Source organism: Scyliorhinus canicula, chromosome 2, assembly GCF_902713615.1.
Source record: "Scyliorhinus canicula chromosome 2, sScyCan1.1, whole genome shotgun sequence".
NCBI lineage: Eukaryota > Metazoa > Chordata > Chondrichthyes > Carcharhiniformes > Scyliorhinidae > Scyliorhinus > Scyliorhinus canicula.
The window spans coordinates 78133639-78277817 of record NC_052147.1 but is presented as its reverse complement, the minus strand read 5'-3'; positions in this window follow the sequence as shown (position 1 = coordinate 78277817).

Genomic DNA, 144179 nt, shown 5'->3' with positions numbered 1-144179 from the left:
CCCTCCCCAGCACTGGCAGCACCCTCCCCCCCCCCCCCCCCACCCCTCCAGTGTGCGGGCCGGCGGCCTGCAGTCACTCCTCTCTCCCCTCTCTCTCCTTCAGCAGCCACAATGCCAGTTACACAATTTGTAAAAACATAAGTGAACTAGGCCGTCGGTAACTTGACCCATCGGAGGGAGAGAATCGCGGTGGCCCCGGAGAATACCACGTCGGGCCTGCTAATGACAAGCAAATAGTGTTTACTTTACATGCATTCGGGAACATATTGACGCCGTTATCGAGGTGATGGACAGTTACAATTTAATAATACTAATAATCTTTTTATTGTCACCACTAGGTTTACATTAATACTGCAATGAAGTTACTGTGAAAAGTCCCTAGTCGCCACATTCCGGCGCCTGTTCGGGTACACAGAGGGAGAATTCAGAATTCTCAGCTGGTACAGGAATTGAACCCGCGCTGCTAGCTTTGATCTGATTTGGCGCCAAATCGGCACCTGTCACGATTTTGGCGTCCGAACCGATTCTCTGCCTATTCGAGTTTCGTGATTTTGGCGTCGGCGAAGGAGACTCCCACCCATTACTTTTAAAACACAGTGGAGAATAGATACACTGCTTTGAAGCAAAATGGGGTTGAGCAGTCAGATGACAAAGGAACATAAAAATTATGAGCATAAGTAGGCAACTCAGCCCTTCGAGCCTGCTCCGCCATTCAAACAGATCATGGCTGATCTCTTCCTGGTCTCAAATCCACCTCCCCACCTATTCCCCATATCCCTTTAACCTGTATTTTAAAATCAGAAATATGCCTATCTCCTTCTTGAAACTATTTAATGATTAATTTCCACCACATTATGGGGCAACAAGTTCCACAAATTCACCACCCTCTGCGAGTAGTTTCTCCTCATCTCAGTTCTAAATCGACCACCTCTCAACCTATGTCTGTGAACTCTCTTTTTTTATTGGCATTTCTCATATTTATAAACAATTGTATAGAAATATTACATTTTTCTTACCCGCGTTAATTTACTTTAATGTACAGAGAGGTTTATTTTGTCTTTCATTTATAGAGAAATACAGCACAGAACAGGCCCTTCGGCCCACGATGTTGCGCCGAACTTTTGTCCTAGGTTAATCATAGAATTTTGGACAATTTTTCATGGCCAATCCACCCAACCTGCACATCTTTGGACTTGACTTTAATTGACCCTTGATACATTTTGCTGTCCTCTTGATCAGTCTATGGTCCTTTCCCCCTCCCTTCCTCCCTCCCCTCCCCCTCCCCTTTTTGCTTTTATTTTCAGGGAAATCGCCCCCCTCCCTCCTCTTCTCTTGTTTTGTAGTTTCTCCACACTCCTTCTGTCTCCCCCCCCCCCCCCCCACACACTCCCCCCGCAGCCCCCCCCCCCCCCCCCCCCCCCCCCCCCGGGTTCAGCAGTCCTTTGGTTTCTCACCTATCTTGGTTTTTTATTCTTAACTTACTCCTCGTTTCTTGCCTCGAACAAGTTTTGGAACGGACCGACAAACTGCCTCCAAGTATCTAGGAAGCCTTCCTCGGACCCTCGGGTGGCGTACTTAATCTTCTCCAGGTGGAGAAATTCCGAGAGGTCAGCGAGCCAATCTGCAGCTGTGGGTGGTGCTGCTGATCGCCAGTTGAGCAGAATTCTCCGGTGATTAGGAAAGTGAAAGCAAGGGCATTGGCCCCCTTCCCCATGTGTCGTTCTGGCTGCTCCAAGATTGCCACTATTGGGCATGTCTTCACCCTCACCCACACAACCTGGGACATTGCCTCGGAGAAGGCTGTCCAGAACCAACAAGTTTGGGACAAGCCCAGAACATGTGGGTGTGGTTGGCTAGGCCCCTCTGGCACCGTCCACCTCCGGGAGGAACCTGCTCATTCGGGTTCTGGTCAGGTGCGCTCTGTGCACCACTTTGTGCTGCATTAGTCTGAGCCTTGCACAGGAGGAGGTGGAGTTTACCCTGCTTAGTGCTTTGCTCTAGAGTCCCCACCCTAACTCTGTCTCCAGTTTGTCCTCCCATTTTGTATGGTCTCGTCTAGTAGTGTTCTCGCTCTGTCCAGCAACTGTCCATATATTTTCTCACAAAGCCCTCCCTTCTCGCTGCTTGTGCCTATCAGATCCTCTAGTAGTGTGGGTGTCTGGGGCCCCGGGGTACCCTACTGTCTCTTTGCGGAGAAAGTGTTTATTTGGATGTGTCTCATTTCCTGCCCTTTTGCTAGTTTCCGGTTCCTCGTCAGTTCATTCAGTGTCGCCAGTTTGTGCCCTAAGTAAAAGTCCCCGATTGTCGATATGCTCCTGTCCCACCTCTATCTTTTGAAGGTGGTATCTAGCATGGCTGGGGGGAATCTGTGATTGTCGCAGATGGGGGCCATTTTGTTATCCCGAAGTGTTGTCTCAGCTGAGCCCAAGGTCTCAGATACACTGGGTTCATTGTGTATCTTGTTGACGGGGATGGGAGTGCTGCTGCAGCCAGGTCTGGGGGGGCAGGAGGGGTCATTCCTTTGCACGAGGCCTCCTCCATTTGTACCCAATCTGTGTCGGGTTCTTGTATCCATTCCCTCACTCTTTCTGTTGTTGTTGCCCAGTGCTAGCGTAGGTTCGGTAGAGCCAGGCCCCCTCTGACTTTCCCTCTTTGCAGTGTCAGTTTGGGAATTCTCAAGCTCTTACCCCTCCCCCCAACAAACAATCCACCCCCACACAAACGCAATGATTAGACGTTCTACGTTTTTGAAAAAGGCCTTGGGGATGAAGAACGGGATGGATCTAAACAGGAAGAGGAACCTTGGCAGTACGTTCATCTTGATCATCTGCACTCTCCCCGCCAGGGACAGTGAGAGTGAGCCCCACCTAGGTAGGTCTATTGTTACTTCCTCAACCAGGCTGGTCAGGTTCCACTTGTGGATCTGTGTCCAGTCTCTGGCTATCTGGATCCCCAGGTAACTGAATCTGTTCTGGGCTGTTTTGAACGGGAGCCCCTTGAGCTCTGCCCCTCCCCCATTTGGGTTCACAGGGAATGCCTCACATTTGATCAGGTTAAGTTTGTAGCCCGAGAAGGTTCCAAACTCTTTCAGGATTTGCAGTGTTGCCTTTAGTCCTGATGTACCATCAATTGGACTCGAGACACGATGAAGATCCAAACTGTGGCTTTAATCAGCTAGTTGTTAGCCCGGTGGTTGACTACAGAGAAAGGCCGACCGCCGGGAACTCTGGGTACTTATACCCCGCCTTGGAGGCGGGGTCTACTTGCCTCTCGACCAATTCGTGAGCAGTCACATGACTAGCCCCAGCCAATCAGACGAGAGGCACATGACCAGCCAGAGCCAATGGGAAACCAATGCTCTGCACCAATGGCAGTGCTCACATTCATACTACCACATTCACCCCTTGTGGAGAAAGAAGGCAGGGGGGTTGTAAGTGGAAGAGAGAGAGGGACTGGTGATATGAGCAGTGACAATTGAGAAAGGTGGGCTGCCCACTGGCTCGTGGCAAAAAAAACAATACTACTACTACATTATGATGCAACAAAATAACAATAGAGTCCAAAAAAAAAGGTTCCATGGTCGCATCAGATGGACACGATCTGCCTGTCGGGTGCCCGTGGTGTTCTGGAGGACCTTCGCAGTGGAGCCGGTGACGTCGGGCTGATGGTCGTCCTTGCCTCCGGGAGCGTCGGTCGTAGATATGTCTCCGTACACCTGGCCGGTGGTCGAGACGCTGTAATCGGGGGAGAGGGGACATGTGCGCTGGGTCGTGGGGGCGTGGGGGGTGCTGGGGGGAATTGGGGTTGGGGGGGGAGGTGTTGATGTAAGAGGAGAAGGCCGCACGCCGGCGGGTGCCAGGTCCCGGAGCGAGACCGTATCCTGCCGACCGTCGGGATACTCCACGTACGCATATTGCGGGTTGGCGTGGAGTAACTGGACTCACTCAACCAACGGGTCGGACTTGTGCACCCGCACATGCTCCCGGAGCAAGATGGGCCCGGGGGTGGCCAGCCAGGTCGGGAGAGGGGATCCTGAGGACGGCTTCCTGGGGAAAACAAGAAGACGTTCATCAGATGTTTGATTAGTGGTAGTACAGAGGAGAGACCGGATCGAATGCAGGGCGTCGGGGATGACCTCTTGCCAACGGGGAATAGGGAGATCTCTGGACCGTAGGGCCAGCAGGATGGTCTTCCAAATGGTGCCATTCTCCTGCTCGACCTGACCATTATCCCGGGGGTTATAACTGGACGTCCTGCTAGAGGCTATGCCCCTGCTGAGTAGGAATTGACGCAGTTCGTCACTCATGAAGGAGGACCCCCGGTCGCTATGGATGTACGCGGGGTAACCGAACAGGGAGAAGATGGAGTGGAGGGCCTTTATGACGGTTGTTGTGGTCATGTCGGGACAGGGAATGGCGAAAGGGAAGGGGGAGTACTCGTCGATAACACTCAAGAAATATGTGTTGTTGGAGGGGAGGGGACCCTTGAAGTCTGTACTGAGACGTTCAAAGGGGCGGGATGTCTTGATCAGATGCGCTCGTTCGGGGTGGTAAAAGGGCGGTTTGCACTCGGCGCAGACGTGGCAGTCCCTTGTGACGGTCCTGACTTCCTCAACGGAGTAGGGAAGGTTGCGGGTCTTAATAAAATGGTAAACACGGGTGACCGCTGGATGGCAGAGGTCTGTGTGGAAGGAGCGGAGGCGGTGAATCGGCGCGCTGGTGCAGGTACCGCGGGATAGGGCATCGGGAGGCTCGTTGAGCTTCCCAGGACGATACAAGATATCGTAGTTCTACGTGGACAACTCGATCCGCCACCGCAAGATCTTGTCGTTCTTGATCTTGCCCAGCTGTGCATTATCGAACATGAAAGCTACTGACCATTGGCAAGTGAGGAGGGTAAACCTCCTGCTGGCCAGATAGTGCCTCCAATATCGCACAGCTTCGACTATGGCCTGTGCCTCCTTTTCCACCAAGGAATGGCGGATTTCGGAATCGTGGCGGGTTCATGAGAAGAAGACCACGGGTCTGCCCGCTTGGTTCAGGGTGGCCGCCAGAGCTACGTCAGACGCATCGCTCTCGACCTGGAATGGGAGGGACTCGTCGACAGCGCGCATCGTGGCCTTTGCGATATACGCTTTGATGCGGCTAAAGGCCTGGCGGGCCTCCATCGACAGGGGAAAGGAGGTGGACTGAATGAGGGGGTGGGCTTTGTCGGCGTAGTTGGGGACCCACTGGGCGTAATAGGAGAAGAAGCCCAGGCAGCGTTTGAGGGATTTGAGGGAGTTGGGGAGAGGGAGTTCCATCAGGGGGCAAATGCGTTCGGGATCGGGGCCTATCACTCCATTACGCACTACCTAGCCAAGGATGGCTAGGCGGTCAGTGCTAAACACGCACTTATCCTTATTGTAGGTTAAATTAAGGAGTTTCGCGGTTCGGAGGAATTTTTGAAGGTTGATGTCATGGTCCTGCTGGTCGTGGCTTCAGATGGTGATGTTATCGAGATACGGGAAGGTAGCCCGTAAATCGTGCTTGTCTACCATTCAGTCCATCTCCCGTTGGAAGACCGAGACCCCATTTGTGACACTGAATGGAACCCTGAGGAAGTGGTAGAGGTGCCCATCTGCCTCAAACGCGGTGTACTTGCGGTCACTCGCGCGGATGGGGAGCTGGTGGTAGGCGGACTTTTCCACCGTGGAAAATACTTTGTATTTCGCGATCCTGTTAACCAGGTCGGAAATACGGGGGAGAGGATACGCGTCCAGCTGCGTAAACCTGTTGATGGTCTGACTGTAATCAATGACCATCCGGTTTTTCTCCCCAGTCCGAACTACCAGCACTTGGGCTCTCCAGGGACTGTTGCTGGCCTCGATAACTCCTTCCTTAAGGAACCTCTGGACCTCGGACCCAATGAAGGTCCGGTCCTGGGCACTGTATCGTCTGCTCCGGGCGGCGACAGGTTTACAATCTGGGGTGAGATTAGCAAACAAGGAAGGGGGGTCCACTTTGAGGGATGCGAGGCTGCAGACAGTAAGGGGGGGAATAGGGCTGCCGAATTGGAAGGTCAAGGTCTGCAGGTTACACTGGAAATCCAGGCCCAAGAGTGCCGGAGCGCATAGAAGGGGGAGAATGAGGAGTTTGAAGTTTTTGAAAATCCTCCCCTGGACCGTGAGGTCCGCTATGCAGCACCCGGTGATTTGGACGGAGTGCGAACCCGAGGCCAATTCAATCTTATGCTTAACTGGATGGATGGGGAGCGCGCAGCATCCTACCGTGTCAGGGTGGACGAAACTTTCCGTGCTCCCGGAGTCCAGGAGGCATTTTGTTTTGTGTCCGTTGAGCTGGATCATTGTCGTAGTCTTGGCTAGCGAGCGTGGTCGCGACTGGTCGAGTGTGATGGAAGCAATTCATGGTGAGAGTTCCAGGTCATCCTCGGTGGCAGAGTAATCGCTGGCAGGGCCTTCCGTGTTGGCCCAAGATGGCGGCGCCCATGACCCACACGTGGAATCGGGGTCCCAAGATGGCGGCGCCCAGGACCCGCACGTGGAGCCGGGGCCCCAAGATGGCGGCGCCCATGGCCCGCACGTGGCCTCCGGGGCCCAAGATGGCGGCGCCCGTGGGAACCTCGTGGCGGCTGGGGGCAGTGTCAGCAGCGTCTGCGGGCCAGTCGGGGCAGCAGGGAGCGAGGGTCGGGAGGACAGTGGGCCCGTTGCGGGGGCCGTGAGGCGGGCCGGAGAGGTCGGTGCGCGGCGCGGGGGCCTGGGGGGGGGCGTCCGCGGTTGCTGCGCGGAACAGCAGCGACCGACTTGGTCTGGCAGACCACCGCGTAGTGGCCCTTCTTCCCGCAGCTCTTACACAGAGCGGAGCGGGCTGGGCAGCGCAGGCGGGGGTGCTTGCAGGGCAGGGCCCCGCTAGCTTGTCGGAGGGGGTCGGAGTCAACGGAGGACTGGGGTGGCGCGTGCCATGAAGTCCAGGGGGTTGCTGCGCGGCCGGGGGCGTATGCGCGGGCGTTCAGGTCGGCGACCTCCAGGGAGGTTGCAAGGGTCCGTGCCTCAGCTAGGCTGAGGGTGTTCTTCTCCAGCAATCGTTGGCGGATAGAAGGGGACTGCATGCTGGCAACGTAAGCATCTCTAATTAAAAGTTCCATGTGCTCAGTCGCCGAAACTTGGGGACAGGCGCACATTCTCCCTATAGCCGTGAGGGCCTGGTAGAACTCGTCGAGTGACTCACCAGGGAACTGTTGTCTCGTCGTCAGGACATGCCGTGCGAAAACTTCGTTGACCGGCCGGAGAAAATGTCCTTTGAGAATCTCCATGACCGCGTCGTAATCACTTTCGCCTCAATCATTGAATATACCGCCGTGCCCATGCACGAGTGGAGGATGTGGAGTTTCTGCTCCTTGGTGGGCTTGCTGGGTGCAGTTGTCAGGTAACTGTTGATACACGCCTGCCAATGTTTAAAGATTGCAGGCGCATTTGAAGCATGCGGGCTGGTACGGAGGCAGTCAGGCTTGATGCCTAGCTCCATTCCAAAATTCTAGCTGATTAAATTGATGTACCATCAATTGGATGCGAGACACGATGAAGATCCAAACTGTGGCTTTAATCAGCTAGTTGTTAGCCCGGTGGTCGACTACAGAGAAAGGCCGACCGCCGGGAACTCTGGGTACTTATACCCCGCCTCAGAGGTGGGGTCTACTTGCCTCTCGACCAATTGGTGAGCAGTCACATGACTAGCCCCAGCCAATCAGACAAGAGGCACATGACCAGCCAGAGCCAATGGGAGACCAATGCTCTGCACCAATGGCAGTGCTCCCATTCATACCACCACAAATCCCTCCTGTGGCTTTGAGACATAGAGGAGCAGGTCATCTGCATAGAGTGAGACTGTGGTCTCTGTCTCCTCGCCGGATTCCCTTCCAGCTTTTCGCGTCCCGCAGGGCTATCGCCAGGGGTTCGATCGCTATCGAGAACAAGAGTGGGGACAGGAGGCAGCCCTGTTTTGTTCCTCTCTGTAGCTGGAAGTATTCAGAGCTGGTGATGTTAGTTTGGATACTCGCTTTGGGAGCGTTGTACAGAAGCTTCACCCAGATGGTGAACCCTACCTAGGCCCAAACCTCATACTATCCCTGTAACTCCACCCAGGGCCAATTTAGCATAGTCAACCCACCTAACTGCGCATCTTTGGACTGTGGGAGGAAACTGGAACACCCGGAGGAAACCCACACAGATGCAGGAAGAAAGTGGAAACTCCACACAGACAGTCACCCAAAGTCGGAATCGATCCCGGGTCCCTTGCACTGTGTGAGGCAGCAGTGCTAACTGATGGGAGAAAAGACATCAGAACCTCTTATCATTATCTTCACCTGCAGCTGGGAAAAAATGTATAGAGGAGGCAAAAAATTCTGAAAACCCTATGACTGCATAAATTCATCATTTTGGGGATTTTACTCAGGATAATTTTAAAATCGAAAAGTTTGGGGCAAGATCTACACGCCGTGTTACACCTAAAAGGCAGTGTGGCATAATGTGACTAATAGATGCTGGGAGATCCCTCTTCTGGGATCTACCCGGCTCGTCACCCCTCGTGGGATTGTGTTAGACACCGTGATGTGAATCCCAGCCATTGTGGGCAAGATCACTTTTTAGCAAATCCGCCTTTTAGAGTGAAACAGCTGTAACCCCCTTGCCTTGGAGATCTCAGGCAAGCGCCTTTCAGTATTGGTCTCCACAAATGGGGACCAGCACGCTAAAGTGCCACTTAATTGGAAAAAAAAAATGAATTGGGTACTCTAAATTAAAAAAAACAAATGGGGACCAGATGGAACAGCACTCATGGGGGTCTCCCAAGGGACCAGAGGCACCCATGTGCTTGCCCTCTGAGTAGGGTGGTAACCTGGCACTGCTGGTGTCAGCCTGGCACCTTGGCATTGCTAACCTGGCATGCTGACAGTGCCACCGGAATGCCAGTCTGGCACTACCCAGGTGGCACTGCCAGGGTGCCAGGCTGTCATTTTTCCCAGCACGGGGATTGGGTCTGGGGGTGCCCTGTGCGGGCGCAGTGGTGTCTGAGGACCCCCTTATCAGTGAGTTGGGGCTTGGGGGGCATTGCGTTGGATTGAGAGATAAATGGCGTCCCGATCTCATCCTGCACTGAGGAGTTCCGGCGAGCGGAGCTCCTCATTTTAGGAAACAGGACTAAGTAGGCCTCGCGTTCCCCTCTGAGGCCCCCAATCTATCCGAATGGTCATTCGATGGCGTGGTGTTTCTCAGCATTCTGAGCCGACCAGGAAACACCCGGCTAATCACACGAGCTGTGGGACTCTGTTCCCATTCGGGTAGATCACGTCCTTCATCTCTGAAAAATGGGGAAATTTCACATTTTGATCCTTCACATTATCTCAGTTAACTGCAATCCTAGAAAGCCATTTTACAATGAAATATTTGGAAGTTTGTGATTGGTTGAATTATTGTAAATGATGATGCATTTGATGATGCATTATCTACACTTAATTACAACAAAACACTGTGAAGAATGTTTCAGTGAAATTCTGAAACCCCTGCCCTGCAGCAGTAACAGAGACAACTCTGTCCAAGGGTTATTTCACAAGCAATATACATACACTTGGAATGTTACACATTAACATGAACACTTTTCAAACAGGATGTTTCATTTAGCTGTATCATTTTTTTAATGCAGGTACTTAATCTAAGTGCCTAAATGCACATCAAAATAATTTGCCATGGGAGGAGCATGGGGTGAGGTCATATTTGGCTATTCATATGTCCACCACCCTGAAATCTCATGGCATGGTTATTACCTCGGTCTGAGGATTCCAGATTCCAGGAAATAACATTAAAACTTTTTTAGCATGACAAGAATAGTACAAGACAGAAAAAATAATTATACAGCAGTGAAGTCCTTTCTGCTACTTTTTGTTTTCTTAACAAAGCTTTGGCTTTTAAAGCTTGTAATGACTCAAAGAATTTGCACACACATTATCCTTTTAAAAAGGGTTAGAAAGTGAGTCTCTGCCCTCATGGGATTGATTGCTCAGTGCATAACCTGATTGAATCTGGATACGTGCCAGAATGTTTCTCAGTGCAGACTGTTTCATGGGTCACTTGCTGTGAGCTGGTTTCTTATTGTGAAATGTGGTAAGAATAGAGCAGCTACTATCTGTGAATACAAATTATGCAATACCAATTAAAAGGTAAATGGTAAAAACAGTTCAATAGGTAACAGTGCTGTTTGGTGAGAGTGATGTGGAGAATGTCTTGTCACAGAATAACTTAACTGTTTAGATCCTGGATCTGCTTCCACATTGTTAATAGATCTTACCAACTAATGGGTGGGATTCTCCAATTGCCCAGCCATGTGTTTCTCAGCCACGCGCCATTTGCTGGTGGTGGGTTTCTATCTTCCCGCTGCTTATCATGGTAAATCCATTGAAAGCACCCCACGCTGCTACAAAAAACAACTGGCGGGGGTGTGCTGCCAACGGGAAAAGAGAAACACAATGGAATTACAGCCAATATTTCTTACCTTATTACTTTTGTATTTACTCCCTTTTATAACTGGTGACTGGTATACGTCATGATGAAACTTTGTCTACCCCACCCCCTGCAGATGGTAATGTTTGGGCATCTTCCAGCGTAGTTGGCCGCCGTGACAGGTGGCCTCTGCCCCACATGAAGCATTGTGCGAGCTGGAGCAGGGGCGTAGGCTGCAGCAGAGCAGTGTGCCGCAGTGGGTCAAATGCCAGCCGCTCAAGCTGGAGGGCCGCCTGTCGACAGGCACAGGAGGAGGAGGATCGCGGTGAGTGAGAGCCACAGGATGAGGATGCCGAGGTGGAGGAGGAGAAGAGGGGGGAGGCGGAGGCGGTGTCACGGCCACGGAGGAGCCCGATGAGGCCTCGTGGGTACCGGCACTGCATAATCTTCCAGGACCTCCCAGGCAGGACATGCAGGAGGAGGCTCCGGATGAGCTGGGAAACCGTCGCCCATGTCTGCCAGCTGATGGCACACCTGGCACCGCGTAGGACTGGGGTCGACATCCCCTCCCTGTGGCCGTCAAGATGACGGTCACCCTGAACTTCCACGCGACGGGGTCGTTCCAGTCGCCAAGTGGGGGCCTGTCCGGCATCTCCCAGGCATCGGTGCACAGGTGCATCCGTGCAGTGACTGACACCCTGTATGACATCGCAGAGCGCTACATCCAGTCCCCTGTGGACCGTGCCCAACAGGATGCCCGGGCAGCGGGCTTTGCTGCTGTCGCCAGGATACCCATGGTACAGGGGGCGATCGATGCGCCCACCATCTGATAACAGGGCTGTGTTCATGAAGAGGAAAGGATCCTACTCTACGAGTGTGGTGGTCTGTCATCACCAGATGAGGACCCTGCACATCTGCACCCAGTACCTGGACAGTGTACATGTCTCGTTCATATTGGCATAATCGTTCATCCCCGGCATGTTCGAGGGACATCCCACCCCGGCTGCGGGCCTGGTTGCTGGGCGACAGGGGTTCCCCGTTCCGGTCGTGGCTGATGACGTCTGTCCCGCTACAATCATGCCTATTTTATGACCAGGTGGTCGAGAGGTGCTTTGGGCTGCTGAAGATGCGCTTTAGGTGCCTGGACCGCTCTGGTGGGGCCCTCCAGTACTCATCGGAGAGGGTTGGCCACATCATTGTGGTCTGCTGTGTCCTCCACAACATAGCCCAGCAGAGGGGCGATGTGTTGGAGGAGGAGGAGGGGGAGGATCATGACGAAGGGCACACCTCTCCAGGTGAGGAGGATGGAGAAGGGGGGGCTATGTACCGGACATGGGGGCTGGACAGGGACGGGAGGATGTCCAAGGCCTCCGGTTGGGCCAGCGGGCATGGGAGGAATTGATAGTTGCATGTTTCACCACAGTACCTCACCACCAACCACCCTCACCTCCTCCACCACGGACCACCATCACCTCCCCCAGCACCGACCATCCTCACCTCCCCCACCACCAACCACCCTGTTCTGCCCGCTGCCCATCAGATGCACCAGGGACGGTACGGGGGGAGTCCGAGGTGCCATGCTGTTCCGAAACCTCCCCTGCAGGGGGACCCAGAATGGGCCCCAGCACCTCCTCCTCCCTTGGGGTGCCTGGTGGCCCCTGGGCCTCTCCATGGGACGGGCGTGCAAGCGAATCCAACACCCAAGGCACCCCTGGCACCTGGCGCTACCAGTCCTGGAAGCCCGCTCTGGTATCGACCAGGGTCTGCAAGTTTGCAGCCATGGAGCTCAGGGAGAGGGACAGCCCTGTCTGGGTCTGTGTGACTCGGGCCAGCACCTGGACAATGGCACTGATGCCCTCAGCGATGGCCTGCTGAGTCAGGGCCACTGCCTGCTGCGACTGGGCCACCTCACGGCGTTGAGCGCCGCTGCGATCTGCTCTGGCTCATGGCTGCCTGTGAGAGGGCAGCCCTGTCCTAGGCCATGGACGCCGTGTGCACAGAATGCCCCAGGCCTTGCAAACTCAGACCCATGCCCAACACCGTCGCCCCCATTGCCTCCGCGGACACCACCCGTGTGGTGTTGGCCTGGGTGCAAAGCATGACCGGCATCATTCCCTGCTCCTGCACACGGATGCACTCTTCCAACTGCCTCTGCAGGTGCTGGAAACCGGCCGCCAAACCCTTCTCCCGTCCCTGGATCTCTGACTCCATTGGGTGTCTGGGTGGATGTGGAAATTCCAGGAACCCGGGACCAGTCTGGGTGGCAGCTGGTTGCTAGGGCCGGTCTGCCCTCCTACCGTCCAGCCCCTCGGCTGCTCCTACCTCCACCTGCTGTACCGGGACGGCTGTGTGGTGTTCGCCAGTGAGTGTCCCAGAAGTATCATCACTAATGAGACCAGCTGAGGTGATAATCTCTGAGATGGTGGAAGAGATAGCAATGGCGTAAAGTCCAGGGTCCCTTGTGTTGTGTCATGTCTGTCTGTCCCCTCCTGTCTGTCTGTCCCGTGTGCTGATCCCCTGTGTTGTGGTGTCATGTCTGTCTGTCCCCTGTGTGCTGGTCCCCTGGGTTGTGGCGTCATGTCTGTCTGTCCCCTGTGTCTCCGTCCCCTGTGTTGTGGTGTCATGTCTGTCTGTCCCCTGTGTGCTGGTCCCCGGGTTGTGGTGTCATGTCTGTCTGTCCCCTGTGTGCTGGTCCCCGGGTTGTGGTGTCATGTCTGTCTGTCCCCTGTGTCTCCGTTCCCTGGGTCGTGGTTTTCGGGTTCGACTGGGCCGGAGGGCTGTTATTTTTGCTGCTCTCCCCGTCGCTGCTTGAGTCCCGGGGGTTGGACGCCCAGGCACTGATAGGCCGGGTCCATCGCCGGGTGGTCCCCCGGGCTACTCTTGGGAATAAGGGTGCATCTGGAGTGAGCTCCGGGGGCTCCCACGTCACCTGACACTGCCAGTCCTGGAAGCCCTCTCTTGTCTCGACCAGAGTCTCAATGCTTGCGGCCATGGAGCACAGGGACTGTGCCATATCCCTCTGGGACTGGGCCATGTCCATCTGGGACTGGGTCAAGTCACTCAGTGACTGGCTCAGGTCAGTCAGCGCCAGGTCAGTGCTGTCGACGCCTGCAGCCATGTCCTGTTGTGACAGGGCCAAGCTTTGGAGTGCCGCAGCAATGTCCATGTTGCTCTGGTACATGGCTGCCTGTGACAGGCCTGCCCTGTCTTGTGACTCGGCCACCACCTGCACAGAGTTCCCCAGGCCTTGAACATCTTGACCCATGGCTGATACCTTTACATCCAGGACCTCCATCGCAGACGCCAACCGTGCTGTGTTGGCTTGGAGGGCATTGTTGGTTCATCCTCCTGCCCCTGCAGGCGGTTGGACTCCTCCAACTGCACCGGCAGGCGGTGGATTGTTACTAACAACCTCTTGTGTAGTTCCTGGCTCTGCTCCAACATCTCCAGGATTGATGGGATCGTAGTTTCCAGAAACCCAAGACCCATCTGGATGGCGGTTAGTCCCTGGGCCCGGGCCACCCTCCGACCATCCTCCCCCTCGGGGGTTCCTACCTCTACCTGCTGTACCACAGCGTGTGTGTGGTGTGCACCAGATAGTGCCACAGGAACCTCTTCACCAACCGAGTTGAGTGTCTTTGGGATGGTGGAGGGTGTTGGAGACAGCAGTGCCATGGTGTTGGTGTTTCCCCCGATACGCCCTTCGGGTGTCACGGGGCTGCAGCTGGGGGTTCGCGACACCAGCAGGTCCTGCCTCGTCGCTGGATAAGTTGGGGCATGGGACGGGGACGCCAGATCGACTCCATCAGCAGGTGGAAGGTATAAGATACATGGTTAGATCATGGTGGGGGGGGAGGGGGGGGGGGGGGGTTGTGGTGTGGTGGTGAGGGAGTGGGGGTGGTATGGTGTGTAGTGATCTCTGTATATCAATATACATGATCAATGTATGTAACACTAGTACAGTCAATTCAACACTTGGGGCGGGATTCTCCCGCAACTGGCCGGATGGCCCGACGCCAGCGGCAAGAGCGGCGCGAGCCACTCTGGCGTCGGGCCGACAGGAAGGTGCAGAATCCTCCGTAGTTCCGTGGGCTAGGCTGGCGCCGGAGGGTTCAGCGCCGCGCCAACCAGCGCCGAAGGGCCGGCGCGAGTTGGCGCATGCGCAGAACCGCCGGCGTGGTTCCACACATACGCAGACTGGCCGGCGTGTTTCCTGCGCATGTGCAAGGGGGTTCATCTCCGCGCCGCCCATGGTGGACTCCTACAGAGGCTGGCGTGGAAGAAAAGAGTGCCCCCACGGCACAGGCCCAACCGCAGATCGGTGGGCCCTGATTGCGGGCCAGGGCACGTGGGGTCCCGGTGCCGGATCCCCCCCCGCGCCCACCCCCTCCCGAGGACTCACCTAGCCAGCCTACAAGCCAGCCTACAAGCCAGGTACCGCCATGTTGGACCATGTCCATTTCACGCCGGCGGGACTGGCCAGGAAATGACGGCCGCTCGGCCCATCGGGGCCCGGAGAATTGCCGGGGGGTTGCTGCCAGTGGCCCCTGACCAGCATGGCGTAAACTCCACCCCCGCCTGAAAACCGGCGCCGGAGAATACGGCAGTCGACTACACTACAATAAGCGATTTTCATTTCATTTCATTTTTTTTCACCTTTAAGAAATGGGTGTTTATCAGTGATGTCAGAATGTGGGTGGAGCTGGGTTGTCCGTCTGCTTTTATTTTCATTTTGGAATTGCAGCTACAGGCTGTGTTAGTTTAATTTTAGATTTGAAGAAGCTGCAGTCACAGCAAGATGTGTATGAATCTCTGCAAGCTTAAGAATGTTCATTGGTGATTTCAACATGGTAATTGTTCTCAGTAGTGAAGTTAAACCTGATGTCTTTCTGTACAAAGGGTTCTTTTTGCCTTATGGATGTTGCAAGGAAAGATTAAGAGTTACTTATTGAGGACTATATTCTTTGGGGAATTTATCGGTGTTGATAAGATGTTTACTGGGGTTTATAAAGTGTTCACTGGTTTCATAAATAAACATTATTTTAATTTAAAAGTACTGTAGATTTCTATTGCATCGCACCTATAACGTAGACCCGTGTGTTCCCCATAACCAAAATCTATTAAAACTTGTGGATCAGGTGAACTCCATGATACACTTTGGGGTTCTCTAAACCCTGGCCCATAATAAATTGGGAGCTCGAGGGGGATAAAAGTCAATATATTGGATTGGCTTAGTGAACTTAAAGACATGAGGGGTGAGCATATTGTGTTTGCTTTTCAGGTATTCCAGTTTAAGTGGGGAGTGTGTTGTGGACAATGGCTCTTTCAGAGTCTCTGAAGTTTTTGGGGTTGGAGACGGTCACACCCAGTACCGTAAGGGCAGAGACTAAAACAGGCTTTTAGATTTGGCAAAAACATTGCAGTTAACATTACATGACAAAATGCGAAAAGTTGAGGTGATTAAGGTGGTGGCTAAGCATTTAAAATTGCCTGAGATACAGTCTGACTCATTGGAAATGGCAAAAATTCAGTTACAAATTAAACAAATGGAACATGAGAAAGAATTAAAGCAGCTTGAATACAAAAGAGAGAGAGAGGAAAAAGAGAGAAAATAAAGGAGAACAGAAAGAATAGCCCTAGCAGAACAAAAAGAAAGGGATAGGGAGATACAGTTCAGGGAAAAATAAAGAGAGAGGAAAAAGAAAGATAGACAGAAAGAGAGAGAAAGGAAAAAGGGAAAACGAGAGAGTTTGAACTTCAGAAAATGGCCATGAAACATGACAGTCAGTTAAAATTGGAGTATGTAAAGGGAAACGTACAGTTGGAGGACAGTGATGAGGATGAAGAGAAAGAGCGTCAAAGTCGAATGCTTAGTGGGGATCTATTTAAATATGTCCAAGCATTGCCAATGTTTGATGAGAAGGAGGTGGAAGCCTTTTTCATTTCATTTGAGAAGGTAGCAAAACAAATGAAATGGCCACAGATGTGGGAATTACTGATTCAAACAAGGTTGGTAGGTAGAGCTAGTTAAGTGTTTCCGTCACTATCAGAGGAGGCATCTGCGTTGTATGAGGAGGTGAAAAAAAATCCATCTTCAGTGCATATGAACTAGTGCCTGAAGCCTACAGACAAAGGTTTAGAAACTTAAGGAAAGAACCTGGTCAAACATACATGGAGTTTAAAAAGATCACACAGAGTAAGTTTTATAGGTGGATAAGGGCTTTGAAAATAGACCAAATGTATGAAGCTCTCAGAGAAATTATTCTTTTGGAGGAGTTTAAAAATTCAATTCCTGTTTCGTGAGAACTCATGTGGAAGAGCAAAGGGTTAAACTTGCAAAGTTAGCAGCAGAAATGGCAGATGATTATGAATTTGTTCAGAAGTCAAAGCTTGGTTTCTGACATCAGTTTCAGCCTGTGAGGGATAGAAACTGGGGAAAAGAAAAAATACTCAAGTGGTAGAGGTAAAGGTGATCTGATGGGAGATAATAAGGAGAGTGTACCTCAGATTAAGAAAGAAATCCAGGAGGTGGAAGAGAAATGAAAAGTTGCAAATGTTTTCATTGTAATAAATTAGGCCATGTAAAGTCACAGTGTTGGTGGTTGAAGAAAAGCACTGGGAAGGCTGATGTGGTAAAACAGGACAAGACAGTAGGGTTTATTAAAGTGGTAAAGGAAAGCCCAAGTGTTGCGAAGGAGGTGCAAAAGATTGTACAGCCTGATCACGAGGTGATTGATAAGAAGGTGCCAGATCTCTTTAAAGAAATTACTTGTGTGGGTAAATTTTACTCATGTGTATCAGAAGGTAAAGAAGTTACAATTTTAAGAGATACGGGAGCAGTCAATCTTCAATGGTAAGAGATGAGGAGTCATGTAGTTTGGGAAGAATGTTGCCAGAAAAGGAATCTGAATATGTTCCACATATCCTGAATATGTGGAATTCAGGGTGAGAAGAGTAGTGTTACATTATATAAAGTAAGGTTGGAAAGTCGAATCAAGAGTAGTGAAGTGGTAGTAGGAGTAATAGAGAAACTATCTTGTCCAGGAATACAGTTTATCTTGGGTAATGATAGAGCTGGATCGCAGGTGGGAGTGATGCCTACTGTGGTTGATAAGCCAGTGGAAAATCAGACAACTGAAGTGTTGAAGGACGAATATCCTGGGATTTTTCCAGATTTTGTAGCAATAAGGTCGCAAAGTCACATGTTAAGACAAGAGGAGAAATCAAAGAGTGAAGATAAAGTTGAAGTGCAATTATCAGAAACGATTTTTGATCAGATGGTTGAAAAAGAACAAGAACAGGTGGAGGATGATGTTGCTCGTTTTACTGGAGTGTGATTAACACGCCTCCGTTTAAAGGCCGTGTGCTTAACACTACTATGGCTCTGTATGTGTAATTATGCTCGGAGTCGCCAGGTGCCGTATTGAGACACCGTCACAAGTATATCAAGGTCAGGTTCAAAGTAATAAATCCATACACCGATTAGTAAGTCCAAACGATTGGTGTTTATTATAACAAATATAATAAATACACATGCATACACTAAAGAGACTAACTTACTTCTAATACTAAACAACTAAATACTTATCTAGACAGGAACAGGCAAGGTCAAGGAGCAAGGCCTTGGTCCCGTTCTTGGTCTGTAACTTTCTGATTGGCAAAGTTGTCAAGGGCTAGCAAGGTCTGGATCACGTAGCGATCGTTGTGTTGGCACTTACAGTTCGATGGCTGATGCTCAACGGCCGGTGATGAAAACTGGAGTCAGGATGCGATGCAACAGATCTGGGCCGGAGTCTGGAAGCAACAGTTGGAGCAAACAGACCGAACCATGTGCGGGATCTATTCCTATAGGTCCCAGGAGGTCCAGGCCCCCTTGGGGCGGCTCCCTCATCGATTGGGTCTTTCCCAATCGATATCTTTCGAACTCCCCAATCCTAGGGTCGTTCCTTGATGGGTGGGGCGGTCCCTACGGCTCTTTGTGTTGGTTGCTTTGGCGCCATTCTGTCTGGGCGTCTATGGAAAAGTATCCATTGATACTTAAATGTTTCTATTGTACCTGAGTCTGAGCCGGGATCACCTCATTAATATGCAGATCTGTTTCCCATTTGCACCTTTGGCTGAAACTCTGCAACTCTTTGGAAACTGGTTTCTGTACGTGCAAAATGCAAAACAGTCTTTTGCAAGCTGTGTGTCCTCACTATGACTGTTTTTCCCTGCAGTCTTAGCAGTTCTCCATTTTGTAGCCCAGTGTCCATCTTAGATGGCTACATTCCCTCCTTGTGATCCTGACGAGAAATTGTGAAGGATCACCTATGCATGTTTCTTCGAGTGCCTTTGGGTGCCCTCTTTGGGTTCCCTGACCTTAGCAAGTTCCTGGGCGTCTACTCTGTCCTTAACTATGGCAAGAAAATTTTAACTCACATTTTCTACTTGGCTCTATGTCAAAGGGAACATGCATTACCAATAACCGGGAACCTCTACCTATCATAACTACTATCCTTATCTCATTTTAAACATTTTATTACAGTCTAAAAACCTTATCCATTCATACCACAGTACATATCACTTTCTGACTCGGCAGTCGAGTTCAGAACCATATAATACATTAGTATCTTCTTTATTCACATATTGCTTTATTCATTTCCTAGACATCAAGGGGTTGGGGGGATTGGTGAAAACCGAAAATAGGGGATTGAACTCCGTAAATGGTTTAGGGGCAGGAACGGGAGGCTCTCCTTTTCCATTTCCTCAATCTGAGGGTCTGTACTATGATGCAGAGAATTGCAATCACCAACAGTGATTCAATCACATACGACATTGAGTACCATGTCATGAATTTTGTGCACCAGGTCTGAACTTCGCTGATCAGTGCTGAGCACGGGGAAGTTGGTGTGAGGGAAATATTAACAGCGGGGGTTGTGGGGGAAACGTGACTTGCTTCCACATGTACAAATACAACAACGTTTAAAACTAATAGGTAGGCTTCCATCATGGTCTTCTCTTTGTTCTCTTTGTCCTCTTCCTTCTGTATGGCCGATCCTTGCCGTGAACCCTCCTTCGACTTTCGAAAGCGATGGGATCAAGCACAGTATCTGTCAATACACAGTTTAATATCTGTACTGTTAGTGTATCTGTCCTCTCATTCCAATTGACCCTTAAATGACTGGCCAAGTCACTCCCTGTGACTCCCCTCATTTTTTTTTTTCAAAAGCGAATTTAGGAGCAGAAGTACACCTAACAACTTTCCTCCTGCGAGCCGTCTCGCAGGCTTTGCCAATTTACCATCCAAATGTTCCTGGATGTAAATAGCATGTGGGATGGCGGCCTAAGGGCTACCTAACGAAAAATGAAAGCACATTTTGAACCGAAAAAGTCGAATGAGTTGCGTATGGGCCGCTACGGGTAAGATTTGGATGGAATCCCCGGGTAAGGCGTGCTGTGCTATACCCGAGCTTGGCTGACCAAAGTGGGTTCTCAGACAGGGCGGGTCCTCAGTGCCGTTTCTCCACTGCCTGAGTCACCTGGAATGAACGGGCAAGAATGTGTTAACCGTGGGATTGCAGCCTCTATTCACCGAATAGAGGGGCACCTAAAAACAAGGGAGGAGCCAAGATGCTCTCCACTGCCTGAAAACAGGGGAATGAGTTGTACAACACAAAGTGCGTGCGAGGCGGTCACAAGCTTTTCAGCTGAAAAGACAGTGATCGATCTCCAACTGAACCATTAACATTAAAAGACAAACGAATGCAAACTTACAAACAAAACATACGTGCAGGTTCCATCAGAAAGGATATCGCTTCCCTCAAGCGGTTCCTATTTTACATCATCTGGACACCTCACTTTTCCTCTGCCTCTGTGAACAGGGTCACAAAGGGGTTGCCGTATCGGGAGTCAGACACCGTGTCGTCCTGCTCTCCCGGATCCCACACCCTTGTGTGGATCAGGCATGCAATCTTAGAGTTATGTGACCGGGGGTCACTTTCATCATTACGGACAAGTCTCCATGAATTGTCCCTGTGCCAAAGTGTGGGGTCTAAACTTGAAGGGGCATTGTCGGGGCCGTCGGGGTCGGTGATGGTTCTGGGTATTTAACGTAGGTGACCTCCATGGGGTCACTGGAGTCGGGGTCGTAGTTGCTAAAGTGTGGGCTGTAGGGTTGAGTGCTGTGGCTGTCCTCATTGTCAGAGTCAGTGTCGCTGTCTCTACTGTGGCAGTTTGTGGGCGTTTCGGGGCGTGGTCTGAAGTCAGTGGGCTGAGTCGTGGGCGAATCCGATGATGAACTGGTCTGTGAGGGGGATAGTGGAAACGTGTCTTTAGTGGGCGGGGCGAGATGTTCTGCTGCGTCTAGCAGGACATGGTGTGCGTGGTTAGACTGTGTTCCATATGCCTTTAGCTGGTTGATATGAAACCACGCAGTCTTTCCATTGGGGTATTTTATCCTGTAAACTGAGGGGCTAATTTTGTCCGAAATTGAGTATGGGCCGGAATATTTTGGTGCCAAAAAACTGCTGGGGTTATACACAGATAGCATTACCTGTTGCCCAACCTGAAATTCTGTGGGGTGTACATTTTTGTTAAAACAAGCTGTGCTCTGTTTTCGTCGTTTTCCCAGTTGAACTGCGGCTGCGATCTGTGCAGACCTCACAGTCTCAACTAGGTCTTTAACAGCTTTCTCATGCGTGAGGGCCGTCACTTCGGGGCTAGTCATGTCCAGTCCTAAAAGGAATTCTGTATCTTTCATAGGGCGTCCGGTCATGAGTGTGTGTGGGGTGAAACCTGTGGATGTTGAAACCGTGTTGCGGATAAACATGAGTGCGAATGGGAGTACTGAATCCCATGTAGAATTGTTTTCCTGAACCATTTTTCTGAGGGTCGATTTTAGGGTCCGATTCATGCGCTCTACAATCCCGCTTGACTGTGGGTGATACGCAATGTGAAAATTTTGTTTAATGCCGAATATGGTCAGGGCGTTCTTCATGACACGTCCTGTGAAGTGAGATCCCTGGTCTGAATCTATACTTCTGGGTAAACCCCATCTCGTGAAGATGTGGTGGGTCAGGATCTTCGCAGCTGTCTTAGCTGTATTGGTTCTTGAGGGGAATGCCTCTACCCATTTGGTAAAGGTATCAATCACAACCAGCACGTATTTATAGCCATTCCTACAAGGGGCAATGGTCCTATAAAGTCGATCTGGAGGTTTGTCCAGGGGCCATTAACTGGTCGAGTATGCCGAAGCTGTGCCTTTTTGGAATACCTCTCCGGGTTATTCTGGGCGCAAATAAGGCAATTCTCGATGTAATGGGTAACATCGGTCCTTAAATTAGGCCACCAATAGAGTTGCCTGAGGTGCCTCGTGGTCGGGTCGATCCCTTGATGTCCATGACCGTCATGGAACAAGGCAATCATTTGATTTCTATCCTGTTGAGGGACCACATAAAGCTGGTCCTTGATGATCACACCCTCATGTGTGGTCAGAGCGTGTCGGAACTTATCGTACTGTTGCACAAAAGTCCCTTTAAAAATCTCCCTGAGATCTCCATCCTGCTTCTGTGCCTCGGCTAAATCTTTAATGTCCGTCTGTGAGACTTGAACTGCACTCACAGGGGCGCTAGCTGGTGCGCTAGCTGGGGGTGTCCAATAGTGTCCTCGCCTAGAACCTGCTTTTGCCAGTGCGTCGGCTTTTACATTTCCAGGGGGGGATGACCTATGGTGACTTCTAACTTTGATAATTCCAAAGGTCTTATCCTTCGCTTTGTCTAGGATGTGGCGGAGTAAAGGGGCTGATGGAAGGGGTTTCCCGTCTGCGGAGACAAAACCTCGTGTCCTCCACAGGGGTAGAAAATCCGTTAAACTGTTGCAGACATATAGACTGTCTGAATATATGTCTGCCGGGCTGGGGAAAGAATCGGGGTGGTCCACTATGTAAGCTATGGCCGCGAGCTCTGCTGCCTGCGCACCTAAGTGACCTGGCAATTTTAATGCAATCTGCTCTAAAGCGCGACCCTGCGCATCCTTGACATAGATGCCGCATCCAGTGATACGCTCACCATCTAAAACTGTGGATGCACCGTCCACGTATATTTTCAGTGGGCCACACGTGTCTGTGTGTTGGGGGCTTTGTCTTGGGTTCCCTATCTTCCTGGGGGGTGTCTTCGCTATGAAGGGTCCTGTGTTGTGTAGGGGTGCAACAATTTCGCATTCATGGGACTGTCCTGGATATTGGAGGTTGTCGGCTAAAAATGTGTGTGTCCGGGTCCGTTTAACCGTAATGTCCCGTCCTTGTAAAAGTAATGTCCACCTAGCTGCCCTAATCTGGCTAACTGAACCGTCCTTCAGTCGACCGTCTAGGAGTAACTGTGTGGGGGTGTGCTCGGTCAAAATGGTGATGGGGTTGAGTCCGGTAATGTAGGAAAAGTATTGAACTGCCCAGAAAACTGCTAGGAGGTGCCTCTCGCAGGCTGAGAATCCTTGTTCTACTGGGTCTAAAAGTCGGGAGGCATAAGCCACGGGTCGTAGCTGCTCGTGCCGTTCCTGGAGTAGTACGGCCGAGAGGGTCAGATCTGTGCTCGCTACCTCTATTGCATAGGGGGAGAGTTGGTCTGGGACTTGTAGCGCGGGTGCTGCGCTAAGGGCTTTCTTTAAATCTTCCACAGCCTCTGTATGCTGCGGAAGCCATTCCCATGGGGCTCCTTTCTTAAGGAGGTCTGAGAGTGGGGCTGCCTTTGTCGCGAATCCATCGATATGGTTCCGACAGTACCCAACCAGTCCTAAGAACGACCGGAGGGCTGAAACATTCTGGGGAAGGGGCAATTTGACAATCGAATCAATCCTTTTGAATTCGATCTCGCGTTTGCCGTGTGTAATGACTGTACCCAAATACATCACTTTATTTTCCAATATCTGGGCCTTTCTGGGGTTAACTTTACATCCGATCGAGGTTAAAAGTTCCAGGAGCTCGGCCAGAAGCGTAATGTGCTCTGCCTTTGTGTCTGTCTGCAGTAATAGGTCGTCCACATACTGTACCAGACATTCGGGGCGGGAAAATTTTACTAAACCATTAGCCAGCTGTCGGTGGAAAATGGAGGGGGAATTGTGGAATCCTTGTGGGAGGCATGTCCACGTATACTGCTGTCCTTTGAATGTGAAGGCAAATTTGTACTGGCACGCCTTTGCCAATGGGATTGACCAGAAGCCATTGCTAATGTCCAATACCGTGAAATATTTGGAGTGGAGTCCCTGTTTGAGCATGGTCTCGGGACTTGTTGCTACCGTGGGGGCTACTGCTGGGGTTACTTTGTTGAGCTCCCGATAATCAATGGTCAGACGCCATGATCCGTCGGGCTTTCTCACTGGCCAAATAGGAGCATTATTGGTCGAGGCTACTGTTCTAAGTACCCCTTGCTCCAATAAGCTATCTATTACTTTCCCTATTTCTCCCTCTGCTTCTAGGGGAAATCTGTACTGTTTCTGTGGTCGGGGGTCAGGTCCGGTAACTTGAACTTGTCCAGTCATTCTGCCACAGTCGTGCCGGTGACTGGCAAATGCTGTCCTGTGTTTATTTAAAACTGCTCTCACTTGTTTGTCCGTGCTTAGTGTAGTCAGGTCGAAAGAATAGTCGCCTACTGCGCTAATCCGATTTGCGTACTCTCCAACTGTGAGAGTAGCGGGTGCTCTGTCTGACCTTGCCATTCGCCAGACACACTGGTTTACTGGGTCGAACGACAGGCTATGGGCATTCATGAAGTCTATTCCCAATATGTGTTCTGCTGTACGGGGAAGATTTACTAAAACGACGGGGTGTTTGGTAGAGATGTTCCCTAGCTGGATTGCTACGGGGGCTGTAATGTGTCCCTGCTGTGAGTGTCCTGTAAAACCGCTAAGTGTGATGGTGGAGGTGGTCGGCCACGTGTCTGCCTGTGCCGTGGTGGTGGAATTAATTGTGGTGCGGGACCCTCCTGTGTCCCAAAGTAACTCTATGGGCTTCCCTCTAATCTTTGCTGTGACTACCGGTCTTCCGGATTGATCCCAAAGAGTGTCACAGACCCAAGTGGGGGAGCCCGAACACCGTCAGTCCGTTCCGTCCACATTGGTCTGTCCTGATTGTATTCCTATACTATGGATAGGCTTCGCTCTATTTCTGTTCAGAGTGCCTGTCTGCTGGCCTCTCTGTGATCTTTGGGGTGCATTGCATTCCTTAGCAAAATGTCCTAATTGGCCACAGTTGTAGCATTCGAGCGACTTCTGTGGAGGGCTGTTCTTCCCTTCATTTACCCATGCGGGGCTTTGGTGCGCTTTTACTGCTTGAATGCCCGCTGCAGCCTGAGCTTCCTCTGGGGTCTTTATTTTACTTTTGCCCTGAACCGATTGTTCCCAAGCGCGGGACAATCTTTTCAGAACCCATTTCTCGTTATGGGCCTCTTCTGAGGGGTCATAGTTATTGCAAGCACTCTGTCCTGCATCTGTGGCATGGGAGATTATGGTGCGCGTCCATTTGACCATATTGTCACGGTTCAAATGCGCTCTATCTAACTCGCCGAAAACTGCGGTGAAATGGATCCACAGCCTTCCTGCAAATGCTGTGGGATGCTCTGTCCTCTTTTGGCGGCACTTATTTAGTCCTTCGACTGGGCCTCCTCTATTGTATCCTATTGCATCTAAAATGGCGGTGTTCATTTCTTCTAGGGTGCCTCCGCCAACGTTCTGCGGGTCGGGGAGGGCTGCTACTTCGGACGGGTCTAAGCTCAGAACCGTGAGTTTAACCTTCTCTCTCTCGTCCAGGCCGTACATGGTCGCCTGTTGTTTCACTTTCGCGAAAAATTGGTGGGGGTCTGCGGTGGGGAGAAACGGAGTGATTTTCTCACACGCGTCGCTGAGTTGGGTTACAGTTAAGGGGGTGGTGTAGGTGATATCGGGTGCGCCTTCTGTGGTCGCTTTCCTTTGGGCGGTGACTGGATTCATAGGTGCGGTAGCTAGTTGATCTGTGGGGGGTTGGGGTGCTTTCCTTTTCTGCTGCGCTGCTGGCGCACATGTTCCTTGAACATAGCGCTGCGCTGTCTCACTCAGTTCCTGCCAGTCTGGGGCATTCTCCTCATCTAGCTGTGTTCCAAAGATGCTTTGGAACCCATTCTGTACGGAAAGCAGAGATTGCAGCTCCGCAATCTGCTTCCTACACTTGGCATGATCCACTATGCTTTGTCTTTGCTCAGTAGTGGCAGCATGGAGTGCTCTTAACGCTGCCTTAAGGTCAGAGCATTGCCTATGCAATGCCTCTACCTGCTTTTCCGATTCCTCTCTTATCAGGACGGCACGTTGCACGTCTTGATAGGCTTTTTCATACTGGGTCTGGGAACTGCTCAGATGGGCTAGACATGACTGATGTGCCCTCTTGGCATCATCCACCTCTCTACCCTTCTCTGCCAGCTTCCCTCTTAGTTCCATGTTTTCCTTTTCTATGTCCCTGACATCAACTTTGCACATCCTATTTCTCTCTTCTAACTCTGCTCGGAGCGTCTGAACGACCTCCTCAGTGCCTCGCAACTGTGCCAAACAGGACACGATTGCCATCGGCTTGCGTGATTTACTAAGATTTTTCTTATGAATTTGAGGGAGGTTCTCCCACCAAGTATGTCCTATACTTCCGGGACCTGTCTCCTCATTCATACAGAACTCGTTCCAAAGGGGCCACCCCTTTCCTTTCAAATACTTGCGGAGTTCCAGCTCCCACACGGGACACTGACCTACTCGGCTACTGCTGGTCGCTGCGACCACAAACCGTTCTGGGTTCATGAGGCGTTCCATTGCCTGCATGGCCATTTTCTCTTTCTCTCTTAGTTTAGGACAGGGGGTGTTGAGGTAATGTTTTACAAGACGGGTAAGGCTTTCGCTATGTTCCGCTCACAAAACTCCTGACAGTTTGTCGCAACAAAAAAAACCTCTCAGGTTAACCTTACAACCCTGTTAGTACGCATGCACAAAACACACTTCCGAATTATCTTTATTGGTTTGAACACCTTGATTACTTGTGATTTTTCCTTTTTCTCCAATCAGATTTCTGATTCAAATTTCTGGGTCCTCGACCGAGTGGGGGTGCCACTTGTAACCGCGTCCCGTCAGGATGTCGCCACTAAATGTTGCTCGTTTTACTGGAGTGTGATTAACACGCCTCCGTTTAAAGGCCGTGTGCTTAACACTACTATGGCTCTGTGTGTGTAATTATTCTCGGAGTCGCCAGGTGCCGTATTGAGACACCGTCATAAGTATATCAAGGTCAGGTTCAAAGTAATAAATCCATACACCGATTAGTAAGTCCAAACGATTGGTGTTTATTATAACAAATATAATAAATACACTTGCATACACTAAAGAGACAAACTTACTTCTAATACTAAACAACTAAATACTTATCTAGACAGGAACAGGCAAGGTCAAGGAGCAAGGCCTTCATCCCGTTCTTGGTCTGTAAATTTCTGATTGGCAAAGTTGTCAAGGGCTAGCAAGGTCTGGATCACGTAGCGATCGTTGTGTTGGCACTTACAGTTCGATGGCTGATGCTCAACGGCCGGTGATGAAACTGGAGTCAGGATGCGATGTAACAGGTCTGGGCCGGAGTCTGGAAGCAACAGTTGGAGCAAACAGACCGAACCATGTGCGGGATCTATTCTTATAGGTCCCAGGAGGTCCAGGCCCCCTTGGGGCGGCTCCCTCATCGATTGGGTCTTTCCCAATCGATATCTTTCGAACTCCCCAATCCTAGGGTCGTTCCTCGATGGGTGGGGCGGTCCCTACGGCTCTTTGTTTTGGTTGCTTTGGCGCCATTCTGTCTGGGCGTCTATGGAAAAGTATCCATTGATACTTAAATGTTTCTATTGTACCTGAGTCTGAGCCGGGATCACCTCATTAATATGCAGATCTGTTTCCCATTTGCACCTTTGGCTGAAACTCTGCAACTCTTTGGAAACTGGTTTCTGTACGTGCAAAATGCAAAACAGTCTTTTGCAAGCTGTGTGTCCTCACTATGACTGTTTTTCCCTGCAGTCTTAGCAGTTCTCCATTTTGTAGCCCAGTGTCCATCTTAGATGGCTACAATGAGGCGGATTTTTTAGTTGAGGAAAATTGGCGGAGTTACAACAGAAAGATATAGAAATAAAACGGATGTATCAGAAAGGATACACAGAAGAGGAATCTGAGTGTATACCGGAGTGTTATTACCATAAAAATGATGGGCGGAATTCTCCGCTCCCCACGTGGCCTGGGAGAATCGCGGCAGGGCCTCCCGACATTTTCTACCCCCCCTGGCGCCCCCGCGATTCTCCCCCCTCTCGGAAAAATCGGCGCTCGCCGTTTTTCACGGCAAATGGCGATTCTCCAAGCACGATGGGCCGAGGGGCCGGCCCTTCACGCCCGTTTCACCACGGCAGCAACCACACCTGGTCGCTGCATTCGTGAAACGGGCACCAGATGCCCATTTGGGGCATCTAGGGGCCCGATTTGGACGGGAGCACCGCGACTGTGCTCCGGAGGGGACAGGCCCGCCGATCGGTGCCCACCGATCGTCGGGCCAGCGGCCAAAATGGAGGCACTCTTTCCCCTCCGCCGGCCGGCAAGATCAAGCCGCCACGTCTTGCCGGGCGGCGGTGGAGAAAGACGGCACCGCGCATGCGCGGGTTCGTGCCGTCTGCGCATTGATGTCTTCCGCGCATGCGCGGGTTGGAACCGGCAACCCACGGATGCGCGGATGACATCATGAAAAGCGCCATTCGCACGTCATTTCTAGTGGCCGAGGTCGCGGCCGGGAACGACGGGGGCCCGCTCCTAGCCCCCCAGGTGGGGGTGAATTAGGTGCGGGGAGCGGGCCCCGAGGCCGTCGTGAACCACGGCCGAGTTCACGACGGCCTCCGCGATTCTTGGCCTTAGCGGAGAATACCGCCCGATGTATTGATGAGAAAATGGAGACCTTTACTTATGTAGGCAGATGAAAAGTGGGCAGACGTTCATCAAGTAGTATTGCCAGTAGGTTATAGAAAGGAGGTGTTGCGGGTAGCACATGAGGTACTAATGGGAGGTCATTTGGGAATAAGGAAAACTCAAGCTAAAATCCAAAAACATTTTTATTGGCCTGGACTACATAAAGATGTAGGTAAATTTTGTCGATCATGTCACACATGTCAAGTGACAGGGAAACCTCAAGCAGTGATAAAACCAGTGATAATACCCATTCCAGCATTTGAGGAACCTTTTTCAAGGGTCTTAATTGATTGCATAGGACCGCTTCCTAAAACAAAAATTGTGAATCAATATCTTTTGACTGTAATGGATGTGTCTACTAGGTTTCTAGAGGCCATTCCAGTACGCATTATTACAGCTAAAAAGATTGGGGAGGAATTACTTAAATTCTTTACTAGATATGGACTACCCACAGAAATACAATCGGATCAAGGATCAAATTTTACCTCAAGGTTATTCAAAGAAGTTATGGATAGTTTAGGAATAAAACAATTTAAATCAACTGCTTACCATCCAGAATCGCAGGGAGCGTTAGAAAGGTGGCATCAGACATTAAAGACAATGTTGAGGGCTTATTGTCACGATTATCCAGAGGATTGGGATAAAGGGATTCCATTCATACTGTTTACAATGAGTCAACCAAATTCAGTCCTTTTGAACTAATTTTTGGTCATGAGGTAAGAGGAACATTTAAATTGATTAAAGATAAATTGGTGAGTGAGAAATCGGAACTTGCATTATTGGATTGCGTGTCAAATTTTAGGGAACGATTAACTAGAGCAGGTGCGCGGGGAGAGTTCAGACGATCAAAATAAACGTGCTGCCCAGGTACCTCTTCCTATTCAGATCCATCCCGATCTACATCCCCAAGGCCTTTTTCAAAGCACTAGACAAACTAATCATGGCGTTTGTATGGGGGGGTCGGGGGGGAAGAATGCTAGCCCTCCCAAACCTACAACTGGGCGGCAACGGCTGAGCGTGTAAGGGGATGGATCAAAGAGCCAGAAGCCGAGTGGGTGCGCGCGGAGGAGAATTCCTGCAGGGGGACCTCACTCCGAGCCCTCACCACGGTGGTTTGATCCACGCCGGCGGGAGAGGGTTGACAGCGGCGGGACGTCGGCCCATCGCGGGACGGAGAATCGCCAGGGGGGGGGCCCGCCGACTGGCATGGTGCGATTCCCAAATCTCTGGTGGGGGAGAATTCGGGACATGACGGGGGCGGGATTGCCGCCAGCCCCCGGTGATTCTCCGACCTGGCGGGGGGTCGGAGAATCCCGTCCATGGTAACTGTTCTCAGTAGTGAAGTTAACCCTGATGTTTTTCTGTACAAAGGGCTCTTTATGTCTGAAGGATGTTGCAAGGAAAGATTAAGAGTTACTGAGAGCGTACTGTATTCTTTGGGGAGTTTATCGGTGTTGATAGTTGTTAAGATGTTTACTGGGGGTTTATAAAGTGTTAACTGGTTTCATAAATAAACATTATTTTAATTTAAATGTACTGTAGATTTCTGTTGCACCTATAAAGTAGTCCTGTGTGTTCCCCATAACCACAATCTATTAAAAGTTGTGGGTCAGGTGAACTCCATGATACACTTTGGGGTTCTCTATACCCTGAACCATAATAAAGGTATCATATCTAAAATTACTCAACCTACTGACTGGGTAAGCTCCCTAGCCTGCATTTAAAGCCTACAGAAAGGGCAGCACGGTCGCGCAGTGGGTTAGCCCTGCTGCATCATGGCGCCGAGATCATAGGTTCGATTCTGGGTCACTGTCCTTGTGAAGTTTGCACATTCTCCCCGTGTGTGCGTGGGTTTTGCCCCCACAACCCAAAAATGTGCAGGTGAGGTGGATTGGCCACGCTAAATTGCCCCTTAATTGGAAAAAATGAATTGGGTACTCTAAATTTTTTAAAAACCTACAGGTGAGATTAGAATCTGTATGGATTCCAAAGATCTCAATCGCAATATTAGAAGAGAACATTATCCAATACCAATGAAGGAAGACATTACGGCAGAAATGGCCAATGCCAAAATCTTTATGAAACTTGATGATCACAAGGTTTTTGGCAGATGCAACTTGATGACTCCAGTAAACTCCTCTGTACCTTTAACACACCTTTCGGAAGGTACTGGTTCAATTATATCAGCTTCGGAAATTTTTCATCGTACAATGGAACAAATGACCGAGAACATTGAACGTGCTCATGTTTAAGTTGATGACATAATTGTTTGGTCAACAACACCTGAAGAGCATATGAAACATCTTTGGGAAGTGTTCAAAAGGATACACAAATATGGGGCGAAATTCTCCGACCCCCAGCAGGGTTGGAGAATCGCCTGGGGCCGCCGAAAATCCCGCCCCCGCCGTGGCAGAGATTCTCCGCCACCCGGGAAGTGGCGGTGGCGGGAATCTCGCCACTCCGATCGGAGAGGCCCCTGCGGTGATTCTCCGGCTCGGATGGGCCGAAGTCCCGCCGCTGGGAGGCCTCTCCTGCCGCCGAGGTTTGAACCACCTCTGGAACGGCGGGATCAGTGGCGCGAACGGGCCCCGGGGTCCTGGGGGAGCGGGGGGGGCGATCGGACCCCGGGGGGTGCCCCCATGGTGGCCTGGCCCGCGATCGGGGCCCCCCGCTAGTCAAAATGGCATAGGTGCTATTTTACTTTAACAAGACCATTTCAACAATTGGGTTCCTATTGCCTACGCGTCAAGATCCATGACTATGACTGAGTGTAGTTACGTCCAAATTGAAAAGGAGTGTCTTGGGCTAGTTATTGGGATTACCAAATTCCGCGACTATGTTTATGGTCTACCCAAGTTCACAGTAGAAACTGAACATCACCCACTTGTACACATCATTGAAAAAAAATTAAATGATATGACTCGCAAACTTCAGCGTCTGATGATGAAATTGAAAAGATATGATTTCATACTCCAGGTAAAGAGTTAGTAATTGCTGACCCTTTATCTAGATCAGCCAACACTGAAATTCTTCAAGAAGAGTCAATCAATGATATTGATTCTCAACTGCAATTATTCAGAGTTACTTCCAGCCTCTGATTTCAAATTATAATGATGTGGAGATGCCGGCGTTGGACTGGGGTGAGCACAATAAGAAGTCTTACAACACCAGGTTAAAGTCCAACATGTTTGTTTCAAACACTAGCTTTCGGAGCACTGCTCCTTCCTCAGGTGAATGAAGAGGTATGTTCCAGAAACATATATATAGACAAAGTCAAAGATGCCAGACAATACTTAGAATGCGAGCATTTGCAGGTAATTCAGTCTTTACAGATCCAGAGATAGGGGTAACCCCGGGTTAAAGAGGTGTGAATTGTCTCAAGCCAGGATAGTTGGTCGGATTTCGCAAGCCCAGGCCAGATGGTGGGGGGTGAATGTAATGCGACATGAATGCAAGATCCCGGTTGAGGCCACACTCACCTATGCTGAACTTGGCTATAAGTTTCTGCTCAGCGATTCAGCGTTGTCGCGCATCCTGAAGGCCGCCTTGGAGAACGCTTACCCGGAGATCAGAGGCTGAATGCCCGTGACTGCTGAAGTGTTCCCCGACTGGAAGGGAACATTCCTGCCTGGTGATTGTCGCGTGATGTCCGTTCATTCGTTGTGGCAGCGTCTGCATGGTCTCGCCAATGTACCACACTTCGGGACATTCTTTCCTGCAGCGTATGAGGTAGACAACGTTGGCCGAGTCGCACTAATATGTACCGTGTACCTGGTGGGTTGTGTTCTCACGTGTAATGGTGGTATCCATGTCGATGATCTAGCTTGTCTTCCAGAGACCCCACTCACCAGCAGACCGCCCACACCCCACCTCGTACCACAGGCCAACAACCAGACCCCATACTGCCCGTGATGGCCGGGTGCCCTGCACACACAGGCCACTGCCTGCACAGTCCCCTGTGCTACCCATGTCCGAGTGCATCACACTGTGCATATGTCCCCCATGAAGAGGCGGCCCATAACCGCAGAGAGAGAGCAGACCAGAGGGGGCCCTTTGAGCAGAAGACGTTCGACCTGGTCAGTGGAGCCAGAGAGTGGGCAGTCACCGAGGCAGAGGTCGGCATCGGGGAAGCAAAGTGAGCCCCCGATGGATTGCAATGTCCCTAGGGCACGTGTGGCACCCCTCACAACAACAGACCCAGCCAACTCCCAAGCCCGGCCGCCCCCGCCACCACCCTGTTATATTACCTTGTACCTTGTACCTTGAACCAGCCAAATTGATGAAATGAACAGTAGTCTTCTTGTAAAGATAAACTAATTTATTGAGTAATACTCAACTGGTAAAGAACAAAATATAGTAAAGATAACTAACTAACTCTACAACGTAATAATGAAATAACTTATAACTTCTCTCTCTCACTATTCTATGTCTTGTCTGTTCACTCTCCTGAATCACACGCTCTCAGAAAGAGCGGGAAAGTCTTTCCTATACCATCTGATAGTGAGACATCTAGTGTTGAATTGACTTTATCAGTTTTACATTCATTGATCATGTATATTGATATACAGAGATCACTACTTGCCCCTTTTTTTAACATTTTCTTGCAAATATTAAAAGAAAATTTTACATATGAAATGCAGTGTATACAATGTGCAGCAATTACTAGAATTATGAAAATATTCACAAATTCAGATGATTGGGTCTTCTGCTTCTTGTCGATTTTTTTAATGTCAAAGGTGATGAAGAAGTTTTAATGTCTTTGTTGATCATCAAATTTGAATGCAGTTGCTGTTCAATTTGTTTTGAAATTGTTTTCTTCTCAGAATGTTTTCATCTGAAGTTTTTCTCAGATAAGATCTTGGAGAGAATTGCCTAATTATGCATGCAATGTCAGATCAACATCCTTCAGGAAGCCTTAATCTAACAGTATCATTCTCATATAGAGAAGACCAGTGTTCTTCAAACTTTTTTTCCAGGGACCTATTTTTACCAACCGGCCAACCTTCGGGACCCAACCCGGCCGACCTTCGCGGCCCACGCCTGCCGACCCTCACAACCCACGTCGGCTGACCTTCGCGACCACCATTTTTCTCTTACCGTTAATGCGAGAGGTGAGCCTGCTTGGCCCTCACGATCTCACTCCAATCAGGTTCACAGGAAGAGAGGGTTATGCGCATATCGGGTGAAGGATTCAGCCGGTTCCTTTGTGACGTCTTCTTTGTGAGGACGGAAAATCCAACCTCGCACATGTAGGTCATTGTGAAGGGCAAAAGCAACAAAATGCTTGTTTTACTCACCTCCGGATACTGTTCAGAGATGCTACTCCAGAATGCTGATAGCCTCATTGACTTGTGCCGTGTTTTTAATATGCTGTCACAGCTGAGACGCATAAGCTCAATTTCTTCTTTTGGAGTCAGCTGCAAGTTCCGAACTGATTCTGGGGTCTCAAACTCAAAGGGATTTTTCACCCACCTCCTCTCTCCCAGAATCTTAAACTTCTCCTTTGGAAAGTAGCAACCAAAATTGCCAATCAGGGCAGCCAGATGCAACTCAATAAGGCTTGCCAATCCGTTTAAAGTTTCCTTACTAAAGTTGTTTTCTTCAATGTGTCGTAGCAGTGTGGGAAACATGTAGTAGTTTTGGCTTCGCACTCGCAATTGCCAAACTTTCAATATCTTTTGGAAAGTTTCGACTTCTTCAGAGTGCCGAAAGCAATCATCACCCTTCCCTTGCAATTTGAGGTTCAGTTCATTTAGAATTGAAAAGATGTCTGCAAAGTAATACATTGCTACCATCCAAGTTTCATCAGCAAACAAATCAGCCAGAGAGGACAATTTCTCGAGGAGGAATGCGTGGATTTCGTACCACAGTTCGTAAACTCTAAGTAGCACCCGACCCTTTGACAGCCAACGTAGTTCTGTGTGGAACAATAAATGTGTGTGCTCAGCCCCCATATCGGAACACAGTGTGTCAAAAAGTCTGGTATTAAGTGGTCTGCATTTAATGAAATTCACAACTTCCACTATTCCTTTCAACACCACTTCAAGATTGGATGGAATTCCTTTCGATGCCAGCGCCTCACGGTGGATAAAACAATGATTCCAAACAATGTCCTGACCAGCTGCCTCCTTAATCCTGACTATAACTCCGCTGTTTTTCCCAGTCGTGTTGGCTGCTCCATCACTTGTGATTCCTCTGCAATTACCCGAGTCGAGCCCTCACTTTCCAACCACAAAACTATTCAAAACTTCAAAAATTTCTGTGCCAGTCGTGTGGGTTGCGAAAGTCAGGTAGCACAGCAAATCTTCAACAAATTCATTGTGCCAAACATACCTAACGTATACTAGTAAGGTTGCACAATCTGAAATGTCTGTAATTTAATCCAGTTGTATTGAGAATGCCTGCACTGATTTTAAATGAGAAATAAGCTGGGCTTCTAAATTCTCAGCAATATCAGAAATTCGGCGAGCCACTGTGCTATCACTAACTGGGATGCATTTCACTTTTTCAACGAATCTCTCATCTATGACCATACGAACTATATCTAATGCTGCAGGGAGAATTAATCTTTCTGCTATAGTGTGGGGCATTTTCTCTTTAGCTACACGGTAAGCTACCATGTAAGAGGCTAATTGTACTTTGTTGTTCAATGTAACATTTCTGCTGAGGACTTCAGCCGACGATTTATGTTCACCCTGCAGCCTTTGAACAAAATCAAGAGGTTTGTCCTCGAGCTCACCATGCTTAGCCTTCAAATGCCTTTGATGTTTTGAGGGTTTTAAACTTTCATTTGCCAGCACTTCCCTGCATATAATGCACATGGGCCTTGCATCCTGATTTGCATTGGCACAATTAATAAATCCATTCCTTAAAAAAAAATCATCTTTTACTGCTTTGTGCCTGATTTCAGTTTCTTCTTAATGGGCTGTTCACCAGAGGCCCTGGAGCTCACACCAACACTGCTTTGTCCTGTTGTGGATTCTCCTGAACAGCTCGCACCATCACTGCTGTGTCCTGTTGTGGATTCTCCTGAACAGCTCGCACCATCACTGCTTTGTCCTGCTGTGGATTCTCCTGAGCCACTCTCTTCAGTAGGTTTAGTTGTGAGATCCTGGCCTGTTTGTGTCTCTGGCCCTCTCTTCCTTATTACAAAACAATCCATTTTAAATTTGACTGTCCTGTTGCTTGTTTGCTGCTAACAAAATGGAGGAATCGCAATCGCACCAAAGCACGTGATGTTGACATTCAGGGGTCATGACCTGCCCTCTGCCTCCCTTTAGGCAGGAAGATTAGATAGATGAGGTAAAAAAATCTTCTGTGTCTCTGCAGCAGCCGGCCTTTAATAACGCCGGCTGCAAGCGGCCTTCAAAATGGCCGCGAACATATTTTTTTTAATTGGCCGCATTGCACATGGCCGCCCGATCATTGGTGTGCATGCACAAAACTATATAGTTCAGATGGTTCCAGCCAGATTACACCAATAGTTACCCAGAAAAAGTTAGAAGAATTAAAACATTTTCTAACCTCTGGCTAATTATTGTACATGCCCATACCAAATATCCACGGAACTCCCCCCCCCCACACACATACCATTTAGGAGACCCACACCTACCTTGCGGGATTGCTCCCACCTCCTGATGACACCCCCCGAACACAATTCCCCCTATCTGCACGAGAGTCCTCTCCCTCCCCCAGTCCTGACCAGACCCAACACAAGGCACAACCAACACCCTGACCCTCCCCATATTCTAAAACATTATGAACAAATTTAATCAGAAGTTCTCAACTGAACATAGTTCCCTATAGGAAGACGGTGGCATAGTGGGATTGTCATTGAACCAGAGACCCAGAGTAATGCTCTGGGGACCCAGGTTCAAATCCTGCCACTGCAAATGGTGAAATTTGAATTCAATAGAAATCTGGAATGAAAAGTTGAATAATAGCCATCAAACCATTGTTGAATGTCATTAAAAACCCATCTGGGAAGGAAATCTGCTGTCCTTACTTGGTCTGGCCTACTCCAGACTCACAGTAATGTGGTTGACTCTTAACTGCCTCCTCAACAGCAATTAGGGATGGGCAATAAATGCTGGCACAGCCTGCAGATATCTGCCACGTCCCATGGACAAATTTTTTAAAAAGCTGTTAGGGTTTACCTCTCTGGTACAGTCAAGCATTTTCAATGACCCACAAATATTTTTGTTCAGAGCATAGTCAACAAAATCGATGTGTGGTATCTTCCGAGGACTGGCAGTCAACATTGGATCGCCACTCATGCCCTTTTTTTCCACATAGCATCAGAGCTCCACGTTTCTGGCCTGGACCTCTGAAACAGGCCTCTTGACAAATGAGAAGCGTACCTGTTCTCTGAATCTTTTCTCGTAATATAGGATCATTGGGGGAAGCCAAGCCATTCACCAACCCACCCACCCCCCACCACCTTTTACATCATTGCTGCCACATTTTAGAAAAGCCTCATTCACAAAGACAGTGAAAGGATTTGGGACATTTAAATAGGTTTTCCCTATGTTATTGAATGAGTATGAGTGAGGTAAGTGGGCAGGGTGATATCAGGTTGAAAAGGGCGTAGAGTAGCAGAGTTGTAGGTGGCAGAATGGATAGAATGGTGATGGTGGGCCAGGTCAGGTCAGAGGAATTGGAGGATCTGAGGAGTTGGGGGAGCTATCAGCAGCAGGGTAGCATGGTGGTTAGCATAAATGCTTCACAGCTCCAGGGTCCCAGGTTCGATTCCCGGCTGGGTCACTGTCTGTGTGGAGTCTGCACGTCCTCCCCCTGTGTGCGTGGGTTTCCTCCGGGTGCTCCGGTTTCCTCCCACAGTCCAAAGATGTGCGGGTTAGGTGGATTGGCCATGCTAAATTGCCCTTAGTGTCCTAATAAATGTAAGGTTAGGGGGGGGGGGGGGGTTGTTGGGTTACGGGTATAGGGTGGATATGTGGGTTTGAGTAGGGTGATCATGGCTCGGCACAACATTGAGGGCCGAAGGGCCTGTTCTGTGCTGTACTGTTCTATGTTCTATCAGGGGGGAGACGGCCTCGAGTTAGACATGTTTTTTTTCAGTCTAACATCTTCTGGGTAAATATCCATAGAAATAAGTTTGGACCCTCATATCCTAACTCAGAGTAGGAGACTTTTTCAGAGGGTTCCGGACAGAAATTGAAACTTGCTGGGCAATTCCTAAGGGATCCCCAGAGCAATTCCAGGATACTTCCAGGGTCTGTTTTTGGGTCTTAACCATTATTGCTCTTTTTCCTTATGACAATTTTACAAGATGCTTTTGTGAGCACTATTGGATTAGCATTGTAAAGTAAAATTCTGGTTTGTCATCTACCAACATTTGTCATGACGATTTCAGATACTTTTCAAATAAACTTCATGATGTAGTTCCCTTTTAGTACTGTCAATTTTATGGTAATTGTGCTTAATTGTCCACAGATGTAGTAATTTATTGGGGATTCACATGAGCCCCTATAAATAGACTTGGACTAAAACTGCAGTTGTTGGGTGTATGTTTTTAATGTGAAACTCTAAATAAATATGAAATAAATATGGAATAGGAAAACCTCAGTGTAAACTACATATATTACTACAGTAAGAAGTCTGACAACACCAGGTTAACGTCCAACAGGTTTGCTTTGAATCATTCGCTTTCGGAGCACTGCTCCTTCCTCAGGTGAATGAAGAGGTGGGTTCCAGAAACATATATCTAGACAAAGTCAAAGATGCAAGACGATACTTTGAATGTGAGTCTTTGCAGGCAATTAAGTCTTTGCAGGTCCAAACGGAGCAACTGGAGAGAGGGATAATCACAGGTTAAAGAGTGTGAATTGTCTCAAGCCAGGACAGTTGTTAGGATTTTGCAAGCCCAGGCCAGATGGTGGGGGGGGGGGGGGGGGGGGGGGGGGGGGGTGTGTGAATGGAATGCAAGATGAATCCAAGGTTCCGGTTGAGGCCGTACTCATGCGTGTGGAACTTGGCTATAAGTTTCTGCTTGGGGATTTTCGTTGTCGGGCATACTGTTGGACTTTAACCTGGTGTTGTAAGACTTCTTACTGTGCTCACCCCAGTCCAACGCCAGCATCTCCGCATCACATATATTACTACTCAGGTCCCTGTTCTTTGCAAACAGAAAGAACATGTACACACATTGTACCTGTTTCAGCGAAACAAAATGTGATAGTCATTTGTTGTGCTCGTAGATCCATCAAGGCTCCTCTGCTGTTCCAGCCTCAGCTACAATTGCAACATTTCATACACAATGCCCCTTCTTGAGGCATGGAGCCTCCAGCTCCAATGATTCCCCATTCTATCACTGCAAATTCATCTCCAAGAAGCTGGTAGTCTCCATAAAACGTGGTGTGACTTTACATTGATGGGAAACTGTTGGCAAGGTCACAAAATCACCAGTAATTGGAACCTTTACAAACACAATTGGCTATCCGTCTCTGTGGAGTGGACAACTGATCTTCTAACCAGCCCAGTCCTGAGAGAGTTCACAGGCAATGGGAATGCATTGGAGAGCCATCCCAATGCAGCCACCCCACCCCCACATCCTGTCCACCTGCAAGCCTGCCGTAATGAGGCTGGGAAAACTCCATTATTTCTCTGGAATTCTTAGGCGGAATTCTCCGATTGGCGCGGAGGTGGAGAATGGGCGTTGACACCAAAAACCTGCCTGATGCTGCTCCCGCGATTCTCTGGTCCCCGCGGCGCGGGTAGGAGGCCACTGACAGAGGCCTCCGTGCCGATTCTCCGACGACAGCACGCCGAATTCCCCACGCCGTGGTTCTAACCATGTTTTGCCTGTTGGTAACGGTCAGTGGCGGCTGCGGACTCAGTTTGTGGCCGCCCTGGTGGGGGGGACAGGGGGATTCTTCACCGGGGGGGACCTCAGGAACGGCCAGGCTAGCGGGCCACCGATCTGCAGGCGCGCGCGATCTCGGGGGGGGGCTATATTTTCGTGGCCGCTCCGTGTTGTGAGTCCGCCATGTCGCGCGGGGCAGCCGCGCCGAAGGCTGTCGCCGTTCCCATGTGCAGGCTCCCGACTGGAAAGTCCAGAGTGAAACGCTAACATTTTGTCGCTGGAGTGGGGACATAGCCCCATTATTGGAGAATCCCGCCCCTTATTTTTCCACTTCTATAATCCAGCATAGTGCAGCATGATATTACTATGTCGGCTGGGCGTGATTTCTGCTTGTAATTTACTATATCCAGTGGGATCCCAATGTTCACCAAACCATGAAGTCATTGTTTCAGAGAGATGGAATATCTGTCAGCAAAGCTCCAGACGGCCAGCCTTCTGCATTGTCTAGCAGTTAATGATAATCCTGGGATTCAGGATTATCACCAGGATCAGGAAATCGGAAGCAGGCCAAAAGCCAGCTTGATTCCTCATCCTGTAATTTCCCATCAGCTGCAAATTGTGTGCTGGAGTTCACAAATTTTGTGTCAGAAGGTCCGCTCTAGCATCTGTTTCCTGTTCACCCAATTCTGAGCACATCTGTGGCAGGTGAAGCGGAGATTTGAGCACAGCGTCATTGTACTTGCTCACTGTGGCCTCCTGCCAGCTCTGAAATTTCTGTCAGAAGTGACAGCAGGCATGAACTGTCCATCCAACATGCTAACATTAGGAAAGTACCATACCACACATCTCTATCATTTATGCTTAAGCAACACTGGAACCTATAATAAGGCCACACATCAAATCTGCCAGCCTTGGCAAACAATCTGGCAATGATTAAGGCTAACTACCTTCACAGGCTAAGTCAGGAGGGAACCTATAGCTGTCCTTTGCCATCTTATGTAGGACACTTCCAGCCAAGATACAAAATAAAACTGCCAACAACTGTTACGACTGTCCTTGTCATTCCAGGTTACTGCTGCACTTAAAAATGTGTTGGCTAAAACATGTGTCAAATAAGTAAGCATGCTTCAAGCCCTAGGCTACATGGTGGTGCTTTTGTTTATTAAGCTCTGTGAGAAGATGTGAATATGCTATAGCTTTCCCTGTGTACGCTGATGTGTTGGGCACGCTGGGTCTATGTGAACTGCATTTGATTCAGTGTAGCGAGAGACAGACTTCCAACAATTAATGAGATGCAACACGATTTTATTTGACATCTAACTATTTTACATGATCAACTGTGGGTTGACACTATGCTGACTTGACTGGAGACCTGAGGCTAGCCTGACCAGACTTACTGACTACCACATGGTGTTTGCACTGGCTATCTCACGAGCTCTGACTGTCTCAGAGGCTGGATCCCGAGAGAGCGGGAAAACTGGTGCCCTCTGGCTATATAGTGGTTGTGTCCTGTCTGGTGATTGGCTGCTGTGTTCTGTGTGCTTACTGGTCATTCTGTGTGTCAATCACTGCCTGTCTGCACTCCATTATATACATGGATGTATATTATGACATCTCCCCCCCTTTTTTTTTGAAGTTTGTGTTCAGATAATAAATATTAAGGTGCATGTGCGTGAAGATGTGTATATGTATGTGACTATATACAGGATATTATAAAATAGACTTATATACATAGGAAGGTGTCGCTAGTGCAGATATAAGGCAGATGAAATGGTAAAAAACAATATTTACAGATGTCAAAACGATGAGGTAACAAAGTTGTGCAAACATTGATTCTATAAGTTTAGTCTCTGTGGCGGGCGACGAATTCTGGTTGACCGCCTCAAGGGTGGATCAGGGGCCGCCAGCACTTGGATGGGCGGAACTGCCTCCAATGCGGTGGTCGCAGAGGTCGGCAGGATTGCTGGTAGATCAGTGGCCTCGTGGCAGGGCGCGTCCGGAGGAAGCAGTGTGGGACAGCACGGTCGGGTGGCGGGCGTGGAAGTCTGCGCAGTGCCCGCCTGTTGCGCCGGAGAAAAGAGCCATCAGCCATGCGAACGAGGAACGATCTCGGGACCACTTGCTTGACCACCACAGCTGTGGCGGACCAGCCATCGTCAGGCAGCTGTACACGAACTCGATCAGTTGGGACCAGCTCGGGGAGATGCGTGGCATGAGCGTCGTATGCTGATTCCTGTTGGGCCTGAGACTGCTGCATCTTCTGTATGACCGGGAAATTGTCAAGGTCTGGAATGTGGATGTCTGGAACCGTTGTTCGCAGTGTGCGGTTCATGAGAAGCTGCGCTGGAGACAACCCAATGGACAGCGGGGTCGCTCTGTGTGCCAACAGCGCCAGGTTGAAATCGGAGCCTGAGTCTGCAGCCTTACATAATAAACTTTTGATGATGTGGACCCCTTTTTCGGCCTTCCCATTTGACTGTGGGTAGTGGAAGCTGGATGTGACGTGACGAAAGTTGTATAGCCGGGCAAAATCAGACCACTCCTGGCTGAAAAAACAGGGGCCGTTGTCACTCATCACCGTGAGTGGTATCCCATGCCTGGCAAATGTTTCTTTGCATGCCTTGATCACCGCCGCCGACGTGAGGTCAGACAGTCTGACCACTTCGGGGTAATTGGAGAAGTAGTCGACCAGGAGGACATAGTCACGCCCCTTGGCGTGGAAGAGATCGACACCGACTTTGGACCATGGGGAGGTCACCATTTCATGTTGCTGCAGAGTTTCTTTAGGTTGAGCTGGCTGAAATTTTTGACATGTAGGGCAGTTGAGGACCGTGTTGGCAACAACCCTCGTCGATTTGGCCAAGCACCATAGCTCGCATGCTCTGCAGGATCACGATTCTGTCAAGCTTCATGAGGATGCCGTCTACCACCGTCGATCATCCTTGACGTTGTAAAACTGTGGACACTGTCCCTTCTGCCAGCTATTCGTGAGGTACTGCATCACCCGCTAGAGCAGAGGACGCCTGGCCGTTTCCTCACGAATTTGAATGACCCTCTCATCAGAGGCCGGAAAGTTGGAGGCACAGAATTGCACCTGCGCGTCGATCTGACATACGATGTCAGTCTGCTCACATGGTGTGGCGATAGACCTGGAAAGGGCATCTGCAACAATGAGTTCTTTGCCTGGGGTGTAGACCAGTTCAAAATCGTAGCGCCGTAGCTTGAGAAGGATGCGTTGTAACCATGGCGTCATGTCATTGAGGTCTTTTTGGATGATGTGGACCAATGGCCCGTCTCGACCGTGAATTTGGGGAGGCCATATACATGGTCGTGGAACTTGTCGATTCCCGTTAGGAGGCATTCCTTCTCAATCTGAGCATACCATTGCTCAGTGGGCGTCATGGCTCTGGAGGCATACGCAACTGGGGCCCAGGAGGAGGAGTCATCCCATTGGAGGAGCACTGCCCCAATGCCGTCCTGGCTCGCGTCAGTGGATATTTTTGTGTCCTTGGCGGGGTCGAAAAACGCCAGCACCGGGTCTGTGGTGAGTTTTGCTCTCAGCTCACGCCATTCTTTCTCATGAGCGGGCAGCCATTGGAATTCCGTCGTTTTTCTAACGAGATGGCAGAGGGCTGTGGTGTAGGACGTCATAAGAACATAAGAACATAAGAACTAGGAGCAGGAGTAGGCCATCTGGCCCCTCGAGCCTGCTCCACCATTCAATTAGATCATGGCTGATCTTTTGTGGACTCAGCTCCACTTTCCGGCCCGAACACCATAACCCTTAATCCCTTTATTCTTCAAAAAACTATCTATCTTTACCTTAAAAACATGTAATGAAGGAGCCTCAACTGCTTCACTGGGCAAGGAATTCCATAGATTCACAACCCTTTGGGTGAAGAAGTTCCTCCTAAACTCAGTCCTAAATCTACTTCCCCTTATTTTGAGGCTATGTCCCCTAGTTCTGCTGTCACCCGCCAGTGGAAACAACCTGCCCGCATCTATCCTATCTATTCCCTTCATAATTTTAAATGTTTCTATAAGATCCCCCCTCATCCTTCTAAATTCCAACGAGTACAGTCCCAGTCTACTCAACCTCTCCTCATAATCCAACCCCTTCAGCTCTGGGATTAACCTAGTGAATCTCCTCTGCACACCCTCCAGCACCAGTACGTCCTTTCTCAAGTAAGGAGACCAAAACTGAACACAATACTCCAGGTGTGGCCGCACTAACACCTTATACAATTGCAACATAACCTCCCTAGTCTTAAACTCCATCCCTCTAGCAATGAATGACAAAATTCCATTCGCTTTCTTAATCACCTGTTGCACCTGTAAACCAACCTTCTGTGACTCATGCACTAGCACACCCAAGTCTCTCTGAACAGCGGCATGCTTTAATATTTTATCGTTTAAATAATAATCCAGTTTGCTGTTATTCCTACCAAAATGGATAACCTCACATTTGGCAACATTGTATTCCATCTGCCAGACCCTAGCCCATTCACTTAACCTATCCAAATCCCTCTGCAGACTTCCACTTGCAGAGTATCCTCTGCACTTTTCGCTTTACCACTCATCTTAGTGTCATCTGCAAACTTGGACACATTGCCCTTGGTCCCCAACTCCAAATCATCTATGTAAATTGTGAACAATTGTGGGCCCAACACGGATCCCTGAGGGACACCACTAGCTATTGATTGCCAACCAGAGAAACACCCATTTATCCCAACTCTTTGCTTTCTATTAATTAACCAATCCTCTATCCATGCTACTACTTTATCCTGAATGCCATGCATCTTTATCTTATGCAGCAATCTTTTGTGTGGCACCTTGTCAAAGGCTTTCTGGAAATCCAGATATACCACATCCATCGGCTCCCCGTTATCTACTGCACTGGTAATGTCCTCAAAAAATTCCACTAAATTAGTTAGGCATGACCTGTCCTTTACAAACCCATGCTGCGTCTGCCCAATGGGACAATTTCTATCCAGATGCCTCGCAATTTCTTCCTTGATGATAGACTCCAGCATCTTCCCTACTACCGAAGTTAAGCTCACTGGCCTATAATTTCCTGCTTTCTGCCTACCTCCTTTTTTAAACAGTGGCGTCACGTTTGCTAATTTCCAATCCACCGGGACCACCCCAGAGTCTAGTGAACTTCGGTAAATTATCACTAGTGCATCTGCAATTTCCCTAGCCATCTCTTTTAGCACTCTGGGATGCATTCCATCAGGGCCAGGAGACTTGTCTACCTTTAGCCCCATTAGCTTGCCCATCACTCCCTCCTTAGTGATAACAATCGTCTCAAGGTCCTCACCTGTCATAGCCTCATTTCTATCAATCACTGGCATGTTATTTGTGTCTTCCACTGTGAAGACCGACCCAAAAAACCTGTTCAGTTCCTCAGCCATTTCCTCATTTCCCATTATTAAAACTCCCTTCTCATCCTCTAAAGGACCAATATTTACCTTAGCCACTCTTTTTTGTCTTATATATTTGTAAAACCTTTTACTGTCTGTTTTTATATTCTGAGCAAGTTTACTCTCATACTCTATCTTACTCTTCTTTAAAGCTTTTTTAGTAGCTTTCTGTTGCCCCCTAAAGATTTCCCAGTCCTCTAATCTCCCAGCAATCTTTGCCACTTTATATGCTTTCTCCTTCAATTTGATACTCTCCCTTATTTCCTTAGATATCCACGGTCGATTTTCCCTCTTTCTTCCGTCCTTCCTTTTTGTTGGTATAAACCTTTGCTGAGCACTGTGAAAAATCGCTTGGAAGGTTCTCCACTGTTCTCAACTGTTCCACCATAAAGTCTTAGCTCCCAGTCTACCTTAGCTAGTTCTTCTCTCATCCCCTTGTAATCTCCTTTGTTTAAACACAAAACACTAGTATTTGATTTTACTTTCTCACCCTCCATCTGTATTTTAAATTCCACCATATTGTGATCGCTCCTTCCGAGAGGATCCCTAACTATGAGATCATGAATCAATCCTGTCTCATTACACAGGACAAGATCTAGGACCTCTTGTTCCCTCGTAGGTTCCATTACATACTGTTCTAGGAAACTATCGCGGATACATTCTATAAACTCCTCCTCAAGGTTGCCTTGACCGACCTGGTTAAACCAATCGACATGTAGATTAAAATCCCCAATGATAACTGCTGTACCATTTCTACATGCATCAGTTATTTCTTTGTTTATTGCCTGCCCCACCATATCGTTACTATTTGGTGGCCGATAGACTACTCCTATCAGTGACACTTTCGCCTTACTATTCCTGATTTCCACCCAAATGGATTCAACCTTATCCTCCATAGCACTGATGTCATCCCTTACTATTGCCCGGGTGTCATCCTTAAATAACAGTTCATGTTGGGAATGAACTTCCCAAGGAAGTTGACCATCCCTAGAAAGCGGAGGACTGCCTTCTTGTCCTCTGGGGTCTTCATGGCGTTGATCGCCAAAACTTTGTCAGCATCTGGCTGCATGCCTTGCTGCGAGATGTGGTCGCCAAGGAATTTGATTTCTGATTGACCGAATGAGCATTTGGCTCTGTTGAGTCGGAGGCCATGCTCGTAGATCCTGTGGAATACCCGCTTGAGGCGATCGATGTGTTCTTCAGGAGTTGTGGACCAGATTATGACATCGTCGATGTACGTTTGCACCCCCTCGATGCCCTTCATCATCTGTTCCATTATGCGGTGAAATACCTCTGAGGCAGAGATGATGCGAAAGGGCATTCGGTTGTAGCAGTAGCGACCGAACGGGTTATTGAATGTGCACAGCTTGCGACTGGATGCATCCAGCTGCATTTGCCAGAACCCCTTGGAGGCGTCTAGTTTGTAAAGAATTTGGCATGAGCCATCTCGCTGGTCAACTCTTCTCGTTTGTGTATCGGGTGTATCACTTTAAAATTTCCCATCAGGACTTTCCAGCAGCCTTTCAAGCTGCTGCCATGTGATTTCCTGTCTCTATCCTTTAGCATGCTCCCAGTGCACAGAGAATTGGGGGCTCACGTCCGTTAATCTGGCACTTAATCCAACTCTGCGATTTTTAATCCAACATCCCCTGCCCTCAGTCTATCCATAACACCTTGTCTCATCAACTACTGTGTATTCTGGGCAGCACGGTGGCACAGTGGTTAGCACAGATGCCTCGCGGCGCCGAGGACCTGGGTTCGATCCTGGCCATGGTTCACTGATGCAGTGGACCCTGCAGTGGGTCAAGGGGGTAAATATTTAAACTTGGTGCCCCCCAAAGTCCTTCAGAGGCCCCCTCCCCCCATAATACAAATCCTGCCCACCCCACCACACCCCCACCATCGGACTCTTCTTCTGACCCCACCCCCATATCAGAGACACCCCAAAGGAGACCCCCACATATAAGAGACCGCCCTATCAGTTAACCTACTTGGAAACGGAAGGACAGTCCAGGCAGAAACAGTGAAAAATCATTGCTTTTTCCCCTACCAGCCCCTTACACCTGTTGCCTCAGACAGAAGTGTTGAAAGCAGCAGATGTCGCTTCATAGAAAGCCACAACACATCACAAAGCTTTAAACCCTTCAGAACCCCTCCCCCCCCTCCCCCCGACCCATCAAGTGTGCAGCTGATAGTGTCCACTCATTGTTCCACAGGGGAAGATAGCCATAATAAGAGTGAAAGGGGGAAGATGGGGACTGAATCCCAGAGATCCGAGTTTTCGCACCATATGAGGAAAGGATGCTGGAGATCACAGGGTTGCCCGAGGAGAGAGCAGAGACTGAGAGCGAGGTTGGCCTGCACCAGTGAAATGAGGATCCACTGTCCCTTCATCCAGATGATCTGTCTCAAGTGAGTTGTTGATGTCCCACATAATTATCCTTCCCTCTCACTGGCCACATGTCCATCGGATCACCATCTGATAAAGCCGGGCCATCCGCGCCTTCAGTTACGGTGTCTGCGGCGTTGTTCAGTCTGTGATGTCCATGGCCTCGGCATCATGTCCCCGTCGCCGAGGAACATGTCCGGGTCACTGAGGGACATGTCCCAGACACAGTTGGACAGGAAGGAGGAAACAGTGGACCTTATCCTGGGGCATCCACCAAGGATTGGATTGGATTTGTTTATTGCCACCTGTACCGAGGTATATTGAAAAGTATTTTTCTGCGTACAGTCAAGACAGATCATTCCATACATGAAAAAAAACATAAGACAAACATAAATACACAATGTAAATACATAGACACAGGCATTGGGTGAAGCATACCAGGAGTGCAGTACTACTCAGTAGACAAGATGTGTGAAGAGATCAGATCAGTCCATAAGAGGGTCATTTAGGAGTCTGTTTTTGAACCTGTTCGTGTGTTCTCAGACTTCTGTATCTCCTGCCTAATGGAAGAAGTTGGAAGAGTGAATAAGCTGGGTGAGAGCGGTCTTTGATTATGCTGCCCATTTTCCCAAGGCAGCGGGAGGTGTCGACAGAGTCAATGGATGGACTGGGCTGTGTTCACGATTCTCTGAATTTTCTTACAGTCTTGGGCGAGCAGTTGCCACACCAGGCTGTGATGCAACCAGATAGGATGCTTTCGATAGCGCAAATGTAAATGTTGGTAAGATGCAATGTCGAATTTCCTTAGTTTCCTGAGAAAGTATAGGCACTGTTGTGCTTTCTTGTTTGTGGCGCGATATGGGTCGACTGGGTTCACTTTCAAGAAGGCTGATCTGACTTCGGAAGGTGTGACGACAGGTATAGGTGGGCTTTGTCCAGGTCGAAAGTTATGCAGTCGGATGTCTGGGTATACAGAGCATCCGTCACCTCAAGGATGCATCTGTGGGCTGATGATTGTGAAATGCCATACAGGTCCCTGCTCGAGCCCTGGAATAGAGCATAGTGGTTAGCACAATGGCTTCACAGCTCCAGGGTCCCAGGTTCAATTCCCGGCTTGGGTCACTGTCTGTGCAGAGTCTGCACGTTCTCCCCGTGTGTGCGTGGGTTTCCTCCGGGTGCTCCAGTTTCCTCCCACAGTCCAAAGATGTGCAGGTTAGGTGGATTGGCCATGCTAAATTGCCCTTAGTGTCCAAAATTGCCCTCAGTGTTGGGTGGGGTGGAGGTGTGGGGTTGGGTAGGGTGCTCTTTCCAAGAGCCGGTGCAGACTCGATGGGCCAAATGGCCTACTTCTGCACTGTAAATTCTATGAAATCTATGAGACAGTGATCTAGAAATGTAGAACTGTAGTGACCTTTACGACCACCGGGAATGAGTACTCGCCTCCCTCCATGGGATGTCGTGTCCGTGAGCAGGTGTCGCACTGTCTCTCTGTTGAAACACAGTCTCTTGTGGCATATGCTGTCTGTCAATTTTTATAATTAATCTTCATTATTGTCACAAGCAGGCTTACATTAAGACTGCAATGAAGTTACTGTGAAAATCTCCTAGTCGCCACACTCCGGCACCTGTTCGGGTTCACAGAGGGAGAACTCAGAATGTCCAATTCACCTAACAAGCACAACCTGGACCCCAGACCTCCTGCCAGAAACATTATGGAGATCGTGCTCAGCTGTCCTTGTTATTCAGGCAAATATTGCAAAAAAGGTAGTGATGGTATTGTGCACAGCTTCTCAGTGTGTTCCAGTATTCTTTTTATTTTTCCATTTCCTCCCTGCCCCCTCACATTCTGAAACCTCTTTTATTCTTTTGAACAATGTGCTTTTCCTCGGCTCATCTGAAAAGTCAATGTGGGTTACTCAGGGGATATATGCGTTCAGTTCGGCTTGCTCTGCTAGAAAATTGCGGCAGACATACCAATGTTGTGGCACAGAAGTGGTCACCATGGAGTCAGTTCTTGGCTGGATACTTCCTGCAGACTCTTCCCTTGGGACTAAGTGAAACTGCTGGTGCTAGGAAGCAGACTGGCTTATACCAGCGTGTCGCACAGCTGCTTCACAAGATCAGACAGGCTCATTCATTGACAGGTCTCAGCAAAGGCTGCAGTTGCACAATATTCAGCAAACCGGAGTCACCCATGGGGACTGCTTTATGCTTGGACTTTAATCAGGAATCCAAGGCTTTTCAAACATTTATTTGAGGGGGAGGGGGTGAGGCACATCTAATTGGAACAAAAGCCACAGATGTCCTTTCCAGAGCCACAGATGAGTTACTCCACATAGCTGCCTACATATGAAAATATCTGTACCATTTCTCCCAAAAACATCTTTAAGAAATTGTGGAGCCTTAATAATCTTACACAGATCGCCAGAGAATCTAACTGTTTGTGGCGTGAATTCAATTCTGCCAGCCATTATTTGAGCAGAATTGTCTGAATTTCAGGAAAAACGTTAAAATATTAATCCCTGAATGGAATGTACAGATCGACAACCGTGTTATAGAATAATAAACAGGGCAATCTGGTTTGCTGACTCGGGTTTGTCCGATACAGGTTTAAGCCATGGAGACGAACAATGGGATTGAAATGTCAAGTGATGTGTCAAAATTTGAAGCCTAATTTCAATGGTGCTCGCTCTCATGGTGGAAGATGGATTTCCATTTACAGAGCCTGGCTTCAACTGTCAGTCAAACCTCATTATTCTCACTGGACCAGATCCCCCAGTTCTCAACTTGGCTCGCTTTATTGGGGAGAGTTACACATCTCCATAGAAGGAAACATAACAGGATGACCTTTATCTCCCTATAAAGCAGTCTTCCTGGTACCAACATGGAGCCACATTGACTGCAGCTGGGGGGAAGTAAAGGACATTTACTTCATGCAATAAATTTTCTCGAATTGTCAGAATTCATGCTTCCCTCTGTTTTGTCAGCTTTTCCAATGCTTATTTTTCAGATGGTTTTCCTGTTATTTAATTTTTTTTCTCTTTGCTCAACATTCTTAGATGTTTTAAAGATTTTGTTTAATTTTTGTTTTCACCATGCACCCTTGCTCTATTTTCATTTCCCTGGGACTTCAACACGCTGTTTTGTTTTCTGTATTTATAATGAGGGAAGATTTCCTCTGATTCTGATGTCATAAACAGAGCAGATGTGTTCACTACTTCTCATGCAATCACATGCTCATTCTATTGGAATAATTCTAGGAGGAATGGTCAACATAGGAAATGCTTCTTGCTATGTTTACAATGTGGCTAAGGCATGTGGAATGAGACCCCACAAAAAGCAGACAAGTTAAACTGCACTGGTTCACTTCTCACACACAGAGGTCCCCATCCCCCCCCCCCCCTCCCCCCCAATCACAGCAGTGTGATCTGTGTCATGCACTAGGACTGTGAAGCCTGAGGGAGTGAGCTGCCAGGGTTTCCTAACTGAGAACATGAATGAACAGCACTTGAATTTTCACACAGGCGGAAAACCTCAATCTGCAGGCAAGCACCAATCTTCCATCTTCCTCATCTCTCAAAGCATTAGCCATTCATTCAATCATGCATACGTTTCTGAGATTGGGTCCCTCTGTCTTGGATTCCAGGCATTAGACTTGGTTCTTAGGCCGGCTGTAGGCATACTTTGGTATCTGCTCAACACTTGTTTATTAGTACAACTTCAAAACAGATTATGAGGCAGAACCTAGCTGTTGGGTATGATTCTAAACTCTCTCCTGAGAGTCTATCACATGACTGACTCATGTCAGTGGAACATCAGCATCTACGTCAAACATTAGCATATCGCATCTGTTAATCCTTTATATGGCACACACTGTCAAGAGGGCATGACAACTAATGTAGAAGTTGGAGTTATGTTCTATAGGACATTTACCATCAGAAAAAACATATGAAAACATAACACTCTGGAAGTTGAAAGACTGTATATTCCTAAATTCCTATAATTGTAAATTAAATAACTTTTAAAACGTACTGACACATTTTGCTGCCTACAGCTCGCCACGTAACCTGCTCACTGGCTCTCTCTCTCTTGCCAACTCTCTCCTGCTCGCTGACTCTCTTTTGGCAACTCTCTCCTGTTTACTGACTCTCTGGGCGCGATTCTCCGAACCCCACGCAGGGTGGGAGAATTACGGGAGTGCCGGGCGACTCCTGCCACGACGCCCTGGCACCCGCACGCGATTCTCCCATCCCCCCCAAAACGGCGTGCCACATTTTACGACAGGCCGCTCGGAGAATCGCCGCTCGCTGTTTCTAACAGGCGAGCGGCGATTCTCCGGCCCGGATGGGCCAAGCGGCCTGCCCAATCCGGTGGATTCACGCCAGCGCCAACCATACCTGGTCACTGCCAGCGTGAACAGCGCACGAAAGCTGCGTGTGCGGCCTGTGAGGGGGGGAGGGAGGATCGAGCACCAGGGGGGTGCTCAGTAGGGGTCTGGCCCGCGAACGGTGCCCACCGATCGGCGGGCCGGGCGTCTCTAAAGGACGCACTCTTTTCCTCCGCCGCCCCGCAAGATCAATCCTCCATGTCTTGCGGGGCGCCCGCGGGGAGGACGTCATTTAAGCGCCGCCGGCTGCGTCATTTACGCGGCGCAGCTTTGATGCGGTACCAAGGCCCAGCGCGTGTAATTGACGCAACGCCGCTCCTAGCCCCCTGGGGGTGGGAGAATAGGGGGCGAGGAGCGGCCTCCGACGCCGGAGTGAAACACTCCGGTTTTCACCCCGGCGTCGGGACTTAGTCTCCCGTTGGGAGAATTTCGCCCTCTGTTTCTCGCAAACTCTCTCACTGACTCTCTCTCTCTTTCTCACGAACTCCCTTCTGCTCGTTGACTCTCTCTTTCTCGTGAACTCCCTCCTGCTGGCTGACTCTCTCTCGCTAACTCTCTGCTGCCCGCTGACGTTCTCACTGATTGTCACACTGCACCCTTACCTGACTCTCCTATTCACCACTTCCCAACTCAAAACTCCCATTCATCACTTCCGCTCCTGAACTCTCCCTCTGAGTGAGGGCTCAGGAGAGGGTCGGGGAGAGGAAGGATCAGAGTAAGGAAGCAAGAGTAATGGTGAGTTAGAGGGTCGAGCAGGGACATAGCGAGCAGGAGAGAGTCATCAACAGGGACAAGAGTGGTAGGGAGCAGGAGACAGTCTCTGGGAAAGTGAGAACATTTAGGTGAACGGGAGGGAATCTCAGGGAGCAGGAGAGAGTTTCTGGGAATGGGAGAGGGTTTTGTAGAGTGGGGGAGAGTCTCAGAGAGAGAGAGGGAGTTTTGAAGAGTGACAGAGAGCTCAGGGTGAAGAAAAGCTTCTCAGGGAGAGAGAGGGAGATTTGGGGAGCGGTAGGGAGCCCGGGGGAATGGGAGGGAGTCCGGGGGAATGGGAGGGAATCCGGGGGAATGGGAGGGAGTCCAGGGGAATGGGAGGGAGTCCGGGGGAATGGGAGGGAGTCCGGGGGAATGGGAGGGAGTCCGGGGGAATGGGAGGGAGTCCGGGGGAATGGGAGGGAGTCCGGGGGAATGGGAGGGAGTCCGGGGGAATGGGAGGGAGTCCGGGAGAATGGGAGGGAGTCCGGGGGAATGGGAGGGAGTCCGGGGGAATGGGAGGGAGTCCGGGGGAATGGGAGGGAGTCCGGGGGAATGGGAGGGAGTCCGGGGGAATGGGAGGGAGTCCGGGGGAATGGGAGGGAGTCCGGGGGGAGCGGTAGGGAGTCTGGGGGAATGGGAAGGAGTCCGGGAGAATGGGAGGGAGTCCGGGGGAATGGGAGGGAGTCCGGGGGAATGGGAGGGAGTCCGGGTGAATGGGAGGGAGTCCGGGGGAATGGGAGGGAGTCCGGGGAAGTGGGAGGGAGTCCGGGGAAGTGGGAGGGAGTCCGGGGGAATGGGAGGGAGTCCGGGGGAATGGGAGGGAGTCCGGGGAAGTGGGAGGGAGTCTGGCGGAACGGGAGGGAGTCCGGGTGAATGGGAGGGTGTCCAGGAGAATGGGAGGGAGTCCGGGGGAGCGGTAGAGAGTCCGAGGGAATGGGAGGGAGTCCGGGGGAATGGGAGGGAGTCCGGGGGAATGGGAGGGAGTCCAGGAGAATGGGAGGGAGTCCGGGGAATGGGAGGGAGTCCGGGGGAATGGGAGGGAGTCCGGGGGAATGGGAGGGAGTCCGGGGGAATGGGAGGGAGTCCGAGGGAATGGGAGGGAGTCCGGGGGATTGGGAGGGAGTCCGGGTGAATGGAGGGAGTCCGGGGAATGGGAGGGAGTCCGGGGGAATGGGAGGGAGTCCGGGGGAATGGGAGGGAGTCCGGGGGAATGGGAGGGAGTCCGGGGGAATGGGAGGGAGTCCGGGGAAGTGGGAGGGAGTCCGGGGGAATGGGAGGGAGTCCGGGGGAATGGGAGGGAGTCCGGGTGAATGGGAGGGAGTCCGGGGGAATGGGAGGGAGTCCGGGGGAATGGGAGGGAGTCCGGGGGAATGGGCGGAGTCCGAGGAGAATGGGAGGGAGTCCGGGGAAGTGGGAGGGAGTCCGGGGAATGGGAGGGAGTCCGGGGAATGGGAGGGAGTCCGGGGGAATGGGAGGAAGTCCGGGGAAGTGGTAGGGAGTCCGGGGGAATGGGAGGGAGTCCGGGGGATGCGGTAGGGAGTCTGGGGGAATGAGAGGGGGTCCGGGGGATGGGAGGGAGTCCGGTGGAATGGGAGGGAGGCCGGGTGAATGGGAGGGAGTCCAGGAGAATGGGAGGGAGTCCGGGGAAGTGGGAGGGGGTCCGGGGGAATGGAGGGAGTCCGGGTGAATGGGAGGGAGCCAGGGAGAATGGGAGGGAGTCCGGGGGTGCGGTAGGGTGTCCGAGGGAATGGGAGGGAGTCCGGGGGAGTGGGAGGGAGTCCGGGGGAATGGGAGGGAGTCCGGGGGAATGGGAGGGAGTCCGGGGGAATGGGAGGGAGTCCGGGGGAATGGGAGGGAGTCCAGGAGAATGGGAGGGAGTCCGGGGAAGTGGGAGGGAGTCCGGGGGAATGGGAGGGGGTCCGGGGGAATGGGAGGGAGTCCAGGAGAATGGGAGGGAGTCCGGGGAAGTGGGAGGGAGTCCAGGAGAATGGGAGGGAGTCCGGGGGAATGGGAGGGAGTCCGGGGGAATGGGAGGGAGTCCAGGGAAGTGGGAGGGAGTCCGGGGGAGTGGGAGGGAGTCTGGGAGAATGGGAGGGAGTCCGGGAGAATGGGAGGGTGCCCGTGAGAATGGCAGGGAGTCCGGGAGAATGGGAGGGAGTCCGGGGAAGTGGGAGGGAGTCCGGTGGAATGGGAGGGATCCCAGGAGAGTGGAAAGAGTCCATTATATTGGGCATGAGGGCACATATGCATAGAAATGAGATAAAAGAATCTTTGATTATCTACCAGCAAGACAGAGAACACCCTACCATTCAGTTGGGCAAAATTCCGTCCTCCAGTTTTTCAAGATGCATCACGGGAATGGGAGGGAGTCCGGTGGAATGGGAGGGAGTCCGGGGAATGGGAGGGAGTCCGGGGGAACGGGAGGGAGTCCTGGAGAATGGGAGGGAGTCCGGGGAAGTGGGAGGGGGTCCGGGGGAATGGGAGGGAGTTCGGGGAAGTGGGAGGGGGTCCGGGGGAATGGGAGGGAGTCCGGGGAAGTGGGAGGGGGTCCGGGGGAATGGGAGGGAGTCCGGGGAAGTGGGAGGGAGTCCGGGGGGATGGGAGGGAGTCCGGGGAAGTGGGAGGGGGTCCGGGGGAATGGGAGGGAGTCCGGGGAAGTGGGAGGGAGTCCGGGGGAATGGGAGGGAGTCCGGGGAAATCTGAGAAGAGATCCTAGAGGTATGAGCCCTGGGCCAGAAACCCATCATTGAGAGACTGGACTGCAGAATGACTTCAAGACTCAAAGCAGATCAGGAGGGGCTGGATTCTCCGATTTTGAGGCTACGTCCGGCATGGGAACGGTGGCGTTTTACAACCGAAAAATCGGTACAAAAGGCCACTGATCGTCCGTTTGATGGGGGGCACGCCGCGTAGAGCAACCGGCTCCAGCTACGGATACAGTCGGAGAATTGCTGGGCCCGTGGCCACGCATGCGCACGCCAGCGGCCTACTGCGGCCGTGCCGTGCAACATGGCGCCAGCTGCGCATCGACCCGGCGTGCCAAATAATGCCTCCCGTTTGGCCAGGTTCGCGACCCCCGGACCACCCCGCAACAGTTCCCCCAGCCCCTGCCAAAGGCCCCCCTGATGTGGAGATGCCGGCGTTGGACTGGGGTGAGCACAGTAAGAAGTCTTACAACACCAGGTTAAAGTCCAACAGGTTTGTTTCAAACACGAGCTTTCGGAGCACGGCTCCTTCTTCGGGTGAATGGAAAGGCTTGTTCCAGAAATGTTTATATAGACACAGTCAGAGATGCCCCGGAATGCGAGCACCTGCAGGCAATCAAATCATCAAAGATGCAGAGAGAGAGGTCTTTTTTGCATCTTTGTAGAAACTGAATGTCAGTGTCTATATGCGCGATCTTCCTGGAGATCCTCTCCACTTTGAGCCGGCAGTTTGCGGTGTCAATGGTAGCCATGATGTGGAGATGCCGGCGTTGGACTGGGGTGAGCACAGTAAGAAGTCTTACAACACCAGGTTAAAGTCCAACAGGTTTGTTTCAAACACGAGCTTTCGGAGCACGGCTCCTTCTTCGGGTGAATGGAAAGGCTTGTTCCAGAAATGTTTATATAGACACAGTCAGAGATGCCCCGGAATGCGAGCACCTGCAGGCAATCAAATCATCAAAGATGCAGAGAGAGAGGTCTTTTTTGCATCTTTGTAGAAACTGAATGTCAGTGTCTATATGCGCGATCTTCCTGGAGATCCTCTCCACTTTGAGCCGGCAGTTTGCGGTGTCAATGGTAGCCATGATGTGGAGATGCCGGCGTTGGACTGGGGTGAGCACAGTAAGAAGTCTTACAACACCAGGTTAAAGTCCAACAGGTTTGTTTCAAACACGAGCTTTCGGAGCACGGCTCCTTCTTCGGGTGAATGGAAAGGCTTGTTCCAGAAATGTTTATATAGACACAGTCAGAGATGCCCCGGAATGCGAGCACCTGCAGGCAATCAAATCATCAAAGATGCAGAGAGAGAGGTCTTTTTTGCATCTTTGTAGAAACTGAATGTCAGTGTCTATATGCGCGATCTTCCTGGAGATCCTCTCCACTTTGAGCCGGCAGTTTGCGGTGTCAATGGTAGCCATGATGTGGAGATGCCGGCGTTGGACTGGGGTGAGCACAGTAAGAAGTCTTACAACACCAGGTTAAAGTCCAACAGGTTTGTTTCAAACACGAGCTTTCGGAGCACGGCTCCTTCTTCGGGTGAATGGAAAGGCTTGTTCCAGAAATGTTTATATAGACACAGTCAGAGATGCCCCGGAATGCGAGCACCTGCAGGCAATCAAATCATCAAAGATGCAGAGAGAGAGGTCTTTTTTGCATCTTTGTAGAAACTGAATGTCAGTGTCTATATGCGCGATCTTCCTGGAGATCCTCTCCACTTTGAGCCGGCAGTTTGCGGTGTCAATGGTAGCCATGATGTGGAGATGCCGGCGTTGGACTGGGGTGAGCACAGTAAGAAGTCTTACAACACCAGGTTAAAGTCCAACAGGTTTGTTTCAAACACGAGCTTTCGGAGCACGGCTCCTTCTTCGGGTGAATGGAAAGGCTTGTTCCAGAAATGTTTATATAGACACAGTCAGAGATGCCCCGGAATGCGAGCACCTGCAGGCAATCAAATCATCAAAGATGCAGAGAGAGAGGTCTTTTTTGCATCTTTGTAGAAACTGAATGTCAGTGTCTATATGCGCGATCTTCCTGGAGATCCTCTCCACTTTGAGCCGGCAGTTTGCGGTGTCAATGGTAGCCATGATGTGGAGATGCCGGCGTTGGACTGGGGTGAGCACAGTAAGAAGTCTTACAACACCAGGTTAAAGTCCAACAGGTTTGTTTCAAACACGAGCTTTCGGAGCACGGCTCCTTCTTCGGGTGAATGGAAAGGCTTGTTCCAGAAATGTTTATATAGACACAGTCAGAGATGCCCCGGAATGCGAGCACCTGCAGGCAATCAAATCATCAAAGATGCAGAGAGAGAGGTCTTTTTTGATGATTTGATTGCCTGCAGGTGCTCGCATTCCGGGGCATCTCTGACTGTGTCTATATAAACATTTCTGGAACAAGCCTTTCCATTCACCCGAAGAAGGAGCCGTGCTCCGAAAGCTCGTGTTTGAAACAAACCTGTTGGACTTTAACCTGGTGTTGTAAGACTTCTTACTGTGCTCACCCCAGTCCAACGCCGGCATCTCCACATCATGGCTACCATTGACACCGCAAACTGCCGGCTCAAAGTGGAGAGGATCTCCAGGAAGATCGCGCATATAGACACTGACATTCAGTTTCTACAAAGATGCAAAAAAGACCTCTCTCTCTGCATCTTTGATGATTTGATTGCCTGCAGGTGCTCGCATTCCGGGGCATCTCTGACTGTGTCTATATAAACATTTCTGGAACAAGCCTTTCCATTCACCCGAAGAAGGAGCCGTGCTCCGAAAGCTCGTGTTTGAAACAAACCTGTTGGACTTTAACCTGGTGTTGTAAGACTTCTTACTGTGCTCACCCCAGTCCAACGCCGGCATCTCCACATCATGGCTACCATTGACACCGCAAACTGCCGGCTCAAAGTGGAGAGGATCTCCAGGAAGATCGCGCATATAGACACTGACATTCAGTTTCTACAAAGATGCAAAAAAGACCTCTCTCTCTGCATCTTTGATGATTTGATTGCCTGCAGGTGCTCGCATTCCGGGGCATCTCTGACTGTGTCTATATAAACATTTCTGGAACAAGCCTTTCCATTCACCCGAAGAAGGAGCCGTGCTCCGAAAGCTCGTGTTTGAAACAAACCTGTTGGACTTTAACCTGGTGTTGTAAGACTTCTTACTGTGCTCACCCCAGTCCAACGCCGGCATCTCCACATCATGGCTACCATTGACACCGCAAACTGCCGGCTCAAAGTGGAGAGGATCTCCAGGAAGATCGCGCATATAGACACTGACATTCAGTTTCTACAAAGATGCAAAAAAGACCTCTCTCTCTGCATCTTTGATGATTTGATTGCCTGCAGGTGCTCGCATTCCGGGGCATCTCTGACTGTGTCTATATAAACATTTCTGGAACAAGCCTTTCCATTCACCCGAAGAAGGAGCCGTGCTCCGAAAGCTCGTGTTTGAAACAAACCTGTTGGACTTTAACCTGGTGTTGTAAGACTTCTTACTGTGCTCACCCCAGTCCAACGCCGGCATCTCCACATCATGGCTACCATTGACACCGCAAACTGCCGGCTCAAAGTGGAGAGGATCTCCAGGAAGATCGCGCATATAGACACTGACATTCAGTTTCTACAAAGATGCAAAAAAGACCTCTCTCTCTGCATCTTTGATGATTTGATTGCCTGCAGGTGCTCGCATTCCGGGGCATCTCTGACTGTGTCTATATAAACATTTCTGGAACAAGCCTTTCCATTCACCCGAAGAAGGAGCCGTGCTCCGAAAGCTCGTGTTTGAAACAAACCTGTTGGACTTTAACCTGGTGTTGTAAGACTTCTTACTGTGCTCACCCCAGTCCAACGCCGGCATCTCCACATCATGGCTACCATTGACACCGCAAACTGCCGGCTCAAAGTGGAGAGGATCTCCAGGAAGATCGCGCATATAGACACTGACATTCAGTTTCTACAAAGATGCAAAAAAGACCTCTCTCTCTGCATCTTTGATGATTTGATTGCCTGCAGGTGCTCGCATTCCGGGGCATCTCTGACTGTGTCTATATAAACATTTCTGGAACAAGCCTTTCCATTCACCCGAAGAAGGAGCCGTGCTCCGAAAGCTCGTGTTTGAAACAAACCTGTTGGACTTTAACCTGGTGTTGTAAGACTTCTTACTGTGCTCACCCCAGTCCAACGCCGGCATCTCCACATCATGGCTACCATTGACACCGCAAACTGCCGGCTCAAAGTGGAGAGGATCTCCAGGAAGATCGCGCATATAGACACTGACATTCAGTTTCTACAAAGATGCAAAAAAGACCTCTCTCTCTGCATCTTTGATGATTTGATTGCCTGCAGGTGCTCGCATTCCGGGGCATCTCTGACTGTGTCTATATAAACATTTCTGGAACAAGCCTTTCCATTCACCTGAAGAAGGAGCCGTGCTCCGAAAGCTCGTGTTTGAAACAAACCTGTTGGACTTTAACCTGGTGTTGTAAGACTTCTTACAAAGGCCCCCCTGCCTGCGGATTGGCTCTCCCTCGACTGTGGCGGCGCTGGACCGAGATTGCAGCCGCCACTGCTGAGTTCCCAACAAATAATGGCAGGAGAGACCCACGCTGTTGGCAACCCGGCCGGTCGGGGGCAGAGTCTCGAGGGTGGGTCTCAGGTAACGTCCTAGGGCCATCGATACGGCGATTTTTATTTTTAATAAATGTTTTGATTGGGTTTTTGAACAAAGTATGTGTACAATTACACAGAATAAGATATATATAGAAGAGAAGAAACACCAAAAAAGAGTGGCAGGATATTATGCACTAGCTGAACAACAGCAACTCTGTACAGTTTGGGGGGGGGGGGGGGATTGGGGAGGTGTATATATACATTTGGGTGATGGAGAAACAATTACAGTAGTTATTTCCAATACAGAGAGGGCAATATGAGAGTGGACCCGGTGTTGGTGTTGTCACTTGCTTCTCCCAGACAATTTTCGCTGCCGTTATCATCTCGCGTTCACCTCCACTTCAGTCGTTCGTCCCGTCTTTTGCCCGTATTTTCCTTGCTCTCTGTTCCTGTCGATGCCAAGTCTCTTATCATTTCCCGTGCCCTCATTCTGGCTATCATTCCCTTGCCTCTCCCCCACCTTTCTGGTTCCCCTCTATTGTTTCCTGCCTCCTCCCTCTTCTCCTCCCCCCCCCCCCCCTCCTCCCCTTCTGCCCCTGCCACCCATCCCACTCCCCTTCTCCTGTGATTCGCCTTTCTTTTCGCTTAGGTTTAGCTGCCCCCCCCCCCCCCCCCCCACCCCCTCCGCCCCAGGTCCATCTCTCCCTCTCACCCTTTGGCTACTTTCCCCTTATTCATGGCTACCTGGCTATTCTTCTGCGTGCTCGTTGGCCACAAACAGGTCCCGGAACAATTGGTGAATGACTCCCACGTTCTGTGGAAGCCGTCGTCTGACCCTCGGATGGCGAATTTGATTTTCTCCATTTGGAGAGATTCCGAGAGGTCGGACAGCCAGTTTGCAGCTCTGGGCAGTGCTGCTGACCGCCAGCCAAACAGGATTCTACGGCGGGCGATCAGGGTGGCAAATGCAAGGGCGTCCGCTCTCCTCCCCAGGAATAGATCTGGCTGGTCTGGTACCCCGAAGACCACCACTTTCGGGCATGGCTCCACCCTCACCCCCACCACTTTGGACATTGCCTCGAAGAAGGCTGTCCAGTACCCCGCAAGTCTGGGGCAAGACCAGAACATGTGGGCGTGGTTGGCCGGGCCTCCTTGGCACCATTCACATCCATCCTCCACCTCCAAGAAGAACCTACTCATACAGGTTCTTGTTAAGTGGGCTCTATGTACCACTTTCAGTTGCGTCAGGCTGAGCCTTGCGCACGTGGAGGTGGAGTTGACCCTATGCAGTGCTTCGCTCCAGAGTCCCCACCTTATTTCAATCCCTAGGTCATCCTCCCATTTCTTTCTTGTTGCATCCAGTACGGTGTCGGCCCTTTCTGCCAGTTGGTCATACATGTCGCTACAGTTCCCTTTCTCTAGGATACTTGCGTCCTGTAACTCTTCCAGTAATGTCTGTCGTGGCAGTTGTGGGTGCGTCCTTGTTTCCTTATGTAGGAAGTTTTTGAGTTGCAGGTACCTTAGCTCGTTCCCCCTGGCTAGCTAGAATTTCTCTGTCAGTTTGTCCAGTGTTGCGATCCTGTCGTCCATGTATAGGTCCCTGACTGTCAGTATCCCTCCATCCTGTCCCCACTTTTTAAAGGTGGCGTCAGTCAGGCTGGTGTGAACCTATAGTTGTTGCAGATGGAAGCTTTGTCCGACATTTTGGTCAGGCCAAATTGCTGCCGCAGTTGGTTCCAGGACGAGTGTGGCTATCACCATCGGGCTGCTGGAGTGTTTTTTGGGTGGGGGTGGGAGTTCCGCCGTGGCGAGGGCCCGGAGGGAGGTCACCTCTTCCGCGCTGCCCCCGATTTTGGTGCCAACGTTGATTCTCCTGCCGAACGCAATTTCGGAGTCAGCGACCGGAGAAACCTGCCCATGGTGACTTCCTGCGGCTCAGGGTCCTTCCCCTCCCATAAGACCATACGATATACAAGCAGAATTAGGCTGTTTGGCCCATGAACTCTGCTCCGCCATTCAATAATGGCTGATATGCATCTCATCCCCATTCTCCTGCCTTCTCCCCATAACCCCTGATCTGATCCCCTTATTAATCAATAACCTATCTATCCCTGCCTTAAAGATACTCAGTGATTTTCCACAGATTCACCACCCTCTGGATGATGAAATTCCTCCTCATCTCTGTTTAAATGATCATCCCTTTAGTCTGAGATGGTGTCCTCTGGTTCTGGACTCTCCTGCCAGTGTAAACATCTTCTCCATCTCCACGCTCTCGGCCTCTCAGTATTCTGTAAGTTTCAATGCGATCGCCCCACATCCTCGAGACCTCCATCGAGTACAGACCCAGAGTCCTCAACTGCTCCTCATATGACAAGCCCTTCATGAAAATGAAATGAAAATCGCTTATTGTCACAAGTAGGCTTCAAATGAAGTTACTGTGAAAAGCCCCTAGTCGCCACATTCCGGCGCCTGTTCGGGAGGCTGGTACGGGAATTGAACCGTGCTGCTGGCCTGTCTTGGTCTGCTTAGCCCTGTGCTAAACCCAGGATCATTCTTGTAAATCTCCTCTGGATCCCCTCCAAGGCCAGCACATCCTTCTTTCGATACTGGGCCCAAATCTGTTCATTATATTCCAAATGGGGTCAGACCAGAGCCTTATACATCCTCAGCAGTCCATCCCTGCTCTTGTAGTCTAGCCCTCTCGAAATAAATGTTAACATTGCATTTGCCTTCCTAACTGCCGACTGAACCTGCATGTTAACTTAAGAGACCCTTGAACTAGAACTTCTAAGTCCCTTTGTGCTTCAGATTTACAAAGCCTTTCCTCATGCATCAAATAGTCTATGTCTATATTCTTCCGACCCAAGTGCATAACCCTACACTTTTCACACATTGTATTCCATCTGCCACTTCTTTGCCCACTCTCCTAACCTGTCCACGTCCATCTGCAGCTTCCCCATTCCCTCAACACTACCTGTCCCTTTACATATCTTAGACCATAAGACATAGGAGCAGAATTAGGCTACTCGGCCCATCAAGTCTGCTCCGCCATTCAATCATGGCTGATTATGTTTCTCATCCCCATTCTCCTACATTCTCCCCACAACCCCGACCCCCTAATTAATTTAAGAACCTATCTATCTCTGTCTTAAAGACACTCAGTGATTTGACCACCACAGCCTTCTGCAGCAAAGAGTTCCACAGATTCACCACCCTCTGGCTGAAGAAATTCCTCCTCATCTCTGTTTTAAAGGATCGTCCCTTTAGTCTGAGATGGTGTCCTCTGCTTCTAGTTTTTCTACAAGTGGAAACATTCTCTCCAGATCCACTCTATCGAGGCCTCGCAGTATCCTGTAAGTTTCAATAAGATCCCCCCTCATCCTTCTAAACTCCAAGTACAGACCCAGAGTCCTCAACCGTTCCTCATATGACATGCTCTTCATTCCAAGGATCATTCTTGTGAACCTCCTCTGAACCCTTTCCAAGGCCAGCACATCCTTCCTTAGATACGGAGCCTAAAACTGCTCACAATACTCCGAATGGGGTCTGACCAGAGCCTTATACAGCCTCAGAAGTACATCCTGGTCTTGTATTTTAGCCCTCTCAACATGAATGCTAACATTGCATTTGCCTTCCTAACTGCCGACTGAACCTACACGCTAACCTTAAGAGAATCTTGAACAAGGACTCCCAAGTCCCTTTGTGCTTCTGATTTCCTCAGCATTTCCCCATTTAGAAAATAGTCTATGCTTCCATTTCTCCTTCCAAAGTGCATACTTTTTCCACATTGTATTCCATCTGCCACTTCTTTGCCCACTCTCCCAGCTTGTACAAGTCCTTCTGCAGCTCCCTTGCTTCCTCAATACTATCTGTCCCTCAACAGATCTTTGTATCATCTGAAAACAGCAACAGTGCCTTCAGTTCCTTCTTCCAGATCATTAATGTATATTGTGAAAAGTTGTGGTCCCAGCACAGACCCCTGAGGGACACCACTAGTCATCAGCTGTCATCCTGAAAAAGATCCCTTTGTCCCCACTCTCAGCCTTCTGCCAGTCAGATAATCCTCTATCCATGCTAGGATCTTACCCTTTACACCATGGGCTTATTTAACTGATTTAACAGTCTCCTCTGTGACACCTTGCCATAGGCCTTCTGTAAATCTAAATAAATCACATCCACTTGTTACCTCCTCAAAGAACTCTAACAGATTTGTCAGATATGACCTTCCCTTGACAAAGCCGTGCTGACTCAGTCCTATTTTATCATACACTTCCAAGTATGCCGCAATCTCATCTTTAATAATGGACTCTAAAATCTTATCAATGACCGAAGTCACGCTAACCGGCCTATAATTTCCCGTCTTCTGCCTCCCTCCCTTCTTAAACAGCAATGTTACATGAACCACTTTCCAGTCCTCTGGGACCCTTCCTGCCCCCAGTGATTCCTGAAAGATCATCACCAATGCCTCCACTATCTCTTCAGCTATCTCTTCAGCTATTTCCTCAACTATCTCTTTTAGAACCCTGGGCTGTAGTCCATCCGGTCCAGGTTATTTATCCACCTTCAGACCTTTCAGTTTCCCCAGGATCTTCTCCTTAGTGATGGCCACTACACTCACCTCTGTCCCCTAACTCTCCTGGAGGACTGACATTCCACTGGCGTCTTCCACCGTGAAGACTGATGCAAAGTAACTATTCAGTTCTTCTGCCATTCCTTTGTTTCCTATTATTACTTCTCCAGCCACATTTTCCAGTGGTCCTTCAGGGGAGGTGGGTGTCGGGGGGCTTGGGCTGGAGGCTCTCAGGTCGGGGTCTTTCCCTGGATGGGGGCCATTTGGCAAGTCTTCCCTCTGTAGCCGTGAAAACCTTTAAACTCGCTCCCAGCATGTCAAGGGCGGCACGGTGGCACAGTGGTTCACACTGCTACCTCACAGCTCCAGGGACCCGGCTTCAAATCTGGCCTCGGTTAACTGTCTGTGTGGAGTCTGCACATTCTTCCCATCACTGCGTGGGTTTCCTCCGGGTGCTCCAGTTTCCTCCCACAAGTCCTGAAAGACGTGCTGTGAGGTGAATTAGACATTCTGAATTCTCCCTCAGTGTGCCTGAACAAGCGGCGGACTGTGGCGACTAGTAGATTTTCACAGTAACTTAATTGCAGTGTTAATGTAAGCCTACTTGTAACATTATTATTATGGCCACTTCACTCACCTCTGCGTCCTGACTCTTTTGAAGTCCTCCTTCAGGATTTAGAGATGAGTTTGGGAGGGCAAGAGCCCAGACCAAGGCCACAGAAAAGATCGACAAAGCAACAGGATTTAAATTTGAGGTTTGGAGGAGGGGAGCAGCCTTTGCAGGTAGTCAGAATAAATTAAATGCAGGTACTTCCCTAAAGGCTGCACTCCTACAGGGACAAGCAGCATGGTATTTGAAAATCAGCAAATATTGTGCATGTACAACCCTGAAGTGAAGCAGATGACACAGCACATCCGACCACCAACGACTAACCAACTTCAAGCCCAGTCACAAGGTGCGAGGCAAGGCGCGTTCTACTCGGCTGATGATTGCTGTTTTCAGAATAACAAATGGGAACCACAGGCCGAAAAAATAAAGAAAGGAAATATATCTTTATTGTGCCTTCAGTGATCTCAAGACATGCCATGGAATTTTACAGCTTTTGTAAAAGTACTTTTGAAGTGCAGTCACTTTTTTAATTGCAGCCAATTTGTACACAGCAGCATGTTGGCTCGAGCGAAGTATTGACTAGGGCAGCACGGGAATCCTCCGACTCTACTTCAGAAAATGCCATATCTTTAATGTCTACCTGAGAGGCAGATAGAATCTCAGATTAACATTGGATCGAGAAAAAAGCACCTCCAGCAGTGCAGCACACCCTCAGAACTACATTGATCTGCCCATATGTTCAAGTCTTTGGAATGAGGATTTGAACCCACTACTCTGTCTCTCCCAACATTGTCAGAGTGCGTGCAATCTCATTGCAACCACATGAAATCCTATTTGAAATACATGGCTATGTAAAACTTACATAAATCAATGTAAATAATCTGGATTTAAGTAAAGAACTGAACTCACAATGTATATTTATCAACATGAAATTTCAAGTTTCAACTCATTCAATCATTATTCTTGCACATTTAAATGAAAGCCACTCTAGTCCCCAAGGCTGTTCTCTCCTCTGTGAGAGAGAGAGAGAGAGCTGACTAGTAGTGATTTAACCTCAGGGCCACCACACCTCAGGTGAGGGACAAGGTTGAGAAAGCAGGGCCTTCATGGCCACCTCAGCCGGTACGGGAATTGAACCCACGCTGTTGCCGTCACCCCACATCACTAATCAGCCATCCAGCCTAAAGCTAACTGACATCCCACGTTAAGCACATCATGATTAAGAAAATACAATTGGCAAAACTTTGCAATTGTTTAAAGACTTACAATCACATCATGAAAATATATTTGAAAATCAGAAAATATTGTACATGGCTAAGTAAGGACGTTTCTTTTTTAAATGTTCAAAATATCACAATAAGTTCCTGCTATAATTTGATGAGAGTCCCCGAGTAAACACAATTGCAGGAAACATGCAATTGAGGTCTGTAACGTGGGAGCACGACCAGTGTTCTGGGTGGAGTTGCCTTCGGGGGCGACGTTTGATTAATACCATAAACAATTGAGGAGATTTGAAGGTATTGTACCAAAAATTCCTTAATGTTTTAAGCGTTACAATTGATTTGTGTCCAAGTGTGGAGTTGCAAATCCAGAGGACATACACAAAGTGTGAGATGATACTTTTTGGCAGAAGGAATAGATGCACTATAGACTAAATGACACTATTCTAAAGAGTGTACAAGGATTGATGGACCTGGGAGTCTTTGAAAGTTGCAGTACATATTGAGAGAGTGGTTAGCAAAGCATATAGGATTCTGGGTTTCATAAATAGAGGCATTGAGTACAAAAGCAGGAAAACAGTCACTTGGTCATAAAGAACTTGAATATTGCTGAGAAGAGAGACCTGTTGCTGAAACTTTTCATCTTGCACTCAACACGACATTCACAAGAATACCAAATTTCAAACAATTTAAACTGCATGTTTTCTCTTGGCAACACCTCGGCCAATCAGAGTTGACTTGCCAACTAATTAGCACCCTCTTAATTTGGAATTTGACAATCTTGTCTTTGTCCTAATGAGTACAAGATGAAAAGATTCAGCAATTTGTCTCTATTTTCAGCATAAGGCAGGGAAGGTATGCTGAACATTTGTAATGCTCTTATTTAAGCAGCACAGTAGCATAGTGGTTAGCACAGATGCATCACAGCTCCAGGGTCCCAGGTTCGTTTCCTGGCTTTGGTCACTGTCTGTGTGGAATCTGCAAGTTCTCCCGTGTGTGCGTGGGTTTCCTCCGGGTGCTCCGGTTTCCTCCCACAGTCTATAGGTGTGCAGATTAGGTGGATTGGCCATGCTAAATTGGACTTAGTGTCCAAAAAGGTTCGGTGCGGTTACTGAGTTGCGGGGAAGGAGGGGATAGGGTGGAGGTGTGGGGCTTTAGTAGGGTGCTCTTTCCAAGGGCAGGTGCAGACACAATGGGCTAAATAGCCTCCTTCTGCACTGTAAAGTCTATGACTATGACTCTATTTGGCGCCACTAGAGTATTGCACCCTGTTCTGGTCACCAGACTTTAGGAAAGTTGTGAAGATGCATGACAGGGATGGGAGGGAAGGGGGTTTAGTTACAAGGCTTGGTTGGAAAGGTTAAGATTTGATAGAGGAGTTCAGCTTTATGACAGGCTTAGATGAGGTAGACAAGGAAAAACTCTTCATATTAGCTGATGGTGCAAGGATTAGAGGGCTTAAATTTAAGATTTGGGACAAGTCATGCCGGGGAATAGAAAGAAGGATGTTTTTATGCAGTGAGTGATAATGACTTGAAACTTGCTGAAGATTGTGCGAGTGGAAACAATAAATAATTTCAAAAGGGAATTGGATTGGCACGTGAAGGAAATAAACTTGCAGGGTTATGGTGAGCTAGCCGGCTAACTGGATTGCTCCACAATGAGCCAGCATGGAGTACCACACAAGCCTACAGCACAACTAAGAAATGGCACGTATGAATTTTAGTGCCAGTGTAATAAATCATGAGCAGGATTTTCTGTTTCTGAGACTAAGGGTGGGATTCTCCACTGCTCAACGCCAAAATCGTATTCGGCAATAGGGCAGAGAATCCCCGGTGTGACCCCCCCCCCCCCCCCCCCCCCCCCCCCCCCCACCCCCCTCCCCGACCCCCCACCCCCGGCCTGCAACTCCCTCCATGATACATACCTCCCGCACTGTGGGCCCTGGGTTGGCAGTAACAGTGGGTCTGGTCCATGGGATGGAGGATGGTGACAACTTTTTCTGTGATGAGCTCTGTTGCTCCGCATCATATACCAACGTCTGACTCCTGCCCATGGTAGCCATTTCCACCCTCCACCCGGGAGACCCCTGCATGTGAGCTGGCCATTCCATCGCACGGCCCCATCAATTCCCTGGGGTGACGGTGGTGGGGATGGTCGGGGGTGAGGACCCCCGGCCACCCACAATGTCGGTCCATCCCCCCCCACTCATCCTCTGGCCAGCCCAGACCAGCCCACCTCTCACATCCATCTGACAAAGCACCGAGACAGGTTGCAACATGGTAACAGATGTTTAATGTGAACAAATATTTACAGATATGTGCCCTAGCCCCATAACTAAACTCTGCCCTGCACTCATGCCAACATAACTGGTGTCTAACTTTCTGGTCTTAAGGGCACTAACGCTACATCTAGGATGTTCCCCAGATGGTACAGCAGGAGTGCAGGTGGCCTGCTGTGATTCCCACCCTGCTGCCTGGGTCCCTGTTGCTCGGGCATCCCAAGTGGCATAGTGCGCCCTATGCTGCCCGCTGCCCACCAGATGCGCCAGATATAGGAGGGGAGAGTCCAATGTGCTGTGGTGTTCTGGCACCTCCCCTGATTGTGCCACACCTTCTGAGTTTGTGTCACATCAGTCGGTGACTGCACCATCTCCCTCTGTGTCTGTGCCACGTCAGCCAGCACCTGGGTAATGAAGCCATGGCTGCCACGATGTGGGCAACCCTTTCAGCATCATACTGGAGGGCCCCTCTAGAGTGGTCCAGGCAGCTGAGCCGCATCTGCAGGAGGCCGAAGCACCACTCAATCACGCCCTGGTTGCTGCATGGGCATCATAGCGGGTCTCCGCATCGGTCCGTGGCCTCCGGATAGGTGTCACCAGCCACAATCGTAGTGAATAACTCCTGTCACCCAGGACCCGATCTCCCAGCCGGGGGGGGGGGGGGGGGGGGGGGGGGGGGTGGCGGTATCTCAAACATGTCAGGAATTGTTGAGTGTTCCAGGATGATGTGCACACTGCCCGGGTAGCAGGCTCAGGCGTCAGTGATGAGCAGCTGATGGGTCACATATCAGTTGCACATTCATCGAGTGGAACCCCTTCCGGTTTGTGTCAAGCGGCCTGTCATCTGCAGGTGCTCGGAGGGGGTCACGCATCCCGTCAATCACCCCCTGGAACCGGGGAATCCCTTCGATGGTGGCGAACCCTGCTGCCCGTCATCCTGGTGGGCTTGGTCTACATTGAAATGGATGTATTGAGTGCCTGGGCATATCGGCCCCCATGGCGGCGATGATGCACCTGTGCATCGAGGTCTGTAAGACACCGGACAGGTCCCCACCCGGCGCCTGGAAGGACCCCATCACGTAAAGGTTCAGGGCGACCGTCATCTTGACAGCCATCAGGAATGGGTGTTCTCCCCATACCATCGCAGTGCCAGGTGTGCCATCATCTGGCAAATATGTTGCATTGTCTCTGCTCAGCCGGAGTCTTCAACGGCATGCCCGGTTGGGCAGGTCCTCGAATGACAGGCGCTGCCGGTAGACGCAAGGCCTCATGTGGTGCTTCCTTGGCACCCTCTACTCCTCGGCCTGTTGGGCAGCTGGTTCTCCATGCTGGGCGGCTGCCACCTGTTCCTCTATGGCAGGATCCGCGGCTGCACGTGTTGCTGCTGCAGCTTCCTCCTGCTTGAGCAGCTCCAGCTCGTTCAGCCACAGGGACTGCGGCGATAACAGAAAGGCCACCATTGCTGGTTGAATGCCAATATATCCATTATCTGCGGGGGCTGGGGGGGGTGGGGGAAAGGCCGACATGATAATATGATGCGTACCTTCGGCCCAACCAGGCTCAATGGGTTACATGGTGACCCAGGTTGGCACTCCGTCCTCTGCCTGCGCATGTCCTCCCCCCCCACCCCCCACCCCCCCCCCCCCCACACCCACACCCCTGGCCCCCGTCGCTGGCCAGTACCGTGGGGACCTCTGGCCCTCGCGTCTGCCCCTGATGTCAGGGGTATTATCGGCTGGCATTGCCCTTGTTAGAGGTATGCCCTGTGGCCCCCACCCCATACCCTCATTGAGGCTACTGTGGGCTTTGTCCTGGGTGGACGACTGTCAAGTTGAGGCCGGGTGGGGGCACCCATATGGCTGGTACGCCACGGAGTCCTTTCAGGCACCTGGTCGGGACCTGTCCAGGATCTACACAACCAGGGCCCAAGGTGAGTGGTCAGTGAGTGCGCAGCAAGGTGGCTGCCTTGCAGGCTGCGGTAATGGCGGTCCGCGCCTGGGCACCATTCCAGTCCTGCGAGGGTCACCCCGGTCACTCAGCCTGTTCCCCTGCGATTCTCCAGCCCCATATGTCTCAATGATTGGCTGATCAAAACAAACAGCACGTTCCTTTAGTTTTTCAGAATGGGCAGGGCACAGAGTGTGCTCAACTAGTCCCTGCTTGCAAAACTCAAAGCAAAAAATCTACTGCAAGAAATGTAATTCTGAGAATTCACAGCAATTGCTGAACAATCCTGAGTGCATTAATAGCCACACTGATAAATAATTTAAGATAATTCCGTGAGCTCCTAACCTGGTTCATTTATGTTTACTGGCTTCATCTGCAGGGACCTGTTCTCTGAAAGCAAAAGCAATGGGAAGAACTTTCCCAAAAAACCACTAAGTGTCATTTTGGGCGGGCAAATCGGTGTACTTCGTGCTGGCACCAGCGGTGCGATTCCGATGATGATTATCCCACAGTGAATGCAATTACAGGTTGAACATCACTTATCCGAAATGCTTGGGACCGAGCATCAGATGTCGGATTTCGGAATACAATGTCCATCTGCGGTGTGCTGGGAACTGCGCACGTGTGGTGCGCGTGAGAATTGCACAGGCACAACACGTTGGGAATTGCACACATATGCCACATTGGGATACTTCATAGAACATAGAACATAGAACACTACAGCGCAATACGGGTCCTTCGGCCCTCGATGTTGCGCCGATCTGTGAAACCATCTGAAGCCTATCTGACCTACACTATTCCATTTTCATCCATATGTCTATCCAGTGACCACTTAAATGCCCTTAAAGTTGGCGAGTCTACTACTGTTGCAGGCAGGGCGTTCCACACCCCTACTACTCTCTGAGTAAAGAAACTGCCTCTGACATCTGTCCTATATCTATCACCCCTCAATTTAAAGCTATGTCCCCTCGTGTTGGTCATCACCATCCGAGGAAAAAGACTCTCACTGTCCACCCTATCTAACCCTCTGACTATCTTATATGTCTCTATTAAGTCACCTCTCAGCCTTCTCCTCTCTAACGAAAACAACCTCAATTCCCTGAGCCTTTCCTCGTAAGACCTTCCCTCAATACCAGGCAACATCCTAGTAAATCTCCTCTGAACCCTTTCCAAAGCTTCCACATCCTTCCTATAATGTGGTGACCAGAACTGCACGCAGTACTCCAGGTGCGGCCGCATCAGAGTTATGTACAGCTGCAGCATGACCTTGTGGCTCCGAAACTCAATCCCCCTGCTTATAAAGGCTAGCACACCATATGCCTTCTTAACAGCCCTATTAGCCTGGGTGGCAACTTTCAGGGATTTATGTACCTGGATGCCGAGATCTCTCTGTTCATCTACACTACCAAGAATCCTGCCATTAGCCCAGTACTCTGCATTCCTGTTACTCCTTCCAAAGTGAACCACCTCACACTTTTCCGCATTAAACTCCATCTGCCACCTCTCAGCCCAGCTCTGCAGCTTATCTATGTCCCTCTGTATCCTATAACATCCTTCAGCACTATCCACAACTCCACCGACCTTCGTGTCATCTGCAAATTTACTAACCCATCCTTCTACACCCTCTTCCAGGTCATTTATAAAAATGACAAACAGCAGTGGCCCCAAAACAGATCCTTGCGGTACACCACTAGTAACTGAACTCCAGGATGAACATTTGCCATCAACCACCACCCTCTGTCTTCTTTCAGCTAGCCAATTACTGATCCAAACCGCTAAATCACCTTCAATTCCATACTTCCTTATTTTCTGCAATAGCCTACCGTGGGGAACATTATCAAACGCCTTACTGAAATCCATATACACCACATCAACAGCTTTACCCTGATCCACCTGTTTGGTCACCTTCTCAAAAAAACTCAATAAGGTTTGTGAGGCATGACCTACCCTTCACAAAACCGTGTTGAGTATCGCTAATCAACTTGTTCTTTTCAAGATGATTATAAACCCTATCTCTTATAACCTTTTCCAACATTTTACCCACAACCGAAGTAAGGCTCACAGGTCTATAATTACCATATACTTCACATGTGTGACATATTGGAAACTTCATATGCGTGCCGCATTGGGAACTACGCATGTTTGGCGCGTTGGCATGTGCCCTTAAGGGGGCAGTTAAGGGACAACCACATTGCTGGAGTCATATGTAGGCCAGACCGGGTGAGGATGGCAGATTTCCTTTCCTAAAGGACATTAGTGAACCAGATGTTTTTTTATGACAATTGACAATGGTTTCATGGTCACATTGGATATTCGTAATTTCAGATTTTTATTGAATTCAAATTTCACCATCTGCGGTGGTGGGATTTGAACCTGGGTCCCCAGAGCATTACTCTGGGGCTCTGGCTTACTCGCCCAGTGACAATACCACTACCCCACCGTCTCCCGGTCCCTGGGGGGCTGGAAAACCCCAACCCCATGGCCCGTCCCCTGGTCAGATCCTGTCACCCCCTGCTACTCCCCCTCCATGGCCCTGAAAGACACCAGCACCACCAGCGGCAGGTCTGACAGCCCTTGGTCACACCTCTGTGAACATGTCCTATTGCTTCTCTCTCCCTCAGCAGCCATGGCAGCTGTCTTGAATTTTAAAACCACAAGTGAATCCCGCCTTCAGTAATTCCTCCCAGTGGAGGCGGAGCATTGCGGAGGCCCCGGAGAATACCGGGTCATGCCCGTTAATGATATGTGAATGGCCTTTACTGTGGGTGCAGGGTAGAATGCATTGATGCCGCTGTCCGGGTACCGGAGCATGACGTTCTGTCAGGCACCCAACGCCAGCCAAGAATTTTGCTTCACGTGCAATTCTCCGCCCAATTGTATTTTGTGAATCCAGCTTCACTGGACGGAGAATCCTGCCCGACATGTTTTGTACTTCCCAAAAAACAAAGGTTTTTGTCAGAGCAGTCTCTTTTGAGCGTTGTCTGCACAATGCATCTGCATGATGTCAATCGGCACTTTTTCCACAGTGTGAACAGTCTTATCTTCATCTTCACTGTTGTCATCACGATCACCTTGATTATGAACCATTTCAGCTATTGCATCATCAGTCATTGAATGAGGTCCAAAATCATCCTTTTCTCACCTGTCAGATGGAACCCGTGAAACTCATTACTTTGTTCATTATCATCATTGGATATAGTCGGAGGCCACAGGTTGTGCCAGACAAGCACAAGGGTGTCTTTAACTACAGTGCTCCGTGTTTTAGCAGTGGCATAGATGGCATCCATCATGGTAAACCCCTTTTGGAATCCTTCCACACCCTCTGTTCACTCTTCACTGCTGCCAAAATTCTGTTCAAAAAAAGGTTTTTATATTTACTCTTCATTGGTATAAGGAAACCTTGGTAACATGGCTGAATTAATGAAGCCATACTTGGTGGAAGTAGATGGCATAAACATTATTCTTGATAAGATGTTCAGCTGGGGGATGTGCAGAAGAAGGAATAACAAAATCTTGCAGTCGTCATCCATTCCAGCTTCCCTGCTTTGAGCACGAGTTGCTGATACAAACTTTTGTGAAACCAATCGGAAAATATGTCCCAGGTGATCCATGCCCTCTTGTTTGCGCAATAATGAAACTGGTAAAGGTATTCAGTCCTTTAAAACAGCGGGGACGCATGCCCTTGCTTATCACAGCAAGTTTACATGTACATGCTGCATTAGCACATCCCAGCACAGTCACTGTGTCCTTGGCATTCTTAACACCTCAAGGGGCCTTCTCATCTGTTGTAGTCAGTATCTTCTTGGGACAATAATGCCAGAAAAATGATGTCTCATCTGCATTGTGCATTGTAGATTTATTCTGGCATTAGATTTCCATCAGTGATGATCTTGACAAGCTCATCAATGAATTCCTCCGCTGCCTCGTGCTCAGCAGAAGCTTTATTAACCACAAATCGTTAAAAATGTAATGCTGTGTCTTTTCTTAACTTTCGGCAACCAGCCTGCGGAATATTCAGTCACCTTCAATTCCAAGTTTGTCATGATGGACCTTTGCTTGTTTCATTATACGCATACGGTTAAGCAGCATATGTTCACGCTGATGCTGATGAATCCACTCTTTCAATACACGATCAAGATCTTCATTTTTCACCATATGCAATGTTTTTCTATTTTCCTTTAGCTTCTGCTCATCACTTTCAGCAGTTTCTCCATCTGTTTCTTCAGATCATAGATGGTGGTCGTTCCAACGCCATACCCCTCTGAAAGGCACCTCACATTTAAACTACGGTCCAGTTTTTGTAATAGGCTGACTTTCTGTGCTATAGATAAGCACACATGCTTCCTTTTAGGGGTGGCTGCAGGCCCTTTCCACATTTTCAATATGATAATCGCAGTGAGTACACAAATTTAATGCACTTACGTCTGGCTTCGATGACGTTTTGCCAAACCAGGCCCACCTAGGGCTTGTGACCATGTGTGGCATGTTGGGAGTGCGGTGCTTTGGGACCTGTGCATGTGCGGCGTATTGAGACCTGTGCATCATCTGCAAACCTTCCCAGAGCCTTGTGGGATTTCCCACTCGTGATGTCACATAGGCGCTCGTGTGGATTTCGGGATTTTTCAGTTTTTGGAATTTCGGAACTTGTAGTGCTCCCCACATGAAACACGCTGCACCTGACTCATCAGGCATTTGATTCACCCAGCGCCGGGCTCAGCTGAATACTGCAATCAATGATTCCTCAGCACTCACTCCCAAGATGGCGGTAAGGAGAGCAACCCCACGATATTTGGAGAGTGACTTAACAAGACATTTGAATGCAGTGGAGGAGAGGTGGTCCACCATCTACCCATCAGTTGGCAGGAGACCCTCAAGTAATGTAACCAGTCCTGCCTGGGAGGCCGTAAAGCTGCAGTCAGTGCCAGCAACATGACCAGGGGGACAGGGGTCCAAAGCTGGAAGAAGATGAACAACCTCCTAGGTGCTGCAAGGGTGCGTGGCCACCTGGTTCCCTGGCATCACTCTCGTCAGTAATCCCCGGCATGCCACCCTCAATCCACCTAATGCCATCTTGCAGCCACCCAACACCCGATATCCCATCATCTTCCTCCTGACTCCCAGAACTCCTCTTCACAACTCCTTAGAGTCTGGGCACAGTGCCCAGAGATGCCAATTGCCATCGACCTCAGGGATCTCTTACTTTCCAATAAGAGTCAGGGTCTGGTGGTAGGTTGAGATTGAGTTTATTGCAAAACTTGGTTAGTACAATTTCAAACATAAACAGAAGAAACAAAAGGCCCAGAAGGATAAAAGAAAGAGAACAATGGAAAGAAAACAAAGAAGAGAGAAGAACACCATGTGCACAAAAGGTTTTAAACCTGCATGTTTATGGTCCAGCCCCTTCCAGCGCATGAAAGCCGGCGCGAGTCCGCGCATGCGCACCACAGCCAGCCCGAGTCCACGCATGCGCGTGGGTTCCCGTCTCCGCGCCAGCCCCCGGAAAATATGGCGGAGCCCTACAGGACCCGGTTTGTAGGAAAATAGGCCCCCCATGGAATTAGCCCGCCCACCAATTGGTAGGCCTTGATGGCGGGCCAGGCCACCGTGGAGGCCCCCCCCCCCCCCGGAGCCGGATTCCCCCCACCAGTACGGCCCCCGCCGGTGGGACCATACCGAACCCACGCCGGTGGAACTCGGCAGGTACTCGGCCCGTCAAGGTGTGGAGAATCGCCGGTGGGGGGCGGGGCAGGCACTTTCAATGGCCCCCGAATGGCGTGGCGGCAACCCCACGGGCACTGGAGAATCGGCGCCGGAGAATTGGCGGCCCAGCGTCAGAGCGCCGTGGCGTGATTCTCGCGCCCCCACCCCGCCGGCGATTCCCCAACCCGGCATGGGTTCGGAGAATCCCAGCCCTGATATGCAGAAGCATGTGCTCCCAAGCCCAACCCCTTATTGAGCTAGTTATTGCCAAAACGGGCAGCAGGGTAGCATGGTGGTTAGCATAAATGCTTCACAGCTCCAGGGTCCCAGGTTCGATTCCCGGCTGGGTCACTGTCTGTGTGGAGTCTGCACATCCTCCCCCTGTGTGCGTGGGTTTCCTCCCACAGTCCAAAGATGTGCGGGTTAGGTGGATTGGCCATGCTAAATTGCCCGTAGTGTCCTAATAAAAAGTAAGGTTAAGGGGGGGGTTGTTGGGTTACGGGTATAGGGTGGATACGTGGGTTTGAGTAGGGTGATCATGGCTCGGCACAACATTGAGGGCCGAAGGGCCTGTTCTGTGCTGTACTGTTCTATGTTCTATGATCTATGTTCTATGTTCTAAAACATTATACTTCCATGTGATTATCTGCACCTGCAGCTCACCTACCTTAATGACCATGCTTTGTGCATTTACAGGAATGAATAGTAAACTTAATTTGGACCTTTTTACATTCCCTTTGACACTGAATCCATCTAATACCTTACTCTTTCTTACTCTAGTGCAATGTGTCTCTCAATCCTGTGTGAACCTTGTTTCTCCTTTCTATCGCTACATCTTGATTCCCATAGCAGTAACCCCGGTTCGTTGTCATCTGAATTCCATAGTTAGTGATGAGTACGGCCAACATATTCCGACCAAGTACCTTGAATCCAATTTCACAAATACTCTGTTGAATAAAAAGTGCTTTGTCAGTATAGTCCAAGCTATCGTAGAGGTAATGATAAATATTTAGTCAGGTCAGAGAACGAATTGAGCAGATTGAGCAGCATAAAACAGGCATTACGGGTACCAGTGCTGAACTGATATTATATTTGCCAAAATGGAACTTCAGTGGTACTGGGGTCTTTTGGCTATTTTGAACAGCTATGGAGTGATATTTCCTCCTGGACAAATCAAAATACTGCTTCACCTGGATATCGCTTTTGTGTCTATTTTCCCTCTGAACTGCTGATCACATTAGAGTGAGACATGCAAGCAGAGCTCTATCAATTCCAAACCTGCAAAAACAGAATTTTCACAAATAACCTCTCCAAGTTGCCTCTGCTGCTGGCTCAAAATCAACTTCACCACAGCTGTGACTTTGAAGGTGTTTTTAGCAGTAGGTGGTTAGATTACTTGTCGGAAAATCTGGACACTACTCACGTTAAACAAGCCTTACAATTCATCTCTGATAAGTGGGTATTGTGGATTCACTTCCTGGCTGGTACACAGTGCTCGAAATACTCTGAAACCAATAACTGCCCATTGTTTCCATTAATCGTCTGCCAACTTCCTGTGGGAATACAATGCATGAGAAGAAAAATGGCCTCCACAGCAGGAAAGCTCCATGACAAACACAAAATGTTGACAGATTGATACCTCTATTTATGCTTTTGCTAATTCTGGCATGAAATGGCAAAAATAAATGAGAAGTTTGTATTTATAAACTAAGTAAAACTTTTATAGTTTTCACACCACAGAAATGAATTTTTCTCATGAGTGTTTTTACAACAACTTATATTTATGACACCTTTACCGTAACAAAATGTCCCAAGACACTTCACAGGAGCATTATAAAGCGAAGTACGGTCACGAGCCACAGAGAGAGATCATCATAGGTCCGGTGGTCAAAAACATAGCCAATGAGCAGTGTTTTATGGACTGTCCTAAAGAACGGAAGCAAGTTGAAAGTGCAAAGGAGGGTTTCCACAGCTTAGGGCCCAGACAGCTGAAGATGCAGCCACCACTGGTGGAGTGATTAAAATTGGGAATTCACAAGAGGCCTGGATGAGAGACACAGAGATATATTGGAGGGTTGAGGGGCTGGAGGAGATTACAGAGATAAAGGGAGAACAGGTCATGGAAGGATTTGAAAACAAAGATAAATATTTTAAAATCAAGATTTTACTTGATCAGGAGCCAATGTCGGTCAGTGAGCATAGGGGTGATAGGGGAGCAGAGCTGATGCAAGTTAAGACGAAAGCAGCAGAGTTTCAGATGACCTCAGGTTTACAGAGGGTAGACCAGCCAGAAGTGCTTTGGAATAGTAAAGTGTAGATGTAACATAGACACAAATGTGTGTTTCAACAGCAGAGAAGGTGAGACGGGGGTAAGTCAGGCAATGTTATGCAGGTGTCCTAGTGATGGTGGTGGTGTGATAGAACCGAGTGTCATCAACGTCCATATGAAAGCCCATGCTGTGCTATTGGATGATGTCACAGAAGGCAGCTTGTAGAGGAGGGGGCAAGGACAGATTCTTGGGGGAGGCCAGAGGGAATGGTGCAGAAGCAGATGCTTCTTTTTTTAATCCATTTAGAGGATGTGGGCCTCGCTGGTTAGGCCAGCAATTATTTGAGGCATAAATTTACTTGTATTTCTTACATTCAGTGTTCCGGATGTATTGCTCATGATGTGATCTCCTCTATATTAGTGAGGCCAAATATAGATTGAGTAAATTGAGTAATCGCTCACCACTATTCAGTCCATAAGCACAACCCTGAACTTCCTGTCGCTATAGTCACTTTAACGTCAATTAAGCTCTCACTTTGGCATCTCTGTGTGCAGTCTCCTACATTGTTCCTACAAAGCTCAGCAAAAGCTTGAGGAGCAGTGGGCTGGATTCTCCACTATTGGGACTATGCCCCCACGCCAGAAAAACTGGCGTGAAAGGGCTACTAATTCCAAGCCCTGCAGGGGGCTAGCAGGTTCCTGAAGTAAATCTCGCAGCTTTTGCTGCAGATACGGGTCCCCGCACCTCCGGGTCAGAGGCCATGCATGTGCAGAGGCCATGCATGTACGTGCATGTACTCTCTGAGTACACCACTTTTTGGGGCCCGCAGAATCGGTGTCCCGGCGCCAGTCCCGATTTCTTGCGGGAACGTTGGCCGCAATTTCAGCATGAGGGTGTGGAGAATCCAGATCCACTGTCTCATATTTTTACAAGGCACTTTACAGCCTTAGCATGGAGTTTAATAACTTTAGATGTTAACCGGTACTCACTCCATTTCAATAATATTCTTCTTTTGTGTTCTACCTCACATTTTCCTACGTGAAATTTCATCCGCCAATTTTTCCTCAGTCACTTAGCCTATCTATATCCCTTTGCAGTTTCGATGGGCCATATTCTCCAAATCCGAGGCTACATTAGTAGATCCATGGCGTTTTACGTGGAAAAAATCGGCAGTGCCCCCTCACCGCCGCCGCAACCGGTAAGGGGCCAGTAGTCGTGCCACGTAAATCTCACGACCGCCAGAAAATAAACGACCTGCCAGATAGTGCAACCCTGGACCCCCCCTCTCCGCTCCCCACCAGTCCCCCCAGCCCTTGCGGAAGCCTCTCCCCAGGCCAGCATCATGGATCCTGGCCAACTGTGGCGCCGCTGGACACAGTCCACAGGTGCCATGCCGGGCTCTGCACGGCTGGGACCACACATCCCCGCACCATCGTGAAGTCGGCCCGTCGGGGACGGAGCATCGGGGGAGGGCCTTCAGCTGATGCGCTGAAGCTGAACAAATGGCATGCGGCGCACGCCGTGGTGACATCGTTTCGGGGGAGCCAGAGCGAATACGAAATCGGTGTCGGGGAACGGAGAATCCAATTCTTTATGTTCGCCTCACAACTTGTTTTCTTACCTATCTTTGTATCATCAGCAAATCTGGCGACAATACAGTTGGCCCTTTATTGAATTCATTAACATGGATGGTAATTAATTGATGCTTCATCATTGAAGAGAAAGAAATCACTGGTGGGGGTAGTATATAGGCTCCATATAGAAGCTAAACAGTAGAACAGAGTATAAATCAAGGGTGGAATTTTACAGCATCATTGTGGTGGGGGTGAAGCTGTTAAAACGCAGCAAGCCATTCGAAATCTCATTGACTTTGACGGGACCATAGAATCCCACCAGCAGAACATTCTGCCCCCAAAACCCTCAGGGCTAGTAAGGATGTGTCATTGGAAAAATGGTGGAATCATTATATAATAAGGATGTAATCGCACGATATTTAGAAAATCATAATCAAATCAAATGGAACGAACATTATATTGTGAAAGTTAAATCATGGGCGAGATTCCCCGTTCGGCCAGCTGCGTTTTCCTGTGCGGAGCGTCCCTGCCAGTAGTGGGATTCTCTGTTCCCACAGCTGGCCAATGGGGTTTCCCATTGTGGCCACCCCTTGCCTTTGGGAAAGCTTGTCTAGTATTTCCTGTTTTTTGTTTCAGATTCCAGAATCCGCAGTAATTTGCTTTTGTATTCCTGTCAGATTACCTGTTATAACCTGCCCGGATCCTATTGACTGGGGACAGTTGGTTACCCCATGTTCCTTGAGGAATCAGGGGCTGGATTCTACCCCCCCCCCCCCCCCCCCCCCGATGCCGAAATCGTGTTCAGAGGCACGGGGCAGAGAAACTGTTTTGGCGCAAAAATCGGGAGCGGTGCCAGTTCTTCAATTCTCCGCTCCCGAAAATCGGTGCACTCGTGGCGCATGCACGCCGAGTATCCACCCCGCCCCGCGATGCTCCATCCCCGACTGGCCGAATTCCCCACGGCGTGGGACTCATGTGGTCCCACCGTCAGTGATCCTCACGTGATGGCTGCGGACTCAGTCCGGGGCCGCCACAGTCAGGGGGGGGCCTGATCGGTGGGCGGGGGGGGGGGGGGGGCTTCATACGAGGCTGGAGGCAAAGTGTGCGGGCAGTCCGGGGTGGGCCGGTGGCCGCTGCAGGGCACTATTTTGCCGGTCCAGGTCCGCAGGCTGAGTCCGCCATGGAGCAAGGCATGTCCGCTGGAGGCCGCCGCCGTGAGCATGCGTGGCCACTGACCCGGAGGTGCGGGGGGGGGGGGGGCATATCGGTAGCTAGAGCTGTGAGTAGGGAATCGGTGGCCTTTTGACGCCAGTTTTCCTGGCGTAAAAGACCACAGTTTCCCCGATGGGGTGGGGACGTTGTCCCAAAAATGGAGAATCGCTCCCCCAATGATGTGGGTGGGGGGTCCAATCATTAACAGTGCAGCTGCATAAATAGAGTTGGCCAGTGTGGCACCGGCTGGAGAGGGAACCAGCAGTGAACTACTGGCCCTGTGCACATATTGTTATTAATAAAGTTACTTTCTGTTCGACTCTACAAACGCATGCTGGATTCTTCATGGCTCCTGCAGAAGTACCCATCAGCCTCCTTTTTTGAGAGTTAAAGAGCCCCAACTGTTTCAATTTTCCTGAGAGTTACCAGTTCAGCCATCAATGAAAATTGTTTTCACATCTTAACAGAGTTTGAAGGTGAACCGGGATAACACTCTCTCTGATTTTCATTTCTACCCTCCTGCGACTGGTCTCCCATGCTGGTGAAACCCAGCTTGTGGGTTTATGTGCCCCCCCCCCCCCCGATCCGTAGCATAGCAAGATATAACTGCAATTCTGCTTCAAGCTCTTACTCAGCTTGAACTTGAGAAAGAAGAGTCTATTACATGGAAGAAAGGAGATACTTTGAAGTGGTTATGAAGCAGAAGTCTAATTTGAGAATTCAGATGACTGGATATTGTGGAACTATTGGGGGCCATTTTAAGTTACTTCATACTGTTCGAGTTCACAGCAGATGTCCTGCCTTAGGCATCAACTGCTGAAATACTACCCTGACGCCGAATGGCCTGTATGCTGTACAATGATTGTGATGACCATATTGGCATCATGTGGATAATGTGATTCCACGGCTTCAGGCATTAGAATGGGGCTCAGGTTTGGTGCCTGCTGGGAGACACAGATTCACCCCCCCTCAACCCTGTCTAATCTTTGATTGAAACCACAGAATTACAGTGGCAGCTGACTGACAGCCAGGATGGACTGTTTTCAAGGACGCTACCAAAACACGCGACAAGATTAACGTGAAATGAAGAGGAATTTTGATAAAGCCAATAATACCTGCTGGAAAAATCAACACAAATTAAAATGAAATGCCTGTCGGGTTGAAAAAAAAAAGGAGATATTAAAAAAGGATGTTACTTTAGGGAATATTACTTATAAATTTACTTGCTTTGTTACGGCAAAGTTACAGCAGAGTTCAAACAGCCCGACTACAATATTCCTTTTGATGTTAAGATGCAGCATGGAACCAAGTATTGTTTCAGCAGGAATGCTCTGGAGGTTTGCTCTGATCTAGCCATAGCCTGATAACATTCGTCACAGGGCATCAATACATATATCCAACTGAGGGACCATTGCATGGACAAATAAATCACTAATTAACAAGAAGACGTTTCCAAGTTTAAGTAAAATTACACAATTGCATGGAAGATGAAAAAAGTTATAAGTCTGTCATTTTCCCTTCTGCATCAGACTGTGGAACTTACGTTCACCCAGAAGCAAAGTGGTCCTTTTCATTCTGCTAAACAATATTGTAGCTTTCTCCGGCAAGAAATCTGACATCCTTTTTTAATATCTCGTAATTTTTTTTTATTTAGAGTACCCAATTCTTTTTCTTCCAATTAAGGGGCAATTTAGCATGGCCAATCCACCTAACCTGCACATCATTGGGTTGTGGGGGCAAAACCCACGCAAACATGGGGAGAAAGTGCAAACTCCACACGGACACTGACCCAGAGCCGGGATTCGAACCTGGGACCTCGGCGCCGTGAGGCAGCAGGGCTAACCCACTGTGCCTCTGTGCTGCCCTGATATCTTGTTATTTCAATGCCAAACATCATCAAGTGAAATTGCTAGGGCAGCATGGTGGCGCAGTGGTTAGCACAGCTGCCTCACCGAGGTCCCAGGTTCGATCCCAGCTCTGGGTCACTGTCCGTGTGGAGTTTGCACATTCTCCCCGTGTTTGCGTGGGTTTTGTCATGATATGCAGACATGCACATAATGAGATAGACAGGCAGCTAATGAGCACAGAGAACAGGACATAACCAATCAGCAGGCAGAACACTTCGGGGTGGTTTCTCACTATAAAAGGCACGAGGCGCTCACACTCCGCCTTGTTCCACTGAGGACATCTACAGAGTGAGTCAGGGTGTATATACCACATAACACCTCCAGCACGTGGCTAAGAGCTAGTCTGGTTCAGTCAGACAGAGTAACCACACTTAGGTTAGCAGAGAGTTGAACTCACAGAGAACTGTACTAATTGTGTGACAATAAATTGTGGTTCAATAAATCAGATTGAACTAACTTCAAAGTCTGGTGTATCTTTCAGTTAAAGCTGCATCTAGTTGCAGCCCGTGTTATCTCAGTGTGCATAGGTTGGGAAAGGTTGGCAGGGGATGGGCACAATTGAAATGTGGAGCTCGTTCAAGGATCAGCTACTGCTTGTCCTTGATAAGTATGTACCTGTCAGGCAGGGAGGAAGTGGTCGAGTGAGGGAACCGTGGTTTACTAAAATAGTTGAATCACTTGTCATGAGGACGAAGGAGGCTTATGTAAAGATGAGACGTGAAGGTTCAGTTAGGGAACTCGAGAGTTAAAAGTTAGCTAGGAAGGCTCTAAAGAGAGAGCTAAGAAGAGCCAGGAGGGGACATGAGAAGTATTTGGCAGGTAGGATTAAGGATAACCCTTAAGCTTTCTATAGGTATGTCAGGAATAAAAGAATGACGAGGGTAAGAGTAGGGCCAGTCCAGGACAGTAGTGGGAAGTCGTACATGGAGTCTGAGGAGATGGGAGAGGTGCTAAATGAATATTTTTCGTCAGTATTCACGCAGGAAAAAGACAATGTTGTTGAGGAGAATGCTGAGATACAGGCTACTAGACTAGAAGGGCTTGAGGTTCATAAGGAGGAAGTGTTAGCAATTCTGGAAAGTGTGAAAATAGATAAGTCCCCTGGGCCGGATGGGATTTATCCTAGGATTCTCTGGGAAGCTAGGGGAGAGAGTGCTGAGCCTTTGGTTTTGATCTTTATGTCGTCATTGTCTACAAGAATAGTGCCAGAAGACTGGAGGATAGCAAATGTTGTCCCCTTGTTCAAGAAGAGACAACCCCGGTAACTATAGACCAGTGAGCCTTACTTCTGTTGTGGGCAAAGTCTTGGAAAGGTTTATAAGAGATAGGATTTATAATCATCTAGAAAGGAACAATTTGATTAGTCAACATGGTTTTGTGAAGGGTAGGTTGTGCCTCACAAACCTTATTGAGTTCTTTGAGAAGGTGACCAAACAGGTGGACGAGGGTAAAACAGTTGATGTGGCGTATATGGATTTTAGTAAAGTGTTTGATAAGGTTCCCCATGGTAGGCTATTGCAGAAAATACAGAGGCATGGGATTCAGGGTGATTTAGCAGTTTGGATCAGAAATTGGCTCGCTGTAAGAAGACAGAGGATGGTGGTTGATGGGAAATGTTCAGCCTGGAGTTCAGTTTCTAGTGGCGTACCACAAGGATCTGTTTTGGGGCCACTGCTGTTTGTCATTTTTGTAAATGACCTGGAGGAGGGCGTAGAAGGATGGGTGAGTAAATTTGCAGATAACACTAAAGTCAGTGGAGTTGTGGACAGTGCGGAAGGATGATGCAGGTTACAGAGGGACATAGATAAGCTGCAGAGCCGGGCTGAGAGATGGCAAATGGAGTTTAATGCAAAAAAGTGTGAGGTGATTCATTTTGGAAGGAGTAACAGGAAGACAGAGTACTGGACTAATGGTAGTGTGGATGAGCAGAGAGATCTCAATATCCATGTACATAGATCCCTGAAAGTTGCCACACAGGTTGATAGGGTTGTTAAGAAGGCGTACGGTGTGTTAGCTTTTATTGGTAGAGGGATTGAGTTTCGGAGCCATGAGGTAATGTTGCAGTTGTACAAAACTCTGGTGTGGCCGCATTTGGAGTATTGCGTGCAGTTCTGGTCGCCGCATTATAGGAAGGATGTGGAAGCATTGGAAAGGGTGCAGAGGAGATTTACCAGGATGTTGCCTGGTATGGAGGGAAGATCTTATGAGGAAAGGTCGAGGGGCTTAAGGCTGTTTTCGTTAGAGAGAAGGTTAAGAGGTGACTTAATTGAGGCATACAAGATAATCAGAGGATTAGATAGGGTGGACAGTGAGAGCCTTTTTCCTCGGATGGTGATGGCTAGCACGAGGGGACATAGCTTTAGATTGAGGGGAGATAGATATAGGACAGATGTCAGAGGTAGGTTCTTTACTCAGAGTAGTAAGGGCGTGGAATGCCCTGCCTGCAACAGTAGCGGACTCGCCGACATTAAGGGCATTTAAATGGTCATTGCATAAACATATGGATGATAAGGGAATAGTGTAGATGGGCTTTAGAGTGGTTTCACAGGTCGGCGCAACATCGAGGGCCGAAGGGCTTGTACTGCGCTGTAATGTCCTATGTTCCATGTTGACACGACAGGTTTGACCCCCATAACCCAAAGTTGTGCAGGGTAGGTGGATTGGCCACGCTAAATTGCCCCTTAATTGGAAAACAAAAAAGAATTGGGAACTCTAAATTTAAAACAAAAGTGAAATTGCTAAGGTTTTAGCTGTTAGATTATTGAATATTTAGCTGGAACATCAATGATGCCACAGTTACCACCGATGGCTTGATCAAACCTACAAGGTTGTTCTTCAATGGGCCAATGGAAGAGTGGGAATATAAATGCTGCAAGTTCAACGCAAAGTAAGGTAAGTTCAGATATTAATTTATTATCACTAGAGTTAGAATGTAGGTTATTTTAGGGATTCTTTCCAAACAACTTCAGGAGCAGGGAGTAACATTGAAGGCTGGATTGCGACAACATGAGAAAGCATCACTTGGGCACTCCACAGGCTGGGAAGGAACTCCAGTAATAGCAAAACATTAATAATTTAATGGCATTTTAGAGGTGCTTTTTTAACCATACTCATTTGGTAGCAATATTAGAGATTGCCAGTTAAAACACCCAGAGTTATATACCTGCCCACAGAGCCTTCTCTACATTGGCATATCAGCTCCCAATAATGTCATTGTTATTTTAACTCAGCTCTGAGCAGTGAGTGCATTGCAACTTTCCTGGTGGACCAACCTGGCACAGAACACATCAGGTGAAGCTGAGCTTGGTAAATAATTTCCTCTCCTTTGCGGAGCATAATGTTTCTTTCAGCTTTACAAGGGAAGCTTATGCCTGTCCTTCCCCAAACTCCCCACCCTTTATCCAGCCTCCCATTTATCCATCCTCCACCCTGTCCCTTATCCAGCCTCTAACCCTCCCCTGTATCCAGCCCCCACACCTCCCCTTTATTCAGCCTGTTATTCAGCCTCCACCACTCGCCTTTATCCAGCCAACCCATCCTATATCCAGCCCCCACCCCCCGCCTTTATCTAACCACCCTCTCCTTTATCCAGCCTCCCTCCCCTTTATCCAGCCTCCACCCTCCCCTTTATCCAGCCTCCACCTTCCCCTTTATCTAGCCTCCCTCCCCTTTATCCAGCCTCCACCGTCCCCTTTATCCAGCCTCCACCCTCCCCTTTATCCAGCCTCCACCCTCCCCTTTATCCAGCCTCCACCCTCCCCTTTATTCAGCCTCCACCCTCCCCTTTATTCAGCCTCCACCCTCCCCTTTAACCAGCCTCCATCTCTCCCCTTTAACCAGCCTCCACCCTCTCTTTTATCCAGCCCCCACCCCTCCTCTTTATCCAGCCTCCACCCCTCTCCTCCACTCCTCACTTTTATCCAGCCCCCACCCCTCCTCTTTATCCAGCTCCCACCTCTTCCCTTTATCCAGCCTCCACCATCCCCTTTATCCAGCTCCCACCTCTCCTCTTTATCCAGCCTCCACCCCTCTCCTCCACTCCTCACCTTTATCCAGCCCCACCCCTCCTCTTTATCCAGCCTCCACCCCTCTCCTCCACTCCTCACCTTTATCCAGCTCCCACCTCTCCCCTTTATCCAGCCTCCACCATCCCCTTTATCCAGCCCCCACCCCTCCTCTTTATCCAGCCTCCACCCCTCTCCTCCACTCCTCACCTTTATCCAGCCCCACCCCTCCTCTTTATCCAGCTCCCACCTCTCCCCTTTATCCAGCCTCCACCATCCCCTTTATCCAGCCGCCACCCCTCCTCTTTATCCAGCCTCCACCCCTCTGCTTTATCCAGCCTCCACCCCTCTCCTCCACTCCTCCCCTTTATCCAGCCTCCACCCTCCCCTTTATCCAGCCTCCACCCTCCCCTTTATCCAGCCTCCACCCTCCCCTTTATCCAGCCTCCACCCTCACCTTTATCCAGCCTCCACCCTCCCCTTTATCCAGCCTCCACCCTCCCCTTTATCCAGCCTCCACCACCATACAGAACTGCAGAAGTCTGGTCTGTGCAATTTCCTGCTTCTTCCTAGAATAGGCAGGGAGCTAGCTGGAAAGAGTTAAATATGATGCAGCCATTAAAATAATCTGCGTCTCATTCTGCTGCGGCTGGGTGGGAAATTAACTCAACCACACATCTTCCTGCCAGAACCCCAGTGGCAGTTAAAGTGCCACAAACCACGCTGATGTTATCTATGGGAGTATACCAGCTTGGAGCACCAGTTTATGGGAGGAGTTAAGTGATACCCTCAGTTAGAATAAGGAGCCGAGTCATTGTCTAACAATTATTAAACACTATTTATTACATTAAATAAAAGACAAATACACATGAACAGGACTACTCTAAGACATTTACGTATTTGTTTTAAATATATTTTTATTCTCCTTTTTTACATTTTCTCCCAAATTTACACCCACCAACATTAAGCAATAACCAGTAACGATTGCAATGTCAATCCCCGTATCAATAACAACGATCCCATCCTCCCACCAAACCCACAAACATTAACCCGCATTTTAACATAAACAAATAACGAAAAGGAACCAGGAATCACCCATAGTCACCATTAACAGATGCAGTCAGCCCCCCTCCCCTCACAACTTCACCCCCTAATGTCCGATGTGATCCAATTCTCGGAAGTGCATAATGAATAATGCCCATGAATTGTAGAACCCCTCCATCCTTCCCCTCAGTTCAAATTTGACCTTCTCAAGAGTCAAGAATTCCAGCAGGTTCCCCCCCCCCCCCCCCCCCTCCCCGCCATGCCAGGGCACAGGGTGGGGAGGTTGCTCTCCATCCCATCAGGATCCGCCTTCGGGCAATCGATGAGGTGAAGGCTACAACATCTGCCTCCGCATCCGTTTCCAACCCTGGCTGGTCCGACACCCCGAATATAGCCTCCCGAGGGCCCGGGTCCAGTTTCACATACACCACTTTAGAAATTACCCTCAAAACCTCCTTCCAGTAATCCTCCAGCTTTGGACAAGACCAAAACATATGGTGGTTTGTGGGGCCCACCCCACAACGCTCAACCACATCTTCTACCCTCTCAAAGAGCCGGCTCATCCCCGCCCTTTGAGGTGTGCTCTATATATACCTCCAGCTGTATCAGTCCTAACCTCGCACATGAGGTGGAGGCATTCACCCTCCGGAGTACCCCTTACCAGAACCCCTCTTCCATACCCTCTCCTAACTCTTCCTCTCACTTTGATCCCATCCAGCGATGCCTTCTCTTTTCCAAAATAGCCCCATAAACCGCCGACACCACCCCCTTCTCCAGTCCCCCTGTCGTCAGCACCTCCTTCAGCAATGTGGACGCCGGCTCTACTGGGAAGCTCTGTATCTCCTTCCTGGCAAAGACCCGAACCTGCATGCATCTAAGTATTTCCCCCTGCTCCAGCCCATACTTCGCTCCCAGCTCCCTCAATCCTGCAAACCGATCCCAACAGTGTCCTAATTGCTTTCTCCTCCCATCTCCGAAAATTAACATCCCACCTCCCTGGCTCAAATCTATGGTTCCCCAGAATCGACATTTCCCTTGACCCTACCCCCAACCCGGAGTGCTGGCGAAACTGCCTCCAAATTCTCAACAAAGCTATTACTACCGGAATCCCTGAATATTTCCCTGTGGCCATCGGGAGTGGCGCTGTTGTTAGTGCCTTCAATCCTGATCCCCGACACAAAATCTCCTCCATGCTGACCCACTGGGAGTCAACCTCTCTGACCCAGCTCCGTACCTTCTCCACATTTGCTGCCCAGTAATAATACATCAGGTTCGGAAGACGCAAACTCCCTGCCTGCCTTCCTCTCCGTAGTAGGCATGTACCTATATGAACCACTAAACACACACACAGTTTATGGAGAACATACCCCTTGTTCCAAAATATATGTATGATCCCTGAACTCTTTAAGATTTCCTCTTCCCCCCCCAAACAATATCCAAATTAAATAGTAAGTTAAAACCAGCTTATAGATATTACACAATACAAGCAGGATAACCAAGTCGGGGAAATGTCTTGTCTTGGTCCAGCCAATATATTTAAACTGCCTTTATGCATGTTTTCTGCATTGCTTTGGTTCTAAGACTAAGAGGCTGTTAAATGTAAACTGGCCTCCAGGCTGCCAGATATAAACTGGCCTCCTTCTTCTGAGGGTGCTGCCATTTGTACTATTTCTCCCCTTTTATTCTGCATTCTGTGTAGAGGCCTCTATCAAATTCCTTCACACAAGACATCAGCAAGTGTATATCTCATTGATCTCCCAGTTGTCTAGGTAAGCTGTTTCTACTAATAAGTTATTCACACATGATTCTATCTCAATTTCTCCTAATCTCATTACTGGGAAAGACACATCTCATCCGCTCTTTTGAAAAGTGACTACTGCTGTCGCTAGGCAGATTTCTACCCATTGCTAGTCAGATCGCATCCTATTATGTCTTGTTTGATTTGAGTTACTGCTGTTACTCGGAAAATTAGGGGCTGGTTTAGCTCACTGGGCTAAATCGCTGGCTTTCAAAGCAGACCAAGCAGGCCAGCAGCATGGTTCGATTCCCATACCAACCTCCCTGGACAGGCGCCGGAATGTGGTGACTAGGAGCTTTTCACAGTAACTTCATTGAAGCCTACTCGTGACAATAAGCGATTTTCATTTCATTTCATTTCATTTCAAAATCCATGACAAAGTCAGGTCCTTTTTTTCCTACAATGTGATCAGTGAATCATAAGTAGCAGAATTTGTGTTATGCAGCACAGAAAGAGGCCATTTGGTCCATGGTGTCCGCACCGGCACCCAAAAGAACTATCCAGCTTGTCCCCTTCTCCAGCCCTATCTCCGTAGCCCTCCAAATTAATCCTTTTCAAATAGGGATCCAGCTCTCTTTAGAAACCTTTTATGGAATCCACCCCCACCACCCTCCCAGGTAGAACATAACCTCAAAAACTCTCAAAGAGATTTCTTCTCATCTCATTCCCCATCTCAACTGAAATTGCATTGATCCTTTTTCTCAACAAAATACAAGATCTTATCCCCATGGCAATTAATGAACAGTGCACCAACATTACTGTTATAAATAAAACTAACGTGATCAGGGTCGTAATTCTCTGGCCATTCTCAGGCATTGTGATTCTCTGGTCCGGCAGTGCGCACCAGCCTGCAGGTTTTCCGGGGGTGTGGGATGACTTCAATGGGAAATTCCATTGCCAGCGGCGGGAACAGGGAATCCCGCCACCAGCAATGGCATGCTGCCACCTGACACTGAGAAACATGCGGCTGGTTAGGTGGGGGGGGGGCAACTGGAGAATCATGCCCCAGACTATGGTTGATTTTAAAACGCTTTCCCCAGTACTGCCAAAATGGTAAAGTAGATAGACGCTTTGGTTAAAACTTGAATGAATTGCAAGAAGATTCTTCCCACTCTGAATTGATTAAATCAATATTGTGCAATGAAAAATGTTCAGAAATTGAAAATTACTATGAAATAAAAAATTGATTTCAGTCCGATATTGATCACAATAAGAACTTCTAGGAATAGGAAAAATCACTGAACCAAACATATCCTCTTTTCATAAATCAACCCCCAGCTCCTCATCATATGTCTCAATTCCTGCCTGCCCCAGGAACACATCGCACTGTTTCTGGAACTGCCTGCTTCAAAGGCCTTACAGGAAATGGATTTAAACGGACAAGATTTTGGATTTGCTTCGACAGTGATGCCCATATATGAACTGCAATCCAGTCATTCGCAAAATAGCTGTGTTCAGTAAAGTCTGGTTGCGTGTCACCATCTGTGACAGATCATCACCACAAAGTTCTCGTGCTTGCAGGTGACTAAGCCTGTACTGTGACTCAGATATTCCACTCATCACTCACTCTGCACACAATATCAATTGCTGCCCATTCCAATTTTGATTGAATGGGATGATGTGAGGGCAAACATGCTGTTAAAAATATTTTTACACATATCATTGCAGGGTACAGATGTGCTAATCGTTGATATGATAAATATTTTCTCATTCTTCTTTGCTGACTATTATTCTAGTTTACGAACAATTTGGCACTGGGCCAGATTCTGTATACAGAGTTGCCGAGATCATGTCATCATCAACAAGGAAATTTAAGAAAAGAAAACATCCCACTGTGATGGATCTCAATCCTTAATCCAAAAATACCTGTTGTTCTCATTGTGACTCAAATAGAAACAGAGCAGTGTTTATTGACAGTAATGCGTCAGCCAGGGGTTTGGAGGTGGGTGGCACTTAGAGCAAATTGTCCATGTTACAGCAAACAAACTCTATTTACTCAGCACAAGCAAAGCAAAGTCCATTCACAGTCTATTTTAAAGCAGAACACATGATAGAAACTGCAGGAACTTCCCCGAATAAAGGACAGTGATTTCACCAACAAAATGCAAGTGGTGGGTGGGTAGTTACATACTAATTGGGCCAAATCTTCTGATGCCAACTTTAATAAGGACACAGGGAGTCCGCACTGAGTAAAAGTAAGAACAAAGTTTTATTGACAAAAGATATATATATGTACTTCCCGGTAGACCCCTACTGGGTTGCTGCTTGGTCAGTGTCTTACTGGCCGACCTTATATACACTGGGTAATTGAGAAACCCCGCGGGGAAGTTCGTACTTTGCAAGGATCACGTTGAAGACAATCACTCCCACCCTGTAGGCCCTGTGCGGGACATTACATTCCTCCCCTCGCCCTCCAATGTCCTGAGACCCCCCTCACTGGAGGGCTCTCCGGCCGCGTTGTGCTCTTGCTTGAGTGCAACACAACAAGAGAATTGTGCTCTAAGTTATTTACCACTAGGAGAGAGAGGTAATCAGAACACAGTTATCATAACAGCTTTGGATAAGGTCCAGGAATAGATTGTTTGTTTTGTAAACCACAAAGGAGTCCACTCCGAATAGTTAGATGAAACAAAGTTTTATTACAATGAACTATTATTTACAAAACATGAAAGATCCCTGCTGGGTTACCTACCATCGTACCAAAGCTGGCCAACTTTATACAGAGATATTTACACATGGCTTTGAGTTCCCGCGCCTTAATGGGGGAGTTCATATTCAGCGAGGTTAATAGGGATTCTAATTTTTGCACCCAGCAAGTCTTGTGCTGGCAATTTTTGTGTTATGTGTAATACACAACATATAATGATGTGATGCTGAAGATACACCCTGTCTCCCTCTGTAGATGTTGGTCTGTGGAAAGAGGCAGGGTCTGAGTGCTTCATCCCTTTTATAGTGAGATACCACCCCTGAGTGTCCTGCCTGTTCATTGGTCGTGTCCTATTCTATGTGTTCATTAGCTGCATGTTTGCATATCATGACATCTCCCTTTTTTACGTTTTGTTGGCGTATGTGAATGTATTTACATGTGAATGAGTCTGTCTAACGTGACTGACGGAGGGCAACAGAACAGAGCAAACAAAACAAACAAGTCCAGTCTCTGAGACTTGCGTCTGATCCTGGTCAACCGCCGGAGAAGTGGTGGAGGGGACGACGGTGCCTTGACAGGCGGGATGGAAGCCTGACTGGTGACCTTGTGCTGCGAGGTATCAGGACATGGCAATTTAACATATGGAAATGGAGAAGGAAGTGGTTGTGGGCAGGTAACTTTAGGCAGTGGCCGTCGATTCCTTCGCACGATTGAGCCATCAGCCATACGTACAACATGAGAACGACAGCCGGGGCAGACCACTCACCATCCGATATCTTGATCCAGTAGGAGCTGGTTTAGCTCACTCAGCTAAATCGCTGGCTTTTAAAGCAGACCAAGCAGGCCAGCAGCACGGTTCGATTCCCGTACCAGCCTCCCCGGACAGGCGCCGGAATGTGGCGACTAGGGGATTTTCACAGTAACTTCATTGAAGCCTACTTGTGACAATAAGCGATTTTCATTTCATTTTTTCATTGATCCTGACAGTGTCTGCTGGGGATAGCACAGCCAGATCGGTGGCATGGGCATCATAGCCCAGCTTTTGACAGTCTCTGAGCTGCTGCATCTTCTGCAGCACCAGGAGGTGATCCAGGTTGGGCAGATATATGGTTGGAAGCATCGTCTGCAGATCCCTGTTCATCAGGAGTTGAGCCGGCGACATGCCAGTGGACAATGGAGGCGCCCTATATGCGAGCAGGGCAAGGTGTATGTCGGAAGCAGAGTCCACGGCCTTGCAGATGAGCTGTTTCACAATGTGCATCCCTTTCTCGACTTTACCATTTGACTGCGGATAGTGCGGACTGGAGATGACATGCTGGAAATTGTATGGCCTGGCAAACGTGGACCATTCTCGATTGCTAAAGCACGGGCCATTGTCGCTCATGATGGTGATTGGGATGCCATGCCTTGAGAACGTCTCCTTACTGGCTTTGATGACGGTCCGAGAGGTGAGATCCAGAAGTTTCAGCACCTCAGGTTAATTCAAGAAATAGTCGATGATCAATACGTAGTCGCGACCATTCGCATGAAAGAGGTCGATGCCAACCTTGGACCATGGAGAGGTCACTATGTCATGCTGTTGGAGCGTCTCCTTGCTCTGCGCTGACTGGAACCGCTGACAGGTAGCACAGTTCAGGACCATGTTCGTAATGTCCTGGCTGATGCCGGGCCAGTAGACAGCTCACCTGGCTCTGCGTCTGCACTTCTCGACGCCCAGGTGTCCCGAATGAATCTGGCGCAGCACCGAGCTCTGGAGACTGAGCGGAATAACAATCCTGTCCAGCTTGAGGAGGATACCATCAATCACCGTCAGGTCATCCTTCAAATTGTAAAATTGTAGGCACTGCCCTTTCTGCCAAACATTGGTGAGGTTGTGGATGAAGCGCTGCAAGAGGGGGACTTTGGCTGTCTCATCATGGATGAGAACTACCTTCTCATCTGTCACCGGGAGAGTGCTAGCACACAGCTGCACCTGCGATTTGATGTGCTGGATGATCTCCAGTGGCTGACTGGGCGAAGTGACGGAGCGGGACAATGCATCAGTGATAATGAGCTCCTTCCAGGTGTGTACATCAAGTTGAAGTCATACCTGCTAAATTTAAGCAGGATTCTGTGGATGATGTGGACCAGAGGCCTATGATCCGTCCCGACAGTGAATATCGACAGGCCGTAGACATAATCATGAAATTTGAGGATGCCGGTGAGAAGACCCAAGCACTCCTTCTCAATCTGAGCAGATCTGGTTTCAGTGGGCATCATCGCCCTTGATGCGTAGGCTACTGGTGCCCAGGATGATGTGTCATCTCGTTGAAGCAACACCACACCGATGCCATCCTGACTCGCATCTGTGAATATCTTTGTCTCCCAGTCTGGGTCGAAGAATGCCAGGACTGGTGCAGTGGTGAGCTTGGCTTTCAGCTCCAGCCGCTCTGTCTGGTATGCCACCTTCCACTCAAAGGCAGTTGACTTTTTTACCAGGTTGCGTTGGGCCGTGGTGTGTGTGGCTATGTTTGAAATGAACTTGCCCAGAAAATTGCCCATACCCAAGAAGCACAGCACCCCCTTTTTGTCCTCAGGGACCTTCATCGCCTCGATGGCCTTGATTTTGTCTATGTCCAGGCGCTCACCATGCTGTGAGATCTGGTCACCTAGGAACTTGAGCGTCGATGTGCCAAAACAACATTTGGACCTGTTTAAATTTAGGCCGTTGGCATGTACACGGCGGATACCTTCTGGAGACGGGACACATGTTCTTCAGGGGCCGTGGACCATATGATGATGTTGTCCGCGTACACACGAATCCCTTCAATGCCCTCCATCATCTGCTCCATGGGTGCGATGGAATATCCCCGATGCCGAGATGATGCCAAATGGCATGCCATTGTAGCAGTATCTGCCAAAAGGTGTGTTGAATGTGCAGAGCCTTCTGCTCGACTCTTCTAGCTGGATTTGCCAAAATCCCTGAGATGCATCCAATTTGGTGAAGAAGCGCGTGTGTGTGTCATCTCTCTCGTGAGTTCCTCCCGCTTCGGGATGGGGTAGTGTTCCCGCATGATATTCTTACTGAGATCCTTGGGATCAATGCAGATGCGAAGGTCCCCCAAGGGCTTCTTTACGCACACCATCGAGCTGACCCAGTCAGTCAGTTCAGTGACCTTGGATATAATGCCTTTTTGCTGAAGATCCTTGAGCTGTGCCTTCAGGCGCTCTCTCAGTGGAGCAGGGACTCATCGTGGTGCGTGGACCACTGGATTGGCATCAGGCCATAGCAGAATCTTGTGTCAATACGGCAGCGTGCCCATCCCACTGAACACATCTGGATACTGGGCGAGGAAGTCATCGATGCCAGCCACATGGGAGGATGTCATGGTGTAAACCCTTTGAATGAGGTTCAGCCGCTTTCAGGCGTGTGCACCTAGTAGGGGTGCCCTGTCCGGCTTAACAATTTCAAAGCGTAACCGTGCTTGTGTGTTTCAGTTGGATACATGCAGATGGCAGGATCCTAGTGCCGTGATGGCATTCCCGTTGTAATCCAGGAGCTTGCAGGCAACTGAAAGGACTGTGGGGGCTTCTTAATGCGTCTGTGAGAGGAAGTTGGCAGAGACACCTGTGTCCAACTTGAACTGGATGGGCTAGTGGTTGACCTTCATCACTGCTCGCCATTCGTCCTCGGATCCAGCTAGAATTGATTGGACTTGTGATGTGTCGGGTGTTGGCATATTCACATGTTGTAATAATGCCCACACGGTAGGTGTTGTCCAGCCATTCATCCTCTGGATCCGTTGCACTTCCGGGATCAGAATCCTGTAGGCGTTGTTGCACACTCCGGATGCGCCGTCGTCGGAATTGGGAGCGCTGGCTCCTGACTGGTGGTGCAGATCTGCACAGGGCTGCACAGTGGCCTGGCTTCCTGCAGTTTAAACAGCCTCTGCCTCTTGCAGGGCAGTGTTTCTCTAAATGGGAGGTGCCACAGTTCGAACACATCATGATGTCGGCGTCCTGATGCTCCGTGCGTCGTTGCACATGGGCAGTGCGGGTTTCGCCCACTTAGTTATCCCGTTCGCATCACGCATGCGTCGGGCCCCGGGAAGAGTGCGCAAAATGGCCGCTTTCATCAATGTTGAGGCGCTGCATCCGGGAGATTGCCTGCACACTCTCCGCCTCATTGGAGGCTAGTGTATCATTTTCTGCTGTTTTGTACTGGGAATAGCGATTTTTAGCTTGCTCATGCACTGTGCATGTTTCAATCGTGACTGGCAGCGTCATATGCTTGATCTTCAGTAACTGCTCTCTCAGAGGATCAGAGTGAACTCCAAAAACAATTTGGTCTCTGATCATGGAGTCAGTGATCTCACCGAAGGATTGCGCTAGCAGTCTAAGATTAGTTAAATATGAGGTGATGGATTTGTCTTTACCTTGCAATCGCTGCTTGAATATGTAGCGCTCGAAGATTTTGTTGGTGTCCACCTCACAATGGCTGTCAAACTTGCCCAGGATGGTCTGAAACATCGTCTTGTCCTGGTCTTCAGCAAAGTGAAATGAGTTGAATATTTCCAAGGCGTGATTACTCGCTGTGGTGAGGAAGAGCTATCTTCCGTGCATCAGACGCACCACTGAGGTCTGAGGCTTCGACGTAAAGCTGAAATTTCTGCTTGAATGTCCGCCAGTTGGCACTGAGATTGCCAGAGGTCCTGAGCTGGTGAGGTGCCGCAATCGTTTCCATTGTGCCGGTATACATTTGCTGGTGATCACAGATATTGTTGAGTTGAACTAACTAGATTGAACAGACTCCTGGTATCATGTTGTGTTATGTAATTTGGAATAACACAAGCTGCCACTTGATGCAGTTTTGAGTAAAAGATGCTCCAGACTTTGAAGTGAGTTCAATGTGTCAATATTGAACTATTAGCACAGTTCTCAATGAGTTCAACTCTCTGCTAATCTAAATGTAGGAACTCAGTCTAACTGAACCAGCCTTGCTCTAAGCCACGTGCTGGGGTGTGATGCTGAGGATACACCCTGTCTCACTCTGTAGATTTTGGTCTGTGGAAAGAGGCGGGGTGTGAGTGCCTCATCCCTTTTATAGTGAGATACCACCCCTGAGTGTCCTGACTGCTCATTGGTCATGTCCTATCCTATGTGTTCATTAGCTGCATGTTTGCAGGTGATTTGGTAAAGGTTTCAAAACTACAGAGGAATGGGACAGTAATGTCGAAACAGACGAGAATGAAATGCGCTGTAACATCTGTGCATCCCGGCGTCGGATTTGGGATAACCCCAAAGATGTGAGGGGGAATCCCTCTCAGAATTCCTAGGTCACGGTTTGCACAGCAATCACCCAGAAGTGCTAACTTCCTGTGGCACCCAGCGTGAAACAGGTGCTGGTAAAGGCTTAATGTTACCGGGGGAGGCCTGTGAAGTGGGAAGAGGGCAGACACCAAGGGAAGTGAGAGAACAGGCAGGCGTTCCCTGAAGGCTGAAAGCTGTTGTGACAGTACCTCAGGGAGCTGCAGTACTGTGTAAATGAGCTCAAAGAAATGCTGCCAACTGTGTGTACACTACACATTCAACAGCAGACCAAGCAGCACCTCGTCCCTCAGAGGTCTTCTTTTATTCTTTTAACCCCAGACATTTCATCCCACCCTGGATGGAGTTTATAGCAAAAATGTGACGGCCATCTGGATTATTGGCCCATCCTCCAACCATAAAAGTGGGTGGGCATCATAAAATCACTGAGAATTGGCTCATTAATGGGTTTAATTACCGGCTTAATTGTTGCGGGCGGAATTTCGACTCTCATGTGCGTTGTCCGACCATGATGTTGCGTGCGCAAGCAATGATGTTAGGATGCAGGCCCAATATCTCCTTGCGTGATTTCACTTGATTCAAGGTTGGGGATGCATCCGCATGTTCAATGTAAAGCTCTGGTCATTGTGTTTTGAAGCTGTGTAATGCACATAAAGATCGAAGCAGAAACCCATGGGCACAATTCAGCCACTGCATTGCTCCTGCAGCGGATCCGGATGATCTGGCCGAATAGCGGAAAAAGCCAAAATCGGGATTGATGCCGGACGTGAGCCATTTTGAGATTCACCTGGCCTGCTCCCAATGTCCTGGATCTTGCCCCAAAATGGCAAGAAAGCCAGTAAACCTAATTTGGATTAATTTCAATCTCATTAGCAAGATTGAAGTTGAATGCAGCGGTCTCCCAGGAATTACCCAACTCCCCAACGGCAAGTCATGCAGACGTCGATTAGTACCCCTTAAAAATGTGAAACTGGTGCAATGGCTACCGAAGGGAAGTGAGGAGATGAGTACCCATTTCCATTGTCTGGCATGCTGCTCAAGGGCACCAGACCTTCTGCCCCAGTGCTCAGGTTGTGGGGTTGGGGATCCTTCAGCGGGGTTGGGGTTATTTGGGGCGGGGGGGGGGGGCTGGATGGGGCTGGGTTGTGTGAGGGACTTTTATCTGTGAGGCCTTCAGGTGTCTGTGTGGGTTTCACCTCCACAACCCAAAGATGTGCAGGTTAGGTGGATTGGCCACGTTAAATTGCCCCTCAATTGGAAAAAATGAATTGGATATTCTAAATTTATAAAAAAAAAAAATCTGTGAGGCCTGCAAACCATCTTTAAATATTGTGGAGACCCATAAAAGGGGCAATCACAGCTGCAGCTTGTCTGTCCTACCAAATACTTCCAGGACAGAGCCTTGCTCCAGCTTCTCTGCGGAAATTAAATTTCACTCCCTTTGACTGTGAGCAGCCTCTAGCTTCACAACTGAAAGCTATTGCTATGGGCCAGGGTTAACAAATTCCAAAGTATATCTGGAGTTCACCTGACCTATAATTGTTTATTGATTTTGGTTACGATGAGCACAAGAGCCTGCCTTTCAGCTGTTATTCAACAGACTTCTTCGGCACTTTTAATCAAAAAAACAAGCTTTATTCTATGAATTTAGTTAACATTTTTATAAACACACATAATAAATATTTTTATCAACCACAAAAATAAATACCCTCTCCCGGTGCCTTGATGGTCACTGCAGCACTAAACGTTTTGGCCACTGGGTCATTCCAGGGCTCGAGCAGTGGCCTATGCGACATTTCCCAATCTTCAACCATCGGTGTATCTGGGAGATGATGAATTTTCTGTTTGCCCATGCATCAGACTATATCACCTTCGACCAGGCCCACCAAGATGCCCAGGCTGCAAGATTCGCCGGCATCTCCAAGATGCTCTAGATCCAGAGAGCGATTGATGGCGACCACCGGGGCATCAGGGAGTGCCCTATATTAACAGGAAGGGGTTTCACTCCCCTAATATTCAGATTGGGTTGTTGTCTTTTCTTACCCTTTATGTGAATCACAAGCTGTTTCTTATATTGACCAAATGACCACACAACCAGTATGTTAGCTCAAAAATACAGTTTATTAATAACACAAGACTTGTATCTCTATGCAATAACACACGCAGCTCCGTACTAAACTACACCTTACGACTAAGATGACCTTTACTTAACTTTGAGTGACTGACACTGTGTGAGATAAGGCCTTTATCCGGGTCCACGTGGTTGGTTTGGAAGTTGTTGGGTTCATCTCAGCTGGGCTCGTCCTTCAGGAATGGGCGCGGGTCCTTGAACTTGGTTGTTCTGCTGCAGTTGGTCGCACACAGGCCGGTCCCAAAAGAGATCGATCTCTAGTGCGCAGGGCTTTTTATCCTTCAACTCTTTTGCGCCCTTTTGGGTGGCCCTTACTCCAGGTCCAATGGATCGATCGGGTTCTCGATCACCCTCATCGATCTCCGCCAATTAGGGGGTGGATACCTCGACAGCTGGGCGTGTCCCAGCTATCATTGTCCCAGGCATGTATGCCTTTCCAAATAAAGGGGGTGGTGGTGCTGGTTAGTCTGCTACTGTTGTAGCTCCTTGATTCAAACTCTATTGTCCTGGGGGGAAATGGTGATCGACTCTTAATGGATACAAGTTTCAGCCAAGTCTGGATTCTCTGTGCAATACACAGAGGCTGTGTACCTGTCTGTGTCCAAATTGACTACAATTCCCATGGTCCTTTGTAGGTGGCCATTTCACAAGGCTACATTCCCTCCTCTTGATCCTGAACGCGAAGTGTTGTGGATCACAGTCTTGATCCCGTAGTCTACCTTATCAAGCCGGCACTGGTCAGTTAGTTCAGGTCCTAAATGTATTGTACAATTTTACCTAATTCATTAATGTTACATACATTCATTACAACAATTCACTACTGATATCTATTTCATTCCTAAAATTGGATCCATAGAAAACATTTTAACTTAAATTAACATATAAAACAGTTGGTTTCTAACTAAACTTTCTAAACTACTCTCATGCTGCTGGTTTTATCTAAAGAACTCATCTATAACACAAAATCTACAAACTTAAACAGCAGCACCACATTCTTTCGTCTTATCACATTTCATCAGTACAGAGGTATAAGGGGTCGATTTAGCAGCGGCTATCATAGATTTGCAAGTTGTACATCCTTAGTAGAGCTCTATTGGATTCCAAAGAGGGGGGCTCGAACTGTGTACATCGGGAGCCGGGAGGCTTTTGCCTTCCATTTACGGAGTTTGAATGTGAGGACTGCACTATAGATTACTATAGGGCAGCACGGTAGCATGGTGGTTAGCATAAATGCTTCACAGCTCCAGGGTCCCAGGTTCAGTTCCCGGCTGGGTCACTGTCTGTGCGGAGTCTGCACGTCCTCCCCATGTGTGCGTGAGTTTCCTCCGGGTGCTCCGGTTTCCTCCCACAGTCCAAAGATGTGCGGGTTAGGTGGATTGGCCATGCTAAATTGCCCGTAGTGTCATAAAAAGTAAGGTTAAGGTGGGGGGGGGGGTTGTTGGGTTACGGGTATAGGGTGGATACGTGGGTTTGAGTAGGGTGATCATTGCTCGGCACAACATTGAGGGCCGAAGGGCCTGTTCTGTGCTGTACTGTTCTATGTTCTATGTTCTATTATTGCAATCAGGAGGAGGGTCTCTGTTATGTATGAGAGTGGGTTCCATTTTGCAATGTGTTCCCATCAGGTGGGGGTTTCGGTCTCTATCTCTAACAGTTGTTGTGTGGTATCCTGACTGGAGGTGGTCTGTGGGGTGGTGTTGCTCAGGGCTGGCTTAGGTCCTACTCTATTTGTGTGTATTGCCAAATTACCTTCAGTGGGTGTCCCGGGGCACTTTTGTCCGATTCTTATTGTGTTCCCTGCAATTTTAATACAACATCCTATTTCGGGGCACCATTTCCCACCTTCTGTTCTGGTTGTGCTGATGTAGCATTCTGATGTGGACCCATTGGGCTTTCTGTAAATTGTCCATTGGTTATTGCACTCAAATTTGATGCTTTTGTTCTTACGCACCCATAGTGTGCCACTCTCACATTCCCCTGCATCTGGGGGACGGTACCACAGACCACCGGGCTGTGGGTACCTTGTGCTTGGAGTCCGGTAAGTGCGACAACTATTCAGACAGCGATCATGGGGGCTGGGTTCATCCTGCGGTGTCTGGTTTCCATGTAATCCTAGGGAATCAAGCATAGTATCATGTCAGTATCGTTGGTTAATATCTGTGTGTGTTAGTCTCTCTCTCTTAGTTCCAATAACCCTTTATGATTGTCACCATTTTGTTTTGTTTTTTTTAATTTGGAGAGGTACTAATCCAAGTGTCTCAATTCAGGTATTCAAGTGTCTCACAGCTTGTGTGGTCGATGCGAAGAATGCTTTCTTCGACCATTCTCCATCTTTACTAACAACTATGGGAGGTTGAGGTTTCGCTTAACCAGCCGAATTTCAGGGCGGCCAGTTTTGAAGAGTTTCGTCCCAGGGGCTCAGAGGTAGCAGCAGTGACCAGCAACCATTGTGTTTTCAGTGTAAATAGCATTTGGAGGTGACCCGAAGGGGTCTGAAAGACTAGTGGAAGAAAGAAGGGTTTCGATTTGGAGCGGGGAGGAAGATTCAAGACCTGCCCAAAGCAGCCAAAGGGTATAGTAAACCATTCCAGACAGCATGATGAGAAACGTGGGGTGCATGTGGGCCGCTGCGGACAAGAATGGGTGGGATCTCCAGGTAGGGCGGGGGTTAGTGCTGTTACTCCACTACCCGAGCGTGATTGACCGGTTAATTTTGGGGCCCTCAGGTTGGGTGGGAATCAGTGCCCTGACTCCCTACCTGGGTGACCAGGATGAACGGAAAGAATTTGTAGTCATATTGTAGTGCCTTCAACTGCCATTGGTCAGTAGGCCGTGTCTGACGGTTGAATCAGAGGAGTAATTACGATTGCATAACCGAGTGTCGGGCTGACATAGATTAAAACCATGTGTTGGAGAGGAGGTTAAAACAAGAAGACGGACAGGTCCATCAGAAATTTGGACACCTTAATTCTTAGACAGTGTCCGTTTCTCATCATCTGGACACCTCAAATATTTGCGTGCATCAGTCCCATTAAATCATTTCCCAAAAGGGGCTCATTGCTTGAATCATCACCTTCTCCTGGTTGCCAGGCTCGTGTCTGCAGTTTCCGGGCGGTAGCCGCGTAGGCCTGTGGGCGGTCCGATTCGTCATGTCTTACCAACCTGTAGGAATTGTCACGGTGCCAAAAGGGAGTATTGGGGTTGTCGTGTGGCGGTGTGTAGCCGGGAACTGGTGTATTGGAAGTGGAAGCAACGTTGTCGGGAGCGGGCATATGAAGAGTCGTTGGGCAGAGACGGTCATACAAGGGGTTGAAAAAATCCAAGGCTTGGGTCCGGGGGCTAGGGTAGCTGATGGTGGGGAGGTCGCTAGGGATGGTAGTCAAATCGGAGACTCGCATCAGAGTCAAGTTCAAGGTTGAAACCTGTGAGTATGGGCGGAGTCGAGGGGAGAGTGTTGTCCTGAGGGGGAGAGGGTTGGAGCGGGCATCGGGCTGAATCATCAGTGGGCAGAGCTTTATCCTCTCCCATCACCAAGGCTAAGTGGTGGGTGTGGCTACGTTGTGATCAGTAGAGTTTGAGTTGGTTGATGTGGAACCAACCAGTCTTACCGTTGGAGTACGCTATCCTGTACACAGAGGGGCTTACTTTGTCAGAGATAGAGTAGGGGCCTGCGAATTTCGGGGCTAGGAAGGAACTGGGTTTGTACAACGAGATCATAACTTGCTGGCCGACTGTGTACTCTGTGGGGTGAACCTTTTTGTCAAAGCTGGCTTTACTCTGCGTCTTTCTAGTGCCTGGTCGGACAGCAGCAGCTAGTTGTGCCGCTTTAATGTTTTCTGTGACCTGTTGTACTGCTTTTTCGTGGGTGAGGGCGGTTACTGCGGGATTCGCCAAATTGAGCCCCAAGAAATATTCAGTGCCTTTCATGGGTCTCCCTGTCATAAGGGTGTGGGGGGTGAAACCTGTGGAACTGGAAACTGTGTTCCTGATAATCATGAGAGCAAAGGGTAGTACCTTGTCCCAAGTGGAATTGTTCTGTTGGACCATCTTCCGATGGTCGTTTTTAAAGTGCGGTTCATGCGCTCTACTATGCCGCTGGACTGGGGGTGGTAGGGTTAGGGTTAGGCTATGTGGAATTTGTTTGATATCGAAAATGGTCATAACATTTTGCATTACTCTGCCAGTGAAGTGGGAACCTTGATCTGACTTAATGCTGCGTGGAAGACCCCACCGCGTAAAGATCTGTTGGGTCAAAATTTTAACGGTGGCCTTTGCCGTGTTTGAACGTGCGGGGAATGCTTCGACCCATTTTGTAAATGTATCGATGATGACTAGCACGTACTTGAAACCATTTCTGCAGGGGGGAGGGGACCAATGTAATCAATTTGCAGATTTGTCCAGGGGCCTTCTACAGATCGGGTGTGTCTCAATTGTCCCTTCTTTGCATAATGTTCGGGGTTGTTCTGGGCGCAAATGAGACAATTGTCTACATAATGTGTGACATCGCTTTTTAATTCGTGCCACCAGCACAAGGGATTTAAATGGGCAATGGTTGTGTCTATTCCCTGATGTCCGTGCCCGTCATGGAATTGGTAGATGAACTGATTTCTGTCTTGGGTGGGGACCACATCAATTCCGTCCTTTAACACTATTCCGTCCTGTATTGTGAGTGTGTCCTTCCATTTATCATGAAAAATTAAATGAAATGAAAATCGCTTATTGTCACGAGTAGGCTTCAATGAAGTTACTGTGAAAAGCCCCTAGCCGCCACATCCCGGCGCCTGTCCGGGGAGGCTGGTACGGGAATCGAACCGTGCTGCTGGCCTACTTGGTCTGCTTTAAAAGCCAGCGATTTAGCCCAGTGAGCTAAACCAGTCCCTCATAGGGAGCTGGGTAGGTGCCGTTCAGTATCTGTTTAAGGGAGTCGCTTGCCTTCTGTGCCTGAGATAGATCCTCAATATTGGTTTGGGAGACCTGGATTGAATGCATGTTCACACCCGAGGAGTTGGTGTTGCCAGTAGTGGCCATTGTGTGATCCAGCTTTAGTTAATGCGTCGGCCCTGCGATTCCCGGGGGGGGGGGTGCGGTGATGGCTCTTTACTTTAATGATGCCGTATGCGCGGCCAGTGACTTTTTAAGAATGTGTTTCAGGGGAAGGGCGGATGGTAGGGGTTTTCCATCGGCGGGTACAAAAGGATTCCCATAGGGGAAGGTACTGTTAGACTGTTGCAGACATACAGGCTGTCTGAGTGTATGTCCGCAGGCATTGGGAAATAGTCTGGCTGGTCAATTGCATAAGCTATGGCTGCCAGTTCGGCTGCCTGCGAACCCAAGTGGCCGGGTAATTTTAAAGATACCTCTTCTCGTGGGCGTCCCTGTGAATCCTCCGTGTAAATCCCGCACCCTGTGATTCTTACACCATCCTCAACAGTGGAGGAGCCATCTACATAGATTTTTACTGTGTCCCCTGTGTCTTGGGAACTTTGTGTCTCACTGTTTACACGTGGTTGTAGCGATTTGGGAACAAAGGGTCCTGTGGGGTGTGTGGCTGCAATTATCTGGCATTCGTGTGGGGTCCCTGCGTATTGTAAATTCTCTGCTAAGAACATGTGGGTCTTGGTGCGTTTTACAGAAATATCCCTGTCTTGTAATAAGAGTGTCCAGCGAGCTGCTCTGGTCTGACTAACTGAACCATCCTTAAGTTTGCCGTCTAACAACAGTTGGGTGGGGGTGTGCTCGGTTAATATCGTGACTGGGCTGAGGCCTGTAATGTAGGCAAAGTACTGAACTGCCCAGAAGACTGCAAGCAAGTGTCGTTCACAGGCAGAAAATCCTTGTTCTAGGGGGTCTAAAACTCTAGAGGCATAGGCTACCGGGCCTAATCGGTCATGGCGTTCCTGTAGGAGCACTGCTGAGAGGGTTCGGTCGGTGGTTTCTACTTCTATGGAGTAGGGAAAGGAGGGGTTGGGAACTTGTAAAGTGGGAGCTGTACCTAGGGTGAGATTTAAATCGTGTATGGCATCTGTGTGCTGGGGAAGCCAGTTCCATGGGGTGTTCTTTTTTAGAAGTTCTGAGAGCGGGGTAGCCTTAGTAGCAAAACCGTCTATATATTTTTGCAGTATCCCACTAAACCTAAAAATGAGTGGAGTGCACTTACGTTATGGGGCAGAGGTAAGTTCACAATGGAGTCAATGCGCTTTTGTTCAATTTCACGTTTGCCGTGTGTAATAATGGTGCCTAAACAAAGTACCTTTTCCCTCAATAACTGTGCCTTTTTGGGGTTTACCTTACATCTGACTGGAGCAGGGTTAGTAATTTGGCCCATAGAACCACGTGCTCGTCCCTGGTATCAGTTTGCAGGAGCAGGTTCCCTACATACTGAATTAGGCATTCGGGGCGAGTGAATTTAGAAAGACTAGCAGCTAGCTATCTGTGGGAAATGGAGGGGGAATTATGGAAGCCTTGGGGGTGGGGGGGGGGGGGGGGGAGGGGGGACACAGCCTTGTGCGCTGTTGTCCTTGAAAAGTGAATGCAAATTTATATTGGCAAGCCTGATCTAGGGGAATGGACCAAAAACCATTGCTGATATCCAGCACGGTGAAATACTTTGTTTGCACTCCCTGCTTAAGCATGGCCACGGGGCTTGTGGCAATGGCGGGTGCTGTTAAAGGGGTAACTTTGTTTAGTTCTCGGTAGTCAATGGTGAGTCGCCATGAACCGTCTGGTTTCTTTACGGGCCAAATCGGGGCATTATTAGTGGAAGCTGCGGGTCGAGTCACTGCTTATTTTAACAGACTGTTAATTACCTTTAAATTTTCACTCTCAGCCTGCTGTGGAAATCCATACTGTTTATGTCGTTTGGGGTCAGGACCTGAGAACATAATCATACCTGGAATGTTCCCGCATCATGCTTGGGTTGGGCACATGCACCTTTGTGTGTGGCTAATACCCGTCTAATGGTGTTGTCTGTGCTAATTGCCGAAGGGTTAAACCCATAGTCCCCTACTGAGCAAATCCTGTTTTCGTAATCTCCCACTGAGAGCGTGGCGGGGGCTCTAGCTGTCTTAGACATTTGTCAGACACACTTGTTTACGAGGTCGGAGGAGGGGTTATGTGAGTTCATAAAGTCTATGCCGAGGATGTGTTCGGCAGTGGGGGATAGGTATACTAGAACAATGGTGTGGCAAGTGGCTACGTTTCCTATTTGGACAGATATAGGGGCTGTGATGTATCCTTCTTGCATGTGGCCTGTGAATCCACTGAGTGTGATGGTATGTGTGGTGAGCCAGGGTGTTTTGCGGAGTTTAGTGTGGTTCGGGATCCTCCTGTGTCTGAAAGAAAATCAAATGCTTGTCCCGGGACTGTGCCTGTGACTACTGATCTTCCTACGTTATCCCAGCGCATGTCACAGACCCATGTTGGAGACACCGGACACCGTCAATCTGGGGAGTTATAAGCAAGGTTATCTGAACGGGCGTTTACGTTATGCATGGGGTGAGCATTGCCTTCTAGCTGTCACGGCTGGTGATTATGGTCTGGCCTTGTGTTGTGTCTGGGTGGGGGGTTGGACTGTCGGGGTCGTTGGTGGTGTGGGGGATTTTGTCTGCAATCGCGGGCAAAATGTTCTACTTGTCCACAATTGTAACATGAACCTCGTGGTGCGTGGGCTGGGGCTTGTGCTCTGGGATACTGTTCTTGGGGGTAATGTTCCTCTCTTCTGCCCTCATTTATCCATGCGGGTTCCTGGCTGGTTCTGACAGGGTACATTGTGGCTTCTATTGCGTTCTGGTCCATCTGATCCTGAAGTGACTGTTCCCATGTCCTGGATAGATGTCAAAGTACTCAAATCTCATTATGCGTGGTATCTGCCGGGTCATAATTTGCGCAAGCCCTTTTACCTGCTTCAGTGGTATGTGAAACCAATGTACGGGACCATTTAATGGTTTCTTCCTCATCGAGGTGAGCGCAGTCTAAGTTTCCATATACTGTCTTGAAATGTATTGAGAGGCAACCAGCAAAGGTGGTCGGATGTTTCCCTTTCTATTGCCTGCATTTGTTCAAACCCTCTACCGGATCCCCTTTGTTGCATCCGATAGTGTCTAATATTGCGGCCTTCATTTCCTCTAAAGTTCCTCCTCATATATCTGGGGGTCTGGCAAAGCTGACCTTACCGACTGGCTGAGGATCATTACCATCAATTTAACTTCCTCCCTCTCATCTAATCCGTACATAACCTTTTGTTGGCGCACCTCCTCAAAGAAGCTATGCGGGTTTGTGGTGGGCTGAAATGGAGTAATTTTACTGCAAGTGTCCCTCAACTGGGTTACCGAAAGTAGGGTGATGTAGGTGATATCTGGACCTGCCTGATCCCATATCCTTCTTTCCGCGGTGACCGGATTCATGGGTGTCGGGGCAGCTGTGGGGGTTGGTACGACCTGTGCAGCCGGTGTTGCCGGTGCCTTTCTTTTTAGGATGCGTGACGGCTGCTTTTGACTTTCCGTTCCTTTAACGTACATTTGCGCGCTTTCAGTTAACTCTTCCCAATCTGCCATCTCTTCCTCATCTGTCTCATCTGTCCCGAAGGCACACATAAAACCATTCTGACTGGAAAGCAACGACGGGAGCTTATCTATCTTACGCTGTCATTTAACATGGTCAACGGTGCTCTGCCTTTGTTCTTTAGTGGATTGGTGGAGCGCTCTTAAAGCTGCCTGTAAATTGGCACATTTCTTTGTTCGCTGGGTAACCTGGTGTTCAGTCTCCTCTCTTATCAAGACTGCCCACTGTATATCTTGATAGGCCTTGTCGTACTGGGTCTGATAGCTGCTAAGGTGTACTATGCAAGACTGGTGGGCACGTTTAACAGCGGCGATTTCCCTGTCTTTAGCGGCTAACATCTCCCGGAGATCCTCAAAAATGTTCTCACTTTCTTCACTTTTTCCCTCATTCTCTTCTTCCTTCTCTGCTAACTGCCTGCGGTGCCTCGCAACTGTGCCAAGCAGCACACTATTGCCATTGGCTTTCTAAACTTTGCTGTGTTTTTCTTATATATCACACAAAGATTCTCCCACCAAGTCTGTCTTATCTTTCCTGGACCTGTCTCGGTGTTTGCACAAAAATTCGACCAAAGGATCCTTTCCCCTTTAAATACTTTCTCAACACATCCTCCCATTTGGGGCACTGCTCTGACATATTGACCACTGTAACCTCGGATTGCTGCTGTGGGTTCATCAACTTCTCTATTATCTGCGCTGCCATCTCTTCTCTACTTAAAATTTGGAACAAGGGGGATAAGGAGTCGATTGAACAATGGGTACGGCTTACGGCTATATTCCGGTTCACAATCCCTCCAGATTCGCGTGCAAGTCTGACGAGTTTACCTTGCCCTTCCCTGTTAGTTACACATGCGGTTAGTGCACACTTCCAAAATTCGGTTATTTGGCCAATATGAAACTTACTCTTGTGGTTCATTCTCTTTCCCCAATTTAATTCAAAGTTGTGGGATCCTTCTGAGTAACAACGTCACTTCTAATCGAGGTCCCGTCAGAGTCGCCAATAAATATTGCCGTCTTTACTTTAGGGTGAACCACAAGCCGTTACTTATATCGCCCAAATGACCACACAACCATTATGTTAGCTCAAAAAAACAGTTTACTAATGACAAAAGACTTATATCTCTATGCAATCACACAACCGGCTCCATACTAAATTATACCTAACGACTAAGATGACCGTGGATAATTGGAGCACATTCTGGGGAAGATGGGACCTGTACAGACGGGACGGTTTGCATCTGAAAAAGAGGGGCACCAATATCCTGGGAGGAAAATTTGCTACAGCTCTTCGAGGAGGTTTGAACTAATTTGTCAGGGAGATGGGGAAACGAGCTATAGTCCAGAAGCCAGTGTTGAGATTTGTGAGGTACTGAGGAGGGTATCAAGGTCGCAGGAGTGTACCGGCAGACAGAAATGTGGGTTGAAGTGTCTCTTCACTGCAAGGCGCATCCAGAATAAGGTAGGTGAACTCAGAGCATGGATTGGTACTTGGGACTACGATGTTGTGGCCATTACGGAGACATGGTTAGAACAGGGACAGGAATGGTTGTTAGAAGTTCTGGGTTATAAATGTTTCAATAAGGGTAGGGAAGGTGGTAAAAGAGGTGGAAGAGTAGCATTGCTAATCAAGGATAGTTTAACGGCTCCAGAAAGGCAGTTCGAAGGGGATCTGCCTACTGAGGTAATATGGGCTGAAGTTAGAAATAGGAAAGGAGCGGTCATGTTGTTAGGAGTTTTCTATAGACCCCCAAATAGTAATAGAGGTGTGGAGGAAGAAATTGCAAAACAGATTCTGGATAGGTGTGGAGGTTTTCATAGAATTTACAGTGCAGCAGGAGGCCATTCAGCCCATTGCGTCTGCACCGGCTCTTTGAATGAGCACCTTACCCAAGCCCATACCTCCACCCTATCCCCATAACCCAGTAACACCACCTAACACTAAGGGCAATTTAGCCTGGCCAATTCACCTAACCTGCACATCTTTGGACTGTGGGAGGAAACCGGAGCACCCGGAGGAAACCCACGCACACATAGAACATAGAACATTACAGCGCAGTACGGGCCCTTCGGCCCTCGATGTTGCGCCGACCTGTAAAACCATCTGAAGCCTATCTGACCTACACTATTCCATTTTCATCCATACGTCTATCCAGTGACCACTTAAATGCCCTTAAAGTTGGCGAGTCTACTACTGTTGCAGGCAGGACTTTCCACACCCCGACTACTCTCTGAGTAAAGAAACTGCCTCTGACATCTGTCCTATATCAACCACCCCTCAATTTAAAGCTATGTCCCCTCGTGTTGGTCATCACCATCCGAGGAAAAAGATTCTCACTGTCCACCCCATCTAACCCTCTGACTATCTTATATATCTCTATTAAGTCACCTCTCAGCCTTCTCCTCTCTAATGAAAACAACCTCAAGTCCCTGAGCCTTTCCTCGTAAGACCTTCCCTCCATACCAGGCAACATCCTAGTAAATCTCCTCTGAACCCTTTCCAAAGCTTCCACATCCTTCCTATAATGTGGTGGCCAGAACTGCTCACAGTACTCCAGGAGCGGCCGCACCAGAGTTATGTACAGCTGCAGCATGACCTTGTGGCTCCGAAACTCAATCCCCCTACTGATAAAGGCTAGCACACCATATGCCTTCCTAACAGCCCTATTAACCTGGGTGGCAACCTTCAGGGATTTATGTACCTGGATGCCGAGATCTCTCTGTTCATCTACACTACCAAGAATCTTGCCATTAGCCCAGTACTCTGCATTCCTGTTACTCCTTCCAAAGTGAACCACCTCACACTTTTCCGCATTAAACTCCATCTGCCACCTCTCAGCCCAGCTCTGCAGCTTATCTATGTCCCTCTGTATCCTATAACATCCTTCAGCACTATCCACAACTCCACCGACCTTCGTGTCATCTACAAATTTACTAACCCATCCTTCTACACCCTTTTCCAGGTCATTTATAAAAATGACAAACAGCAGTGGCCCCAAAACAGATCCTTGCGGTACACCACTAGTAACTGAACAACAGGATGAACATTTGCCATCAACCACCACCCTCTGACTTCTTTCAGCTAGCCAATTACTGATCCAAACCACTAAATCACCTTCAATCCCATCCTTCCTTATTTTCTGCAATAGCCTACCGTGGGGAACCTTATCAAACGCCTTACTGAAATCCATACACACCACATCAACCGCTTTACCCTCATCCACCTGTTTGGTCACCTTCTCAAAAAACTCAATAAGGTTTGTGAGGCATGACCTACCCTTCACAAAACCGTGTTGACCATCGCTAATCAACTTGTTCTTTTCAAGATGATTATAAACCCTATCTCTTATAGCCTTTTCCAACATTTTACCCACAACCGAAGTAAGGCTCACAGGTCTATAATTACCAGGGTTGTCTCTACTCCCCTTCTTGGATGGGGAGAACGTACAGACTCCACACAGACAGTGACCCAAGCCGGGATTCGAACCTGGGACCCAGGAGCTGTGAAGCATTTGTGCAAACCACTATGCTACCGTGCTGCCCAGGTCTCAGGGTAGTTGTCATGGGTGACTTTAACTTTCCAAATATTGATTGGAACTTCTGTAGATCGAACAGTTCGGATGGGGCAGTTTTTGTACAGTGTGTGCTGGAGGGTTTCCTGACACAAGTTGTGGATAGGCTGACAAGAGGGGGGGGGCCACATTGGATTTGGTACTGGGTAATGAACCAGGCCAAGTGTTAGATTTGTTTGTGGGAGAGCACTTTGGAGCTAGTGACCACAATTTGGTGTCTTTCACTATTGCAATGGAGAGGGATAGGGCCATACGGCAGGGCAAGGTTTATAATTGGGGGAGGGGTATTTATGATGAGATTAGGCAAGAATTAGGGAGCATAAATTGGGAACAGAAACTGTCAGGGAAAGGCACAAATGAAAAGTTGATCTTGTTCAAGGAACAAATACTGCGTGTCCTTGATAGGTAAGGGGCAGCAGGGTAGCATGGTGGTTAGCATAAATGCTTCACAGCTCCAGGGTCCCAGGTTCGATTCCCGGCTGGGCCACTGTCTGTGTGGAGTCTGCACGTCCTCCCCCTGTGTGCGTGGGTTTCCTCCGGGTGCTCCGGTTTCCTCCCACAGTCCAAAGATGTGCGGGTTAGGTGGATTGGCCATGCTAAATTGCCCGTAGTGTCCTAATAAAAGTAAGGTTGGGGGGGGGGGGGGTTATTGGGTTACGGGTATAGGGTGGATACGTGGGTTTGAGTAGGGTGATCATGGCTCGGCACAACATTGAGGGCCGAAGGGCCTGTTCTGTGCTGTACTGTTCTATGTTCTATGTATGTCCCTGTCAGGCAGGGAGGAAATGGCCGTGTGAGGGAACCATGGTTCACAAGAGAGGTTGAATGGCTTGTCAAGAGGAAAAAGGAAGAATATGTAAGGATGAGAAAACAGGGTTCAGTTGGGTCGCTTGAGGGTTACAAGGTAGGAAGGAATGAGCTAATAAAAGGGCTTATGAGAGCTAGGAAGGGGCATGAGAAGTCCTTGGCGGGTCGGATCAAGGAAAAACCAAAGGCTTTTTACTCTTATATGAGAAATAAAAGAATGACCAGGGTGAGGTTAGGGCCGGTCAAGGATAGTAGTGGGAACTTGTGCATGGAGTCAGAAGTAATAGGAGAGGCAATGAATGAATACTTATCTTCAGTGTTCACCAAGGAGAGGGGCCATGTTTTTGAGGATGAGAGTGTGATACAGGCGGGTAGGCTGGAGGAGGTAGATGTTCTGAGGAAGGCTGTATTAGCAATTTTGAAAAACCTTGGGTTGACAAGTCCCCTCGGCCAGATGGGATATATCCAAGGATTCTTTGGAGGCAAGGGATGAGATTGCAGAGCCTTTGGCTTTGATCTTTGGGTCCTCACTGTCCACTGGGATAGTGCCAGAGGACTGGAGAGTGGTGAATGTTGTTCCTCTGTTCAAGGAAGGGAGTAGGAATGACCCTGGTAATTATAGGCCAGTTAGTCTGACCTCGGTGGTCGGTAAGTTAATGAAAAAGGTCCTGAAGGATAGGATTTATGACCATTTGGAAAGATGCAGCTTAATCCGGGATAGTCAACACGGATTCATGAAGGGTTGGTCTTTGGATTTCTTTGAGGAGGTAACTAAGTGTGTAGATGAAGGTAGAGCAGTTGATGTCGTATACATGGATTTTAGTAAGGCGTTTGATAAGGTTCCCCATGGTATGCTTATGAAGAAAGTAAGGAGGTGTGGGATAGAGGGAAATTTGGCCAATTGGATAAGTAATTGGCTATCACATAGAAGACAGAGGGTGGTGGTGGATGGAAATTTTTCAGACTGGAGACCGGTTACCAGCAGTGTACCACAAGGATCAGTGCTGGGTCCTCTGCTATTTGTCATTTTTATCAATGACTTGGAGGAGGGGGCTGAAGGGTGGGTCAATAAATTTGCTGTGGACAGCAAGATTGGTGGAGTAGTGGATGAGGTGGAGGGCTGTTGTAGGCTGCAAAGAGACATTGATAGGATGCAAAGCTGGGTCGAAAAATGGCAGATGGAGTTTAACCCTGATAAGTGCGAGGTGATTCATTTTGGTAGGGAGAATTTGAATGCAGATTACAGGGTCAATGGCAGGGTTCAGAGTAATGTGGAGGAACAGAGAGATCTTGGGGTTAATGTCCACAGATCTCTGAAGGTTGCCACTCAAGTGGATAGATCCGTGAAGAAGGCTTATAGTGTGTTAGCGTTTATTAACAGGGGGCTTGAGTTTAAGAGCCACGGGGTTATGATACAACTGTACATGACCCTGGTGAGACCACATTTGGAGTATTGTGTGTAGTTCTGGTCACCTCACTATAGGAAGGATGTGGAAGCATTGGAAGGGGTGAAAAGGAGATTTACCAGGATGCTGCCTGGTTTGCAGGATAGGTCTTATGATGAAAGGTTGAGGGAGCTCCCTTTGGAGCAGAGGAGGATGAGAGGCAACTTAATAGAGCTTTATAAGATGATGAGGGGGATAGATAGAGTGGACGTTCAGAGACTATTTCCTCGGGTGGATGTAGCTGTTACAAGGTGGCATAACTATAAGGTCCAGGGTGGGAGATATAGGAGGGATATCCGAGATAGGTTCTTTACTCAGAGAGTGGTTAGAGTGTGGAATGGACTGCCTGCTGTGATTGTGGAGTCGGACACTTTAGGAACTTTCAAGCGGTTATTGGACAGGCACATGGAGCACACCAGAATGACAGGGAGTGGGATAGCGTGATCTTGGTTTCGGACAATGCTCGGCACAACATCGAGGGCCGAAGGGCCTGTTCTATGTTCTATGTTTACTTAACTTCGAGTGACCGGCACTGTGCGAGATAAGGCCTTTATCCGGGTCCATGTGGTCAGTTGGAAGTTGTTGGGTTCGTCTCAGCTGGGCTCACCCGTCAGGAATGGTCGCGGGTCCTTGAACTTGGTTGTTCTGCTGCAGTTGGTCGCACACAGCCGGTCCCAAAAGAGATTGATGTCTAGTGCGCAGGGCTTTTATCCTTTGTCTCTTTCGCGCCCTTTTGGTCGGGTCCCAGCTATCATTGTCCCAGACACGTAGGCCTTTCCAAATTGGGGGGGGGGGGGGGGGGGGCAGTTAGTCTGCTACTGCTGTAATTCCTTGATTCAAACTCTATTGTCCTGGGGAAATGGTGATCGACTCTTAATGGATAAAAGTTTCAGCCTCAGCCATGTCTGGTTTCTTTGTGCAATACACAGAGGCTGTGTACCTGTCTGTGTCCCAAATTGACCACAATTCCCATGGTCCTTTGCAGGTGGCCATTTTACATGGCTACAGTATGTCAATCAAAGCTGTTCTTAAGGGGTTAACAGCTAGGCAGACTGTGATGTCACTCAAGGGCGGGGCTGGATCTGTTTTAGTTATGTTTTCAGCCCTGCTCTGTGTCTGTTGTTTTTATTTTCATTTTTAGAGTTCTGCTCTGGATTCTGAGGAAATGAGGTGTGTTTCGCAGACTGACTTCTGAAAGCTTCTTTCTCAAGGACATTGTGAATAAATCAGTAAGCCACTGAGTGTTAACTTTAGTAATAAGTAGTAGTTGGCCTGTGCGTGTGGACTTTCCTTAATTGAAGTTTTAGAAGTCGACGGGAAAGTAAGCTCAAAGCTACAGTTTTTTTGTAAGAACTGTTTAAATATCAATTGAAAAGCTGTTTCTTCCTTGGATGTTAATGGGGTTAATTCTGTGTTAATAATAAAGTTTTTTCTAATATCAAAGATCCCCGGTTGTTTGTGGAATCACTCCTGGAGTGAAGTATCCTTTCCTCACAGTTTATGAATTGAAAAATTGTTGGGTCTCATCCGGTTTCCTTATCTAAATTGAGGTAAGGTCTGGGTACCATAACATTAGGCTGCATTCTAAGAAACAATTCAGCTGGCATTTTGTCAGTAGTAGTTTGTTACAGAGGTTTGTTACAATAAATAGACAAACGCATCACCAGTTTCTGATTCAATGACAACTGACGGTTCTTCCAATTTGTATCTTGCATTTTCCTTAACAAGAGCACTCGTAACAACTTGCACTGCTGCTCCAGTTACATTATGTTGGAACTCGTGTGTATTTTAGCCCATTCATTCTCATGAATCTTTCAAACACCTCTGACGAAAAATGGTGTCAATTGGCAGACGCAGTCTCCTCTGGGAATCCTTAAGCAGCAAACAAACTACGCAACAAGAGTTTTACTAATCATTGTTTGATCTACTGGAAATCCCTCAACCTGTTTTGAATGGCTGTCCATCACAATGAATAACTGTCCCTCTCCAAATTCATCAAAATCTATGCTCAGCTTCTGTCACACTCCAGCTGGCCGTTTTCACAGTTGCAAAGGTACAAATCACAGCTTTGTTTCTACTACTTGACGTACTCTACTCTATTCACTGTGTCTTCTATGTCCTTACCTAACCCTGACCACCAAAAATAGCTCTTCACTAGACTCTTTTCCCAACTGTGTGGAGTTTGCACTTTCTACCCGTGCCTGCGTGGATTTCCTCCGGGTGCTCCGGTTTCCTCCCACAGTCTAAAGATGTGGAGGTTAGGTGGATTGGCCATGCTAAAATGCCTCTTAGTAGGGTTACATGGTTATGGGGATAGGGTGAAGGCGTGGGCTTAAGTAGGGTGCTCTTTCCAAGGGCCGGTGTGGACTTGATGGGCCAAATGGATTCCTTCTGCACTGTATGATTCTATGATTCATCCCTACATGTTGATCATGAAGATCGCATAGCAACCATCATTTATGTCTTTCAGGTATTACCACTATGACACACCACATAACACAATCTTTATAAAGGAGTAACAGGAATGCAGAGTACTGGGCTAATGGCAAGATTCTTGGTAGTGTAGATGAACAGAGAGATCTCGGCATCCAGGTACATAAATCCCTGAAAGTTGCCATCCAGGTTAATAGGGCTATTAAGAAGGCATATGGTGTGCTAGCCTTTATCAGTAGGGGGATTGAGTTTCGGAGCCACGAGGTCATGCTGCAGCTGTACAAAACTCTGGTGCGGCCGCACCTGGAGTACTGCGTGCAGTTCTGGTCACCACTGGAATGATGTAGAAGCTTTGGAAAGGGTTCAGAGGAGATTTACTAGGATGTTGCCTGGTATGGAGGGAAGCTCTTACGAGGAAAGGCTCAGGGACTTGAGGTTGTTTTCGTTAGAGAGGAGAAGGCTGACAGGTGACTTAATAGAGACATATAAGATAGTCAGAGGGTTAGATAGGGTGGACAGTGAGAGTCTTTTTCCTCGGATGGTGATGACCAACACGAGGGGACATAGCTTTAAATTGAGGGGTGGTAGATATAGGACAGATGTCAGAGGCAGTTTCTTTACTCAGAGAGTAGTAGGGGTGTGGAACGCCCTGCCTGCAACAGTAGTAGACTCACCAAATTTAAGGGCATTTAAGTGGTCACTGGATAGACATATGGATGAAAATGGAATAGTGTAGGTCAGATAGGCTTCAGATGGTTTCACGGGTCGGCGCAACATCGAGGGCCGAAGGGCCCGTACTGCGCTGTAATGTTCTATGTTAAACTGACAACTAATTTTTATGCAGAAAAAATGGCCTAATTTCTGAATCCAGCTGTTTGTGTTATAGCCATATACCCTTACCTGTCCAGGGTCCCTGTGAGTTGTTCCACCAACACCATCTGCTGTTACTGACAGCTCATCTACATGTGAAAAAAATTCATCCCTGTTGGTCTCTACCTCAGATGTGGATGGCAATGTAGATATTGCGCCGGCATTATAATGATCTTCTGATTGTCTATATTTTATGTTGTACTGATAAGCAGACAGAATCAAAGCTTATCTCTGTTTTTGAACTGCAGCTAAAGTGGGTTCAGGAGACTTTGGATTCAAAATAGCCGTGAGTAGCTTATGATTATTTTTGATCATGAAACTACGACCATGTAAGTATTTATGAAATCTTCTTAATCCAAAAATTAAAGACAGTACTTCAAATGCTATCTGAGCTTGATTCCGTTCTCTGGCTCATATGAGGTAAATCCTCACCATTATCCAACACATGAGAGATCACGGCACTTATTCCATACGGAGAGTGTTATAACCCTATAGGAGGCCCAGGGATCTGCAACCTCAGAATTCCTGTGGCCTCACCTGAGTACAATCTACCCAGATGAGGGGGCAGCTACCCCCTTAAACCAGAGACTGCTGGACATAAATACCCCAGCCCAGGGATATCTTTCGGAGAATTTGAGGTGTAAATATGTAAGGAAATAAATCGAACATTTTCTACAGTGGTTGCTTACGAGTGGTCATTTGCCCCTGACTTTATAGAGAGGCACCACACACTAGCTTAATCTTTTTGGGCATTGTTAGGAATTGGGGAAATTTAAGATTAAAAATCAAAGAAAACGTGGAGTTGATTAGAGGCAGACATCTGGAGAAATTGTGAGGTGTAATTTTTGTTATCAGTGGAAAACAGGTATGTGACATAAGTGACTCGAGAAAACAATGGTGCTCTAGGAGTGGTAACTTCAAAGTAGCGAAATTGACACATAACTGCCTAAACCTGACTTCACAGGATGAATAATATCAAAGGGATAGAAATGGTATAACTGTAGAATATTAACTAAGGGACGGGGAGAGGCATGTAACATCGGAACTGTAACAGTTTACAGATATAGGGGGGAATTCAGTGGAACAATTTCTAACTTCATTTGTGACGGGTTTTCTGGATTATCGACAGGAATGAAGAAAGCGGAGGTAATTCAAGAAATAGCACGCAAGGGTTGTCAGACAGACAAAGGGCAGTATTCACCATCGACCGACGCTGAAATCACAAAACGCGATTGGGCGGAGAATAGCCTCCGACGCCAAAATCACGGTAGGCACCAGTTTGACGCCAAATTGGGATCCTCCGGCACACCGAAAATGGCGTACATGGATCGCTCGCCGTGCGGCGTTTAAACAGCGTTGGTATTTCATTAGCGTGCCTGGCCCTCTATTCTGCAGAGCCTCCATAATTCACCGCCGCCGATGGGCTGAGTTCCTGACGGCACGGTACACTTGTGGTCTCAGCGGTCGGGAACCCTGGACTGTGTCCAGCGCCGCCATAGTTGGACAGGAGCTGTGCTACTGGCCGGGGGTCTTCCGCGAGGGCTGGGGGATGGATGGGGGGGGTGGCCAGAGGGGCAGTATTTGGCAGGTTGGGCCCGCACACAGCCAGCGCTATGCTTTACGGTGCGACCGCTGCAGGTCATCGGCGTGCGCATGCGCGGCCATTGACCCAGTCAATCCCCAGGCATTAATTTTGTGGGAGCTGGAAGTTCAACGCGGCACGGCTGCGAGCCCCTCATCGGTCGCAGGATCGGTGAGGGTTCGGCGCCGATGTTTCCGTCATAAAATGCCACAGTTCCCACGCCGGTGTCGGCACTTAGCCTCCAAAATGGCGAATCCAGCCCCAAGTATTTCAAAAAGTGGAGAAATTGAATGAGCTAAAATTCAATTATAACTAGAAATTTAAAAATTAGAAATACAGGCAAGTGAAAACGAGAAAGAAATAGAAATGATAATATTTGAACTTGAAATGCAGAAGTTAGCAATCGCAGAGAGGGAAAAGGGCAGAGAGAAATAATTTCAACTTCAAGAGTAGGCGATAGGAAAAGAGAGACCAGAGCATGTAGAGGAAGGAAATAATCCAAGGCATGAACTCAGTGGGGAGATGTTTAGATATTTGCAGGGACAGCCAAAATTTGACATTTTGCTATTCATTTGAGAAAATAGCTAGGCAAATTCAATGGTCACAAGATAATTGATGCTGCTCTTACATAGCAATCTTGTAGGGAGGTCTGTGTGTCTTTGCCAGAGGAAAGGTTTATTGTACAATAAAGAACACTACACTTAGTGCTTATGAGTTAGTACTGGAGGCTTGCTGTCAATGTTTCCAAATGCAAGAAAATTGTCTGGACAGACCCATATTGAATTTGAAAGGGTTAAAAAAAGTTATTTTGATTGGTGAGTGATAGCTTTAAAAATAGAAGAGACCTCTGAGGCCCTTAGAGAAGTAATTCTGTTGGAAGAATTTAAAGATTCATTACCAAAGAGTTAAAGCTGCAATACGAGCCAAGCAGTTTGCTGACAACAAGATCAAAGCCTTTCTTTTGACACACTTTTAAATCTCAGAAAGATAGAAAATGGGAAGGTGCAAGAAAAGACAGTCGAGTAAGAGAGGAAGTGGTTGAAAATTCCAAGGAAACTTCACCTCACAATAAAAAAGATGGTGCTGAGGAAATGAAAGATATGAGGGAAGTTAGATACTTTCATTGTAATAATCTGGGCCACACCGAATCATTATGCTGAGTGTTAAACAGAAAGTCGGTTGGAGTTATAAATTTTAAGAAAATAACTATCAAATCCAAGACTGGCAAACAAGAGGTGCAGAATGGTCAGCAGGTGGCTGATGCATTTCAGAAGTTTGTATGCGAAGGCAGTCTTTCCATGTGTATATAATAGAATGAAAAGATATATTAAAATTTTAGGAGATACAGAAGTAAGTCAGTCCCTAACGTTGTCGGATAAGAATATTGATGGAAGTGGTTCTGATCAGCAGTATTCACGGCGAAGCAAGAAAAATTCCTTTGGTGAAAATGAAATTAAGGAGTAGCTTGACCATAGGATAGGTGGTTGTAGAAGTAGTAGAAATATTGCCTAAATATTGCCTATTGCAGGAATTCAATTCATTCAATCGAATGATATAGCTGAATCACAGATATTAGTGATGCCTACTGTGGTTGAAAGCTGGTAGAAAACTTCAGAGAAATTGAAAACAGATGGTCTCAGGGGGTTTCCTGATTGTGCAGTGATGAGGTCACAGTCACATAAGATAAGACAAGAGGTGGAGGAGTTAAGAGCACAGGATACGAAAAGGGAGATAAGGCTATCCAATGCAATCTTTAGGAAACTGAATGAAGATGGAACAGATGAAGGGAACAAAACTGATGTGTTTAGTTCAAACATATTTGTTGAATTACAGCAGAGTGATCCTAAATTAAAATAGATCTATGAAATGGCTTACTCAGAATTGGAAGCTCATTGTATTCCTGAATGTTAGGGCAGCACGGTAGCATGGTGGTTAGCATAAATGCTTCACAGCGCCAGGGTCCCAGGTTCGGTTCCCGGCTGGGTCACTGTCTGTGCGGAGTCTGCACGTCCTCCCCGTGTGTGCGTGGGTTTCCTCCGGGTGCTCCGGTTTCCTCCCACAGTCCAAAGATGTGTGGATTAGATGGATTGGCTATGCTAAATTGGCTGTAGTGTCCTAAAAAGTAAGGTTAAGGGGGGGGGGGTTGTTGGGTTACGGGTATAGGGTGGATACGTGGGTTTGAGTAGGGTGATCATTGCTCGGCACAACATCGAGGGCCGAAGGGCCTGTTCTGTGCTGTATTGTTCTATGTTCTATGTTATTGTGTAAAGGATCACACATTAATGAGAAAACGGCGTCCCACACATGTTTGTGCAGATGAAAATGGGCAGAAATACCTCCTTGAGTATAAGAAACAGATTCTGAGGCTAACTTATGAAATTCTATAAGGGGGACATTTGGGAATAAAGAAAACCCAAGCAAAGGTTCAGAGTCAGTTTTATGGCCTTAATTACAAAAAGCAGTAGTTAGATTTTGTCAAGTATTAGGGAAACCTCAAGCTGCAATAAAGCCAGCACCTTTCATCCCTATTTCTGCTTGCGAAGAACCTTTTAGAAGTGTTCTAGTCGACTGTGCAGGACCGTTGTCGAAAACGCAAAGTGGAAATCAAAACTTGGTAACTATTATGGATATATCAATTAGATTTCCTGAAGACATAAATTAAGATCCATTACAGCCAGAGAGTGGTGCAGGAATTAAACAAACTCTTTACTAGATATTTACCGAGAGAGATGCAATCAGATCAAAGGTCAAATTTCATGTCAGGATTATTTAAAGAGGTGATGAATAGCCTAGAAATAAAACAATATAAATCATCGGCTGATCATCCAGTCACAATGAGCATTGGAGAGAGGGATTAAACTTTTAAAATAATGATGAGAGCGCACAGTCAAGATTACTCATGATTGGGACAAAGGCATTCCATTTTTATTATTTGCCATTAGGGATGCAACAAATGATTCAATCCTTTGACATGAAGTTAGAAGACCACTGAAATGTATCCAAGAAAAGTTATTATGTAAGTCATCAGAGACCATTGGATGTTGTTTGGGCAAAGGAGTGTTTCAGAGTTTGTTTTGGGGATCAAAGGATAGTTTCATGTAGAATTATGTGTATTGTCATCACTATACTGAAGTGTTATATTATAGTCCTTCTTCTGATGTGTGGTTTTGTCTTTCTCTTCAGTTAATAAATGTTCTTTATTAATTGTTCACACGACGAGTGGACTGTTCATTACACCAAAAAAATCATGAGCCACTCAAACTGGTGTTCCAAGTTACCCTTGGGATACCCTCGCATTGAACATCAGTATGGTTTGTAACAGGCACATCATAGTGTACAAGCATTGTGCCATTTACCAATTGATTTTTATACTATTGGAACACTTTGTCACACACCTTTGTCTAATTCCATGGAATATCCTTCTTCAAGAGTTCATTCAATGGGTGCAGTAATGTTACCAAGTTTGGTATGTGTTTACTGTAGTAATTCACTAGGCCCAAAAAGGATTTGAGCTCAGAGACATTCTGAAAGTGGTGCACATTTCCCTTTGCTTGAACCTTACTCTTGGTAGGATGTAGCGCATGTTTGTCTACCCTGTGACCCAAATACGTCACAAGACTTTTGAAATGTTTCTCATTGGTGTGTTTTTGCCTGAGCTCCATGCTTTTCCAAAGGTTGGAACACCCTTTTCAGCTGTCATCATGCCTGTTTGGAACTGAAATATGTCATCCAAGTAGCATACTATTCCCTGAGTTCCTTGGAAATGTTGGTTCATTCCCCCTCGGTAAATTCTGGGAGCTGAAGAAACACCAAATGGCAGCCTATGAAACTGAAATAGATCCTAGTGTTATTCATAGTCAAATATGTCTCAGAATCAACACCTAACTCAAGTTACAAATAGGCATTTGTCAGATTTAATTTTGAAGAAACCTGGCCTCCTGTCAATTCTGAACAGGTTCCCCCTGTTTGACAAAGTAACAAATTAATTACATACTGTACCTGATTTACCTTCTAATCCCAGCACATTCTTACACTACCATCTGACTTTGGCATTATCATTATGGGAATAGCCCAATTACTATTCTACTTTAGAGATAATGTTGTCAGTTCCAGGTCTTTTCAATTCTTGCTCAAATTCTGCACTGAGTGCTAGGAGAGGCCTGCAGTAAACTGGTCTTGAATTGGTCTAAACCCATACATTGGCATTCTATGCTTCAATCCATTACACTAAACATCTGACGGTACTTGGTGATCAAGTTGTCTTGCTTTGTGAATTTTGCTTCTACCAAAGAAAGCTCATTCCTGTTTAATTTAAGTGCAGTTAACCAATTTCCCCTAATGAAGTTGTTTTTTCACCCTTCTCTATAATGATGGGAAATTTTCCGCATTGCCCCTTGTATCTGACTGGAACTGACACACTTCCCACTTTGGGTTTTTTCTCTCTTCCATAGCTATGTAATTGCATGCGTGATTTTTCTAATTGATGTTGACTCAACTTTTCACGGTGTAACGAAACAGGAACCAAGCTAATTGACCTCATGTTCTCTGGAGCTCTATCCAACACTACTTGGACTACAATGCCCTGTCAATTTCCCCTGGACATCCTTACGCTTTGAATCTTGTAGGTCTCAACCGACCCCTCATTGACCTGATCTGTTCGACAAGCCTAAGCAGTGTTTGCTGTTTTCTCCAGCCAACATTTTGTCTGTTAACATTCTTCTGACATGCCTTGGCAAGATGACTGTTCTTCTTGCAGCTCCAGCACTCTGCCTTCACAACTGGGCACTTCTGTGCCCAATACTGGCTTGATCACCAGTAATAGGACTTTTTTTTCCGCTGCTGCTACTAACTACCGTTATTGGGACCTTCTGCATACTCAGCTGGTGACTTGTGGTTGGTAACAAACTCTCAAGCATGTTCTGCTGTGCCTCTGTTTGGTAAGCTATATTGGGAGGTAACCTTTGCAATGTTAGCTACGTAATGGCAATTTTTTAAATCACACACAGATCTACCCCACAATATTCTCTCTTGAAATTCTCCAAAATTACAGCTTTTGCAAACCAGATAAGCTCTCCAATGCTCCCACTGGACAGCTGATTCCTTGTTCCAAACCATTTTAGCAATCTCCAATGGCTTGGGAGTGTAGTGCTGATCAAGTTTGCATGAAATGTCTGACAGTGGCACATCTTTTAGCTCATCGGAGGCAAACAAATTCTTGAGCGTTTCAGAGACTTCTGTTAATAAAGTTCACAGTAACTTCATTGAAGCCTACGTGTGACAATAAGTGATTATTATTATTATTATTATTATTAATTTCCTTTCCCCCATTGTCTGATTAACAGCTGGATTATCAGGATCTTTAAAGGTATTATTAATCGTGAAAAACTTCTCACGCCACTCCACATATGAGCAGTCACAGTTGTACTCTCCCAATGTTGATGCAGCCATCTCTGGAGGTTAGTCCACCCACATGTACGAGCATCTTTTCTCTAAGACAGGATTTTCAGCCGATTTCTCTGAAAAGAAAACAGCTCGCAAGAGATGCCACCCAATGGCCGCCTGGCATTAAGCAGTCTAAACTGTCTAAATTAGAGGTGGCCACTGCTGGCACTGTGTCTGGAAGATGGGAATATCATGGGAAAGCCCTCTTCACCAGGGAAGTTGCGGGGAGAGTGGGTGTGGCAATGAGGGGTTGGCGAGAGCTAGAATGTTGTTGCAGGCTATTGTTAACTGGGAACCCCAGCATGGTGCCCTAATAAGAGGACATACCCCCCCCCCCCCCACCCCCACCCACCGCCCACCTTCCTTTGCCATTTTCTGGACCCACCCATCTCCCAGCCTGAACCTAGAGAGATGCCAAAATCCAGGCCCTTGTTTCAGCATTGTGGTTTCTATGTAATTCAACATAACTTCCTTGTTGAATGCACAGTATGTCACCGGGGCAGTGATGGACAAAATAAGGAATAGAAAGACCTGCCTTTGTGATGTAGTCATTCAAATTATTGTGCCTAGTATAAGGCAATGGAGAAAGGGCTTCTGCAGCTTGGCATGTCCACACATCATCAATCAGAGGATTCAGCAGGTTTGGAAGACTAACCCACAGGAGTTAAAAACGTTCCAAATCTAATGGATTAGGTGACCAATATGAGGAAGTAAAGAACAATACTTAAAAGTGAATTTTGAATTATGCCATCCCTCTGTATACTGATTTGACTATAGTGACTTAGATTACTAAGTTTGCGCTAATTTTAAATTCTTTCATGGGAAGGGAGTGTTGCCCACCTTAAATGCCCTTAAGGGGTACACCCATAGTGCTGTTAGGAAGTGAGTTCCAGGATTTTGACCCAGCAACATTAATAAAAACAGGAATAATATTCCCAAGCGTGTGGCTTGGAGGAGAGCTTGCAGGTGGTGATGTTCTCATGTATCTGCTGCCCTGGTCCTTCAAGGTGGTAAAGGTTGCGGGTTTGAAAGGTACTGGCGAAGGAGGCTTGATTAGCCACTTGTCAGCCCAAGCCTGATTGTGGTCCAGATTTTATGGCATAGGGGAAGGAATATTTCAGTATCTGAGGAGTTGAGAACGGTGCTGAACAAGCAGACCACCACAAAGCAGGATACCCTCTGGGGGTGTATTGAAGGGCACCGCTCAATGACAGCATGGGTGGCTACTTGGGCCTCATTCTCATGGGTCTTCGCATCGGTCTCAGGTCTCCGCATCAACGTCGTCAGCCATGACCTCAGAGGTATTCTTTGTCACCAAAGTGCCAACCCGTCATCCTTGGGTGGTCTTCGGAGACACCAGAGATCTCCAAGTGCACCCTCCCTGGGTAGTGGGCACACATGTGCGTGATGCGGAGGCAGTGGTCGCACATGATCTGAATATTCAGGGAGTGAAACCCATCCCTGTTAATATAGGGCATTCCCATATGCCCTTTTGTGGGTATGGCAACATGCGTGCCATCGATGACCTCCTGGACCTGGGGCACCCTGGTGATGGTGGCAAATCCTGCAGCTTGGGCATCTTCCCGTACCAGCCTTCTCGAACAGGCGCGGGAATGTGGCGACTAGGGGCTTTTCACAGTAACTTAATTGAAGCCTACTTGTGACAATAAGCGATTTTCATTTCATTTCATTTCATTCTTGGTGGGTCTGGTCCAGATCAAAGTTGGTATGGTCTGATTCCCATACAGAGCATCCGTCATTCATGGATGCACCTGTTGGCTGTAAATTGTGAAATGCCACATAGGTCTCTACTCGAGCCTGGAATGATCCAGTGGAATAAAGGTCATGGGCTACAATAACCTTCGTGGTCACCGGGAGCGGATGGCTTTTCCTCTGCGGGGTGCAAAATCCGTGAGTACATGGCACAGGTGCCGCACTGACTCTCTGCTGAGAGTCAGCTCATTAAATGACCAATGATGCTTGTACACCTTGGGCCATCGCTAACCTCTCCTTTTGGGTCCTTCCTCAGTCTGACGACTCGGTGCACATGGGGTGCCGTTTCCAGCCTGTGTCACTGCTGCTGCCTTCTCCAGCATCTGCCACCACAGCAGGATCAATATAGCAACCATTTTGGTATCTGGAAGGAACTGGAGAAGTTGAGAGACTGACAATCAGTGAGGGCTTCCACCCCAGGACCCTCAAATCCCCCAAGCCTCCTCCACCCTTACGTGTCCTGCCTTAGCTGAGTGCCTTCCAGCGAGCCAGTGGTGCTGGCAAACCTTGCTTCAAATGAAAGGAGTGAAATTTAATTTCATGAGAGAAGCTGCAGCAGGGCTCTGTCCTGGGACAGTTTGGTTGGGCAGACAGACTGCAGCTGTGGTAGCACATGTTATGGGGCAATCCTGGGTCTCCACAACTTTAAAATATGGCTTGAAAGCCTCACAGACACACCCCTCACCTCCCACCACCCCCCCCCCCCCATCCCGCAAGGGGTGCCCCATGACCTAGAATGCTTCAGTTCCCTGACCAAGCCCTTACCGAGCCATAAGAAGTCCTCCCCCCCTCACCCCATCATCACTGAAAGAGTGAAGAGGGTGTTTGGGAGAAATTTCTTGCAAGCTGAAATGTCTGACTGCATGGTTCGGTTAAAGCAGAAGCCCATAGTGTTCATTTTTGGAAAAATGGTTCAGTGTTTGAAGCAAAGGAAGATGCAGGGCTTTGAGGAGAAAACAAAACAGTGGGATTCGTTTCGGATTGCTCCCATAAAGTCTTGTGACAGGTGCAATGGGTTAAATGTCCTCCTCCTGTGCTGTAAACATTAATGGTTCTGACCCCTCTAGAATCGGTTGTAAGGTTGACAGTAAATTGTCCGTGTGACAAAATTGAATGTAACTGAGCTGCCATGATGAGTTTGGAGTTACTCTTACTGGCGTGAATAAAAGCTAAAAAAAACCTCTGAAATTCTTTGCAAAGTAACACTTGGAAACTGACCAGCACAACTGGGGCGAAATTCTCCCACTCCCACCAGGGTCGGAGAATTGCCTGGGGCCGCTGTAAATCCCGCCCCCGCCGTGGCAGAGATCCTCTGCCACCCGGGAAGTGGCGGTGGCGGGAATCTCGCCACTCCGATCGGAGAGGCCCCTGCGGTGATTCTCCGGCCCGGATGGGCCGAAGTCCCGCCGCTGGGAGGCCTCTCCTGCCGCCGACGTTTGAACTACCTCTGGAACGGCGGGATCAGCGGCGTGAGCGGGCCCCGAGGTCATGGGGGAGCGTGGGGGGCGATTGAACCCTGGGGGGTGCCCCCACGGTGGCCTGGCCCGCGATCGGGGCCCCCCGCTCAGACTCCGGGCCAGTGCCCTGGGTGCACTATTTCTCCTCCGCGGCCGCCACGGCCTCCGCCATGGCGGAAGTGGAAGAGAACCCCACATCGCGCATGCGCCGGCAGTGACGTCAGCGGCAGCTGGCCGCTGACGTCACTGCCGGCGCATGCGCGGACCGGCGGAAGCCTTTCGGCCAGCCCCGCTGCCAGCAGCGCCGGTTTTTTGCGCCAGTCTTCTGGTGCCAACCGCTCCGGCGCGGGGCTGGCCCCCAAAGGTGGGGAGAATTTCCCACCTTTGGGGAGGCCCGACCCCTGAGTGGTTGGCGCTACTCCCCTACGCCGGCACCCTCCGTCACGCCGGGTAGGGGAGAATGCCGCCCCTGGTTTGTACTGATCATTACAAACAAATGCTAAAAACTTACCACATAATGTGATCTGATTTAGAAATTAATATTTGATTAATGCACAAACATGATGACTATGTTACAGGTTCCACTATAAATATAATAGAGCAGCCATTACACCCATTTCACTACAAATCAATATGTTAAAATATTGGGAGAAATGTGCTTATGCAGGTTTTGTGAATCTGCAGATTCTGTTACGATTGGACATGAGTTTGGATTTCTCCCGTTCTTGTTTTCTTTAAATCAGAAATAATCGGCTCAATCACAACAATGTTTGTTTGTAGTGGAGCATATATTGTTAGTTGCAAATCCCTTTGAATAAACATTTGAAATCTCTTGATGACAAGTGAAAGGTTAATAATCATTCATAATGCATGATTCAGGGACCTGGGGCGAAATTCTCCGACCCCCAGCAGGGTCGGAGAATCGCCTGGGGCCGCCGTAAATCCCGCCCCCGCTGTGGCAGAGATTCTCCGCTACCCGGGAAGTGGCGGCGGCGGGAATCACGCCACTCCGATCGGAGAGGCCCCTGCGGTGATTCTCCGGCCTGGATGGGCCGAAGTCCCGCCGCTGGGAGGCCTCTCCCACCGCCGAGGTTTGAACTACCTCTGGTGGCGGTGGGATCGGCGGCGCGACCGGGCCCCCGGGGTCCTGGGGGGGGGCACGGGGCGATCGGACCCCGGGGGGTGCCCCCACGGTGGCCAGACCCGCGATCGGGGCCCCCCGTTCAGACTCCGGGCCAGTGCCCTGGGTGCACTATTTCTCCCTCCGCCGCCACCACAGCCTCCGCCATGGCGGAAGCGGAAGAGAAACCCATATCGCGCATGCGCCGGTGGTGACGTCAGCGGCAGCTGGGCGCTGACGTCACCGCTGGCGCATGCGTCGACCGGCGAAAGCCTTTCGGTCAGCCCCGCTGCCGGGCGGCGGGCCTGAAAGGCCGCTGGTGCCGGTTTTTTGCGCCAGTCTTCTGGTGCCAACCGCTTCAGCGCGGGGCTAGCCCCCAAAGGTGCGTAGAATTCCCCACCTTTGGGGAGGCCCGACCCCGGAGTGGTTGGCGCCACTCCCATACACCGGGACCCCCCGTCACGCTGGGTAGGGGAGAATCCCGCCCCTGATATGGACACTTAGAATGACAAAATCCCTACAGTGAAGCAGGAGGCCATTCTGCCCATCAAGCTTGCGCTGACCCTCCAAAGGAGCACCCAGTCCCACTTCCCCACCCTACCCCCTTAATCCCATCTAACCTTTGGACACTAAGAGGTAATTTACCATGGCTAATCCACCTAACCACATCTTTGGGCTGTGGGAGGAAACCGGAGCACCCGGAGAAAACCCACGCAGACACAGGGGGAACGTGCAGACTCCGCACATCAGTCACCCAAGGCCAGAATCAAACTCAGGTCCCTGGTGCTGTGAGACAGCAGTGCTAACCACTCTGCCAGCGTGCCATTTGTGACAATTTTAAACTGCACTCTAGCAATTCCAGATCCAAGTCTTAGATTCTAGATACAATAGAAAAAATAAGAGATATTAGCACTTTCCATAATTTACTCAAAAGCTGACAGGGCCACATGCAGTTTAATGGCACATCTACTTTATTATGGTGCCAATATAATAGTTGTTTATATTGCGACTGCTGAGAGTGCCTAGTAATCATTAGTTTCATCTTTCAGACAGTGGTGTTCCCGATTGTGATTGTAAAGGTCATTACACCTGTCCATTTATTTGATAAAGGACATATTCTCCAAGTGCAATGGGCAAAAACATATAAGTCTGCAAAATGGAATCAATTTTTTGGCAATACATAGTGACATATGCTTTGAATTTATCATTCGGTTTCACGTGGCAGATGTGTTCTATATTGTAACATCATTGATGGCAAGTTTACTTATATTGTTAAACAACATTAAGCAACAGCAGTACTATTAAAACTGGTTGGTCAGTTATTTAATTCAGTTTGTTTAATTATTGCCACCAGTTGTGTCATTACCACTGACTTAATTGTCTGTGTTGGAGGGTTTCCCAATATTCTACCAAATAATTATCAAAGGAATACTTATTTATGGGATGCATGCTGTACCCTTGAGATTGCAACTTTGATTAAACACTATCTTTACTGATCTGATATACATATCCAGCTTTGGGTATTCAACCTTGCATCGTAATAGAGAGTTATTACTTGTTTAGAAATTATAATTACTGTGGCTGTGAATGGGCAATTGTACAGTAGTTTATAAACCTTGAAATACACAACTGATTGTTCCTTTAAGGGACCTCTAAATTGATAAAGCAAACACTACAAAATAAGCTGAGGTGATGAATGACACTATTTTCTCAGAGTGTTAAAGTGGTTCATTCAGTAATAGGTTGAATTCTCACTCAGTCCTTCTGGCAGGTCAGTTGTTAAAATGCTGATTCACAATGCATTCTTTAATTTATCAAAACATAGGCCTGGCTGTCTGCTCCAGGCAGTAATGGACTTACTTTACATTCAGAAATTGCAACCCGATAGTATTAGTGCCCCAGTGTACTTTTAACTCAGAAAATCTGAGTCTGCACAGAGGCAAACCCGGCAGCCAAACCTGTGTGCATCAGCAGAGAGAACAGAAGAATCAAGGGAAAGTATATTTACTGACCTGTTCTGAACAACCCTTGTGGGGCAGAAAAAGTTGAAATGGCAGCAGGGTAGCATGGTGGTTAGCATAAATGCTTCACAGCTCCAGGGTCCCAGGTTCGATTCCCGGCTGGGTCACTGTCTGTGTGGAGTCTACACGTCCTCCCCGTGTGTGCGTGGGTTTCCTCCGGGTGCTCCGGTTTCCTCCCACAGTCCAAAGATGTGCGGGTTAGGTGGATTGGCCATGATAAATTGCCCGTAGTGTCCTAATAGTAAGGTTAAGGGGGGGAGTTGTTGGGTTACGGGTATAGGGTGGATACGTGGGTTTGAGTAGGATGATCATGGCTTGGCACAACATCGAGGGCCGAAGGGCCTGTTCTGTGCTGTACTGTTCTATGTTCTATGTTCTATGTTGAGAGAGTTGGGCAGCATGGTAGCACAGTGGGTAGCACTGTTGCTTCACAGCTCCAGGGTGCCAGGTTCGATTCCCAGCTTGGGTCACTGACTGTGCGGAGTCTGCACATTCTTCCCATGTCTGCGTGGGTTTCTTCCGGGTGCTCCAGTTTCCTCCCGCAAGTCGCGAAAGACGTGCTGTTAGGTAATTTGGACATTCTAAATTCTCCCTCAGTGTACCCGAACAGGTGCCGGAATGTGGCGACTGGGGGCTTTTCACAGTAACTTCATTGCAGTGTTAATGTAAGCTTACTTGTGACAATAAAGATTATTATTAGTAGATAAAGCACATGGTATCTTAGGCTTTCTTAATAGGGACACTGAGTCCTAGAGTAAGGGGGTCATGTTGAACTTGTACAAGACACTAGTTAGGCCTCATCTGGAGTACTGTGCCCAGTTCTCGGCAACATACTTGAGGAAGGATGTGAAGGTATTGGAGAGAGTACAAAGAGGATTCATAAGAAAGTTTCCAGGGATAAGGAACTATAGCTATGAAGATAGATTGCAGATGTTGGTACTGTTTTCCTTGGAGAAAAGAAAACTGAGAGAGACTTGATAGAGGTATTCAAGATCACGAGGAGTATGAACAAGATAATAAGTGAGAAACTCAGCGAAGCATCGAGAACTAAAGGGCACAGATTCAAAACAATTGGAAAAAAAGAGAAAAAATGATGTGAGGAAAAAAGATTTTCACCCGGAGAGTGGATGGAGACTGGAACGTACCTCCTGAGAGAATGGTGGATTCGATTGAGGCATTCAAAAAGGGAATTGGATTGCTGTCTGGAAAAGAAAGAATGCGCAAAATTACGTGTGACTTGGTATAATGTTCTTTCAGAGAGCCAGTGCAGACTTGATGGGCTGAATGGACTCCGACTGCACTGTACATATTCTGCGATTCTGTGACTTCTCTGAGCCCCACAAAGTGTACTTGAGTGTCCCAAACCCCAGCCTTGCTTTTCCTTCCCAGTAGCAGGCATTTCCTCTCAATCTTCACCATCCGCATCTCCCGCCCACACCGCCTCCCCGCCCCCACCCCTGTAATGATATGCAGAAGCAATTCTGTATGTCAACATGTCAGATCTCCAACCAACAGGTGGCAGAAGAGATGTACAACGTGACACTGCAGCCTCAAGGTATCTAGGGTTAGGAGTCATCGTGGATAGTCGTGTTTTGTGTTAGCTCTCATATTCTAATTATTAACAGTTCATAGTTTAGTAGTAGTAGTATTGTTTTCCTTCTCATATTATTGTAATTTAATAAACCTTAACTAGTCACAAACTAGACATTCACTGGTGCACTGACTCAATCATTGCAACGCACTAGAACGTAACAACCCCCTCCAACAATAACATCTCCCCAAGTCCATTCCCTTTGTTCCCAGTAGAGACAGCGGCTCACAAACACTGATGTCTATCCCACCAGCTTTGGGTCGAAGACAACGTCTTACCAATTAAATGTTACATTAAAACCAGCAACTCCTACCAGAGGTATTGAGACAATGTCCAAAACTAGTGGATTGAGATTCAATTCTAACTGTATGTGGAAATTGATCTATTGGGGCAAATGTTGACTTCCCAGTAAAGCTACAAAAAAATTGTAGCACATGTGTTCAAAGCAAATCATATAACGAGATGGTAAAAGACCATGGAGACATTTACTTTTGTTTCTAGAAATCAAAAGCTTGACATATTGTTGAAGGCAGCCGCTGTTTTTTTATACTTAAGAACACTGCATTCATAGTATGTCAGACAAAAAAATTGAAACTAACATGTCACAGCACATTATGCTTGCTTCCCATGGGTGTAAACTAAATTGATGTACTCAGCTTGCCAAGTTTGCAAAAAAGACAACTCATTTCACACATAAGAAGCAACGCAGCCTGCTGTTTCTGAACATTGTAGCTAATTTCTCCCATTATGAATATATTGCCGCTGTTGTAAAAAGTAATTTAATAAAACAGCATAAAGCAGGATTAACAATTGTGGTGAGAAAGATGGTTTCATCGAAAAATATTCCCCAAGCTCAACAGAAATTTCATTTTGAATTAATCAGTATAAAATTGGTAGCATTTCAATGAGTAGTACAAGTAAATAAAATGATAAAACACAGGAAATTATGGATTACAATATTTATTTCATGATTGGGAAAGTATAAGTCAAGAGTAACAAATGTTAAGGAGTGGTACAGAACTTCTTCAGGAATGGGGTATATGTTACATTTAACAACTTCAAACATGATTCAATATTTATGATTGGCCATTTCTAGACTCCCTGTCCAGTCTATGGCACCTCCACCCATCTCTTTACCCACTGTACACTGCTCAGTTTCCTGGCTTATCCCTTCCTCCCATCTTTAATAATGATACCACATTGACTATCCGCCAGCACTTATCCTGTGACCAGAGAGGAATTGAAATTATTGCCAGCACCCCTGCTATTTCTTCCCTTGTCACAATCAACAGCCTTGGATACATTTCATCTGGCTCTGGAGATCTGTCCACTTTTAAGTCTGCCAGGCCACTCAGAACCTCCTCTCTGACTATGACAATTTCTTTAATTTTATTACAGTCCTTCTCCCTGATTTCTATACCCACATCGTCTCTCTCACTAGTGAACACTGACACAAAGTATTCATTTGGAACCCTACCTACGTCTTCCGGTACCATACACAAATTACCACGGTGGTCCTTAATTTACCATACTCTTTCCCTAGTTATTATTTTACTCTTAATGTACTTTTGGGATTTTCCTCTAATTTACCTGCCAACACCCTTTTATGTCCCCTTTCTGCTCTCCAAATTTCCTTTTTAAGTTCCCTTTTGGACAATTGATACTCCTCTAGGGCTTCTGTTGTTTTGAGCCCTCAATATCTGCTATAAGCCTCCCTTTTTCTCCTTACCCAATGCTGTATATCCCTCAATATCCATTGTTCACTGGATTTGTTGGTCCCACCCCTTTTCTTGATTGGAACATGTTGGCCCTGTATTCTCCCTATAACCTTCTTGAATGTTCTGTCAAAAATATACCCAAACGTGTCTGCTCCCAGTTCACTCTGGCCAAATCAGATCAGGGGCGAAATTCTCCGACCCCCAGCAGGGTCGGAGAATCGCCTGGGGCCGCCGAAAATCCCGCCCCCGCCGTGGCAGAGATTCTCCGCCACCCGGGAATTTGCGGGAGCGGGAATCACGCCACTCCGATCGGCGAGGCCCCTGCGGCGATTCTCCGGCCCGGATGGGCCGAAGTCCCGCCGCTGGGAGGCCTCTCCCGCCGCCGAGGTTTGAACCACCTCTGGTGGCGGCGGGATCGGCGCCGCGACCGGGCCCCCGGGGGCAATCGGACCCCAGGGGGTGCCCCCACGGTGGCCAGGCCCGCGATCGGGGCCCCCCGTTCAGACTCCGGGCCAGTGCCCTGAGTGCACTCTTTCTCCTCCGCCGCCTACACAGCCTCTGCCATGGCGGAAGCGGAAGAGAAACCCACATCGCGCATGCGCCGGTGGTGACGTCAGCGGCAGCTGGCCGCTGACGTCACCGCCGGCGCATGCGCCGACCGACGAAAGCCTTTCGGCCAGCCCCGGCACCGGGCCTGAAAGGCCGCTGCCGCCGGTTTTTTGCGCCAGTCTTCTGGTGCCAACCGCTCCGGCGCGGGGCTAGCCCCCAAAGGTGCGGAGAATTCCCCACCTTTGGGGAGGCCCGACCACGGAGTGGTTGGCGCCACTCCCCGACGCCGGGACCCCCCGTACGCCGGGTAGGGGAGAATCCTGCCCCAGGTCTTATTATAAATGGCGGTGCAGTGTTAAGTACAGTGAAATCACACGCTTGAGTGATTGGAATGCACTTACATCTCTTTGATGTGGTAAATGTTTACACACAGTGGAGTTGCACCATTTAGGCCACTGCAGAGTGAAGGGATATGAATGGATCAAAACTGCAGATGGTTTTTACAAGATGTCAATCAGAGGCCACTACTCATAAGTTATTAATGGCTTGCAGATAATATATCTGTGGGAACTAGACACAGACTCAGCTATTCACCTACAAGGAATGGGCATGTGCGGCCTATGATACTTCCCACAACCCCTGTCTGGACTGCACTCTAGCATCTGGACAGGCGTCTCTTTTCTGGAGGGGGGAAGGTCTGTCGCGAGGGGGAGGGGGTGGAGGTATGTGGGAGGGGGGTCTCTGTGTCAGGGGCTCCATGGGGGGGGGGGTCTGTTTTGTCAGGGGGTCCATGGAGGGGCCGATTCGTCAGGGGTACTTGCGGGGGGGTCACCCTATCACAAGCATTCCTGGGGGGTCCCCCTTTTACGGGGGTCTCTGGGGTCCCTCTATCACAGGGGTCCCTGTGAAGGTCTCCCTATTAAAAGGGTTCCTGGGGGTTGGTCGGGTCACCCCTGTATTTGGGGGTGGGGGGCACTCAGGCAATCCGGCCGTGCGGGCTGCTGTGCAGTGCAGATGGGGGAGGGGAGTCAGGGCCGATTTGCAGTGCGAGGATGAATTGGGCCTCAGTTGGGCTTGGATGGTCTCTACCATCATGGCCCTGGCATGGTGGACGTTGCGGTGGGCCAACAGGTTAACGGTTGTCCCCTTGGTCTACCACGAAGTCCACCACACCAGCACCATGATTGTGGAGACAAGTGAACCTCACCCACGTGATTCCTGTCTGAAGGGCCCAGTGATTCACGGGAGGACAGAGCATAGGGCACCAGGTCATTACGACCCATTTGCATTTATTTACATTCTCCCACTGCTGTGTGGTGTGGAACTCACCAGCAGGTGGTGGGGGAGCATCGCGTTCCGGCCTGCACCCAGCGGCGATCACAATTTTACCCTGACGCCCTATTCTCCGTCCCAGGGTGAAGAATCCAGCCCAATGTTCTCCCTCTGGATGAGAATTACGCCCATTCTACCATACCTTTGGGAGCACAAATTGGGATGCAATCCTGTATCCCTTGCTATGCAAATTTATATTGGAATATCAGCAATTCCCAAGGGGATCACGGCCACCATTTTGAGCAGGCGGACCAACAGTGAAGCCCACCCCACACACCGTATATCAGCCTTGAGCCCCCTACCCACACCGCAAAGCAGCTCCCCACCCCCAGATTGCCTGGGTGACCCCTCCCCCAAGTATGGGGTTGACCCAACCTGCCCCCCCCCCAGGATCCTCTAATGAGGGAGACCCCCCCCCCCCCCCAGGGATCCCTGCAATAGGAAGATCCGCCCAGGACACCTGCAATTGGGAGACCCCCCCTTAGGGACACTGGCTACACAGTCCCCCTGATTAAAATGACCCCCCCAAAGGGACCCCCTGACTATAGACCTTTTGTCTCTGATTAACACATTCTGCTATCTTACCTTTATGCCACTATTAGCATCTTCCTTACTCTTTAATGCTATCATTAACACTCCCTTTGTCTCGTGTCCATGAAATCTTTGTCAATTGCTGCTGAGCTCTGATCTATCCTTGACCTACAATTCTGCTCCACCTCCTCCATCTCCCTCCCCAATTATCATATCAATCGCATCAGCTCTGAAGCAGAGATATAGGGACTTGAAATTTACCTCTTGGCTAAATTATTCCAAAATATTTGAGGTGTGGTTTCCATCGGGAAAACGAGATGCGATTCTGTTGGGTGGTTAGGCATAATCCAGATTGCGATCCACCCACACTTAGAAGTTTTTTTGGAGCAAAGGACATTTCATGCCAAAAATGATGTATGGAACCTGAAGGTGCCGGCAAGGCAGGATCCTCAGGTATCAGGGTGCCCTTTTTAAGAGGCACCCTGATCTCAGAATAACACTTTGGACTAACCTCCCCCCCCCCCCCCATTCTCACCAGCAAAGATCACTGTGCCCTTCTCACTGGCAAAGAACCCCCCCCCCCCCGCATCGCTGACATCAACCCATCCACCCCACCCCAAGTCACCAAAGGCCTCCCCATTCTGGGACTACCATTGAGCACCCGTTTCGCCCCCCCCCCCCCCCCCCCCCCCCCCCCCTCAGTTCCCCTTCAGAGCCAAGCTGGCATTTACCCCTAGCACCCTGGGACTGCCCTGCTCTGGTGCTGCCAGGTTAGCACTGCTAGGTTGGCAGGAGCAGTGCAAGGGCACTATCCAGCCATGCCTTTGACTACCCAGGGGGCTATAAAGAACTCCAAGACCCCCTGCTGTGGTCATCGCATCCAGCCAGAGAATTAAACAGTGGCTGTAAGAAGGCCCTCATTGAGGAATCCTTGCACTTTAATGTCTGAGTGGTGCCAGCTGCTTCTATGGTGGAACGGTAACTCCCAGGAAGGCATGCTGTTCTGGCATCATGGTTGAAAAAGGTCCAGACTCAGTAAATTGCTGTTAGATAGAGCACCTGCTCTTTCTCTGAAGCACTTCAGACATTAAATAAACTCACTATGAAAGAAAGCACTTAGACAGAGCACTTGCTTTTTCTAGGAGGCAATTCAGAGTTTTAAAACATCCACGATAGGAAAAATGCGGTCAGACAGGAGGGCTGCTCAAAAGAAGAACCACTTCATAGTTAATGGACCGTGAAGTGCATTAAAAATAAACAAAGGTAACCCTCCTTTGAGATGGCCTTCAGCTGTCAATCAAGAGGCTTGTAAAGTTAATGGTGTGTGAAATTCAATGTAAACAATCAAGTACAAAGGAATAAAAAAAAAGGCATACTGCAACAGTGAAACTGCAGAGCCTGTTGAAACTTCAAGGGGAGTTAAACCATACATAAAAATGCAAGTACAAAGGAATAAATTAAGGCATACTGCAACAGTGAGACAACGGACTCTATTGAAACTTTAAGGGGAGTGAAATACTTCTCCAAGAGTCAGGCTGCAGAATGGCTGTGTCCTGTGGGCGGATTTTAGGACAGATAGACGGCGGCTGTGCGTGGTCCTGTTATGTGGTGTTAAACATGAAAGAAAGCAGGCTTCAAGGCTTCACAGACCCAAAGTGAACCCCATCACAGGGGGAAACCCCGAACTGACTCCCTCCAGCCCAGCCTAAACCCCACAAACCCGCAGCTCACTTGAAGGACCCCCCACAGCATCTGGCTAGTGGCTGTTGTGCCCTGTGTACCCTGGAGGGAAGTGGAGAGGGGTACTCACCTCTTTGCTTCCCCTCAGAGTCCATGATGATTGGCCCCTGGTTTTAAGGACCAGTGGTGATTTGTACCCCGGTGACATCCTGCTGGGGGAGGCAGGAGAATACCGGGAACCAACTACATTTGACTTTAATCTCACAAATGAAATTATAATGAATTCAAATGAACATAGAACGTGGAACATACAGTGCAGAAGGAGGCCATTCGGCCTGTCGAGTCTGCACCGACCCACTTCAGCCCTCAGTTCCACCCTATCCCTGTGACCCAATAACCCCTCCTAACCTTTTATCATGGCCAATCCACCTAACCTGCACGTCTTTGGACTGTGGGTGGAAACCGGAGCACCCGGAGGAAACCTACGCAGACACGGGGACAACATGCAGACTCCACAGAGACAGTGACCCAAGCCGGGAATGGAACCTGGGACCCAGGCGCTGTGAAGCCACAGTGCTAGCCACTGTGCTACCGTGCTGCCCTAAATGAGCTGTAATCAGTTTCTCCCCTTTCTGGGTGAGATCCTGATCATGTCAGCTTGAGTGAGCCGGGAGCATTGGAAACTGTTTCACGTCCTGAACTAAACCCATTTTAAGCCTCTCCTCGAATTTTCCCGACAAAGTGAGATTTGCGGTTACACAGATGCTGCCAGACTTCAGCGAGATTTACTGTCAGACAGATTCATACATAGGTCACATTTAAAGATATAAAGGGCGCAATTCTCACCAAAAATTTCTAAGTTAATTTGTGGTGTGTTTCTCAGGGAGGTTCTTGCCGGCTCTGCCGGCGAGTTCCCCACCGCTATTCAATGGCAGTTAGTGGGCTGGATTCTCCATGGCGGGAACCTCGCCAGCAGCGCACCCACGCCCTGGCATTTCCGACAGCGTGCCCACAATTGGAAACCCCATTGAGCGGCTGCCGGGGTGGAGAATCCCACTACCAGCGGGGCCGGGTTGCACCCGAAAACGGGTGTGGCGGGACTGAGAATTCCAGCAGTCACTTTCTTGGGACCTGGGGAGTTTCATAGAATCATAGGATTTACAGTCCAAAAGGAGGCCATTTGGCCCAACGAGTCTGCACCGGTCTTGGAAAGAGCACCCTACCGAAGCCCACACCTCCACCTTATCCCTAACCTTTTTGGACACTAAGGGCAATTTAGCATTGTCAATCCACCTAACCCGCACATCTTTGGACTGTGGGAGGAAACCGGAGCACCCGGAGGAAACCCACGCACACAGGGGGAGAATGTGCAGACTCCGCACAGAGAGTGACCCAAGACGGGAATTGAACCTGGGACCCTGGAGCTGCGAAGCAACCGTGCTAACCACTGTGCTACCGTGCTGCCCCTATTTCTCCCGGGTTTAACCCACATTTTGGGCACAATCTTCCCAAAAGGAAATAAAATGTGCAATTCTCCCTAGTGAGCGGGTTTAGCCGCTTGTTTCCCGGCATGCTGAGAAACATGTGGCTATTCAATGAATAAGGAGTCTAAACGGGAAACTCGTGGCTGAGGCCACACATAGCCCCATGTTTTCAATGGGAAGCTCCGCTCGCCGGAACTGTCTGTTGTAACGAGAGAGCGGGACGCCATTTTTAAATGGTATCCCGATCTCCGAGGCCCACAAAAAAACCCTCGACCTCTCCCCAGCATAAACGCAACATGGGAGGGTCTCCCAGCCCCCTCGCGACCCCAACACCTACGGCGGGCAACCCCGGCCCGATTGCACACGCTCAAAAAAATGCCAGCTTGGCACCCTGGCAGTGCCCCTGCCAGCTGGAAGTGGCACCTGGGTATTTTGGCAGTGCAGGCTAGCACCAGGTGGCACTGCCAGGGTACCATGCTAGCACCAGCAGTGCCAGGGCACACCCTGCCCAAAGGGCATGCAGCTGGGGTCCTCCGATCCCTTTGGAGACCCACACGAGTGCCGTTCCGTCTGGTCCCCACTTGTGGGGACCCAAGGCAAAGGGATTGAATTCCAAAGCCTCAAATACTGCGGTAATCTGCACATTAGAGTCAGGCTTACTGCCTCGCTCTAATATGCAGATTTGCCAAAAAGTGATCCCGCCCACAGTGGGCGGGATTCTCCTTGCAACATTTCACGAGATTTTGTTGAATCTCGCAGGGCATTGCGAGCCAGGTCGATCCCGGGAGCAGGGTTTCCTGGCTTTCAGCAGCGTGTGTATTCGAAGTGAGCTTGCGGGTCCCCAAAAGCCCCCCACACGTGTGCAGTCAACCCCCACAGAGGATAAAAGCAAATTACTGCAGATGCTGGAATCTGAAGCCGAAGAGAATATAACATAGAACATAGAACAGTACAGCACAGTACAGGCCCTTCAGCCCACGATGTTGTGCCGACCATTTATCCTAATCTAAGATCAACCTAACCTACACCCCTTCAGTTTACTGCTGTCCTTGTGCCTGTCTAAGACTCGCTTAAATGTCCCTAATGACTCTGACTCCACCACCTCTGCTGGCAAATGCGGAAAAATCTCAGCAGGTCTGGCAGCATCTGTAGGGAGAGAAAAAAGCTCATGTTTCGAGTCCAGATGACTCTTGTCAAAGTTCAGCGAACACGTGTAGTTGGATCTGAACAGAGGCTTTAATACACTTACAACAGAGCCAGCCTATTCGTCGTTGAACTCCAGATGACTGCAGGCTGGCTCTAAGGCACTGATCTTTATACATCGGTCCCAGGGGGAGGTGACCTGGCCGGAGCCAAGGGAGGAGCCCAGTATAAACTCTCACGTAATCCCAGAGCGACTCCCCCTGGTGGTCGGATAGTGCAACTGCACTTACAATGGTGTATAGTGAACATATATAGGAGTTATATTGGCAACTATATACAGCATTGATCTTACAACGGGTAGATAACGAACATATATACATGGAGTGATATTGGCAACTATACATAGTGTGAATCATATTCACCACATTCACCCCCTGTTAAAAAAATCAAGTCCGGCAGGAGTGATGGCTCAAAGAGTCAGTCTGTCCGGTGGACGAATTGCCCGTTTTGATCTGCGGAGCACCGGGGTTGCAGCCTCTTGCGGTGGCTGGGGGTGCGTCGAGGTCTGGGGTACGGTTGCCGGCTCCGGGGCGAGTCTTGTCCGAGCCTCATACATCTCCTGGTCGAATGGAGACTGGGGGCGTGGGGGGCGGGCTGGTGCTGGCGCTCGGGACTAGTGGGGTGAGCTCGCAGAATCGGGGGCGCAAGGGGGCGGCCGCATAGGGAACGGGGAAAGGAGTTCCTCGGTGGGGGGTAGATGGGGGGCTGGATCCAGCGGGTGCCAGGTCCAGGAGGGATACTGTGTCCTGGCGACCGTCCGGGAACTCAACAAATGCGTACTGTGGGTTGGAATGAAGCAGGCGCACCTTTTCAACAATGGGGTCGGTTTTGTGCGCCCTGACGTGCTTCCTTAGGAGAACCGGGCCTGGCATCCTCAGCCACGCCGGAAGTCAGACCCCTGTGGTAGTGCCCCTGGAAAAAATGAAGAGCCGCTCATGGGGGGTTTGGTTGGTAGCTGTACACAGGAGGGATCTAATTGCGTGGAGCCCGTCAGGGAGGACTTCCTGCCATTGGGAAACTTGGAGCTTTCTGGACCTGAGGGTCAGTAGGACGGTCTTCCAGACTATCGCGTTCTCCCTCTCCACCTGTCCGTTCCCCCTGGGGTTGTAACTGGTAGTCCTGCTCGAGGCGATGCCCTTGTCGAGCAGGTACTGATGCAGCTCTTTGCTCATAAAGGACGCACCCCGGTCGCTGTGCACGTCGCTGGGGAAACCGAACAGGGTGAAGACACTATGCAGGGCCCTAATGACTGTGTGGGAGGTCATATCGGGGCATGGGATGGCAAAGTGGAATCGGGAGAATTCGTCAATAATGTTAAGGAAGTAAATGTTTTTGTTAGTGGAGGGGAGTGGCCCTTTGAAATCGATCGCAAGGCGTTCAAAGGGCCTAGAAGCCTTGACCAGGTGGGCCCTGTCTGGTCTATAGAAGTGCGGTTTGCACTCTGCACAGATCGGGCAGTCCCTGGTGACCGCTTTTACCTCCTCGTTGGAGAAAGGCAGGTTTCGGTCTCTGATGTAGTGGACGAGCCGGGTGACCCCTGGGTGGCAGAGGTCATCGTGGATGGCTTTTAGGTGGCTGATTTGCGCGCTGGCGCATGTCCCGCAGGATAGGGCATCCGAGGGCTCGTTGAGCTTCCCCGGTCGATATTTGATATCGTAATTATAGGTGGAGAGTTCAATCCTCCACCGAAGAATTTTGTCATTTTAAATTTTGCCCCTTTGCGAGTTGTCGAACATGAAGGCGACCAACCGTTGGCCGGTAATGAGGGTGAACCTCCTACCTGCGAGGTAGTGCCTCCAGTGTCGGATAGTCTCCACGATGGCTTGTGCTTCCTTCTCGACTGAGGAGTGTCGGAGTTCTGAAGCGGATAGGGTACGGGAGAAAAATGCAACGGGCCTCCCTGCCTGATTTAAAGTGGCTGCTAGCGCTACCTCTGAGGCGTCGCTCTCAACCTGAAAGGGAGTGGATTCATCCACCGCCCGCATGGCTGCTTTGGCGATGTCGTCCCTGATGCAGCTGAAGGCCTGGTGCGCCTCAGCAGACAGGGAAAATAGTGTGGCCTTGAAGAGTGGGCGGGCTTTGTCCGCATATTGGGGGACCCACTGGGCGTAGTACGAAAAGAGCCCCAAGCACCGTTTGAGGGCCTTGGGGCAATGGGGGAGGGGGAGTTCTAAGAGGGGGTGCATGCGGTCCGGGTCTGGGCCCAGGACTCCGTTCTCCACGACGTAGCCGAGGATGGCCAGTCTGTTTGTGCGGAACACGCATTTCTCCTTGTTATATGTAAGGTTTAATTTTTGGGCCGTCTGGAGAAAACGGTGGAGGTTGGCTTTGTGGTCCTGCTGGTCATAGCTGCAGATGGTAACATTATCCAGATACGGAAACGTGGCCCGCAGCCCGTACTGGTCTACCATTCGGTCCATTGCTCGTTGGAACACCGAAACCCCGTTAGTGACGCCAAAGGGAACCCGGAGGAAATGGAAGAGGCGGTCATCGGCCTCGAACGCCGTGTAGTGGCGGTCCTCCGGACGGATTGCGAGCTGATGGTATGCAGGCTTCAGATCCACCATGGAAAATACCCGATATCAGGCAATCTGGTTTACCATGTCTGCAATTCTGGGGAGGGGATACGCGTCTAGGAGCGTAAAGCGATTGATGGTCTGGCTATAATCGACGACCATGCAAACTTTTCCCCCGGTCTTGACATCCACCACCTGAGTTCTCCAGGGACTGTTACTGGCCTCTATGATCCCCTCACTGAGCAGCCTTCGGACCTCCGTTCTGATAAATACCCTATCCTGCAGGCTGTACCACCTGCTGCGGGTGGCTACCGGTTTGCAATCCGGGGTGAGGTTGGCGAAGAGAGGAGGGGGGGCAATGCGCAGCGTGGCGAGGCTGCAGATAGTGAGTGGGGGCAGGGGCCCGCCGAAGCTGAGGGTGAGACTCTTGAGGTTACATTGGAAATCCAAGCCTAAGAGGAGTGGCGCGCAGAGGTCGGACAAGACATACAGTTTAAATTTGGAATAGCTAGCGCCTCGAATCGTTAGCGTTGCTGTAGTGCGGCCTTGGATTTGGATGGAATGGGAGCCCGAAGAGAGGGCGATAGTTTGGTTGACGGGATAAATAGGGAGGGAACAGCGTCTTACCAGCTCTGGGTGTATGAAGCTCTCTGTGCTCCCGGAGTCGAAGAGGCACGGCGTGTTGTACCCGTTGATCTGGACCTCCGTCATCGAATTTCTCAGATGCTTGGGGCGAGATTGGTTGAG